This window comes from Magallana gigas, chromosome 9 (assembly GCF_963853765.1).
Source record: "Magallana gigas chromosome 9, xbMagGiga1.1, whole genome shotgun sequence".
In the NCBI taxonomy this organism is placed as follows: Eukaryota; Metazoa; Mollusca; class Bivalvia; order Ostreida; family Ostreidae; genus Magallana; species Magallana gigas.
In genome coordinates this window covers 6,662,383-6,771,252 of record NC_088861.1, presented here as the reverse complement: position 1 = coordinate 6,771,252, position 108,870 = coordinate 6,662,383, and the positions used below count along the sequence as shown (strand labels likewise).

The window sequence follows — 108,870 nt, the reverse complement described above, 5'->3', positions numbered from 1 at the left end:
ACATTAAAAGGTACGTACCGAATTGGGAAGTAATAAACATTTCACTCAACTGATGCACTGTCAAAAAATATGACAACGTCATTATGACTATGTTATATAAAACGATGAATAAACCATTCTAACACAATACAATTCAAATTTAAGTAACAAAGTCTACATTTTAAACGATTTGAATTCAAATTTGTATCAAATTTCAACACGTTGTAGTGATAGTAGCCTCAAAAAGCCAAGGCAGAAATGCATTACATGTAGGCATTTATTCGAAACTGTAGTTCGCTGTAGTGAATAGTTATGTTTTTGTTCAAAACTAATTTGATAATTTTGAATTCTATGGTGATACACATCTTTGCTTGCCAAAAGTGTTTGTTTCCTTTCTACCTGTTTTTATTGACAGGGGAATGGACGTAAAGCCTTTAAATAACTTTCCAATATCAAAACAACTTATTTACCCCTGCGAATGTGTTTGGAATGTTTCTTGAATTGTTGCTAAGTATGCAATTAATCCAGAGGTGCTCGAATGAAAGTTCACGAGACCTCCACGAGATTTGTTCAGTTCCTGTGAAATTTCGAGCGGAAGTGGTGGAACATATTGTCACAGCTGTTGCTGTAATCATGGTAGCAGATTAATCAATGAGCATGCTGATTTATTAAAGGGTACCTGCAGCCCAGCCAATGTCGAACCTATGTCATAGAATTTATTTACCAGAATTTAATGCAAAAACTGCATCGAAATCGATGCAAAAATAATGGAGTTACGCCTCTTCAAAGTGCCTATTTCTACTTGCTTTTAGAAATCTAATCAAGAGAAAATTAAATTAGGCGATAAGGAGGCTTCAGTGACGTCACGAGGTCAACACGAGTGAAATTTCCTTACAAAGCTATACAAAATAAATTCGATTTTACAGCAAAAATGATTGATATAGGTCTGATGTTTTGACGTATCTAGCTATCTTAAGTATTGTAGATTTAGAAAGTTGTATCCGTAATTATTTTGTTACAGTCCGATTTCTTTTTAAACGATTTTAAGATTTGCTATTCTAATCGCCTTTTCCCGATAAAGACGATATCTTTAAACGCTTGCATGGGTAGATTTATGTTCATTATTCATATTCATTTTGGTCGGTGCGTGTTCAAATTCAATAAAGCTCGAAGGGCTTTATAATAGATTTGATATGCACCCTCCGACCGAAATTATCACCTCATAATATTCAAAGAATGATGCCTTTTTGCTTATATTTATATTATTTCCAATTTGTACACTTCAAAACAACATTTTAAAACCACTGGTTTTTTTTTTTCATGGATAGCACATTTTGTGTTGCTCATTTTTTATTGAAATTTTTGGGCTATAGGTTTCAAAATTGATTCGTAATGTTATCATAAAAAGGACTCTTGAAAATATAAATATAATATCTCACATGATATAGCCAGGCATTATAAACAGGATGTGCGCATGCATGAACCAACTTTTCATCGGGATAGAGAAACGTTTTGGAGGAAATTCGAAAGCTTTTTGGAGGTACTTCGAACTAATGATATGTGCACAAAAAAAAAAGCCGCGATGTTTATATCATATAGTCATCAAAGGGGCATGGTCACGATTTTGGTCAAAAATTATTTTTTCGATTCTAATGTTTACAATGCCTCAGTAAGGCATTTTTAATAGGCAACCAAAATTTGAGTGGCATTAATTGAGTTATAAGCGAGTTACAGAGCTTACAATTCTTCGCTATGTAAACAAAGCGTTTGTTTACATTTTGAATGTTGAAGTAAAAATTCCAGTTTTGGGCCTAAAATAAATGTTTTAATCGTTAGGAACTGTTTATTTATGCTTAAAATGAATAGGAAGATAGACAAATCAGCTTCTTGAAAACGATTGTTTACTGGTGTATTGAACCTATGTAAACAAAAACAGGGCACGAGCCTTGTTTACATGACGAAGAATTGTGAGCCCTGTATCTTGCTTAAAACTCAACGACTGGCACCGAAATTTATTTGATCATTTGAAATGAATTCCTAAAGCAATGTAAATAATAAAAACAGAAAAATAAAATTTGAACAAAATCGTGACCATGCCTTTTTAAAAGTGATAGGAATGTTATCTACATTTGGTTTACACTGAAAAGTTAATTAAATATTTGAGAGGACAATAAAGGCAATGTTACAGGAAACAAATAGACATGTAGCTTCAAACAGGTGGGTGGGTGGATGGGGTTGGCAGGGAGAGGCCTGACCCAATGCAGTTGCCCCCCCCTCCTTTTTTTTGCATGTCAAGAATAGTTTAACGATTCTCTCAATCCACCCCACTCTTTCACTTTTTTGCGATGCCACCTGCCTGAACATAATATCACGGTTTCCTTACATATACCGGTAAAAACGAATTGGGTTTATATATAAACCAATATTACTGTATCTCATACAATATACCATTCACCAGGTTTTATAAACACCTTCGCTTAGATTCAATATAAATAAATCCAACGTTAGGAGGAGAGGAATAGTTTATTTTGTTTTTCTTTTTTTTTTCAGGGGTTATTGGGGAGGGGTAGGGATGGTCAGTGTACCCATCACCTGGGTTTCAATACCTATCACAATATATGTTTTGAGACCCTGGTAATGGGCACCCAGACACTAGTGATATGTATACTGACCTTTGTGATATGCATCAAGACCCTGGTGATGGATATACTGACTAGATGATGGCACACAGACCCTGGTGATACGTTCACTGACCCTGGTAATAGATATCAGGCACGTAGCATCGTTTTTGAAAGTGGGGGGCCAGACTGGCGTAGTATATAACTTCAATCTCACTCCTCATTTCCTTATTTTCATATCAATTTTTTTCATACTCCCAAAAAAGTGGGGGGGGGGCAACTCTATGATAATTCAATTTTTTATACGTAAATTTTAAAAATTTGTTGCTGCGAGAAAAAATGGGGGGGGGGGCAGGCCTGGATATAGACATCCTGATAATCGTAAAATTGACCCAGGTTATAGGTATACAGACCCTGGTGATACGTAAACTGACACAGGTTATTTGTATGCAGACCCAGGTGATGGGCACACAGACCCTGGTGATATGTACACTGACCTGATAGATAGTGATACCCTGAAGATGGGAATACTGACCCTGGTTATTGGTGTTCAGACCCTGGCGTTAGGTACCCTGCTGGTAAATTTACAGACCATGGTGATGCATATGATACATATTCAGAACCTGGTGAAGGGGAAACAGACAATAACTAGATGCTGTCATTAGACAGTAATACCCGCACCAAGTGTTAGCCCCTAAATAGCACTGTTTTGTACCAGTTTAATTAAAAATGAAGGCCACATGCAAGCTCCGGTAATACATTTGAAAATTATAATTTTCATAACTGAAGGATGAGATCCCTTCCCATATGATAATACACATGACCAGCACTTTATGTGCAATTTTGGGGTTGAACTGTTTGCAGTGAATTTTCAGTTAATCAATAATCTTTCATGTCATAGAAAGTATAATGGTCTATATAATTATTACAAACAAAATTAAAAATTAAATTATGCCCCATGTACATCATCGTGTGCACATATTTAGAGAAGGGGTGAGAGTGAGGGGTCCAGACCCCCCCCCCTATGAAAATTCACTTTTATCAATTGTAAAATTACCAAAAATACACCTTGGACCCCAATGCTCTTAGAGACATGTAAACGCTCTAACCCATTGCGCTTCAATGTTAGGTAACATTATTTGGGGGTTAAATATTTAATTATTCTTTAATATACTTTATTGTTATCTCAATAGGAAGTATACATCACAATATGCAGGTGTCCTGCACCACCTTAAAGCTGTTATTTACCTAATAAAATAGTGCAAGTGGATTTGAAGAATATGTCATAAAAATACATGCATGTTACAAATAACTGATCTTTGTCTGAAGTTACGTACACAACACAGGTCTGCAGGTCTCATTAGCGGGTACTTGTTTTACCCAGCTCTTCGATTAGATGGGTTCACGTCTGTGTTTTCCATATGCAGAAACGGATTAGTTAAGATCAGCTAAAGGAATTCATTACTGTGTTTTAATTGGATTATCATTATGATGTTGACCAATATAGGTAAGCATAATACATGTAGTAGCAGTAGCACAATATAATAAGATGCCAGCATACATAAGTTCTACTTTCACTTTCTAAATGTGATCTCCCTTTGACAGCATACTGTATCATCATCTTTTAATATTTAAATAAGCTTATCATCGTTACCTATCCTATCGCATTTGTAAAGTTTCTGTCATTTTAGTTGCAAAAGTTATTTTTTTCATTTGTCAGACTTGCACTATTGAGTTGACCCCATATTGACCCTGTAAAAACAATTTCTTATTAGGGCCACGCAAGGGCCACGCAAGGATTTGCGGGTGCCCTATAGTAATCACTCTGTCTGTCCGTCCTTCTGTCTGTCCGTCTGTCACTCTTCCGTCCACAAATTTTCTGTTTTTTTCTAATAACTTTTTTATGGTTGACCAATCAAGTTCAAATTTGGTATGGTAGTTCAGTAGGCAGAAATACATATTTTGATGCTAAGTTTCTCTAAGTTCTCCATTGTCTTCTGGTTTGGAGCTGGGGTGGTGGGGTAGATTCCTTAACTATGCATAAGAATGAATGGGCAAAGAGAGATAACTGCTGGGAATGTTACCATTGTATACTAGGAAGGCTGTGCAATGTTTGTTCTTTGGGATTAATTAACCTTCCACAGGAAGAAAATCCTAAGCTTTATCTTTATCTGTCACATTGAGATTAATTACTGCACTGCATGTGTCTGTAAATGAACTTTGTTTTGAAGTTAAGGTCGATTTTGAATGATGTGTAGTATTGTGTACATTCTTTGAAATATGGATTTAAAATATAATATTCATACTTTATTTTGGTTAAAATTCCGTACACAATGATTTATGATAATTTTATTGAATTCTAAAATCAAGAGATATATAAAGATATCCTTTTTCACAATTTTATTTTTTTTCTGCCTTAATGCTGTTAATTTTAACAGGTAACGTTAATCAGATAATAACCCCATTCTGTCATTTCTGAAAAAAAAATCTTATTGTAAATTTAGAAGAAAAGGATGAGAGAGCAGAACAATTAACCCACTGGGATTAATTATCTTGCCTGCTACAGAAAATTGAGAGGATTATCTCTATCTGTGATATGAAGATTAATGAACATCTTTGTCTGCAACTGATGTCTGTTTTGAAGTTGAGGTCAACCCTGGGTGATACAATGTATTTGCATTCACTGAAGGCTTGCATTTTATAAAATACCTGTTCAAATCTTTTTTAAATACACATTTAATTTAGATTTTTATAAGACATGAGGTTATCCCTGTTTTATGCAGATACAAGAGGTTACTATTTAGAGTTTTTGGACATTCAGGAATTATCTTGAAATTTTAAAAATACAGTTGTTATACTTATAATTTTCATATTTTTTAAAAATGTAATCAAATTAAACTCTCATTCCATGAGCTGCACCCTTATATTTTTACCCCTCAGTTTAACACTTTAATTGTTGGATGAAAATCATATCCAACTACAAATCATGAGATCCTATACATTGCAGTTCTTTACATCTTATGCCAGGCATTTATTTTTCATCATTCTTAATATAAAGAGGATGGAATTCAAATTTTTTTTCACTTCTGTATATTAATTGTCATAGCGGGGCCCTTCTTCACTGGTCAGTTTTCTAGTTAAATTTGTGTATTACATGTAAGTAAGTGTAGACACTTATCATTTTTATATGAGTTATAATAGGAAGGAAGGAGTATTTCTTTCTTAATGTATAATTATAATGCATCAAATACAATGTAGGTCATGACCTTATGGGACTGATCTGACCCCACGAAAAATTGAATTAAGCAATTTCCAAAATGTTAATGTGCATCAGGAGAGAAAACGCAATCAAGAAATGATTTAAAATTTGTTACTGTACACATGTAAGAATGTATAAGAAGACTGAATCTTTACAACCAGGTTAGATTGGGGGGGGGGGTGAATGTGGAGTATAAACATTTATTATTTGAATCATGCACATTTATTGTTATTTGTTATTAATTTTAACTTGTCAATGAATACTAGTAATTGATCGCAAGGTAGAAATATAACCTCTGATCATATCTCAATAGATCATTTGTCAAATATGCGAGGTGTAATGTAATCTTTTTTAAGAATAACAGTTTTTACCAGTTTATAAAAGTTTTTAGACACCCAAATTATGTTTTGATTTTTATAAATAGATCATAGATCATTCGACAATTAAGGGGGGGGGGGGGAGAACAGTTTATATTTGAGTTTGTTTGGGGGTCATATATTTGATAATTTTTTCATGTAATTTAAAATAAGACTAAGCCATACTACAGACATGAACATGAATAGTATAGAACAAAACACAAACTAATACATGTATATTTACATAGGGAGTATTACAAAACATAGATGATTGATCTATTTCTGGGTTCTTCAATTTAATCATATATCATGTACATATTATATTATTGTTTCTTTGTTCAAGGCATTTCAGATGGTATGTAGGTCATGATCCCAAGTGCTCTTTCTGAAATTATCAAATATCATAAAAACCATTGAGATCCCCACCTTAATCCAAAGATATTATTCCTCCTTAGGTCATGGCGCATCAGATCATTATGGCATGTAAGTCATGACCCTAAGGGGTCATCCTGACCCCCTTAGAATCAGAAATTGTCAATTATCTTTAAATTATTTATGTTTGGTGATCCTATATCTCTATTTAATCTTATTATTAATTCTCCCGAATGAAATTTGGAGACTTATTGATTTTGTATTTCTTAATTAATACCTGTGATATTATTCTTAGTCTTCTTATTTTTCTTCTTTACCGCTCTGAACTTGTTTCTCAGAGATGGCTGAACAGAATTGTACAAAACTTTAGGATATGATAGGCCTGCATATCTAGTTGTGCACCTGGTTTGATTTTTTCGGGGGGGGGGGGGGTCAAAAGGGTGTGGGGGTCTAACATTGAACCTTTTAGGAAGAATCGTAGACTCTATTGTAAATGGTAACTTGAAAACGGACAAAGATAATAATATAGGGTTTTCATAATCATATATTGACTGTTACTGGCAATATATAGAGTTTATTAAATCTGACCCCTGGGGTCATCCCCACCCCCCAGGAATTTGAAATTACCATATATCTTAGAAAATGTTATAATCATGACCCCTAAACCATATATATTCATGTTTCTGATGTCAAGGGGCATCAAATGTTATGTAGGTCATGGGCCCAGTGGGTGGTCCTGACCCCCTCAAACAACAAGTCCCTCAATATCTTCAAAACAGTTGAGATCCCCACCCTTAAACCATATATATTCTTGTTCCTTGTGTCAAGGGGCATCAAACGGTATGTAGGTCATGGGCCTCAGGGTTAAATTTAATTTTTCAAAACCGTAATGCACATCTATGGGACAGTTCCTATCATATCCCAAGATATGATGTGTCTATCCATAAAATCAGAAAAGGAGTTCTAGGATCTATGTTTTTTTTGAAGTGATAAACGTCAATTTTCTGCTACTTTTTGATTCCCTGGATGAAATTTAAATTTTTAAAACCTTACTGCACATCTATAGAACAGTCCCTATCATATCCCAAGATATGACATGTCTATTCATTAAATCATAAGAAGATCTTGGATCTATGTTTTTTTAGTGATAAACATCAATTTTCTGCTACTATTTGACTCCCTGGATGAAATTTAATTTTTTAAAACCTTATTGCACATCTATAGGACAGCCCCAATTATATCCCAAGAGATGACGTAGCTACTCCAAAAGTTGTAATAGGAGCTATGGGAACCAAACTTTTTGGGCAAAAAAACGTCATTTTTTGTTGCCCAATGATCCCCTTAAATAAAAAAAAAATTCTGAAACCTGATCACACCTCAATATGACACCACCAATCATATTTTAGAAGATCATTTGGCTACTGCAAAAAAAAATGACGTTTTTGAAACCAGTTTTTTTGTTAAAAAAACGTCATTTTTCAGCCATTAAATGACCCCGGGACAAAATTGAAAATTCCGACACCTTATTGCGCATCTATAGGATACCCTAAAACATATTCCAAAAGATGATTTGTCTACTGTTGAAAATGTTGGAGGAGTTCGAGGAAGAAGGTTTTTGGTAAAAAAAACATCATTTTTTACCAATTATTTGACCCCCAGGACTAACAGAGTATTTTTAAAACCTTTTTACAAAACAACATGATATCCCAAATCAAACTCCAAGAGTTCAGTTTGCTGGTTTATAAGATGTAAGAGCAGTCTGAGAAAGTAAAATGTGACAGACGGATGGACGGACAGACTTACGGACAGACGGAACAGGGTAACAACAATATACCCGAACTTTCTTTAGAAAGTGCGGGTATGATGATAGGTATAATGACCCTGCTGATAGATTTACAGACCCTGGTGAAGGGTACACAGAGCTTGTTGATATGTACTCTGACTCTAGCGATAGATTTACAAACTCTTGTAATGCGTACTCTGACCTTTGTGATGAATTTACAGACCCTGGTGATCAAAATACTCGCCCAATTTATGGGTGTACACACCCTGGTGAGGGACACACAGACTCTATTGGTGGGGATAATGACCCTGGTGATACTTGTACAGACCTTGGTTATGTGTATTATGTGGTTTTGTGACCCTTGTTATTGGTCATTGATAGATCTACAAGGTGACAGTGACCTGCTCACCCCTAATACTCCCCTCAAATATAGAAAAGAGAAGCAAATTATTTTTCCTATCTCCCTCCTTGGATTTTTTTTTGATTTATTCTGGACTAAGGTGCCGTAGAACCTGGTGAATGGCACAATGCACGAGATAATATTGGTTTATTTAAAGTCTTAACATACAAGTATACATGTATAAGTAACAAAACCATGATACAGTAAAACACGCTTATAACGAAGTTTCAGGGACAGCCAATTTAACTTCGTTATAAGCGTAATTCATTATATCCGTCAAGTTTACAACATGAAATAGAGACTTGGGGAATGAAATTCTCTTCGCTGTAAGCGTCAATTCATTATAAGCATGTTCGCTTTAACCGTTTTTTACTGTATTTTGTTCAAGCATGTACTGAGCATCATATAGAAAGTGAGTGGGTGCAGACTCATCCAAACAATATTTACTTGCAAAGAAAAAAACAACCAAAAAATGCAATTAAACATTTAAAAATCCTAACCTGTGGGGATAGGGGTTAGGTGTACCTTTAACTTCAATTTTACATTTTATTTCCTCCCTTTCATTTCAGTTCGTGGCTATGTTAAGGCTGCCCGATTAATTTCACAGCGATATGTAGAAAGTCACTTGTCTGTACTTTATAAGATATGACGTTATAGTTCACGTTTACGTCACGATCTGCATTCCTTTCGATCGTTCTTAGGGAATGTATCGTAACGTAATAAGTGATATTCATTGTGCATGATAAAACCGCTTCATTACTTTACATAGACACTGTTGTAAATACTAGTGATACTAAATTCAATATCACCTGCTACGTGTAATCTAATGAATGGTGATATGTATGTGCATATAAAAAACGGCTTGGCGCAAGTGAAAGATAAAAACAATCTTAGTATATTTTACGTGAAATCGGGAGAGAAAATAAATACCAATGTGAATTTTGCTGGGGGAAACCTACCGATTGACCCGATTTTGTGTAAATCGAGCCTAAAAGGTAAAAATGTGCCTAATTTCGATGGCGGTGCGAAATGTTTTGACACTATTTCAAATAAACGAAATATTTATATGAAACCCCAGCAGGAACTTCAAAATACATTACTTATCGAAGGATTTTTAATAAAAATATTTTTGATTTAATGTCATTATTCACTTGCGCCGATGTGATTTATTGCGTGGACCCTGACCCTGAGGTCCACGCAGAAAATATATAAGCGAGGTTAAACCGGATGCTATGGGGAAAATTCACCCTGCGCATGAGCTAGCCTGGTTCCTATGCGTAATGGGTTGCTCAGGGAACTAGGCAAGCACAGGTTTATCTGAATCGGGATCGGGATTCCATGCCATATGTGCACATAAAAGTTCAAAAGCGCTGTAATTGTAAAGTTGTCGGTAAACATTACAGAAACAAAGTTTTCCTTTTAAAGAAATGATCGGCATGTGATAAACTGTCAGTATTATGAAATAAGGTAATGTTATGCCGAAACTACAGCATGCATCAAATAGCATAATTTATAATGTTTTGTTGTTTTCCGCATACACATGTAGCTTAACGAAGGCGAGGCTATAGTACTCCCCGATTAAAATTATTTAGGCATTTAAGTTTGCTTGAATAATTTCGTGACTGTATATAAAAGATGATTGAATAATTATGTCACTGTATAAAAGTTTAAATCTGAAGAAAGATGCATCAAAATATGAAATTGATTTACACATTTATAGTTTATAGTATAGCTGTCACTGCATAACGTAGTTACATGTCACAAAGTAGTGCGAAGCTCAATGTGTGCGCAAAAAGTAGAATTAACGGAATGCCTCATACTTTATATGCAATCTTCATTAATATAGATCATAATTATTTAAGAAGTATGAACCCTTTAAATTCTGAGATTAAAAGTCAACTATACATATATATACGTAGAACTATTTTAACAAGAGCTTGGACTTTGGGTAGTTGTGTCAAACAGCAATGTGACGTAGGCCTGTCTATTTCATTGCTGGCCACTCAGCTATGGCTCTATGAAATCAACAAGATCTTTCTGGCTTTTGAGCTTAGGCTTCGCATTCGGTGTATATTTTGCCTTAATCCAGTGTCATTTTTAACTTGTTTTGACGCAAGAAATAGATTGTTACTTCCTACTGAAAGTCCAAGGCCTTCTTAAAATGGTTCTAATACAACATACAAATTTAGTGAAAGCAGGGGGCTAGAGTCGGTGGAATCTGTGATAATTTTAAGGCTTTCACGTTTTCGTTGGAAACACATGCAAATGGTCCACGTATTGCAGTCCTTTTTTAAAGGACAGCAACTTGTTTAGATTATTTACCGTGTTAGAATACACCCGTCACGTGCTTAAGAAAAATATATGACGTCACATAAATACATCAAATATAGTGTTGGATGTCACTGTTATTTTATGTAATAAAAGTTTAAAGAAACTTGCTCGGTTAAAGTATTTTTCGATAATTAAAATAGTATCATTTTTCGATATATATTTAGCTTTGGACAGCCTTAACATAGCCGCGTTTTTAGCTGGTCCCAAAATACTGGGGGGGGGGGGCAACTTTATGTTAATTAACCTTTTTTATGTTAATTCAAGAAAAAATGTTTGCTGCGAGAAAACGTGTGCTGAAGGGGGTAGTCTCGTCCCCCTGCCCCAAATTACACTACCACACCCACTCCGATGCTTAGTGCCTGTTGTTTTCCAGACTGTAACATTGCTCTTGATTGTTCTCTCAATACTAATATTTATTCAACATTTTGGTGTAAATCCACTGTACATAACATTCCTATAACTTTTAATGGATATTCGCTATGTAAAAATCGAATTTTCTTATACTTTTTTAAATTGAGAAAATATCAGTTCGAAGTTCCTCCAAATAGCTTTGAATTCGAATTTCCTCCTAAACGTTTACCGATCCCGATGAAAAGTTTGTATACGCATGCACACATTCTGGTTATAGTGCCAAGTTATACTAAATAAAAATGGCCTATTTTATACATCGTTCCGATGGAAAGTTGGTTCACGCATGCGCATATCCTGGTTATAATGTCTTGCTACTTCATATAAAATATTATATTTATAATTTTAAGTGTCCTTTACTGTCATAACATTACGAATCAATTTTAAAACCTATAGCCCAATAATTTCATAAAAAATGACCGACACAAAATGGGCGTATTCTATAGCATAACCGAAAAACAGTATTGGCTGCGCCGCATAATAATACATAGCATGTGTTATGCAGTAAAAAACAGTGGTTTTCGAAATTTTTTTGAAGTGTAGAAATTGGATATAATATAAATATAAGTAACTAGACTCATGTTGCTATAGCATAGTTTCTTAGATCGTGTGGGTACTTTGTGTTTAAAAAAGAAGGCTATCTGAGATATTTGAGACGTCTAATCGGAAGTAGAACCTTTTTGTGTTTTTTTACAATGTGTAGATGATCTTTTGTACTTCTATAGCTTAAATGTTACTTCCATGCTAAATAACCAAATTATTTTTAAAAAATCAAAATAAGGTGTACTTCCTGTGACGACCGGAAGTTACGCCGGATAAAACAAAATAGTGTTAATACATGTGCATACATAGGTCTATCATTCGACAAAGTTTGGTTGTTCAAGTCGTTACCGTTTTGAGATATCGTCGAAATAATGTTTTTTATCTCGAAACAGAAAACGGACAAACGGAAGTGCTCAATGTAAATTGTATTAAATATTTCTTGTATACTTGCCTTTTGTAAATTATTGTTCATCGAGCTAACTACAAATATCAAAGGAATAAGGTTAAACTGATAAACAGCTCGATTTGTTTGAACTCTTCCTGTGTGGACGGAAGACAAAATGAACCCGGTTAAACACATCTTCAATCAAATGTCTATTATCCATGAAAGTTTCGTGTTTATATCTCTTACAGTCTCTGAGATCTTGTGGGAACAAAATGTGTTTTTAAAAAGCTACCTGAGATAATTGAGATATCTCACCGGAAGTTGAATTTTTTTGTTGATATAACATTGCATAAATAACCTATGTATAGATTTATACTTATATATTTATTATATGGAAAAGGAATTTAATGCTTAAAAATAATTATTTTTGAAGTGCTTCCAGGGACGACCGAAAGTTACGACGCACAAAACAAAATAGTTTAAACACATCTACAGCTATGGGTCAATCATCCGACAAAGTTTAGATGTTGAAGTGTTTGCCGATTCTGAGATGCCGAGGGAACAAGGTTTTTTGCCGCGGGACAGGAAACGGACGATCGGAAATAAATTAATTACAAAAAGCCTCGAGATATTATAATTTTCAATCATCCCTAAAAATTTCAAGGAGATCTATCAAGACATCTCTGAGAAATTCTGCCGACAAAAAATAATAAGAAAGAAAGAAACAAAAAAACAATACAATCGCTATAAGCTCTTCCGTTGGAAACGGAAGACCTTAATAAGGAATCATTCTTTAAAAATTATGAGGTGATAATTTCAGTCAGAGCGTGGTGAAATCTATCATAAAGCCCTTCGAGCTTTATTGGATTTTAACACGCCCCGGTCAAAATCACATGAGACAAGTAATACTCAAAGAATGCTTCCTTATTCTTAAAATCAATTCTATACCAGACCGGCGGTTTTTTTTAGTATGGCGTAATCTCACGGTTTGGTGATGTAATGAGATGAAAAATGCAGATATATGTTAATACAGCGAACATTTTCTTAAATTTACATATAAAAGGTGAATTAACAAGATGTTTTTGGGACCAGGTAAAAACTGAAATGAAAGGGAGGAAATAAACTGTAAAATTGAAATTAAAGGTACACCTAACCGTCTACCCCCACGGGTTAGGATTTTTAAATGTTTAAATAGCTTAGTGTACGTATAACCAGGGTAAGTGTTCGTATCCCGTGTCTGTGTGCCCATCACTTGGGTTTGCATACGAATAACCTTGGTCAGTGTACGTATCATCAGGGTCAGTGTGCGTATCACCAAAATCAGTGTTCGTATCACCAGGGTCTGTATACCCATAACCTGGGTCAGTATTACGATTATCTGATGTCTATATCGAATACCAGGGTCAGTGTACTTATCCCCAGGGTCTGTGTGCCCATCACCTGAGTCTGAATACAAATAATCTTGGTCAGTGTACGTATCATCAGGGTCAGTGTACGTATCACCAGGCTCTGTATATTCATAACCTGGGTCAGTATTACGATTATCCGATGTCTATATCTAATACCAGGGTCAGTGTACGTATCACCAGTGTCAGTGTGCCCATCACCTGGGTCGGCATACAACTAACCTTGGTCAGTGTACGTATCATCAGGGGCAGTGTACGTATCACCAAGGTCAGTGTTCGTATCACCAGGGTATATATACCCATAACCTGGGTCAGTATTTCGATTATCAGGATGTCTATATCTATTACCAGGGTCAGTGTACGTATCCCCAGGGTCTGTGTGCCAATCACCAAGTCAGTAGACCCATCACCAGGGTCTTAGTGCATATCACCAAGGTCAGTATACATATCACCAGGGTTTGGGTGCCCATTACCACGGTCTCTTAACCTACATGTATATTGTTATAGGTATTGAAACCCAGGTAATGGGTATACTGACTGGTTACGCTTATACATGTATAGACACTTGTAATTGGGTACCTAACCATGGTAATAGGTAAACTGACCCTGGTGATGGATATACTGATTCTGGATAGGGGTAAACAGACGCTTGTGATGTGTACTCTAACCGTATTAATAAATACTAGTATACAGACCCCGGTGATAGGCATATAGACCCTGGTGAAATGTAATCTGACTCTGGTGATAGGCATTAAGACCCTGGTGATGGATTTCTGGCTGTCGGTTAACAGACCCTGGTGATGAGCACAAAGACACATTAACCCTCGGGATAGGTATTGATAGGTATTGAGATCCTGGTGTCCTGTGATGGGTATACTGAATCTGGTTATGCGTATGCAGACCCTGGTGATACGTTATCCGACCCTGGTAATATGTACTCTGACCCTGTTGATGGGTATACAGACCCTGGTGATGGGTACACAACCTTGGTGAGGGGTTATTGATAGAGCTACATGGGGTCGGTGTCCTAACCACCCCTAGCTCTTCCAAGTAACCCCTGAAAAGAAAAGAAAAGCAAAATAAATTATTCCTCTCCTCCTAACCTTAATTTTTTTTTTATATTGAATCTAAGCGTAGGTGTTTATAGAAGCTGGTGAATGGTATATTGTGTGAGATACAGTAATATTTGTTTATATATAAACCCAATTCTTTCTTACTTGTATATGTAAGGAAACCGTGATATTTGGTTCAGGCAGGTGGCATCGTAAAAAAGTGAAAAGAGGGGGTTGGGTGGGAGAATCGCCTAACAATTCTTGACATGCAAAAAAAAATGTTTTTCAAAAATTCGAAAATCCTACACCTTGGGGGTAGCTATAGAAAGGTTAAGTTTACCTCAAACTTAAATTTCACTGTTTATTTCCTCCCAGTCACTTTCAATTTTTTACATGCTCCGAAAATGCTTGAAAAGGGGCGGGGGGCAACTGAGCGGGGACAGGCCTCTCCTTGCCACCCCAACCCACCCACCCGTTTGAAGCTTCGTGTCTATTGTTTTCTTGTAACATTGCCTTTATTGTCAAATATTTAATTAACTTTTTTAGCGTGAAGCAAAGGTATATCATATTCCTATCGATATAAAAATCGCGGCTGTTGTTTTTTTTTTTTGGGGGGGGGGGGGTTGTCACATATCATCAGTTCGAAGTTCCTCCAAGAAGCTATCGAATTTCCTCCCAAACGTTTACCAATTCCGATGGAAAGCTGGTTCACTCATGTGCACATCCTGGTTATAATGCCTGGCTATTTCATATGAAATATCATATTCTTATTTATTTTATATCTGTGGCATCTTATGGTATGTAAATTTCATATTAACTTATGTTTTACTTAGTGTAAATGTTTAGTCTCTGGTTTTATTTTAATTGCATTGTCAATACTAAAGTGTATTTTTATAATTAAAGTAACAATACTTGGAATGTGTCTGTAAAGTTCAAAGGTTAGCTTTCTTTACAGTACGCACTGTAATTGATTTTTTATGAAACGTATAATGTATTTGTGGTAACTTATAGCTAATGTATTTCTTCCATATTGTCAGTTTTCTCATATTATGTATTATTTTGTAGGTCAGTGCCTCTATATTCAAAATAAAAATAAAGTCATCAGATACACAGTACACCATCTTCATTTTCCTTGACTGTTCGGTTACATACATATAAAGAAAAATATTATGCACAGTTAATTTACAAAATGAGTTAGTTAGGGACTCAAAATAAAGTGTCCACAGAGACCCCTACTAGTTATGCTCCAAAGGCCAGGTCACCCTTGGATTATTACAGTTTATTACACAAATGTATTCAAAATTTTGAAATCATATGATACGCTTTTAGAGGATTTTGTTGTAAGGAAGAACTAAGTAAGATCATTTTTCAATAACATAGAATACCATTATATGATACATTTTCGCTTAACACTCTACATTTCATTTTATATTTGCTGGAAAACCAGCAACAATAATTTTCCTTGACATGTTTACATTTAAAACCTCTGATATTTCTTTCTATAATGGTTGAAAAATATAAAAATCAAAAATAAGATATTTAACATCTTCTAAATTACAATTAATACAATTTTTGTCCAAATCTGTTTACCATTTGCTTACATATTTGTTAACTGTTATAAGGTTATGCAATAGTTTATAATTAAATTCTGACACAGTTTTTTTTCAAAATGTTTCTTTATTTTTTCCGTATAATATATATTTTCCCACATAGAAGTGTCATCAAGTAAAAATGTATTTACCCCCATACTTTCTATTTTAGTTTTTTTTTTTTTTTAGCTTTGTTGAAGTAAGATACAGTACTGTAGAAGAAGCTTGACTTTTGCCCTTCGATTGACTTAATATGGCCTTGAAAATTAAATACAAATTTTAAATGCCTTCGTTTTGCTGAATGTCGTAGGTTTGTTTTTGAAGCATATTTTTGAAGGGCATTTTTGACAGATATGTACTCACACAGATAGTTGTGTGTAGTTTTAAGCGTGTTCTTAATTTCCTCTACTGTTATAAATCCATTTGCATTAACAACATCATTTACAAATATTAGTCAAATCTTAGCCCATGCTGAAAAAAACAGAGGTTTTCCTTTAGAAGCTAGTATGTTTTTATTAAACCATATATTTTGAATTTGAAGTTTTCCTTGACAATTACTATTGCACTCATTAAAGGCACATATCACTTCTTTATAGAAATTTGGAAGGTGTTTTATGTTTAGGTCTTTTGTCTTAGTTACATTGGTATTTAATAAGTAGGATATGTCTAAATTATATCTTCTAATGCAAGAGTTTATTAATTTGTTTAAAACATTGTCAGATTTTACAAGCTTTGAAACCCATGCTGCCTTTATAGCTTTATTTTTTAATTCGAAGTCGGTAATACCGATCCCCCTTCTACTATGGGTAGGATGTGTTTTACGTTTTATTCTTTCTCTGTTTCCCCAGAGAAACGAAAAAAATAATTCTATTTATTTGCTTGATTGTATTTTGTTCCGGATATTCAAGTACTGTTGTTAAATATAAAAGTTTAAAGACAATTAAAGAATTATTATTTGACATTTTTCAAAGATCATCAATTTTCGTATTCGCCATGAATCTAGGATTTTTTCAAATTCTTTTAATTTGCATTGCCAGTTTTTTTCATTATATTCTTTATTGTTGTGTCCAATGTTGATCCCTATGCATTTTACAGTGGTCCTATTTATATTGATATTTTGTATGAAATTTTCTTTTTTAAGCATATTTTTCAGTTCTCCTAAAAGTATACATTCAGTTTTCGATAGATTTAATTTCGTTCCCGAGACACTTCCAAATGTTTTTATAATATCAATTGTCTTCTCAAAGGAGCCCATGTTCTTTAAAGGAAAAGTACTGTCATCAGCATGTTGTATACATTTTATTTCTCTATCTATTCCTTCTAGTTTAAAGCCTTTAATTGAGTTTGTACTATTTATCCTTCCGTTCAGAATTTCCATAACAGATAAGAATAATATCGCTGAGACAGGGCACCCTTGTCGTATCCCCCTGTGCATTTTACATTTTCGTAAGATACAACCATTATTTCAATGTGAAAATATGAGTTAGTGTAAAGAATTTTTATCCATTTGATAAAGTTTTCACCGAAATTAAATTTTTCTAATGATTTAAATAGAAAGTTCCACTCTACGGAGTCAAAAGCCTCTTGAAAGTCGGCAGTTTCATAAGTTATCAAGCAGGTGCTAAGGTTGATATATGATTTTTTTTTTAATTTTATTGACAATTTTTTTATGTGCAATCACATTTTGTTCAAATTTAGAATAAAAAAAACCTCCAAACAAAAGTTGAAGTGTCTTAATTAAAGCTGACATGAATTCATAAAAGCATTTGGTCGCCATATTAGTTTCGATCGCTCCTCTACTACCACTGCGGTATATATACCGGTTGAGAAAGTTACGGTCGGTTGCTTTCCGATCGAGGCATTCAGGTTGCACGGACTTCTAAATGCATGAACTACACATTGTAGTAAAATGTTTGTAGTAAAGAATAAAGAAAACAACAATCAATGAAATACAAAATATATTTGTTCTAAGAAAGGATTTCCCAAAAAGCTTTATTATTTTGCACATACAGTGCTGCATCACTACGCATTCACATCGAACACGTGTGTCGTTCATACAGAGTGAATAACGTCTGCGTCTTTTTGAAAACACCGGCGGCACTACATCCAACACAGTAGCTAAATGATAGTAAATCCAAGAAAGTAACATCGTTTCCATCCATTCCTACAAAAACACCCCGTTTCTAAAATCCATGCGATCATTTGCATTGCTCGATCTGCCACAATATGTGATTTGCGCATGTGCGATGTTATTGCATACATTGAAAAACGGTGTACAATTATCGAGGAAATTTTGAAGTATCTGTGCATGGATTTCAGTCTGTATTGTTTCGTTGTTTATTGGATATTTCTTGCCAGTGCAGTGGTTGTCATTTTATTTTCCTTCAAAACGCGTTTCTACACGTCTTTTCGTCCAAGGTAACGGGTTCGGGTGTACGAAATACCTGAATGCGGTGAAGCATGAATAATGCTCTTGGCCTTATATAGGGGGTGTGTAGCGATGAGCAGAACAATAGAGATCGACAACTAATATGGCGGTAGTCGGAGATAAAAGGGAAGTAATGCGTATTTATGAATTCATGTCAGCTTTAAGCAAAATTTTGATAAAATTATGATATTGCTATGTAAACAAAAAGTCAATAATGTAAATGATTTTGAAATTTGTTTCAATTCTTAAAATCAATGAACATAATTTGCAAATAAATTCCCTCAAATAAAATAACTATTGCAGAAATTTGAAACTGATAAAAAAAATTATTATGCCAGAAAAGGGGGATAATTTCTATTGAAATATCTCCCTTACAAGGTAAGAAAGTAGTCATGAAATATGCTGTAGAAGACACCTTTATGTTAATGTGTTTAAAAGGCAAAAAAAAAATTATTTGACAAATAATTTTACACTGCAACGCCCTGGTCCCCCTTAATACAATTGCTATTGTATTGCTATCGTAAGACTTTCTAAGAATATGTTTATGTCTGTTAGAGAATTTGATCTCTTCTCGGCCAATGAAATAACACCCAACGCACTTGAATCCTGAATGTAACAGAATGGTTTGCCAGACAGATGTAAAAAGCTTGATTTTTTACATTGGGTTTCATTTTCCTTTTGGTTCCCTACGCCAAATCGTCGCTGAACCATGTTATAGTTTATTTTTGTTTTTTCTTTCTTTAATAATGCCGACAATGTACATATATTGAAGAAAGCGAAAGTTCGATCTAAAGATAAGATATGAAGTATTTATATGTTGTTTGCTTTTATTTTTTGTTTTTGTTCGTTTGTTTGTTGTTTTTTTTCCGAGAGTCCATTACTGAGACCGCTTTATGGCATTTTCCTTTAAAAAAATCATAATAAGATACATTTTTCGTCTGTGTGTGAATTTGTTTAAATAAGTATAAATAATTTTTCTGCTTAAGTATAAAAGCATTATAATCGATATTTTGATTGATAAATGAGAAGAATATGTACTTTTTATTATTGTATCTCAAGTACGAATTTATTTCAACGCAGAGTTCTTTCTCCTTTTTAAACAAAAGTGATTGTGACGTCAGAGTTCACGTTAGCATTTCAGGTCATCGTCGTCTGTCTGAAATAACAACTCTCCTAAGAATTTAAAATTGCGAAAGATACAATGTTTGTTCACCTTTTTAATACATGAAGTTCTTAAAAACCTTTTACCTGTTCACTAGACAACTTAAAATTGGGAGCCAATTTACAATTTGCAATTTACACGGAATTGTTGGTACAATGCTGACCACAGAAAAGGACAATACATAAAATGGAGCAGTAGTTCGAATTTCATCTTCGCGCATGTGATGTCATAAGGACCCGCTTCGCGCCGGCGAGCTGTGCTTGCTACCAGTGACGCACTGATATCTGATACATTTTTAAAAGTGGGTTTCAAAAGGCAGAAGACTATCCTCTAGTTGCGATATGAATATATGTTAAGTAAATCTTGCTTGAACCTTTAATAAATCCTCCAGACCTGATTATTAAGAAAACGGCTCTCAACTCTAAAATATTTCTGCATGATGAAAATGATTTTAAACGGCTAAAAAGCACCACAGCTATACTTTGAGAACTTTAAACACCTTGTAGTTTTTTTTTCGGTTGGGGTATTTAAATAAGTCATTTTACATCTTTTTACATCATATTCTCTCTGATTTAAAAAAAAATCCGAGCTTTTACAAAATTACCTAGTAAATGGTGTCCCAAATAGATTCATTTTTTTGCATGTAACTTAATATGTCAACATTACAAACAGGGCTTTTAACAAAGACAAGGTAGTTTTATCAACGACTTGCTCCATGGCCCGCATGATACAAGTTACATTATTATCCTGTTTTTAAAATATAGCATTTTAAATAAAAGCAAAACCGGTTTGAAATACATGTACATAATGCGAGATAACATATTTGCATTTTCAAATATTGTTATTCAGAACACAGAAGTCTAACTTACAAACAAAACACATTGATTAACGCTTAAGTTATAAACGTGTCTCCATTTACGACAACAGACATAATCTATGCTCGCCTATGCTATGTGCATAATAGTTTAAAGACAACGTTTAAGAGCATATTCTATGAAATTATTTTTTTTGTAAAATCGTTGTGCATGTGAACAGGACTTCAAATAACTCCCTCATTTACTCTCAACTGCAGAGAGAACTAATCAATATTCTTTTGGTCATGAATTTTTATTGAAATGCTTGTATTTTGTCGAAATGCGTAGCCATTTTCTTGGTAAATAATAACTACCTACATACTTTGAATATATCAATCCTAGTCCACTGTCATGTTGGAAAACATATATATCAACTAGCGAATGGAAGCATATTATACTAATGAATACTGCATTACAATCATTAATGGTGTTTGGTCCATGCCTTCATTATTTTGTTTTTGTATTTGGAATTATTTGTAAACATAAAAGCAAAACAAATTCTTAGCTGACAAAGACATTCACAGGGTTACTTGATAAATTGATAGTTGGTTATAGTAAGACTTCCTTTAATTCTTATTGCAACCAATACATGCCCAATCTTTCAAAAGATATACAATTTAAAATCTTGCTTAATTATCACCAATTCTATAACTTTATAAAAAAAAAATAGGTATGCATACCTGTTATTCATTATGCTTCTGTGCGATTCAAATCACAAAACTTCTAAAATGAGTTTACTTGGGTTGTTACGAGGTATTTTTTCTATGTCACGTGACACCTTCTTGCTTATGTAAATACCGATGATGCATCACAGATTGCATGTAAACTATATCTAATTTTAAATACTACGCACAATGTTAAATATCTTGTATGGTGGCATTAAATAAATTAGATAAACATGCAAGAAAATTATGTCAACATGCAAAGGAATTATGTCAACATGCGAATAATTATGTCAACACGCAAGTTAATTATGTTAACATGCAAGATATTTATGTCAACATGCGAGATAATTATGTTGACATACCTTTCTTCTCTTATGTTTTGAATGCTATAAAATAATTTAAGAGTCATGATCATTCATCAGTTTTTCCCTTTTCTTTTCTACCACTTTCCATCAGACTCCATATTTTTCTAAAAGTGTTACATTTTGTATGTGTCTTCTCGTTTTTTCACATGACTGCTCAGCTGTAAGATTGTTAAACATTTGTTTAGAAAATTTCGACCGTCCGCATACGTATAGTGAGGAAAAAAAGAACTGTTTTCGAATTGACAATCGTTTGTTTTTTTCTCAGAGGACAATCGTATGCGTTGGTAGTTTCCTGTTTTGTGACTAGGTATCCTGAACAACATGTGACTTGGCTGTGTTACAAAAACTGAAATTTAATATGTGTTTACACAAATTCAGCTGAAAAGGCGTCCTGTATTGTGGATCTAATTTTTTTTAACAACGTTGGGTTTTGAATACAAATGCATCGTCACATTGAGCTGAAACGATTTTTTAATATACCATTGAAGTTTGAAACATTGTTTTGTAGCTTGAACCGAGGCGTAGAATCAATAATATATTTCAGTAAAATTTCTTTGACCTAAAACTACTGCCTTCAAAAAGTCATTTTTTTGCTGAAAACAACTGAACACGAGATCTTGTTTCGATAGTTGTTATTCTTATCCATTGTGCCCATCACCAAGTCAGTAGACCCATCACCAGGGTCTTAGTGCATATCACCAAGGTCAGTATACATATCACCAGGGTTTGGGTGCCCATTACCACGGTCTCTTAACCTACATGTATATTGTTATATGTATTGAAACCCAGGTAATGGGTATACTGACTGGTTACGCTTATACATGTATAGACACTTGTAATTGGGTACCTAACCATGGTAATAGGTAAACTGACCCTGGTGATGGATATACTGATTTTGGATAGGGGTAAACAGACGCTTGTGATGTGTACTCTAACCGTATTAATAAATACTAGTATACAGACCCCGGTGATAGGCATATAGACCCTGGTGAAATGTAATCTGACCCTGGTGATAGGCATTAAGACCCTGGTGATGGTTACGTGGATTTCTGGCTATCGGTTAACAGACCCTGGTGATGAGCACAAAGACACATTAACCCTCGGGATAGGTATTGATAGGTATTGAGATCCTGGTGTCCTGTGATGGGTATACTGAATCTGGTTATGCGTATACAGACCCTGGTGATACGTTCACCGACCCTGGAAACAGGCCTCTCCTTGCCACCCCAACCCACCCACCCGTTTGAAGCTTCGTGTCTATTGTTTTCCTGTAACATTGCCTTTATTGTCAAATATTTAATTAACTTTTTTAGCGTGAAGTAAAGGTACATCATATTCCTATCACTTTAAATGACGATATAAAAATCGCGGCTGTTGTTTTTTTTTTTTTTGGGGGGGGGGGGGGGGTTGTCACATATCATCAGTTCGAAGTTCCTCCAAGAAGCTATCGAATTTCCTCCCAAACGTTTACCAATTCCGATGGATAGCTGGTTCACTCATGTGCACATCCTGGTTATAATGCCTGGCTATTTCATATGAAATATCATATTCATATTTATTTTATATCTGTGGCATCTTATGGTATGTAAATTTCATAGTAACTTATGTTTTACTTAGTGTAAATGTTTAGTCTCTGGTTTTATTTTAATTGCATTGTCAATACTAAAGTGTATTTTTGTAATTAAAGTAACAATACTTGGAATGTGTCTGTAAAGTTCAAAGGTTAGCTTTCTTTACAGTACGCACTGTAATTGATTTTTTATGAAACGTATAATGTATTTGTGGTAACTTATAGCTAATGTATTTCTTCCATATTGTCAGTTTTCTCATATTATGTATTATTTTGTAGGTCAGTGCCTCTATATTCAAAGTAAAAATAAAGTCATCAGATACACAGTACACCATCTTCATTTTCCTTGACTGTTCGGTTACATACATATAAAGAAAAATATTATGCACAGTTAATTTACAAAATGAGTTAGTAAGGGACTCAAAATAAAGTGTCCATAGAGACCCCTACTAGTAATGCTCCAAAGGCCAGGTCACCCTTGGATTATTACAGTTTATTACACAAATGTATTTAAAATTTTGAAATCATATGATACGCTTTTAGAGGATTTTGTTGTAAGGAAGAACTAAGTAAGATCGTTTTTCAATAACATAGAATACAATTATATGATACATTTTCGCTTAACACTCTACATTTCATTTTATCTTTATACATCTTAAATGCAACAAAGGATATAACGTTGTTTAAAACAAATGTATTCTCATTATAATGTGCTGGAAAACCAGCAACAATAATTTTCCTTGACATGTTTACATTTAAAACCTCTGATATTTCTTTCTATAATGGTTGAAAAATATAAAAATCAAAAATAAGATATTTAACATCTTCTAAATTACAATTAATACAATTTTTGTCCAAATCTGTTTACCATTTGCTTACATATTTGTTAACTGTTATAAGGTTATGCAATAGTTTATAATTAAATTCTGACACAGTTTTATCAAAATGTTTCTTTAATTTTCCGTATAATATATATTTTCCCACATAGAAGTGTCATCAAGTAAAAAAGTATTTACCCCCATACTTTCTATTTTAGTTTTGTTTTTTTAGCTTTGTTGAAGTAAGATACAGTACTGTAGAAGAAGCTTGACTTTTGCCCTTCGATTGACTTAATATGGCCTTGAAAATTAAATACAAATTTTAAATGCCTTCGTTTTGCTGAATGTCGTAGGTTTGTTTTTGAAGCATATTTTTGAAGGGCATTTTTGACAGATATGTACTCACACAGATAGTTGTGTGTAGTTTTAAGCGTGTTCTTAATTTCCTCTACTGTTATAAATCCATTTGCATTAACAACATCATTTACAAATATTAGTCAAATCTTAGCCCATGCTGAAAAAAACAGAGGTTTTCCTTTAGAAGCTATACCAGTGCGACATTTAAGTCCGGACATGACAAAGTTCGGGCTTTTAGCTACCCTTTCCGTTGGACATAGCTTACTTTTGTTTATATATCTTGGTGGGACATTTTACTTTGATCCTATCATGTTAGCATGAAAGTACACATTGCTCTAGCTTTCTTATAATTGTCTCTCAAATATCAAAATCCCATGGGATTTTGGTGGGTTTTTTCATCCCATCTCAAACCCCACCAAAATCCCATGGGAGAAAAAGTACTGTGGGATAAATTGTCCCATGTGGGAGAAAAAATCCCACCATTGTTAAAAGATGGGATTAATTCTCCCATATAGGACAAAAAATCCCACATAATAAAGAAAATGGGATATATCCCATGATTTTACACATAGGGTAAACTTTCCTATATCTCACAGATATTTTTCTCATGATTTCTCATAATAAATTATTTTCTTTTGTTATTTCACCTTAATTTGCACATAACATTAAACTCTGTCTCATAGTAATTGATTGAATCAACAACTGTACAAATATTTCATGTTTTCATCTGATATTAATCTTTTAAAGACATGTGAGAATGTATTGTGTTGATTTTCCAAAATACTGTAGGTGCATGTTTGCTATAAAATGCAGATTCTAATCCTCAATAAATAGTAATTATTTGGTTCTTCATTTTTAATCCATCTAATTAGACTTTCTTGTTATCTATCTCTAAGGAACTTATAATTTCATTACATATTATATACTCTTTCTGGTAATTACCATAGGCGCTTCCCACCTAAAAGCAGTGTATAAAAAATCCATCCCGAAAAGATGAATATTTGGCACAATGATGTATAGATGGTGAGCGTCTAACAGGTGCAGTTCTTTACCTCAGCAGATAAGAATGACTTTTGGAGTGTAATAATTATGTTGAATTACGAACCCAATTGTTAAATAACCCCCCCCCCCCAAGACAATACTGGTATACTCAGACAATCTTATATGATCATGTTTCATGGAGTCAGGTGCACAGAACAAGAACCACATCACCACATCGTCAATAACGGCGATTGTCTACGCCGCATTGTTACCCATTGTACGGATTTTTTTTAATAAAAGAGAGTAAAATTCAACATTTGGAAAAAAAAATGTTTTATATATTGACTTCAAAATCATGCTAAAATAACTGTATCAAGTTTTGTAGTTTAATTAAGTCATTATAGTGAGACTGTTTAGGGTTTTTTTCAGTGTGTTGTTGTTGTTTTGATACATGTAAGAAGGTAACAAGACTTCAAATTGTCGCTAAGTTTAAATTTAAATCAAAGCCCATTGGTCATTGTTTTATAATTAATTTTGTTATATTCAGTAGAATATTCTCACTATATAACTCTATATAGACGAATAGTCAATAATTGTAATATTAGCTCGTCCAAAAAATATTGACCGGTCAATATTGTTTTGATATTGACCGGCTAGGAATAATATCTAATGAACATTCCCTCTGTTTCAAATAATCGTCTCTGATTTGTTGATTTGTAAACGATGACGTAAATAACCTTCCGCGACTCCAAAACAAGGTGACGTCATAATAGAGAGTCAGTCAAGGCAAGTAAACAACGGACGCGCAATGCAACGGTTTGCTATCATAACGGATATAAGGATTTGCGAATTTCTGAGAAGGAAAATCAGGTAGAACATCTGTATGTTAATTCTTACAGTCGGCGGAATATCACTAGTCACCGTTTGATGCGGAGGATTTTTGAAAATGAACTTTGCACAAAATTGAATTCGTGAATTCTTTGTTGAGCTGAGAAAATTACGGCGATCTGTTTTCAATTACTTTCTTAAATTTTGATTTCTTTCTTCATATAACAAAACAAATACTGACTGTGTTTTCGGGCAACATTGATTATTATGCTTGCTTAAGTATACTGCTTTAAAGTATACCAGGGACAAACGGTATCTAGACTACCTACATGTATAGTGCGGTCAATTTTTGATATAATGGAGATCTATATCTAAAAACATCCTGAAAATTTTACTGCGGTCGCATAAGTACTTTTCGAGATATTTGGGGAAAACCCGATTTCACACCTTCAGAACGATTTTTAATCAAGCCGATTTGGCGCGGGATGAACTGTGGCGTCACGGGGTCAACTACTATAATATGAGAAACAAGAATATCGCACGAAAACTGTTTGTTTTCTTGCATTGCTTTTTCGATATATGAACATTTTTTTTTTAAATTTCCCTATCAACACTGAATGACTAAATATACTGTTGTTTGAGTTTAAACCCATATTTTATCGAACAAAAAAGCCGAATTCGGAAACTTGTTAACGTTTGCTGAACATGAATTTAGTCAAATGTGTAACACATTTTGCATCACATATGTATTCTATGTAGCAAATTAACAATCAATCAAGGCACTATTGTTATAAGAAACCTATTTTTAAAACATTTTTCGGATGTTTTTTCATGACATTAATAATGATATTGATAAATATGTTTTGTAAAAGGTAACGTGGGGGTCTATTTCTCGTATGAGACATAAAATTCAGGCACGAAGCATCGGTCGGGGGGGGGGGGGGGGGGGCTTGCATTTACCATGTTTACATATAAAAAATTGAATTATCATGGAGCCTCCCCCCTACTTTTTGGGGGAGTATGTTAGTATTAATTAAGGACATTAAGAGTGAAATTGAAGTTACAGATATATACCACGCCAGCTCCCGCCCTCCCCCACGGATAAGGATATAGAAGATTTTCAATTTCCCCTTTATTTTTTTATTTTTTATTTTGCTTGCTTGTCAAGATTTTTTGGATGAGTCTGAGATGTAATTTCAGGCAGGTAGCATCGTTTTTGAATTGGGGGGGGGGGATCAAAAACGATGCTACCTGCCCGAATTACATCAATATTGCTCGATTATTCATTTTAATATTGATTTCGGACCAATAACAATCAAAATAGCATGCACATTTTTACAAACAATCGAGGGATTATGAACGGATCAAGGCGAAAGTCCAAGATGGCCACATGATGAAGTTTGTCTATTAACTTCTTTGAAAATACGATAATGGAATTATATTTTACACTTATTTACATCCTTTGTCAAGATATGTTAAAGTTTCTTTCAGTTTTAATAATGATTCGGTGTCAGTATAACAATTTTATTAAGCTATTTGGAGTTAAATTGCTGACTATAGCGCTCAAAAGAAAGGTGTTCTTTATTGTACAAGAAATTAAGACGAGGGACGTAATTACTTCCGAAATTATTACTTCATTATCACTTGATTGCATTTTTTAAACAAGTTGCATATGCATTGATCTATATTGATAAAGTTTAAACATATACAGTTTAGTTACTATACTTGTATTGTTTTCATTTTAAGGAAATATTTATAAGTAATATGAACAGCACCATATTTCAATTTTGTCATTAGTACAATTGGCAACATTTTAAAAAACATTTAATAGTCTGGCCTCATGTCTATTATAGACTGTGCACTGTTGCATTCTCTCATGGGGGGGGGGGTGAAGACTTTTGTCAGGTACCGTTTCTATTGTTATAGTCAAATTATTTTACTACTCCTATTACAAAGAAAACTAATATGCCAACTTATATTCTTCGAATAATACTATACATGTGTATAAAATTATCAATTATTAATGTCTTTATGCAAAGCATATTTTTACAAAAAATTATTAATTTGATGTAATATATCATTTACCATATGATGATTGTAAAACCTTGAATAACTTAATTGAATGAGCTGGACATCTAAGATAGTCTTACCAAACTAATACAAATTTATATTAGTCCATTGAATGATTTAAGTTATATGTAAGTAAGTAAATCATTTATTATTGTGACATGTGCATTTTACAACTGAGTAGTATACAATTACATAAATCAAACACCTGCCCATTGGACCTATGATAAGTCACTGTTAACACTAAGTTATGATTTTATGCATGGGCAAGAACTTAATTTGTCTTAATTAAAATGCAGAATGATTAAAATTTGCAGCTTGTCTTGGAAAATTACAAATGAGAGTTTGAATTTAGAAAGAAGAGAAATATTAGAGAGATTATTTGGAAAAATAACACTTTGATATAGTTTTCTTCTGAGATTGTAATCTAAGTTCATTTTAGAAGAATTTAAATTGGAATGTGTCCTCTACATGTATTTCGTCTACAGAGTTTTCATGTGCACTCAGTCTAGACAAGTTTACCCTGAAATTGTGCAGTCTCTATTTTCAGGGGTAGTATACCCCACACTGAAACTGTGCCATTGTTGATCTAGCTAACAATATGTTTAGGAATGTTCATTGAGATGTTCTTTTCTAGGCAAAAATTTTCCTTTGATAGTTTGTATGTTCTTAATTTAGGAGTATTTAATGTGGATATCCATTTGCCATCTTAGTTCATGTTCTAACTGCTGTTTGCTAATAAAATGAGTTAATATATACATGAAGTACATGGGGGCATATTTTCATAGGCTGCCAGTATATCTACATCATCTAGAATAGACATTGTGCTTTTATGAATAGTCCTTGTCACACTACTACATGTACATTTTAATACGTGTATTGTCAAACAACAATATTCATGTACATGACATACCATATGACTGCCCAGAAAGACAACAACTTCAGTAAATAATGAGTAACATAAATACAAGGCTTTTAGTCACTAAAACATCTTGTCAATGAATAGAAGAATTAAGTCGATCAGAAATAATTAAGTACTACATGTAGGTAACTGCAAGTTAAAAATCAGAATTAATCCTTTAAAACCTATGGCCAAAAATTTTCAGAGAGAGAGAGAGAGAGAGAGAAAGAGAACATATACATGGTATATATAATCATGTTCATAATTAACTTTGAAACAAACCGAAATCATTCATTAGGAGAGAGAGAGAGAGAGAGAGAGAGAGAAAGAGAGAGGAGAGAGAGAGAGAGATTTAAAAATACATGTACGGTATGTATTCAGAGCTTTATTTAAGCTCATTGAGTAGAGTATTAGGAAAAATTTAATATGTAACATAACTATTGAATAAACATTTAAGTGTTTATAGTATAACCTCACAATATCCATAAAAGTACCACTGAGACCAACATAATACAACTGCATAATAAAATAAATGTTATATAAGAAATTAATGGGTTCTAGCCTCTGATCCGCCATTCAGTAAATATTTTAAAACAATCTTGACTAATAAATATCAATCATATAATAATGATTCCAATATGCTTAATGTATGCTTAATGTAAGTCAGATGAGCAAATCTAATGTTTTGAGGCTGTATGAGCTATAATTTTTAAGAACCTTAAATTTATCACAATGATGGGACCCAGTTCATTTAACAGGCATGGGACAATGACTTTTTTCATAAAGGAAAAGCATGAGAAAAAAACTTCCTTATTACCAGGTAGTATTAATTAAGTACCCGTGGGATGAACACTTTTTTAAAAATGAGTTACAATTCCCAACTCAAGAGGAACAATTAATATCTTAAAACATGCTCTCTTCAACTTCACCTAAATTTCTATGAAAAGATGAGAAAAAAACTTCCTTATTACCAGGTAGTATTAAATGAAAAAGCTTATGCAATCCTGAGAAAAAATATGCATCATATTGCCAATTCCATTGAGGTTTAAGAAAAATATAGCCATTTAAGTGAACCTACCATTTCCCCACTCCTCTATTTAACACAGATTCATGGGGCTCTCCTTTAGTAAAACATATTAACTTAATCATTAAGACATCAATTGTTGTTCAACCTTATTGAATAAGAAACCTTATTCAGTACTACATACATCCACATAATATTACCATGATAAAAGCATCAAATCACTTAGAAATACTCTTTCATGTATTACACTCCCCGTATTTTGATTGTCAGAAAAAGCATTTACTGGTATAGTTTGAAATATTGTACCTAATTCTTGGGTCATTTCTTAAACATATTTGAAATGATCATCACTGATGCTAACCGATTGCTCAGATTTGGTAAATTGGATGATTTGTAGCATTTTTGTAGACATTTGTTTTGAAAGCGGTTTCTTCTTTTTCTTCTTTCTTGCCTCTGAACTTGTCCATTGCGTTTCTCAGAGATGGCTGAACAGAGTTGTACACAACTCTAGATCTAGAATATGATAGGCCTGCATACCCTGTTTTGAATTTTAAATTTATTGTTTTTAAATTGGGGTTGGGCAACCATAGTTTTGGGGGGTCAAATAGGGGTGGGGTCTAACACTGAATCCTTAGGGAAAAATTATACATTATATTGGAAATGGTTATCACTTGAAAACCGTTAAAGATATTGACATGGATTTTTCAAATGCTAAATATATTGAGTGTTAATTATGGTCAATACATGGTACATTATAGATATGATCTCTGGGGACTATATATATTCCCCAACCCCCAGGTTTGGGAAATTACTTAATATTTAAAAAACCGTGACTCCTCACCCCTAAACCATATATATTCTTGTTCCTTGTGTAATGGGGCATCATATGGTATATAGGTTATGGCCATATGGGGGTGGTTCCGTCTACCCTTGAAACAGGAAGTGCCCTAATTTAAATATCTCATTAAATTCCTATGAGATCCCCAACCCCAAACTACTTATATTATTGTTCTTTGTGTTAAGGGGCATCAAATGGTATGTAGGGTATGGGCCCTGGGAGTTGTCCTGACCCCCATTGAACAGGAAGTGCCCAAATATATATCGAAAACGGTTGAGATCCCCACCCCTAAACCAAATATATTCTTGTTCCTTGTGTCAAGGAGCATCAAATAGTATATAGGTCATGGGCCCCAAGGGTGGTCATGACCCCCCCCCCCCTTGAACAGGAAGTGCCCAAATATCTTGAAAACAGTTGAGATCCCCGCCCATAAATCATATATATTCTTGTTCCTTGGGTCATGCCGGTTCACCTGATGTACAGTATCAAATCAAATCATATCAATCAATCAAAATTTAAAACAAAAATGAGTCTCCTTGCAACAGTGAAAAGTAAGAGTTTATAGGTTTACATAAACAGAAATATTTTCATTAATATTCAATAGAATTGGTAATTTTTGGTATTTATTTTCTCAGAATTTGTTAAATCTTATTTTTATAAGCTCTATTAAGTCATTTCAAGAAGAATATGTTATTGATGGTACATATAATTTAGCACGTGTAATTCATTAGATGGATATAATGACATTATCTAATAAATTAATACATTGGTTGTTTGAATATTGCTTTTACTAGACTATATGATCAGACAATTGAGTCATAAGTGTTTAGTTAACCCCAACATACAATCAATCAAGATGATATATTTAGAGGACTTTTTATCCTCTGGGATAAAATATCCCAACATGGTCATTCATAGGATTTTAAATCCTATAAAGCCTTTTATAGGATTAATTATCCTATCAACACCAATGATGGGAGAAAAAATCCCATGGGAGTTTATATCCCACAAAGATTTTTTTCTCCCATGGGATTTTGGTGGGGTTTGAGATGGGATGAAAAATCCCACCAAAATCCCATGGGATTTTGATATTTGAGAGACAATTATAAGAAAACTAGAGCAATGTGTACATTCATGCTGACATGATAGGATCAAAGTAAAATGTCCCACCAAGATATATAAACAAAAGTAAGCTATGTCCAACGGAAAGGGTAGCTAAAAGCCCGGACTTTGTCATGTCCGGACTTAAATGTCGCACTGTTCTATGTTTTTATTAAACCATATATTTTGAATTTGAAGTTTTCCTTGACAATTATTATTGCACTCATTAAAGGCACATATCACTTCTTTATAGAAATTTGGAAGGTGTTTTATGTTTAGGTCTTTTGTCTTTGTTACATTGGTATTTAATAAGTAGGATATGTCTAAATTATATCTTCTAATGCAAGAGTTTATTAATTTGTTTAAAACATTGTCAGATTTTACAAGCTTTGAAACCCATGCTGCCTTTATAGCTTTATTTTTTAATTCGAAGTCGGTAATACCGATCCCCCTTCTACTATGGGTAGGATGTGTTTTACGTTTTATTCTTTCTCTGTTTCCCCAGAGAAACGAAAAAAATAATTCTATTTATTTGCTTGATTGTATTTTGTTCCGGATATTCAAGTACTGTTGTTAAATATAAAAGTTTAAAGAAAATTAAAGAATTATTATTTGACATTTTTCAAAGATCATCAATTTTCGTATTCGCCATGAATCTAGGATTTTTTCAAATTCTTTTAATTTGCATTGCCAGTTTTTTTCATTATATTCTTTATTGTTGTGTGGATCCCTATGCATTTTACAGTGGTCCTATTTATATTGATATTTTGTATGAAATTTTCTTTTTTAAGCATATTTTTCAGTTCTCCTAAAAGTATACATTCAGTTTTCGATAGATTTAATTTCGTTCCCGAGACACTTCCAAATGTTTTTATAATATCAATTGTCTTCTCAAAAGAGCCCATGTTCTTTAAAGGAAAAGTACTGTCATCAGCATGTTGTATACATTTTATTTCTCTATCTATTCCTTCTAGTTTAAAGCCTTTAATTGAGTTTGTACTATTTATCCTTCCGTTCAGAATTTCCATAACAAATAAGAATAATATCGCTGAGACAGGGCACCCTTGTCGTATCCCCCTGTGCATTTTACATTTTCGTAAGATACACCCATTATTTTTAATGTGAAAATATGAGTTAGTGTAAAGAATTTTTATCCATTTGATAAAGTTTTCACCGAAATTAAATTTTTCTAATGATTTAAATAGAAAGTTCCACTCTACGGAGTCAAAAGCCTCTTGAAAGTCGGCAGTTTCATAAGTTATCAAGCAGTTATCAAGCAGGTGCTAAGGTTGATATATGATTTTTTTTTTTATTTTATTGACAATTTTTTTTATGTGCAATCACATTTTGTTCAAATTTAGAATAAAAAAAAACCTCCAAACAAAAGTTGAAGTGTCATTAAGCAAAATTTTGATAAAATTATGATATTGCTATGTAAACAAAAAGTCAATAATGTAAATAATTTTGAAATTTGTTTCAATTCTTAAAATCAATGAACATAATTTGCAAATAAATTCCCTCAAATAAAATAACTATTGCAGAAATTTGAAACTGATAAAAAAAATTATTATGCCAGAAAAGGGGGATAATTTCTATTGAAATATCTCCCTTACAAGGTAAGAAAGTAGTCATGATATATGCTGTAGAAGACACCTTTATGTTAATGTGTTTAAAAGGCAAAAAAAAAAAATTATTTGACAAATAATTTTACACTGCAACGCCCTGGTCCCCCTTAATACAATTGCTATTGTATTGCTATCGTAAGACTTTCTAAGAATATGTTTATGTCTGTTAAAGAATTTGATCTCTTCTCGGCCAATGAAATAACACCCAACGCACTTGAATCCTGAATGTAACAGAATGGTTTGCCAGACAGATGTAAAAAGCTTGATTTTTTACATTGGGTTTCATTTTCCTTTTGGTTCCCTACGCCAAATCGTCGCTGAACCATGTTATAGTTTATTTTTGTTTTTTCTTTCTTTAATAATGCCGACAATGTACATATATTAAAGAAAGCGAAAGTTCAATCTAAAGATAAGATATGAAGTATTTATATGTTGTTTGCTTTTATTTTTTGTTTTTGTTCGTTTGTTTGTTGTTTTTTTTCCGAGAGTCCATTACTGAGACCGCTTTATGGCATTTTCCTTTAAAAAAATCATAATAAGATACATTTTTCGTCTGTGTGTGAATTTGTTTAAATAAGTATAAATAATTTTTCTGCTTAAGTATAAAAGCATTATAATCGATATTTTGATTGATAAATGAGAAGAATATGTATTTTTTATTATTGTATCTCAAGTACGAATTTATTTCAACGCAGAGTTCTTTCTCCTTTTTAAACAAAAGTGATTGTGACGTCAGAGTTCACGTTAGCATTTCAGGTCATCGTCGTCTGTCTGAAATAACAACTCTCCTAAGAATTTAAAATTGCGAAAGATACAATGTTTGTTCACCTTTTTAATACATGAAGTTCTTAAAAACCTTTTACCTGTTCACTAGACAACTTAAAATTGGGAGCCAATTTACAATTTGCAATTTACACGGAATTGTTGGTACAATGCTGACCACAGAAAAGGACAATACATAAAATGGAGCAGTAGTTCAAATTTTATCTTCGCGCATGTGATGTCATAAGGACCCGCTTCGCGCCGGCGAGCTGTGCTTGTTACCAGTGACGCACTGATATCTGATACATTTTTAAAAGTGGGTTTCAAAAGGCAGAAGACTATCCTCTAGTTGCGATATGAATATATGTTAAGTAAATCTTGCTTGAACCTTTAATAAATCCTCCAGACCTGATTATTAAGAAAACGGCTCTCAACTCTAAAATATTTCTGCATGATGAAAATGATTTTAAACGGCTAAAAAGTACCACAGCTATACTTTGAGAACTTTAAACACCTTGTAGTTTTTTTTTCGGTTGGGGTATTTAAATAAGTCATTTTACATCTTTTTACATCATATTCTCTCTGATTTAAAAAAAAACTCCGAGCTTTTACAAAATTACCTAGTAAATGGTGTCCCAAATAGATTCATTTTTTTGCATGTAACTTAATATGTCAACATTACAAACAGGGCTTTTAACAAAGACAAGGTAGTTTTATCCACGACTCGCTCCATGGCCCGCATGATACAAGTTACATTATTATCCTGTTTTTAAAATATAGCATTTTAAATAAAAGCAAAACCGGTTTGAAATACATGTACATAATGCGAGATAACATATTTGCATTTTCAAATATTGTTATTCAGAACACAGAAGTCTAACTTACAAACAAAACACATTGATTAACGCTTAAGTTATAAACGTGTCTCCATTTACGACAACAGACATAATCTATGCTCGCCTATGCTATGTGCATAATAGTTTAAAGACAACGTTTAAGAGCATATTCTACGAAATTATTTTTTTTGTAAAATCGTTGTGCATGTGAACAGGACTTCAAATAACTCCCTCATTTACTCTCAACTGCAGAGAGAACTAATCAATATTCTTTTGGTCATGAATTTTTATTGAAATGCTTGTATTTTGTCGAAATGCGTAGCCATTTTCTTGGTAAATAATAACTACCTAAATACTTTGAATATATCAATCCTAGTCCACTGTCATGTTGGAAAACATATATATCAACTAGCGAATGGAAGCATATTATACTAATGAATACTGCATTACAATCATTAATAGTGTTTGGTCCATGCCTTCATTATTTTGTTTTTGTATTTGGAATTATTTGTAAACATAAAAGCAAAACAAATTCTTAGCTGACAAAGACATTCACAGGGTTACTTGATAAATTGATAGTTGGTTATAGTAAGACTTCCTTTTATTCTTATTGCAACCAATACATGCCCAATCTTTCAAAAGATATACAATTTAAAATCTTGCTTAATTATCACCAATTCTATAACTTTATAAAAAAAAAATAGGTATGCATACCTGTTATCCATTATGCTTCTGTGCGATTCAAATCACAAAACTTCTAAAATGAGTTTACTTGGGTTGTTACGAGGTATTTTTTCTATGTCACGTGACACCTTCTTGCTTATGTAAATACCGATGATGCATCACAGATTGCATGTAAACTATATCTAATTTTAAATACTACGCACAATGTTAAATATCTTGTATGGTGGCATTAAATAAATTAGATAAACATGCAAGAAAAGTATGTCAACATGCAAAGGAATTATGTCGACATGCGAATAATTATGTCAACACGCAAGTTAATTATGTTAACATGCAAGATATTTATGTCAACATGCGAGATAATTATGTTGACATACCTTTCTTCTCTTATGTTTTGAATGCTATAAAATAATTTAAGAGTCATGTTCATTCATCAGTTTTTCCCTTTTCTTTTCTACCACTTTCCATCAGACTCCATATTTTTCTAAAAGTGTTACATTTTGCATGTGTCTTCTCGTTTTTTCACATGACTGCTCAGCTGTAAGATTGTTTAACATTTGTTTAGAAAATTTCGACCGTCCGCATACGTATAGTGAGGAAAAAAGAACTGTTTTCGAATTGACAATCGTTTGTTTTTTTCTCAGAGGACAATCGTATGCGTTGGTAGTTTCCTGTTTTGTGACTAGGTATCCTGAACAACATGTGACTTGGCTGTGTTACAAAAACTGAAATTTAATATGTGTTTACACAAATTCAGCTGAAAAGGCGTCCTGTATTGTGGATCTAATTTTTTTAACAACGTTGGGTTTTGAATACAAATGCATCGTCACATTGAGCTGAAACGATTTTTTAATATACCATTGAAGTTTGAAACATTGTTTTTAGCTTGAACCGAGGCGTAGAATCAATAATATATTTCAGTAAAATTTCTTTGACCTAAAACTACTGCCTTCAAAAAGTCATTTTTTTGCTGAAAACAACTGAACACGAGATCTTGTTTCGATATTTGTTATTTTTATCATAAAAATCTCTACGCAATAAACTTTACACGTTAAAAATTAGTCCTGTCTGTGTTATTAAGATAAGATGAAATTTTTAAACAACACTTCAATACTGTCTACATATTTCATAATCACAAGCAACATGACAATTTAAAGGTTTCCGAAGTCCTAGAGCATAAGATAAAAGCTTACTAAAAGGTGGCCAAATAATTAAGGCCACACACATCGTGAAACACTTGTTCCTTTCTGCAGTACAAGGTACTAGACCTTATTGGTCACAATGTTTTTAAGTTACACTTCCATGTGGATGAGCGTTTATTTTTTAATTTTTTGAAATCTAAAATATTACAGTTTAAGTTGTTAATTCAATCACCAAGTCGGTTTTGAACTCACTACTTGCAGGTCAAACGCTTTAACTAACTGCGCTATGCTGTGGTAGAAAAGAAATTATGGTTTATTCTATTCTTTACATTTGATGGCAATGTAATTGTGTGTACATTTAATTTTACAAATACTTTGACCAAACCAAATGCAAAACTAATGATTGCGAGATTCATAAAAAAATATTTATATGTCAACTTGCGTTAACAACGTTTTATTTAGTATGAACAACTGATGCATTGTAAAATGTTTCTTGTCCAATCTGTAACCTTTTTGAAGCAGTTAAATTGATAAGACATGTATATATTCTATTTTCCATTTCGTTCTGCTTTCCGTTCGCTTTTTTTGTTTGACGGCGTAGCAATACCTTCCTTTTTCTCTGTTGAAAATTGGGACCAAAAGTTGTGAAATTCATACCCGTGATAATATTTCACCATGACATGAGGATTATTAATGTCTTATGTACCCAGTCAAAACGTTAAAAATGACCCTGTTGTAAACTGACTCTAACTACAAAAATATTGGTTTCTTTAAACTGGAAGTTGCTCTGAGCAATTTATATAGAAGTACCGGTATCTCCTTAACAAATTTTGATTTTTTTTAAAATTATCATTCTTTCATACAGGCGGATAAATATGTCAACTTGGCTGATTTTTACTGATTAATTGTCTCAGTCCGTCGGTCCGCCCGTCCATCCGTCTGTTTGTCTGTCTGTCAACTTTTCACATTTATAACTTCTTTTCTGCAACCCACAAAACAAACCCAACCAAATTTTACCAAAGTTGGTAAAAAAATCCCTATTAAAGTGAAAAGAGACTGTTCAAATGAAGGGCTATCCCTTTTCAAACAGTAAAACAGTGTGTGTGTTTCAAATTAAAATCAAAGTACTGAAGTACTGACGGGAGTTGATTTAATCGATTATCATTTATTTAAAATCAACTTATCTTGCGTGGCAATTAGTTTCTAGTCTGTATTTAAATTACGCACTTTTTTATAATATGAATTTTAATTAGACTTTTCAGACAAGAATTTAGAGAAACCCCATATGAATCACGTTGTGTAATATTTAAAGATAGATTTCAAACTATGTATTAGTAATCGAAACAATTTTGAAAAATTGTATGGATCCAAGCACTTTTGATATTGAACTTCAGTCTCGTTCAACCAGACGCTCAGCTGTCTCCGTTAATCTCCGACATTTACGGAGACAGTCAAGCTTTTGGTTGAAGGAGACTATATTAAACTCTGGCGTAGGAATACATGACTACATAAATATCTAAATTGTTCGTATTATATAAAATCTTACTATTTTCAAAGTGTTTATAGTTAAGTTTTCTTGAAAAACAATGCTTCAGCATACATTACATCGAATTTTTCTATTATATTCAAGAACTAAGATGATGATTTATGCTTAGGTCCAAACACTGTTTCACTTTCGGTTTGTCAGAGTGACTGCATAGGAGAGTTGATTAAAATCAACTCCCAAAAAGAAAAGAAGTACTACACCAAAACTTTATTAAAAAGTGTAAATTCTAAATTGTTAACCTTCTTTCACTTTTTTTTCAAAATTACTCAAAGTCAAATATATAACTGTTTTATTTTTAAAAATTGGTCACCATAACTTCTTCTGTGAGAGAAAGAACTGTCTGTTCGAGGCCCGAATTTAGTAAGTATAGCAAATAAAATGGCGTCCAAAGCTGCTGACAAACACGGCAGTATTTTGTTTTTATAGCTAATTTGATAAGATTAATTATCTCGAGTGATACTTTTTTTGCACCCTGTAAAAACAAACATAGCGGATAGTAATTAAACTTCTATAAAAATATGTTGTTAGTGAAAGCCAAACATTTTTTTATTCAGGACAAAACGATAATCGATTGTAAAAGTACAAAAAGTGAGCGTTATTTGTACCTGTCCAATGAGGATCCAGACGATCCCAAAGAGTTCTGGTGCTCCTTCAGGGAACTGAAGAAATTCTGTAAAATCCGGCACGCTTGGGCAAGGACCATTCACACCTTCCAGGTCAGTAGCTATTGTGTGCATGAGCACGAATTGTTGTCTCAGTTATTCAGTTTTATCCTCTTTCAAGTATCTTTAAACTCTCTGAGAGCTTATATGATCAAGTGGTATTATATTTAAGCACCTTTTCTACTCTGCTACATGTGAACTTATTAAAGTTCAAAGTTTTAGCCAGTTTATAACTAATTAAAATAAACCATTTTTGTGAGTCTTATGTGCAGAAATGCACAAACTTTATGCAGCAATGAATATCCATGAGCTAAGATTATTTACAAATTTTGGAGATATTCATTGCCCACATACGATATCAGGTTCCCAATGTATGATTAAAACTGGTGCCTAAACAAAGGAACCAATTTATGATTATTATAATCACTTGCACTAAATCATGAGATCCCTTACTGTATATTCCTAATCAAACCTGAGGAATTAATAACCGCATAAAATTGCTAGAGGCACATCTCTTGAATTTTAAAATATTGTTTTTATTTTTCTGACAAATGTAAACTAAAGAAACTGTGATAAAAATCTGGTGCTCGTGATTACATATTCTCACGATTTGATGCAATACAGTTGAATCGCGGAATAAAGTACTCATGAAAAACAAGAAATCTACAGTATTTAGAAGTACATGCAATTTCATGTGAAATTTGATTGAAAAAATTGATATTTCCCAGGGATCTGAAACAGGGGCAGTGGTGTATTACTTGGGATCGAGCGTTTCTTGGCAGAACTGGCAGCACGTGTACACAGCAGTGACGAGGGGGAAGAAGGAGGTTCATATACTGGGCACCCATCTCGTGTTATCCAAAGCCATCGCCGCCAAACCCAACGTGAGATGGACAAGTCTGAAGTATCAGCTGAACAAAATTCTACCCGTAAGTTGATCTTTTTATTCACTTGTAAGTCTGTGTTAATACTGTTCACCAACTTTTATGTGAGTGCGATGAATTTTTTTCAAGGTTCACAAGAGCCTTGTTGTTGCAAATGTTTTTCACCATGAACCAGTCCTTGCTTGTCTCTTGGTACCGGTATTTTATTTTCAAGATAATCTTAGACTTCATCTTGATATAGAAAATTAGTTGCTGCGAACCAGTTTTACTCCAGTAAATCTAGAAATAAAGTTGTCACGAATAAAAGTTGGTCAACAGTATCTTGCCCAGAAGAATGTTTTCTTAACCTTCTTGTTATAGTGTGTTTATATCTTACATGTGAGGATGTGCGATAACATCCTTCTTGAAGTGATTTTTTCATGATATAACATGTATTTGGTAATTATCAAGGGTGTATCAATACTGATCGCACTGTTAGAATTGAATTTGTGACTTCACAAGCATCATAGAAATGCTCACACAAACACTTCTCACAAATTTTCTCAATCTATCGCATTATACTTTACGTTTGTAAAGTCTGCGCATCTAGGAAGTCTGTAGCCTGTGCATGTCTTTTATTACAATACCTGCAAGTTTAAAATAAATTAACTGAAGTCTAGGTACATGTAGCTAAAGAAATTACTGCACCAGGATTTTATAGAAACCTTTTGTTTTTGTCAAACAACTATATACATTTTGCATAATGACTATGCTTGATTTGATTAAACTCCGATTTTAATTTTTGGTGCAAGTTGAATTGAAGTTCATTTGCTTGGTTTTTTTTCAGGATCGAGAGCAACTGAACCAATCCTTGCAGGCGTCCATTGAAGACACGGATGACCATGTCCTTCCCTTCACTCAGACAAACAGCTTCTCCATGGATAAACTAGAAGATGAGACATTTACCAGAATTGATCTGTCCCCCAGAAAACTAGATCTTCAGAGCCCTAGGGCTGGGCCTCATGGTCAGCAACCCTCTACTTCTTTTGTTGCAGCCTCTGGGTTGTACAGGCCAAGACCTTTGAATTTTTCTCCAAATTTACTGCCGAATTCTAAGCAACATTTTCAGAGGTCCAAGCTCTCTGGTCTGGATGCTACCTCTACGCCCTTGGTTAGACAGACTCTGAATAAGTTCAGCAATTTAAGCCCAGTCCCAAAGCTTGATGAGTTGGCATCTGGAAATAAAAGTTCTAACGATAGCCAGTGGTCAGAAGTGGATGAAAGCATGCTTCTGATCTCAGAGGAACAGGCCAGGAACGAGTCATTGTTGGAAAACTGTGGTCCTCTACGCAGTGGAAGAGAGGATGGATAAAGAAATGGTGAGGCCCCAAAGGCGGATGATGAGGGATGTAAATCTGATGCAACTCAAAGTCCTGATGAAGATGTTGAAGATAATGGAATGATAAAGAAAGAAAACGTTCAGTCAAGTCTTAAACAGAATAGATATTCAGGATTTGTTCAGCAAGACAGATTACCTGAAATTTCTCCGCGGAAAAAGAATAACAGAAATGAAGGTCAGCAGAGGAATACTGCTAAAGTGACAGATGATGCTGATGGTGATTTTGATGAGGATGATGACGATATTGGGGAATTGTCAAGACTATGTGAAGTAGCAGAGAGAAGTGTTAATTTCCAGAGAAGTAAGGGCCAAAACTCGCCCATTAATGACTCAGGGAGTGAACCCTCTTCTCCAAGCTTACTCTCTCCTGTATCATCTAAATCTATCCAGAAATTTTCCAATGGTAGTGGAATTAGAAATAGTAGTAACTTTGATTCACATAGGTCTGTGACCGGTGATAATGACTTGTTTGATTCTGATGGTGGAGATGATGGCAGGAACTCTCCAAGTATCCTCTCATCCTCACTATCACCAAGTCCATTGAAAAGAAACAATGAAGAGTGCTCAAGAGGGGAGGTAACTCCAAAAAAGTTGAAGTTGGAATGCTTGCAAAGTTTAGCAAGTCCTATGCGTAGGAAACTTGATAATCTCAGCATGTCACAAGATTAGATGTATTAGTACTAGTATTCTGTTAAAAACCAGAAGAACTTCAATATGAATTTTTATGTCCTTTTTTTTTTTTGAGAGAGAGACAATTCATTAACATTACTGTTATTCCAGTAATATTATAAATTGATTTACTGAAAATCACAATTTCAAGGTTCCATAAAGTGGCCGGTGATCTTTTCAGAACAATAGTTTATTAGAAATTGCACTTTATTGATCCTTTTCATTTTGTGGATTAAGTTAACAACAAAATCCATGAAAAAAGGTATTCAACTAATATGATTAAAACCACAGTATTATGATGTAGAATTGACTCATTTTTTCAACCCCTTTTGTGTTCATAATTTTTGTTCTTGATGAATACTCATGTTTCTGGATACTTAAAACTATTTTGCATCAGTCATTTTGATATTGTTATATGGATTTTTTTTTATCATGTTCAAGAAAAATATTCCTAATGCTAATGCTAATTATCTTTGCAATGCATTTATATGAATTATATGCATGGAAAGATATTATAAATAAGTGTGTGTTTATAATTCTATCATGCTACCAAAAAATAGCGAAGCTTACTTTATAATGAAACTTACTTTTTGTACCAACAAAAACCCCATTTATTTTAACAATTATATTGATTGATATTCGGGAATCTACTATTAGTTATTCAATTGTAGAAACCCAAAGTATGTTATTGTATGGGGTAAAATGCTGTTTTTCTTTCAGCTCACCTGAGCTAATAGCTAAAGTGAGCTTGTCTGATAACTATTTGTCCATACAGTAAATAAAGAAAAAAAACTTTAAAATCTTCTCATGAACCATATGATCAAAATGGCTTAAAATTGTGTAGAATCATCCTCAGATAGTGTAGCTTCAAGTTTGTTCAAGTTATAATCCCCTGGGGAAGTGAGGGGTCACAGTGGGTGGTGTTGTTTTTTTAAAATAGGAAGAAATATAGAAAAATCTTTTTAAAAATCTTAAAAACCATTTGGCCAGAGAATCTTAAACTTGTATGGAAGTATTCTCAGGAGATGTAGATTCAAGTTTGTTCAAATTATGATCCTATGGGGTAGGGTATGGCCTAAATGGAGGTCATATTTGTACATAGAAGTAAGAGAAAATCTTTATGAAATGCTTTCACTGGTCAGAATTTTCAAATTTTACAATATTTGACCCAAAAAAAGTGTTTTAAAAATTTTTGAACAGGTAAAAATTGTAAAAGCCCCAGCGAGATTTGAACACATGACAGATTTGTAGTTCAATTTCTAACCCATTGTGCTTTGCTGTTAGATAACAATTTTTAGAAAGAACAAATTAAAATAATTAATTTTACTGATCATTTCAAAAGGAAGTATGTCACAATATGGAGATGTCCCAAACCACCTTAAAGCTGATTTGATCAGGGTTATGGCTATTGTTTTTCAGTGGATCAATGTGACCCCTGGGCCCCTTGTTTTTAATTACCAGCTGCCAGAAAGCGATTGGTTATATGATATGTAAGTAAAAGGACTACCTGTCATTTTTGCAGAGTTATTTTGAACATCTCATTACTTTGTTTAGACATTTTTACTCGATGCTTTGAAGCTTTCCTCAGAGAGAACGTATGTGAAATGTTATAATCAGAAAAACAAATGGTTTGCAGTCGTTTTTTTATGCATGATTAATTTTTTCTTGTTGTCTATTGTTTTGATAAAATAAAAACCACTTTAATTTTTACATGGTTTATACTTGTTTACAAAATTTGTACTCTTTATTTCATTTATAATGAGAATATTGCAATGGAGACAAAAATATATAGTAATGTTTTTCACAAAATTATAACAGATCTTTGTTGACTTATCAATTCCTTTAGATAACTGTTCAACTTAAATCCTCAAAGAAGTTACCTAAATTGCAAATCTGATTTATCCAAAACAAAGTCATGAAAATTTCTATACTTGTGCATTCTTTTATTTTAATAGATGTACCGGTATATTGCATCTTTTTTACCGATTTTGTTTAATTATGGCAATTAATCTCGGTACAAAAATGTGCACCGTTAAGATTTGCTAGTTTTTTTTGAGGTTTTCGGGGTTTGTTAGCTTCTTATCAGTTTGATGAGAGCCAGTCCATGTGTTTCGCCGAAACGGACATGTGTGAACATTATTAAAAATGCCTGACGGTAGTACTAGTGATTCCATGATGTTGAACATGTATGTCACAGTGATATTAACGAGGCTAGATGGATGGCTGCAGCCATTGTACAATATATATATATATATATATATATATATATATATATATATATATATATATATATATATATATATATATATATATATATATATATACATAGTATATGAAGAGGTATTATTAATCAATACCCAATTTGTTCAATTACCGTATTTGCCAGAATAAAACTGAGTTTTACTTTGTCAAGGTGTTTTGATGTGATTTAAGTTTAAAGATGATCAACTATTGATCACACAGCCTCCTCATTATTGTTTATTGAAGGTTATCATTTTATATATTAGGGTGCACATAAACCCACAGGAACATCCAATCAAAAAATATCAAGTGACATAGAGCCAATGAGAATGTTCAGTTACGATAAAAATGTCATGGAAAGGGGTTCATAGGGCTATACTCCCTCTGACTGTGGGGTCCAGGGAGGTTGTGCCAGGGGTTTAGGTGCGGACACAAATACGTTTATATATTTGTTTATACATGTATATCCACATTTTGATCACCTTGTCAAACGAACACTTTGGATTGAAAACTGATTTTTAGATTTATTTTTCTCTACCTATGGAAGGTTAAGTTAATCTCTGCGGAGCCACTTAGCTCACACAAACTTTCTCCATTTTTAACAAAATATTATATGAACAAAGACATTGAAATTTTAAAGTCGAACACTATTCCTCTTATCTTTGAAGTGTGCAATTTACTGGGGAAGTGTAAGTGTCCAGTATGGCTATCATTGGTGTAGATTTCTCTGGAGGGAAACAGTTCAATATTTTATATCTACTCAAATTATGATCGTCTCGACATACAACAGGTACATGTCAGATACTACGAATCCACTTGGTACGAGAACATACTTTCTACTGCTGAGTGTGTTCATATCGTTGTCTTTTAAAAATAATCAAAAGACGGAATTCATCTGCTTTTGGTCAGCAGGTTAAAAGTCATGATAAATGCTGATGGTTAATTGTTCTACGCTGACGTCAAATAGTGAAGTCTACCGTGACATTATCCACAGTGCAATGGACTGTCGCCCCATAGGTTGCAAGTTCGATTTTCGTTTCGATACAAGTACTTGTATATTTTCGTTTGAAACAACGGCAAGCACTATTTTGGCATATCATCCATGCTTAAAGTTCTCCGGTCCTCAGCCTCTAAGTATTTTTTTTTCCATCATAAGAATGTTATTTATCCTTCAAACTTTATAAATGAAATAAAATAAAAAGAAATGTGTTGATGGTATCCATGCAATTTACGAAATTGTTGCAGTTTTGGCCACGATGAACATAATGGAATAATGTATAAAAATTGAGATCAAATCAGAAAAAAACCCCGGTGCATCTGTGATTCGAACCCCTTTACACTGAGGTAGTAGGTCTTCGTGGATCCACTATTAAGCCGAACAGTTCGTTGAATGGATGTGCACAATGATAATTTTTTTTTCTTTATAAAAGGCAGATTAATTATAGAACGAATAAAAAAAATTCCGGATAATTTAGAGTTATAGGACATTGCTGAGGATGAGAGATCGTTAATCATTTTGTAATTCCTTTTGAACCTTGATAAATGATGTTTTGATGGAGATAGACTATAGACTAAGATAAGTAGCCAGAGATGAATTCGAGAGATTAAACTACAAATCAATATCGCGAAATCCGCTTGTCGTCTCAGAAACAGATGCAAGGTACATGCAAAGTTGACCTATGACCGTTTGCATAACTCTCCTCAATCACTATAACACAAAGTAATGATCTGAGATGCAGAGCGCTGTCTTCATGGACTCACTTTTGAGTAACACTTTCTTTCAGTCAAGCATGCACTGTGTATAATTAAAATTCTTGGGAGCCCATGGGTTTCGTGGATTTTGTGGGAACCTTGACACCCCTGGCGAGTAAAAAATTACAGTCTTTATTCATTATACGTAGTAACGAATCCTAGAAATTACACCCAAAGGATATTACTTTTTAATTGTCAGTTCACGAAAATTGGGCCCAAAGATTTTTAAGACGATATCAGAGTAACTCCGATGTTTAATGTAACTTTCGTCAATTGAATCAATCAGATATATTCTAATGACAAACCATTTTTATTACCTTTTGGATACTTTAAAAAACAAGTATGACTGACAACATTTTATACTTATTCGTGATTATGACAAAGAAAGTTAAAAACCCTACGTTGCACCTCCATATAGCATTCTAGATAAAATATCCTGTTTCTACAGATCTCAATCCAAAGCGATGATCATTTTTTTTGTTATTTTCAATTTACAATTGCATGTAATAAAAAAAAGCTTCTTTATCATTGAAAGATAATCGAGTAATGTTTTACTCTATTTTCTTAAGTTCGTCCAATTTATTCGCCAATTGCACAGTATCAAGTTTCATTGATTTATAACGTTTATGTAGATTAGACAGATCATCCTCCATTGTCTCCATCTCAAGTTTCAACTTTTTGGCAATCGCAGTTAGTTCATCAGTCTTTTCCTGTCTTTCCTTTTTATTCTGCTCATCTAAATCTGCAGTTGTACTGTTGCTTTTGGCAGCAGAAGGCCCAGGGTTTGTGGGGGTGACAGCTTTCTCAGACTCTCTGAAATGTGTTTTTAATGACTTAATAAATGTCAAAATAGCTGACTAAGTAATGCAATGTATTATAATTGATCCACCCTCGTTGCAAACAACAAGTTACTCTACGGCAGTCATGTACTCATTTCTAATCAGAATTAAAAATTGCACAGGTTTTTTTTAATTTTCTGGATCATCATCAGAAAGAATAAATAAAATAATTTGAACACATTCTTGCGAGTCTAAACCAAAACGAACAACGCTTTTCAGTTTCAGGTGTGATTTTTGATCCAACTCGCAAAATATACAGATAAAATTTGGTTTTAGGAATATTGGAAAACTCGTTATTTACACGTTACTCTGTGTATGTAGAGTTGATAACAGGTTCTTAGTATAAGATTTTCAACACTTCATTTTCGTACGGTATAATCACAAGCGGGTAAGTTATCTCGTAATTATATGGATTATTAATGATCCGGGTCATTTCGTGTACTAAAATATACATGAAAACTCAGTTACAGACCCCGAAACCCACAATACCTCAGCTGTACACTTTTCACACGCTATACGGTTTGTAAGAAACATGTTTACGAAACATGTTTACGATACGTTTGTCAGTTTGTAGTTTTGTGTATTTACCGGGCGACAGTACGTAAAAAAAATTTTAAAAAAGTAAAAAAAAACGTTTATCATGAAACAATTGTTTCAACACACTTTGATGATCAAAGTACAGGAGTACTGACGGGAGTTGATTTTATCGATTTTTATTTATTTTAAAATCAAAAATAAGTTATTTTGCATTGCAAGTAGTTTATAGTCTGTATTTGAATTATGTACATTTTTATAATTTGAATTCTCGGACTTTTCCGACAAGTAATCGAAATATTTCTGGAAAATTGTATGGATCCAAGCAATATTGAACTCTAGTCTCCTTCAACCAGACGCTCGGCCGTCATCGTTTATCTCCGACAAGCGAGAGAGACTCTCTGCTTGTCGGAGATTTACAGAGACAGCCGATCGCGGGTTGAACGAAACTATATATTCACTCTGGCGTAGATACATGCGACTACAAAAACAATGCTTCAGCATACATTACATCGGATTTTTCGATTATTTTCAAGAACGAAGTCTTGTCAATGATGATGATGTGTGCTTGAGTCCAAACACTGTTTCAGTTCCGGTTTGCCAAAGTAACTGCATAGGAGAGCTGATTAAAATCAACTCCCAAAAATGACATTTTAAGAATATTTTAATGTGTTAACTTTAGAACCAAGTCAATACACTAAAAAGTAATTTTATTTCACAATGCGTCTAAATCATCGATATTGACGCGCTTTGTAAAAAAAAGTGCAAGGTTTGAAGTATAGCAAAATATGACATGAATTATATTCCTTCAAGACACTAAACATCGTTCCATTTTCAGATCATTTTACCTTGTGAATATGTATACATGTATACATGCAGCACACTAACTACATGTACTTTCAAAACAGATCTTGTATTTGGTGCAAAAATTAGGCTAGACTAGAAACGAAAATGATTCATATTACGGATGTCAATGTATAGCTAATATTTCACATTGTTAAAATTAATAAGCTTTTGAACAAAGTGTTCACAATAAATAGTTTTGTTTAAGACAATATGATATTTTTTACTATTAATGCAATAAAGTTCACATCCTAATGCCTATTTTCATTTTGTTTTAACGTTTGTACAAGTTAACTCTCTTATTTTGTTTTATAAGGAGGTGATTTTTCGGTTTGAATTTAACAAAAAGGGGGTTTTAAAATAATTTACATTATTTCCTATGTCGCTTAATATAACGCGAGATCTGATTGGTTAACAAATATGGTGTAAATTTCCGCATCACCTTGGCGTTCGCGATTTTATATTGATTTAATACAAAACAATTGAATCGCAGAATAAAGTACTCGCGTAAAATAAGGTATCCACACTAGTGAAAATTTATTTAATTTTAGAAATCTTCTTCACATCTACACCAGGGGAAGATAAACTGAATACATGGTTATGATGATCATGAATCCCTCTTCCTAAATTCATCACCCCTGGGTCAGGGTTTCGGGCCCTTGTTCTGTACTTTCCAGGTGTTTGAGATAAAATAATGCATTGTTATTATCTAATTAATGTTCAATGTGATCGCTGAAGGATTATCAAGAGCAACTTCAATCACAAATGTCAAGATCAAAAAAGCTAAATACATTTTCATTGCCCTTGAAAAAAGGGAAACTTTACACATATGTTAAGTTCTTTTCCTTTTATGTGCTGTGAAATTGCTGAACAGAAAAAAAACCTCAGGTATTAATTTTTTAATTTATAATCGTTTTTGAAAGTGGGGGGGGGGGGGCAGGTTCATCCAAAAAATTATTTTTTTCAATAAAGTATTCTTTCAAAGCACAGCATGTTATTCTTATTTGAATTATAAATAAATTTGATTTTAGAGAATAACAAAGAACTTTTTGAAGAAGTAAAACAGACTATCCGTCGTTTTCCGATTGTACAAGTGGCCTTGGACGGTGCAGAAAATAATCAACAAATGTGAGTTTATTATTATCTATTTTTACCATTATTAATTAAAAAATTAATACCTGAGTTTTTTTTTCTGTTCAGCAATTTCACAGCACATAAAAGGAAAAGAACTTAACATATGTGTAAAGTTTCCCTTTTTTCAAGGGCAATGAAAATGTATTTAGCTTTTTTGATCTTGACATTTGTGATTGAAGTTGCTCTTGATAATCCTTCAGTATGGTGTCCGGATAGGGCCATTTGCGTTAGCGCGACATCGCGTTCAGATAAACGAGACATCGCGCTAACACACAACACGCCGTCGCGCTAACGCAACTTTGCACAACACGCCGTCGCGCTAACACACAACACGCCGTCGCGCTAACGCAACTTTGCACAACGCGCCGTCGCGCTAACACACAACACGCCGTCGCGCTAACGCAACTTTGCACAACACGCCGTCGCGCTAACACACAACACGCCGTCGCGCTAACACAACTTTGCATAACACGCCGTCGCGCTAACACACAACACGCCGTCGCGCTAACACAACTTTGCACAACACGCCGTCGCGCTAACACAACTTTGCACAACACGCCGTCGCGCTAACGCAACTTTGCAAGTTTCACAGTCTAGTAGGAAGTCGTGTCCGGAAATATAAGACTGCGCATGCTTAACCATATAATGGATGAAATTCTGGATGAGATTGGTCTTGGGAATCTTAAAGGGCTATTCGAGGACCACAAGGTAATAAAGCCGGTTAAATGTATAATTGTTATAGGCAAAATGTGTGCAAATTTTACTGACAATTTTTAAGTCTGTCCAGTCATTGAACTATTTGTATTTGATGAGGGAGCGTGGTCCGCTCATAAGGGGGATGCTTACATGTGTAAGAAAGCTAAAACTTTATATAGGCCTAACGTTAATTGAAATTTTATATCGCTTTCCGATCAAATCTCTAACATAATGAAACATAATTTATAAGCCTTCGCTGGGGCCAAAAGTTTGCCCCATTCCCATTTGCTTAAATTATACTGCTCAGACAGCCTCACTGACAGTACAGTTCCTGTTAACTTTTATGAGTGAAAAATGATTATGTGTCAATGAAGATATCTTAGATATTTTCCCTTTTATCGATTTCAACTGTATTTCTTTAACAGGTGTGTGTATTTTTATCAAAAATCATCAAAAAGTGATGGAAGCAATAACATTGGACAGACTTTAGTGCTCAGACAGCCTCAGTTTAGTAACAATAACGACTAGGCCTAACCGTACGTTAGGCATTCCCCCCCCCCCCCTCCATTTCACGGTATAATTTTCTTGGAAAAATAAAAAAATATGAAATAGTATATTATCCATACTTTATTTGTTTAAAATCACTCTAAAAACAACTGTAAATAGTAAATAAGCCAACTTTCAATCCGAATTTCCCCTGTCATATGCGAATACATGTCATCAATCATTAAACAGGGTAGACTTTAGTTAAACATTAACTGGCAAGATTGGTATATAGCTCACATCATTTCCATATGTTACAGTCAAAACACATTGAGATTGCGTGGCAATGAAATGGGCAGCTGAACAGTACAATATGAAACGGATGTGTGAGAAATTTTTTTTTTACATATATTGGATTAACTAATTGAAATTCATTTTGGTTCCGGTTGTTATAAGTTGATTGTTATTCTCATAGACATAGCTGCAAATCAGTATAGCTAATGCAGACAGAATTGTTTTATCGGGAAGATAAATAATTAGATTTCAGATTTAATACTTTACTTTGCAACGTAATATAATAAATAAGAATAAATATACCCATTTGTGTAAATGAAATTATATATAGTTATGGATTTAATTTCACTCAACTTTATAGCTTTTTTCGACAGCATATCAATATAAATATTATAGTTCTGTATATAGATAATATGTACAATCAAATCTTTACAGAGCAACTTACAAGAAAATTAATTTGATATCATTAGATAAATGACCAAAGTTTTGATAAAATTTATTGAAATTGGTAGATTGTATGGCAATCTCAAGAGCATATGGCTCAGTCACCAGGTCATGGGCATTAGTCCAGTAATCGAAAGGTTGCTGGTTCAAACCCCACTGTGGTCACTTGATGTTGTGCACTTAGACAAGGCACTTTATCTACATTGTCTCGTCCACCCAGCTGAAATTAGGTATTGAATTACTCTGGGGGTAATTTACATGTACCTGCGATGGACTGGTGTCCCATGCAGGGGGGAGTCAATTACTCTCATCCGCTTAGCACCACGGGATAATCACTGCATGGCCCTATGTGCCTTCATGGCAAGGAAAAAGATTTAACTCAACATTGCAACCTAAAATCGGATGATTTTGAACTTTATAGGCCTATATTGCAATAACTGTAATTTTTGCATATATTCTATTTAACTTAACTGATATATATGTCATTGATATATTTCTCAATCACATTAATTAAAATTTTACTAAATAATAATCAATTCAAAAAGCTGATCGAAGTGGGTTGAAAGTTAACTTCCTTAGAATCCTATCTGTAATTTCAATCCAATTAAATGTCCCTTAAGGCATATTAACTGTTTTTACTGTAAAAGATATAGAAATGACCTAGGCTGTATATTTCCAATCTTTCTTCTTCAATCATTCATGACCTTGTAATTGATCTTCAAGTTAAAAGGTATAATCAAAAGAATTTATAGAAAAATCTTTGTAATGCATATAAGTTTATGCTTTAGTTTCATTTGATCATTAGGCGAGAGAAATTTAATTTTTAGTTTTACGGATTTTTTTGTAAAAAATTTGGGTCGGAGGAGGGAAAATAAAAAAAATAAAAAACTGGGGGCAAACTTTTATTAATCAAAATTACATATTATTTGCTTGAACTTATAATATTAAGTTTAATTTGTCCACTATCCATTGTGTACTTTGTGTTTCTTTCAAGATCATTGGTATTAACCTTACTAAACTTGTTCAGGATGACATATTTTCTTTGCTTTTCATAAAAACTTTTAAGCCAAACCATGCATGGCTGACCTCCATCTTAAATACTCCATGTTATAGAGACGCTTACACTTGATTTTAAAAGCTCCCTTTGTCAAACGTTTTGCAGATTTCAAATAAAATAAAGTAATTTTAAAACCAAGATCGGTCAAACTTGAAAATTCCGGAAAAATTTCCGAAGATACGAATTTTTTTTCATTATTTTTTTTTTACAAAATCGGAAAAATTGGGTCGGCGGATCCGTAAAACTAAAAATTAAATTTCTCTCGCCTTAATAATTATGGTAATTTAAAACATGTGTACAGAATTTTTTATGATTCGGGTTCGGAGTGCACTAGGAGACATTTGCTTTAATTAATGTAATGCTCTCAGAATGCTTTTTATAGGAATTGCAGTAATATACAACAAAGTGATCAAATTTTAAGGTGACACGGTTATCAAAAGTAATTATTTAAAAAGGTGATCATGTGATTCAGATCTGTTCCTATATTAATAATGATAAACATTTTACATTTCTCTTGAAATTGTCAATTGCAAGTAAATGTTCATACACTGTTAGTATTATATTGAGTTGATAAGTCATAATTTAACATAAATATATCTTTTTTGAAGTAAATGACACAAGAAGACTAGAAAGTGAATAAAATATTGTACATTTAAATATTCTGGATACTTGTGGATGTTATTAAACTTTTTGACAAATTTTATAAAATGCAGACAATTTGATATTAATTAATGTATGTCAGTGTAAATAACTCTTTTTTCAAAGATGAAGTAAAGTAACGTGGAGGATGCTCTTATTTTTATGTGTCTGTTCAGACAAAAATTAATGTGGAAATTTCATGAAATTGTTTTGGATTTTCAGGTTGGGCCTAAGGAAGTAGTAAACCTGACTGATGCCGAGTTTGAAAAGCTGGGAGTTGTAAATTTTGGGGATAGGGCGCGCCTTAGAAACCGTTGCCGAACAGTTATGAAATGTACGTATATATATAGATGTTAGATATTATACTCAAGCATTTAAAACTTAAATCTTTATTTTTGCAGAACTATAACTCACTCTTGTATAATGAGAAGATGTGATATATAAATATATATGTGTGTGTGTATGTGTGACTACGTGTGAGTGTGTGGGAATTAATATAATTAGAAATGAACCTTGTACTTTATTCTTGTTATTTGCTTAGATCAATGCTGTATTAAGTTATTGTAACTATTTTGAATTGTTATTGTAGTGCCAGACTCTCCTACACTAATTAAATTACGAGAATTGAGTTCTCGTAGAACTTTCCAAAAGAGACAATCGGCAAGATCAAGGGTTTCAACCAGCAGACGGGTACATGTAGGCTGGATGAATAAAAAACGAAAAAATTCAGTATATTCAAGGGTTACTGGAGGAAAGGAAGTAATTGACATAGAGAAAAACACAACGTTACCAGAAATGCTCGAAAAATTTTTGGAGCTGTATTTTCCTGATGGGGAAAATAAGAATCAAGGGCCTTTAACAGATTACATGTATTACATTGGAAATTATGCTGGTGCAAAGATAAAAGACGTTTTGAGTAATGGAGACCCCACCTTAGAAGGCTATTACAGTGAAATCCGAACATACCCAATAAGATTGTACCTATATACTTCATGTAAATCAATAGGGGATGAAGATCCTATCATCAGTGAAAAATCAACAGTAAGTGAATTTAGAGACGCATTTAGTTATTTATGATTTTTAAATATAAAATGATGAAAGTGGGCGAACATGTCCTTATGAAATTAACTTTTTGATAGGTCAAATCTAGCTGCAGGTCTGTTATTTTTTCGTGCGCCGTAAATTGCAGTTTTTTACTATGGGAGGCACCGTAGCTCCTAGGTCGTCAATCCAAATCTTTTTTAGACCAGGAGCTACATACCTGCAGCTAAGGTCAAATCCCAATGACAAGTTTTTCAATTTTTTCTACCATTTAAGTTATTTCTTATTCAGGGAGAACCTCAGAAGAAAATCAAATTCAGTAAAGAAAATGATGAAAAAGTTCAGGTAGAATATAATTTGTTCAGCTATTTAATTTTAATGCAACATGTGCAAATTGACTCTCTAGCCATGCAAATGTGTTGTGCAGTTTGTTTGACCTGCGCTGAAAGCTCAAGTGAGCTTTTCTGATCAAAATTTGTCAATTGTCTGTCGTTGGTGTTGGCATTGTTGTTGTAAACTTTTCACATTTTCATCTTCTTCTCCAGAACCACCAGGCAAATTTCAACCAAACTAGGCACAAAACATCACTGGGTGAAGGGGATTCATTGAAATGAAGGGCCACATCCTCTTTAAAGGGGAGATAATTTAAAATGATTGAAAATTTGTTGGCATTTTTCAAAAATCTTCTTCTCAAAAACTATTAGGCCAGAAAAGCTGTAACTTGTATGGAAGCATCCTCAGGTAGTGTAGATTCAAGTTTGTTCAAATCATGGTCACCAAAGGTAGGGTGGGGTCACAAGGGGGGAGGGCTTAATTTTTAAATAGGAATATATAGAGAAAATCTTTAAAAATCTTCATTAAAAAAAAACCTATAAGGCCAGAAAAGCTCAAATTTGTGTGGAGGCATCCTCAAATAGTGTAGATTCAAGTTTGTTTAAATCATGGTCCGCAGGGGTAGGACGAGGCCATAATGGTACGGTGGGATAAATTTTTACATAGGAATTTATGGAGAAAATCTTAAAAAAAAATATTCTGGGAAAGTTTTCAGTCCAAAAAGCAGTAACTTGTTTGTAAGCACAGGTTGTGCAGATTAAAGTTTGACCAAACCATGATTCCCTAGAGAAAAGTTGGACCACAAGTGGAGGGGGGATTATATAGGAATAGAGAAAAATCTTCTTACATGTACAACTACAAAAGGGGCTTGGTATTTACCACATAAATATGTGGATAAAAATTGGCAGATTTTAAAAAAAAATTGAGCAAGATCTACTCTACTTAGTTGTTAAGATATTTTGATTTTGATACTGTAATGCTAATTTGATCAGAGTTAAGGCTATATTGTTGCTCAGGTGAGCGATGTGGCCCCTGGGCCTCTTGTTTTTACCTTTATTCCTTAAGAATGGATTCTTGTCATATATTTCTTGCGTTCACCATTTTTTGTTGCCAGATTTTTGATTTTTTAAATGCAGGTCATAAATTAAGGTTCCTTCACACAACTTGATAAATGTTATCAAAACAAATATACCGGTTTGTAAAATGGAAAGATATAATATTCCTTTATGCATACAACTTGAAAATAAAAGAAAAAAATCATTTATTTTTTTGTTGTTGTGAAAAATGTGAAATTGAAAAACTTAGTGCAAGTCAACTAAAAAAAAGCTAAAATATTTATTAAAAAGCTCCTGCTGGACTTGAACCTAGTACCTGCAGATTGGCAGTCAGATGACTTACATACTGAGCTACAAAGTAAGACACTCAAATTGATCAATATTTTAGCCAGAACAATACTTTGAATTTGCTATGTTGTGATGTACTTGCAAAAAAGTACTGGTCACAGGGTGTGGAGGAACCTTAAGACAATGTATAATATTTTGGCATAAAAAAGTTTGGTGTAATCAGCCTTGATTTTCTACCAATGTCATTTGAAAGTCACTCCTATAAATATAAGTACTTTTACATCTAGAAAAGTGTTTAATTTTATGCATATGCATAAATTCCTAGGTCTGAACAAAAATTCACCACAAGACTTAATTGATCTTAATTATTTAATTTAAATATGGAATGAAAAGTTATAAATTAACTAATATTAATATAGGATGCAAGTGATGATGACTTTGAACCACTGCCAAAACTTGTTCTGAAAAAGTCCAAGAAAAGGAAACCATCTGGTGACGTTCGAGACAAAAAGGTGTGTTTTACAGAAGAACATTATCATTGACAAAACCGGTATATACTTCTAAAGAGTTGGATGGACATCACCATTTTAAAACCATATATTCAGAATTCTAACCTCCAGGAAAAGAAACACTTTTTATGTATAATACAAAAATACAGGAAAATATTCAAATTTAAAGCTTATAATAATTCTTTACTAAATTTTAATAGCAAGTTAATTTAATAGAAAAATCACAATCAAAATGTTTAAATTGATCAAATTGTTTGAATTATTTGACCATCCAACCTCCTTAGATGTAAATGCCGGTAATTTTGTTTAAATAACTCTTGTAGCTCAACTTAATTAATTTTGGGGAGCTTAAGGTTGTCCGCTCCTCAGCCCTAATTAAAGTATGTTGATCATCTTTAATAAGACTGTTATTTATCCTTCATATGTTATGTATGATAAAATAGAAAGAAATGTATTTGTTGTATCCAGACATTTTACAAACTTAATATAACAAATTTTCTAGGTTGGATATACCATTAAAAATACAAAAGGTTCATTGGCAGAGAATAAAGGTTAAAAGTTTACATGATGCATAGAAGGCTTGATTTACCCATGCACAATCTTTATATTGTGGATATTTAGTGAGTCATGTCCTCTGCGATACCACTGAGCCATGGCTTTGTTGACTGTGTAGGTATATAAAACATGCAAGTTTTTCCATATAAAAACAAAATTTATTGTATGAACAAACAATTTCCAGATATTTTAGAGTTATCGAACATAGCTGAGGGGCGGATAACGTGATGATGCGAAGTACACTGGGCATTTGGTATCAGCACAGTTTAATTTTTTCGAGCTAGACTATTTCCATACCTTAGTACGCCATACATAGATCAGAGCTAGATTATAGACGCTGATGCATCTTAAGTTTCATAGAATAAGTCAATCATGATTTAGATAATGAGCCATTTTTATCCAATATTTTCTTAATAAATAACCAGGTTAACCATTTTGGATTAGATTAAACTTATGGAGCAAGCTAGATCAGTACAATATGCAAACCTAAAGCACTTGGGGTAAAACTTAAATTTTATAAAGATATGTCCTGAACATATGCTTACATAGCACTTAAAGCTGATTGGTCCGATTTTTTGGTTATCACAGTATCAAATAATTTTCCATACAAAGCAATTATCTTAGAAAGTTATAGACTTTCTCCTATTTAAACCAGCAGAATCGGTCTCCTTTAAAAGTTAAAAATATTCAAAGTACAGTGTAAATGAAATAAATTCTGTTTGGGCAAACGAATAAACAAACCAAAATGCATCATGGGAATGTTTAGAAAAGGGAACTGTTTGGTTACGTCATCCGAATGATTGGGTAATTATATCTTTAAGATTTATATACCTATGCAACTTGTATGTATGTGGTGAAAATTAGTTATTTTATTAGAAATATTTTGAAATGTCATGCAAATAATGCAAAATAAATGTGTTAAAAAGAAGCATCACTAATCAGAGTCATTTAGTCAATCATTCCTCATCACATATATAATTACATGCTTTTATACATGAATGCACCTCCCACAATTAATATCTGAGCATTTGTTACATTTGAATCATCTCACATGTATTATATTTTATTAGGTCGTCACTAAAATTTTAATTTGTGTATTAACTTACAGGTTGAAGAATTGGATCAGCCCCAATGTTCTCATGAGGCAGATTTAAGAACCCCAACGGTAAGAAATATTTATTAAAAGAATATTTTACAGACACAATTAACATACGGTAAATATTTTCAGCTACTAGCTAATTGATAAAGAACATTTTCTGAAAGAACTGGGTACGCTAAGTATAACATATCGGCCCTGTTGAAATGTGAAAAATCAAACACATGCCATTGATATCTTTAATATGTTCGCCGGAATAATTCATTTAGGACATCTAATGTATGAAAATAACTTTTGTTTGCTAAAATTCATGTGCGTTTGGTAATTGTAAAATCCGAAACCGGACCTTGTTTACGGATTTTGTAACATATATGGGTTTTTGTAATGTTTGATTTGATATTTCTATAAGGCTGCATCTGAGTACATGTACCAAAATTTCAGAATAGGACAATTTTAGACTGCTTATTAACATAAAAACGGAAAAAATTATGTACAAGATTGCGGCCACCATCGTTTTTTGTTATTTTCTATTTTCAAGATGAACAAAAATAGATGTTTTCATTGATCAGCTAAAACGTAAGATGAGTTTCTTTAATATGACAACGCCTAAATAAATACTTAAAAGTAAAAATCGACTTAAGTTGACAAATGATTTAAATTTAAGAAAAATAAAACTGTTCCGTGAAGAAATTGGAGTATTTTTATTAGTTTATTAGTCCTTAGAAACAATGTATTTAAATTACTCACAATTACATACCGTGTATTGCAGATAAAATGGTCAACATTGTTTTGTAGTAAAAACAAATATACAATTATATTGATGTCATGATGGATACAAGAAGAAATATTATTTAAAAAACCTCAACATTTCTTATAATTTAATTGCTATTTAATGAACATGAAGTTATCTGTGTGCCCTTGTACTCTACATAAATGACGTAACAAGTGTAAACAAATGACGTCATAAAGTAGCTGAGAGAGAGAGTTTGTACAGACACATTTAAAATTTCAAAACCGCTTTATTATCAAATCAGAAGTCAGATTCAAGACACGATATTTGTGTAGTCATCTTTATATTTGGTACAACGTTATCAGATATTTATACTAGTAAATCAGACATTGAATGTTTGCAATCCTGTTGAAGTAATTAAATCAACTAAAAAAACTATTTTCACAAGAAAAAATAATAGTGATCATATTGCTATGTGCATTGTGGGCAAGTTTATATAAGATTATAGGAGTTGACACTGTTGCTGATTTCTATATAATCACTGATAAATCTGGAGCGGGAAAAAATACCCTTTCAATTTTTCAAAAATCCGTCAAACTATAGATAATGTAATCGTGCAGTTTTTAATTTTTACCTCAACTAAAAAGCTCTTACAGTAACTTTGAAAGCAAGATGTTCATATGCATCAAACATTTAAATTGATTTGTTTATTATCATGCTTTTAGATAAAAAAAAAAAAATCAACTACCCGGTACATTGATTTTAAATACAGTTTGCCCATCGTCTCTGTACGTTAATCTTGTACATTGAGCGTTGACAGGGGTGCAACCGAAACTTGCGTAACACGACCTGGTGAGAGAATGCAAACTATTATGATGATAATGTATAAAATTATATAACATGAAACAAAATTAATTTCTTACTGCAAAAGGCAAAGAAGTAATGGATAAAATATGTCTTTTTTACATTATACCAGCACATCCTTTCAGTAATTATTATTTGAAGAACGTTTTCAATACATTTCATGATGTCATGACATTATTGGTTAACTGAATAGCTATAAACAATGATATGTTTAGATAACTTTTATATGAAAACCGTAGAAGATATTTTCAAAAATCAAACTGTTTTGAAACTGGTTAATTCCCCAAATATTTCACTTAAAATTTCATTAACTTTGAAAACAGGGCCGATTTTGCTGTTTATCGTACCCAGTTCTTAGAAATTATATTGTAGCTTATTAATTTTTCATTGTTGATTTTAATTTTGCATCTACTATATCCATATTAATATATTGATCTTTCCAGTTTGATATGTCACCGTTTGCTCATTATTATTATTAAATTATGAGTTTATTACATTATTTGATATGTGTTCAATTTTTACAGACAGAAGAACTGGATTGCAAAAGTTTACCAGAAATACATGTACCATCTGATTCAGGAACCCCAACAGTAATTAATTTATAAATGAAATAATAATTTCAAGATACTATAGCTGAATTGCTACATTTATATATATGCACTAAACCAATCATTAATTAATAATGTTTTTAATAATGAGTATTACATTGGTTTTTGTTTTTTTTAGGTCATTTTCAAAAGAGATGCCACTGATAATGTTTTACCCCAGAGTAATACGTAAGTAGACCTGTCATACCGGTAAATACTAACTTAATATTGTCATTTTCAGGTTCCATCTCAGCATAGACCTGAAAAATGTAGCATTTTCAAAATATCAGTTTTTTTTTTTAAATTCTTTTTATATATACATAACCATAATCCTGTGGGGTTTTTTTTGTTGCTTGTCAAGATTGCTGATAAGTTTAGCGCCCCCCCCCCCCCCCCACTTTCAATTTGCTTCCAACACCACTGAATATTAATAATTGGCTGCCTAAGTAATGGTTCTACCTATGTACATGTAGCAATACTCTTAGAATACTTGTTTATCATTAGGGGCTTTAACATATTCCATACCATTTCAACATGAGATAACCCTTTAACTAATAAATATCATAAAAATTTATTTTATGATCTTTAGCAGTGCACACAAGCCTTTAAATACAGCAATTCTCAATTTTACAAAAATATTGACGGTGAGGTACATGTACTTTATTTGGATACATGTTAATTAATATTCACACATGACAGGTATTTGTGACATTGAAAAACTGGTCTATTTTTCTGTATTCTATTTCAGGAATGTAACAGCTGAAGAAATTCTTAGACAACTCAGAGAGAATATAAAAACTGATGGGAAAAAAAATGTGATTAACGTAGATAGAAACAATGTATTGGGCACAAAAGAATCATTAAAAAGAGAAAAATTCATGGCTGAACATCCATTATTTGTACGATTCTCAGGGGAAAAGGGAATTGATGATGGGGGTCCATCAAGGGAATTTATGAGAATTATAATACAAGCAGTGTCAGAGTCTTCTATTTTCGAAGGCGAGTCCAGAAGAAAGATGCTTTTGCAAAACCTGCTAGGTAATTTAATTTTGATATTTCATTTTTAGCTCACCTGCGCTGAAAGCTCAAGTGAGCTTTTGATTATAGTCATATTTTATCTGTTGTTTGTCTGTATAAATTTTTAAAATTTTTTTACTTCCTTTCAAAAACCATGACCAATTTCAACCAAACCTAACACAAAGCATCCTTGTGAAGGGGGTTCAATTTTTTAAAATAAGGACCATGTCCTCTTATATGGGGAGATAATTAGTAAATGATATTTTCTTTGAAATTTTATAAAATCTTCAGAAGACCATTTGGCCAGGAATGTTGAAACTTATCATTACTTATGTGTAATCATCTTCAGGGAGTGTAGATTCAAGTTTGATTTCAACAGTTTAGAATCTACACTACATAAGAATGCTTCCACATAAGTTCTAACTTTCTTGGCCAAATACCAGGTATGGTTTTTAATTAGAAGATTTTTAAAGATTTTCCCAAAGATTTCAAGAGTACAGGTAGTTGGAAATTGTTGCTCAGGTGAGCATGGCCTCTTGGCCTCTTGTTAAAAATGACTTGCTGAGGCAACTGAGTGTTTTGTTTCAATTGTAACCATTTTTCTTATTTAAGCTGAAGAGAATGGTGATTATGAAACATATGGGAAAATAATAGCCTATTGCTTGGTTCATGGTGGACCAGCACCCACCTTTATGTCAGAGTTTTTGTTTGGGCTTTTAGCCTATGGTCCTGATTCAGCAGACCCTACCATTGATGACATTGTTGATGATGAATATAAACAACAAGTTCAGAAGGTATTTTTAATAGATGAAAGCCAAATGATTACATGTATATTATTATTATATTTTATGCCCCATTTGATAAAAAGGTGTATAATATTTTGCACCTGTTGGTCTTTTGGTCAGTATATATATGCAGGTTGATTGGTTAATTTATCAATTAATATCCTGTCTTAAAAACCATTTGCTGGACAGCCATCAATCTTGGTACTAAGGTACATGTATCCCCAGAGGAGTAGGAGATTCCTACTTAATTTGAGGTCACAATGTCAATGTTCATACTATATTCTGGACATTATAAGGAATTTTAAGATATTGTCTGCTAATTTTCTGTAGAAAAAAACCCCTTATAGCATGTCTGTTCAATAGCTTGTGAAAATATTGACCCTTTTAACTTCAATATTACTAATTAGGAGTAGGGGGAGTATATATGTTTCTTACAGATTTTTTCTTTGTTTCAGATTGAAATATCTACAGATATTTCGTCTTTTTTTGATGCTGTGGATCCAATGAGACCCCTTTTGGATTATATTGGTGCTCTTCCATTGGCAGTACCAAAAAAGAAAAATGAGCTTGTGCATGCTTTATGTAGACACATTGCTGTCACAAGGATTGAGAAGTCACTTAAACAGTGAGTTGACATAATGTTGAATAGCTTTGTAACTCACCTGTGCAAGGTGAAAATCAGGAAATATCAAAAATAGAATACTCAAGTTATTGAATCTCATAAAAGCAGTGCTTTAAGGTCAGACGACACGTTCCTCAATTTTATATTTTTTCCAGGAATATGTAATTGATTTACTACTACTTTGACAACTTTTCTTACAAAAAGTATACCTTACCTGAATAAGGCATTTCTGCAAGATGCTAGAGTATGCAATTTCCTATACAATCTTCTTGAAAATACACTTGAATTGCTGATACAAAAATATTTGGCATATAGGGAAAATTCACTATGTTGGAGCTCCACCTCGGCCGGGGCTTGAACTAAAGACCTATGGAATCTACTCTCCTAGCAGTGAGTGGCCACCGCTCTAACCACTCGGCCATCTTAGGCATGTACATATCAAAAAATAAAATTTTAATCATTATAAAAATGATTATAAATAATAATAATAATTTTGTTGGAATTCTTTATTAAGAGGAGAATATACAAAAAGATGCTCGAGGAACGTGTCTGACCTTAACAAGAATCATTGATACATGTAGTTGTAAATGACAAATTGAATAGTTTTGAATGGAGTGGGAATGTGAATTTTATTAGATTTGTGAAGTAAATTTTATATAGGAAAATTAGGTTTTAGTTGTTTACATTATTAGGATAAATAATGAGATTGTGTTAAATAGATTGGAAAAAACATACCAATTTACCTTTCTGGTACTGCCGATGTGATAACTCAAGTAAATGATTACTTGTAGACAACTCTTAATTAAGAGCATATGTTAGTGCTACTACACTCCATTCTTATTTTAACCAATTAAAAATTTAACTTTATTATGTGTGCAAAGTGTAATTGTAGGTCTCCAAAAAAGTCCCACTGCATACTATAGATTAAAAAGATATTTAAAATATATGACTGTATACTAGTAGTTTTTGCATAATTTTTTCTCACCAATAATCAATGTAAAATTAATGGTCTAGATAAACCAAGGATTAGTTGTATCGTATCTTTCGTCAATTACAGAAAATTTATCAGAAATGAAACATAAACTTATAATGTCCACAAAAACTTGTTTTACAGGTTCACTAAAGGTCTAAAATGCCTTGGTGTACTTGACAGGATCAGAAATTATCCTGATGCCATGAGAGGGCTCTTTGTCCATAAAAGTGATCTTGTTGTTGATGCGGTGGAAATGGACAACATGTTTGTTGTTGAATTTTCTGAGGAAGGCAGTAACAAATATATTAATGAATTAAGAATACAGACTTACTGGAGAGATTATTTACTTGAAATAGAAGGTATCTGGTATCTATTATCTTACAATTCAGACTTTTTGTGCGAGATTGTATGCATAAATGTGAATTATTAATTAATAATTAAGGGTCCTCGATCAACACCTTTGTGAAAATATTTTCAAATTGTCATGAACTTATTTAATCTTTTAAGATATGCATATACATGTATGTATGAAATTGAAAAATTACTGAAAATAATGCAACATATAAACATGTATTAAATTACAAACATGACTTTCAAAAGCATTTATCAGTTCATACATGTATAAACAAACTCTAAATCTGTGAGTCAGTAGTCTCAATGCCAAATCAACAGAGCTTTGAAATTAGACATGACGTAAATTATATCAGTAAATATAAATCTCACATTGCTTATATGTACCATTATAGGTATGAAAATTTAAAAAAAAAAGAAAAAAAGTTATGATTTCTGTCTGTGTAGCTGCATGTATTTTTTTTATTTTGTAGATACACCTGACAAATTCAAATCCATCTTGGTATTTGTAACTGGTTTGGATTCGGTCCCCCCTTTAGGGTTTTCTCCACCACTGAAATTGAAGTTTCGTCATCCAGAAGCAGATGAAAACTTCAGTGTTTTTGCTACCCCTTACGCAAACACATGCTTCAACACTTTGAGCATTCCTGTCACCGAAACATACAATGCATTCAAAGAAGTCATGGACAATGCACTAGATTTGGGATGTTTATTTACAGATCATTAAGAGATGTTGGGTGATATATATTCCCATGTATAATTCACAGATTAGAGTTAAGATACTAACAATATAAGAGCACGCTAGTGCATGCATGCATGCAAGTATAATTGAATTTGTATTTACCGGTAGATTTATAAAGAGAAAGCAGTGTATAAATATAAGTAAAAAAATTTACTTATTTACATAAGGAAGCTTACTATTTGCATGAATTGTTACATGGAAATTTTAATGGCACCTTTGTACTTGTGATTTTATGGTATTTGCTGGGCCTTTAATTGACAGTCACTAAAATGATAAAGTTAATTTGTTTAGATAAAAGCTAGGGAATGTCAATGGGCCTTAATTTTATTTTTAGTTTGTGATCATTTTTTTTTGTTTGTTTGTATTTTTGCAAATGTTAATTTGCACTTAGAGAGGGGAGCAAAATTCTTACTCAGTTGAATGATGTAGCAAACATTTTAAATTGCATGTATAATTTTCAATATGATTTATTTTGTTACAATTTTTAAGATTCATATGTACTGAGAAACAGGAGCATTTTTACATTAATGGGTGCCAATAATATTGCATTGAACAATAAAATTTTAAAACTTTTAAGCCCAAATATTTCTTCTTTGAAAAAATTGTATTGATGAACATATAATCCAATTTAAGAAATATTCCATTTTCAACCTTTACCATTTCATAGGAATGAGTTGCAGTTCTCAAATCAATAGATTTGATCGTGCCATGATCGAAATTATCACCTCATAATATTGAAAGAATGATTCCTTATTACTTATACTTAAATAGTTTTCAGCAAATGTAGATTAAATATTTGAATATAAATAAGCAAACCCCGTTGCGCCACAAGTTTAGATCATTTGATTTTATTGGACTGTATGGTACAAAACTGATACGTAGTGTTATCACAGGCAAAGACACTGTAAAATGTAAATATTTCAACTTCAAAGCAGGGACCTAGGCTAGCTTATTGTTCAATTGACATAGATATCTACTACCTAGGGGCTAGGTGAGTGGCTACTTAGAGGAAATTTAAAATTAGGCTTTAGTTATTTACATTACAACATGTTTTCCAAGATGAAAGCCTTATTTCTAATGTAAACAAATATTCCAAATAAATTGCTGAACATCTCAGAGTAGGAGACATTGTTATGACAACCTGTCTTTGAATTGTTTTCAAATCTTAATAACTTAATTGGAAATTGTCATCTGACAAAGTCGGTGTGTGTGGTCTTAAACTAAGATGGCCTGTAGAATGACTTGAAATGCATGGTTCATGCCAGGGTTTAATTCCACAATATTCCCCTTCCTTTCAAAGAACTAGGTACAGTTTCAGTCATACTGTGGTTTCATTGATATTCAAGGGTATCAATTTTCGTGGATAAAGCGAGAATCACAGTTTCAAGGATACCTATAGATATTCATGGCCAATGACCCTATCAATACAAAATGTTAATAGAAATTGCACTTCAATGAACATTTAATTTCGTGGATCAATTTAACAATGAAATCCACGAAAATTGGTATTCAACGAATATTAATAAAACCACAGTATTTGGCCCTGTTTTTTAAAAGTCCGCAGCTGTTGCCCACGATGAAACTCGCATAATAAATTTATCATGTGATATCATAATATATACTAATTTCGCTGTGAGCGATGGCTGCGGACACATTTTCGTCTTCAAATAACTCCGAGAAAATGTGCAGTTTTTTATCATTTTTGACCAAATCTTAGAAATATGCCAAAGTGTTGAAGTCATAATTATTTTTTGAAACAAGATAAAAGTGTATAATTTGATATTTTACATACACACATGTTCAAGATGGCATATGTGTATTTTTATAAGATTTAAACAACTTTTGAATTTTAGGGCAAATATTGAAGGAAACTGTACCTTCTTCTTTATTTATACTGTTTACTAGATCATGATATGTACATAAAACAGTTAATACTCTTCAGGGTTAATATGTACATGACCCAGACTGGGTTAAGATTTCTTTGGGGTTGTATATAGACTTGCAATGAGAAAGATACGACAGTCAAGTACATGTAGGCTTCGCTGTCAAATTAATTAGTACATGTACGTGGTTGAACACTAGACTAAAGATGCAGGGGAGATAAGTTGGTACATAACTGGAAACTTAAAGGCCAAGAGCAATTGTAAATAATTTTAAGTTGATTTTGGAAATTTAAATCATCCTGTACTGACCTTCCATCATCTACATTAAAAATAAGTTTCCTTAATTTGTTAACTTTATTCCAATAAGTTTATTTTGATAATTTTATTTAAATGAATGCAACTTTCTGAAAACATACTTGTATGCTCAATTTACAAAGAATGATATTGTATAACTCTTTTTCATATCATTACATGTATTTGTACATGGTGTTCATCAGCAATCTTGTTCATGCATTAAAGTAAGATACGAGCCATTCATACAATGCAAGTGCTTCACTATGATTTGTTGGCAACAACAGCGAATTTTCAAACATAATGTTTTTACATTCCTCTTCAAATTCTGGCAAACACCCAAAAGCACTTTGATAAATGCAAAATTCTTCAGCTGCATCCACATCAGCCATATCTATCTCCATTTTGAAATCATGTGTACCTGAAAAATTAAAAACTTCATTGTGATTGTAGATCCCCTCTTCCCAAATGAGTTTTATCATTGGTCTGTAGATTTTGCCAGTTTTTGGTACTTATAAAGCTCTGAGGCACATTTATTTAATGTGCAATTAAACTTAGGATAAGTTGTATATAAAAAGCTCTGGGGATTAAGCTTGGAAATAAACACTTTTATATGCTTGATAATGATGTTTAGATATAGAATCTACCTTACAAAAACATTTTTAAATGCCTGCTTTGATTTTTTAGTTCAAATTTTTAAAAAAGTGAATTCAGTGTTATAACGGGCAAGAATAGTGTTTTTAAAAGACTTATCCTTGGTTCAAAATTGATACTTCTCCCCAACCAAAATATAACTAATAATAATAGTTTCTTTACTTGCCGTATAACTCTGGAAGATAATACATCAAGTCTGGTTTTCCACCAGGCAATTCAGCAGACTTTGTGTGTCGAATTCTGTGTTGATTCCACTCCTGAGCACACCTATTAAGATCATCCTGCACAAGTTTTGTGAAGCAAAATCGTAGACATTCCCTGTATTTGTTGCGAAAGAGAAAAAGCAGTGGGTTTTTTTTATTCAGCAGTTTTAAAAAATTGTTTCCCTACCGAAGATGCTCAACATTGATTTGAGGCATCCTTCTATCCCTTCAATTTATGGATAGGGCCATTTAGGCAACACACCCAAAATGAATAAGAATTATTTCATGTTTGTTTAAAAGTTAATTCCCAATTTTATTAGCTGCAATAATGTAACCCTCTCCAATTTTTTATATCTTAAATTTCTTTCCACCAAAAAAATAATTGGGAGAGGAAAGGCTACATTATTGAAGCTACATTTTAAAAAAAAGTTAATTCTTAAACTGATGAGTTTCTAAACCTTGCAATGCTCATGGTGTGACTGAGACATAAAAAAGCTAGAAAAGAGACAGGAAAGCTTATACATGTACCATAATATGTCTTGTTAAAAGAAGAATGAAAAGTAGTATAAATTGGGCAAAACTGCATGTGACATTAACTTAATCTTAAAAGAAGTATGTAGATCCTAACCAATTTACATTTATTGGACAAAAACAATACAATAATTCAGTAATTAATCCAGAGACATTGAATTTGAGCTAGTAGCCTCATTCTCTTTATCACAAAATGTTTAATGATACTGCCACAGGCAGTCTACATTTCATCCATCAAAATGTGTTGGTAGTATTAAATGACACAGCTCCTAGTGTAAAAATGTATGTACCAGTGTATCAGCTAGATCTACATCTATTACTTTGTGCAATAACTTACAGCTGAACATGGTCCGAGGTAGAAAACTTTCCCATGTGCTCCAAATTGCTGAAAAATTCAATCCAGAATTGTCCACCACCTTGTTTGTTGGACAACCACCATCGTTCGATTCTCTGAAGGGAAACAGTCAGGAATAATAAACTGTAGCAAAACATTATTTTTTATTTCTAGTTTTAATTCATAATACTGCAATTGTAATGTATGTAAAATTTATTTGGACATTATTTGTTATACTTGATTTGAAGGTGATGATCCTGTAAGAAAACTTTTCTCTCCAGCCATATCATCATCATGATACCACCGAAAAGCCCTTTGAATATCAGCGATGATGCAGTTTTCTGTTCCTTCATCTGATCTTATACACCTTGGAACTCCTGTAATTCATCCAAAGGATTAGACAAAATAATCACCTATAAGTTACATATAATTTTACAATTTAATTCAGATGAAGCCGGACCATTGCATTTACAGATGTCTTTCTACTAGGAGGAAGTCATGGCATTAAAAATAATAGACTTGAAATATTTAATACTATGCACATATGATAATGTATTGGATTTCGTATAGCTTTGAAAAACTTCACTGAGAAGAAGAATTCATTAAGAATTCATCATCATGATTATTTTGCCCTTAAACCTTAGTTCTCAACTGAGATCACATATTCAAATTTAAGTTCAGCTACAGTTACTAGTTATCCAAAAGCAATTTAAAAAGCTAATCCAGTTTTTTTTAACTCAAATGATAAATAAAATTTATAACCAACAATTTGATTTGTTGTAGAGCTCTAATTTTATATAAACTTAATTAAAAATGTTTCAAGAACTGATCAAATCAGTTCTAAGATTATGGAAGACTTTACCTCTCAATTCTCTTAAGAAATCCAAAAAATATGAGGCGATCACCTTGGGATCATTGTTTGATCTGCCTACTCTTGGCCACAACACACGTCGAGAAAATCTTTTCAAAAAATAAAAAGCACAATCATGTATTCATGCCAGGAAAGATTTTAGACTAAAATTAAAAATGACATTATAATTAGTTCATGTTTAAATTAATCTTTTTATGAAACTGAATTATTTCAAATAATCAAACCATTATGAATATATCAGATTTTGTCAGAGAGAGGGTTTTTCCTTAAAGTATAAACAATGTGTGTTTGAGAAATACTCTCCAATTAACTGGTTTAATATGTAGCCAAATCATATTTGGGCAAAAGCGATCTTTGACCTTGACAATGAACCCATAATACATGTGACCCTAATCTAACTTTTAAAAAAAAATATACATAGACTGCAAGACATGTTTCAGTTGTGAAGAAGTTTAAAGACATAATTTCTGGGCATAAAACTGTTTCATTTACATATATTAAATTATCATTTGACTACGTATATATATTACATAACTGACACAGCAACACATACATGTATATACCCGCAAACACATCCATGAATTGCGAAACCGAATCTTTTAAGCTTATCATATCCATCGACATGCAATAGATAATTAGGGCCTTTGTTATGATATACTCTTCTCTTTAGACGCCTCTGTTTTCTTTCCAAAACACCAATAGGGTCCAGTTCCTTTTGAATGGCCAAAACCTGTTCTCTTAATGATTCAATATATAATGCCATTGATCAAAACATACTAGTATTTCACAATTCACAAGTATGTTAATATCTATTAAAGTTTTTCAATAAATTGCATTACTCAGTTATATGTATTATTGTTTTCATACAGTATATTTTGTTCCTTATTGCCTACTACCCTTTTCTGGCATGATGTACAAATACCCAACCTTGAAACCACGAGTCCATGTGACAAAAGACGACGCTGTAGTCCACGACATCCAAGAGAAGAACCACTTCCATTTAATTCCTCCTAATTTAAAAATAAATGTAGTTTGAAATATATATTTTATTATCAATACATATGAATAAAATATAGTTATGTCATTGTATAAGGATATATGCTAACATGCATGTAACACATTAATAAATCTACCAATTGATTACTTTACCTTAAATATTTAAATAATTCATAAATTCAACAATTATTTATTCATGTAATTTAACTAAATGCAATTGTACATTTTAAAATTTCTTTGTTTTGGTAATATACAAAGCACCTGACATGAATTTGTAACATGTTTTAATAAGTAGTGTATATTTTTGTGAATGAATAATTTGACCTTAAATTTGATCTTGTTTTAATTTTATTCACAACAAAATAATTAGCACTTTTGTTATTATAACTAATAACAGAACAGTTATTAAAGATATAACTTACATGAGCTCCATGTAGTAGTTCAAATTATGGTAATGAAAGAAAGGAAAATATATAAAAAGGACCTTTAAGATTTATATATTTTATTTTGGATTATTTGAAATAACGTTTTACCATGATAGCATAAGATGCCTCAACAGTGTTTTGCAGCATTCGTCTTCTTAGTCCCATCATCGCCAATATTCTTTTCAGATGTCTTATACTGGGTGCCAAAAAAATCTGGGATATATTTTGTTTCTACTATGATATTAATTAATTGTGCTTATACACATTATAAAAATCATTAAGCAAGCTATTGAAAACACTATAGCTATCAGTACCTATGGCTGTTATTTGCTGTGCAGCAATAAATTATATCTTACATCCAGTGGATGTAGGCTTATTGATGCCTGTGCACTTTTCAAAAGAGAATACATGTGCATATCACCTGCAGCAATATTTGTTACTTGGCTCTAAAAATGATATTTTGGTTGGGACTTTCATAATCAATTTATAGTAAATACGGGAAATGCCATGAAACAATGTTCAACATAATTATACTGATCAATCTATATATTTACCTGATAACTATTTCATGTCGTAAAAGCAGGATACCACAAATCTCTAGATTTGTGTACCCACCGTAGAAATAGTCTCGAATGAGGTCTTCTCCTTTATCAACAAAAAAATTAATAGTTTGTAAAAATTACAAATATGACAGAAGAAAATTTATTATATAGGGCATATTGAGAGAAAATTCGGTCTCTAAAATTTTTTCATTTGATTAATGAAACCTTTTTAAAAAGATAAATATCAAAAGTTTATATTTACGAGTAACGTCTTCCCTGTGATTGCCTTCTGTCAAAGACGAATATCCCATTGGGTTCATTCTGCATTTTAAAAGTGATGAACACGTTAATTGCAATCAGCATGCGCAGTCTTATATTTCCGGACACGACTTCTTAATAGACTGTGAAACTTGCAAAGTTGCGTTAGCGCGACGGCGTGTTGTGCAAAGTTGTGTTAGCGCGACGGCGTGTTGTGCAAAGTTGTGTTAGCGCGACGGCGTGTTGTGTGTTAGCGCGACGGCGTGTTGTGTGTTAGCGCGACGGCGTGTTATGCAAAGTTGTGTTAGCGCGACGGCGTGTTGTGTGTTAGCGCGACGGCGTGTTGTGCAAAGTTGCGTTAGCGCGACGGCGTGTTGTGTGTTAGCGCGACGGCGTGTTGTGCAAAGTTGCGTTAGCGCGACGGCGTGTTGTGTGTTAGCGCGACGGCGTGTTGTGCAAAGTTGCGTTAGCGCGACGGCGTGTTGTGTGTTAGCGCGATGTCTCGTTTATCTGAACGCGATGTCGCGCTAACGCAAATGGCCCTATCCGGACACCATACTTCAGCGATCACATTGAACATTAATTAGATAATAACAATGCATTATTTTATCTCAAACACCTGGAAAGTACAGAACAAGGGCCCGAAACCCTGACCCAGGGGTGATGAATTTAGGAAGAGGGATTCATGATCATCATAACCATGTATTCAGTTTATCTTCCCCTGGTGTAGATGTGAAGAAGATTTCTAAAATTAAATAAATTTTCACTAGTGTGGATACCTTATTTTACGCGAGTACTTTATTCTGCGATTCAATTGTTTTGTATTAAATCAATATAAAATCGCGAACGCCAAGGTGATGCGGAAATTTACACCCCATTTGTTAACCAATCAGATCTCGCGTTATATTAAGCGACATAGGAAATAATGTAAATTATTTTAAAACCCCCTTTTTGTTAAATTCAAACCGAAAAATCACCTCCTTATAAAACAAAATAAGAGAGTTAACTTGTACAAACGTTAAAACAAAATGAAAATAGGCATTAGGATGTGAACTTTATTGCATTAATAGTAAAAAATATCATATTGTCTTAAACAAAACTATTTATTGTGAACACTTTGTTCAAAAGCTTATTAATTTTAACAATGTGAAATATTAGCTATACATTGACATCCGTAATATGAATCATTTTCGTTTCTAGTCTAGCCTAATTTTTGCACCAAATACAAGATCTGTTTTGAAAGTACATTAGTGTAGTTAGTGTGCTGCATGTATACATGTATACATATTCACAAGGTAAAATGATCTGAAAATGGAACGATGTTTAGTGTCTTGAAGGAATATAATTCATGTCATATTTTGCTATACTTCAAACCTTGCACTTTTTTTACAAAGCGCGTCAATATCGATGATTTAGACGCATTGTGAAATAAAATTACTTTTTAGTGTATTGACTTGGTTCTAAAGTTAACACATTAAAATATTCTTAAAATGTCATTTTTGGGAGTTGATTTTAATCAGCTCTCCTATGCAGTTACTTTGGCAAACCGGAACTGAAACAGTGTTTGGACTCAAGCACACATCATCATCATTGACAAGACTTCGTTCTTGAAAATAATCGAAAAATCCGATGTAATGTATGCTGAAGCATTGTTTTTGTAGTCGCATGTATCTACGCCAGAGTGAATATATAGTTTCGTTCAACCCGCGATCGGCTGTCTCTGTAAATCTCCGACAAGCAGAGAGTCTCTCTCGCTTGTCGGAGATAAACGATGACGGCCGAGCGTCTGGTTGAAGGAGACTAGAGTTCAATATTGCTTGGATCCATACAATTTTCCAGAAATATTTCGATTACTTGTCGGAAAAGTCCGAGAATTCAAATTATAAAAATGTACATAATTCAAATACAGACTATAAACTACTTGCAATGCAAAATAACTTATTTTTGATTTTAAAATAAATAAAAATCGATAAAATCAACTCCCGTCAGTACTCCTGTACTTTGATCATCAAAGTGTGTTGAAACAATTGTTTCATGATAAACGTTTTTTTTTACTTTTTTAAAATTTTTTTTACGTACTGTCGCCCGGTAAATACACAAAACTACAAACTGACAAACGTATCGTAAACATGTTTCGTAAACATGTTTCTTACAAACCGTATAGCGTGTGAAAAGTGTACAGCTGAGGTATTGTGGGTTTCGGGGTCTGTAACTGAGTTTTCATGTATATTTTAGTACACGAAATGACCCGGATCATTAATAATCCATATAATTACGAGATAACTTACCCGCTTGTGATTATACCGTACGAAAATGAAGTGTTGAAAATCTTATACTAAGAACCTGTTATCAACTCTACATACACAGAGTAACGTGTAAATAACGAGTTTTCCAATATTCCTAAAACCAAATTTTATCTGTATATTTTGCGAGTTGGATCAAAAATCACACCTGAAACTGAAAAGCGTTGTTCGTTTTGGTTTAGACTCGCAAGAATGTGTTCAAATTATTTTATTTATTCTTTCTGATGATGATCCAGAAAATTAAAAAAAACCTGTGCAATTTTTAATTCTGATTAGAAATGAGTACATGACTGCCGTTGAGTAACTTGTTGTTTGCAACGAGGGTGGATCAATTATAATACATTGCATTACTTAGTCAGCTATTTTGACATTTATTAAGTCATTAAAAACACATTTCAGAGAGTCTGAGAAAGCTGTCACCCCCACAAACCCTGGGCCTTCTGCTGCCAAAAGCAACAGTACAACTGCAGATTTAGATGAGCAGAATAAAAAGGAAAGACAGGAAAAGACTGATGAACTAACTGCGATTGCCAAAAAGTTGAAACTTGAGATGGAGACAATGGAGGATGATCTGTCTAATCTACATAAACGTTATAAATCAATGAAACTTGATACTGTGCAATTGGCGAATAAATTGGACGAACTTAAGAAAATAGAGTAAAACATTACTCGATTATCTTTCAATGATAAAGAAGCTTTTTTTTATTACATGCAATTGTAAATTGAAAATAACAAAAAAATGATCATCACTTTGGATTGAGATCTGTAGAAACAGGATATTTTATCTAGAATGCTATATGGAGGTGCAACGTAGGGTTTTTAACTTTCTTTGTCATAATCACGAATAAGTATAAAATGTTGTCAGTCATACTTGTTTTTTAAAGTATCCAAAAGGTAATAAAATGGTTTGTCATTAGAATATATCAGATTGATTCAATTGACGAAAGTTACTTTAAACATCGGAGTTATTCTGATATCGTCTTAAAAATCTTTGGGCCCAATTTTCGTGAATTATCAATTAAAAAATAATATCCTTGGGGTGTAACTTCTAGGATTCATTAATACGAATAATGAATAGACTGTAATTTTTTATTCGCCAGGGATGTTAAGGGTCCACAAAATCCACGAAACTGGGCTCCCAAGAATTTTAATTACATGTATACACAGTGCATGCTTGACTGAAAGAAAGTGTAACTCAAAAGTGAGTCCCTGAAACCTGCTCTCTGCATCTCAGACCATCAGTTTGTGTCATAGTGATTGAGGAGAGTTATGCAAACTCTCGAATTCCTCTCTGGTTATCTTAGTCTATATATAGTAATCTCAATCAAAATGGCAGTTATCAAGGTTCAAAAGGTTTTACAAAATGTTTAACGATCTCCCATCCTTAGCAATGTCCTATAACTCTAAATTATCCGGAATTATTTTGTTGTTCTATAATAATCTGCCTTTTATATAGAAAAAAAATAATTATCATTGTGCACATCCATTCAACGAACTGTTCGGCTTAATAGTGGATCCACGAAGACCTACTACCTTGGTGTAAAGGGTTTCGAGTCACAGATGCACCGGTACAATTGGTTTTATTTTTTGATTTGATCTCAATTTTTATACATGATTCCATCATGTTCATCGTGGCCAAAATTGCAACAACTTCGTAAATTGCATGGATACCATCAACACATTTCTTTTTATTTTATTTCATTTATAAAGTTTGAAGGATAAATAACATTCTTATGATGAAAAAACAAATACTTAGAGGCTGAGGACCAGAGAACCTTAAGCATGGATGATATGCCAAAATAGTGCTTGCCGTTGTTTCAAACGAAAATATACAAGTACTTGTATCGAAACGAGAATCGAACTTGCAACCTATGGGGCGACAGACCATTGCACTGTGGATAATGTCACGGTAGACTTCACTATTTGACGTCGGCGTAGAACAATTAACCATCAGCATTTATCATGACTTCTGACCTGCTGACCAAAAGCAGATGAATTCCGTCTTTTGATTATTTTTAAAAGACAACGATATTAACACACTCAGCAGTAGAAAGTATGTTCTCGTACCAAGTGGATTCGTAGTATCTGACATGACAAGTTGACTTAAAAAATCTGACAGGTCAGCATAATTATCTGACAAGTGGAGCCAGAACCATAAGTCACCATTGATCACAGTATTAAATTCAACATCCAAACGTGTGCAGCCTTAGTAAGTAGCAGGTAGTAAATTTAAAACTTTGAATTATCATAAAGTTATTAAACATATTATTTTAAACAATGCACAGTCATCCAGTTATTCTAGAGAGGTTTGTCAACATCGATTTTTTTTTTTACAATTGCTTCGATTTCAAAATCAGACATCTAATGTTGTTTTCCGTCTCATATGAAAATTAAATGGAATACTTTTTCGATCTTCAAGTGTTTGTACAGGCACGCAGAATCATTTGGGAGAGGGGAACAGCAGACTCATCGAAAAAACTTTGACAAGCAAAAAAAAAAAAAAGCAACTTCCCCAAATCATGAAAATCCTAATCCGGGGGCGGGGTGTTACAAATGTAAAGGGTGTTAACGCGTAGTATACCTTAAACTTCAATTTCACTCTTATCTCCTTATTTCCATTTCAATTTTTTTACATACTCCAAAAAACTTGGGGGGGGGGGGGCAACTACATGTTAGTCAAACTCATTATCTAAGTATAAGAAAAATGTTTGTTATATAAGAAAAAATGGGGGGAAAGAGCTCCCCCTGATGTTACGTACATGTACCTGTTGTATGTCGAGACGATCATAATTTGAGTAGATATAAAATATTGAACTGTTTCCCTCCAGAGAACTCTACACCAATGACAGCCATACTGGACACTTACACTTCCCTAGTAAATTGCACACTTCAGATAAAGCTACCGTCCTCTTGCTTATTTTTACCCTAAAAAGAAAACAATGATATGTTTTATTTTTGTTTGAATCAAATTGTCAATGAATGTATTATGAGGTGATAATTTTGGTCGGGGCGTGATCAAATCCAATAAAGCCCGAAGGGCTTTATGATAGATTTGATCATAATATTCAAAGAATGATTCCTTATTACTTATTTTTATATAATTTTAAACCATCGTACGATTAAATATTTAAATATAAATAAGCAAACCCCGCTGGCGCCTCAATTTGGCTTTATGAGTTATATAGTACAAAATCGATACGTAGTGTTATCACAGGCAAAGACACTGGAAAATGTAAATATAGCCCTATGAACCCCTTTCCATGCATTTTTATTGTAACTGAACATTCTCATTGGCTATATATGTCACTTGACATTTTTTTGATTGGATGTTCCTGTGGGTACATGTGCACCCTTAATATATAAAATGATAACCTTCAATAAACAATAATGAGGAGGCTGTGTGATCAATAATTGATCAACTTTAAACTTAAATCACATCAAAACACCTTGACAAAGTAAAACTCAGTTTTATTCTGGCAAATATGGTAATTGAACAAATTTGGTATTGATTAATAATACCTCTTCATATACTATGTAAATATATAGTGCAACTTTTGTGTAAGTAAGAAATACTGTACAATGGCTGCAGCCATCCATCTAGCCTTGTTAATATCACTGTGACAAAAATGTTCAACATCATGGAATCACTAGTACATGTACTACAGCCAATGAAATACATAGTACAAATTTTGTAAACAAGTATAAACCAAGTAAAATTTAAAGTGATTCTTTTATCAAAACAATAGACAACAAGAAACAAATTAAGCATGCATAAAAATTTAAAAAAACGACTGCAAACCATTTGCTTTTCTGATTATAACATTTCACATACATTCTCTCTGAGGAAAGCTTCAAAGCATTGAGTAAAAATGTCTAAACAAAGTAATGAGATGTTCAAAATAGCTCTGCAGAAATGACAGGTAGTTCCATTTACTTACATATCATATAACCGACCGCTTTCTGGCGGAGGGTAATTAAAAACAAGATTAACTGAGAAACAATAGCCATAACCCAATAGCTTTAAGGTGGTTTGGGACATCTCCATATTTAATTTTGGCATACTTCCTTTTGAAACGATCAATAAAATCAATTATTTGATAAATTTGTTCTTTCTCAAAATTTTTCTCTAACAGCAAAGCTCAATGGGTTAGAACTTGAACTACGAATCTGTCATTTGTTCGAATCCCTCTGGGGCTTTTACAATTTTTACCTTTTCAAAAATTGTCATAACATTTTTTTTGGTCAAATATTGTAAAATTTGAAAATTCTGACCAGTGAAAGCATTTCATTTAAGATTTTTTCTTACTTCTATGTACAAATTTGACCTCCATTTAGGCCATACCCTACCCCATGGGATCATAATTTGAACAAACTTGAATCTTTACTTCCTGAGGATACTTCCACACAAGTTTAAGATTCTCTGGCTAAATAGTTTTTAAGATGATTTAAAAAAAAAAAATTCTATATTTATTCCTAATAAGTATGTAAAAATTCAACCCCACCCATTGTGACCCCTTACTTCCCCAGGGGATTATAACTTGAACAAACTTGAAGCTACACTATCTGAGGTTGCTTCTACACAAGTTTAAGCCACTCTGATCAAATGGTTCATGAGAAGAATTTAAAGTTTTTTTCTTTATTTACTGTATGGACAAATAGTTATCAGAAAAGCTCACTTTAGCTATTAGATCAGGTGAGCTAAAAAAAACAGCATTTTACCCCATAGAATAACATACTTTGGGTTTCTACGATTGAATAACTAAAAGTAGATTCCCGAATATCAATCAATATAATTGTTAAAATACATGAGGTTTCTGTTGGTACAAAAAATACCATAAGTTTCATTATAAAGTAAGCTTCGCTACTTTTTGGTAGCATGATAGAATTATAAACACACACTTATTTATAATATCTTTCCATGCATATAATTCATATAAATGCATTGCAAAAAAGTATAGTGTAAAATTATCACATTAGCAATATTTTTCTTGAACATGATAAAAAAAATCCATATAACAATATCAAAATGACTGATGCAAAATAGTTTAAGTATCCAGAAACATGAGTATTCATCAAGAACAAAAATTATGAACACAAAAGGGGTTGAAAAAATGAGTCAATTCTACATCATAATACTGTGGTTTTAATCATATTAGTTGAATACCTGTTTTCATGGATTTTGTTGTTAACTTAATCCACAAAATGAAAAGGATCAATAAAGTGCAATTTCTAATAAAATATTGTTCTGAAAAGATCACCGGCCACTTTATGGAACCTTGAAATTGTGATTTTCAGTAAATCAATTTATAATATTACTGGAATAACAGTAATGTTAATGAATTGTCTCTCTCTCAAAAAAAAAAAAAGGACATAAAAATTCATATTGAAGTTCTTCTGGTTTTTAACAGAATACTAGTACTAATACATCTAATCTTGTGACATGCTGAGATTATCAAGTTTCCTACGCATAGGACTTGCTAAACTTTGCAAGCATTCCAACTTCAACTTTTTTGGAGTTACCTCCCCTCTTGAGCACTCTTCATTGTTTCTTTTCAATGGACTTGGTGATAGTGAGGATGAGAGGATACTTGGAGAGTTCCTGCCATCATCTCCACCATCAGAATCAAACAAGTCATTATCACCGGTCACAGACCTATGTGAATCAAAGTTACTACCATTTCTAATTCCACTACCATTGGAAAATTTCTGGATAGATTTAGATGATACAGGAGAGAGTAAGCTTGGAGAAGAGGGTTCACTCCCTGAGTCATTAATGGGTAAGTTTTGGCCATTACTTCTCTGGAAATTAAAAGTTCTCTCTGCTACTTCACATAGTCTTGACAATTCCCCAATATCGTCATCATCCTCATCAAAATCACCATCAGCATCATCTGTCACTTTAGCAGTATTCCTCTGCTGACCTTCATTTCTGTTATTCTTTTTCCGCGGAGAAATTTCAGGTAATCTGTCTTGCTGAACAACTCCTGAATACATATTCTGTTTAAGACTTGACTGAACGTTTTCTTTCTTTATCATTCCATTATCTTCAACATCTTCATCAGGACTTTGAGTTGCATCAGATTCACATTCCTCATCATCCACCTTTGGGGCCTCACCATTTCTATATCCATCATCTCTTCCACCGCGTAGAGGACCACAGTTTTCCAACAATGACTCATTCCTGGCCTGTTCCTCTGAGATCAGAAGCATGCTTTCATCCACTTCTGACCACTGGCTGTCATTAGAACTTTTATTTCCAGATGCCAACTCATCAAGCTTTGGGACTGGGCTTAAATTGCTGAACTTATTCAGAGTCTGTCTAACCAAGGGCGTAGAGGTAGCATCCAGACCAGATAGCTTGGACCTCTGAAAATGTTGCTTAGAATTCAGCAGAAGATTTGGAGAAAAATTCAAAGGTCTTGGCCTGTACAACCCAGAGGTTGCAACAAAAGAAGTAGAGGGTTGCTGACCATGAGGCCCAGCCCTAGGGCTCTGAAGATCTAGTTTTCTGGGGGACAGAACAATTCTGGTAAATGTTTCATCTTCTGGTTTATCCATGGAGAAGCTGTTTGTCTGAGTGAAGGGAAGGGCATGGTCATCCGTGTCTTCGATGGAGGCCTGCAGGGATTGGTTCAGTTGCTCTCGATCCTGAAAAAAACACCAAGCAAATGAACATCAATTCAAATTGCACCCAGAATTAAAATTGGAGTTTAATAAAATCAAGCATAGTCATTATGCAAAATGTATATAGTTGTTTATCAAAAACAAAAGGTTTCTATAAAATCCAGGTGCAGGAATTTCTTTTGCTACATGTACCTAGACTTCAGTTAATTTATTTTAAACTTGCAGGTATTATAATTAAAGACATGCACAGGCTACAGACTTTCTAGATGTGCAGAATTTACAAATTACAAACGTAAAGTATAATGCAAGTGATTGAGAAAATTTGTGAGAAGTGTTTGTGCCAGCATTTCTATGATGCTTGTGAAGTCGGAAATTCAATTCTAACAGTGCGATCAGTATTGATACACCCTTGATAATCACCAAATACATGTTTACTTATATCATGAAAACATCACTTCAAGAAGGATGTAATCGCACATCCTTACATTTAAGATATAAACACACTATAACAGGAAGGTTATAAACACATTCTTATGGGCTAGATACTGTTGACCATCTTTTATTCGCAACAACTTTACTTTATGATTTACTGGGGTAAAACTGGTTCGCTGCAACTAGATCAAGATGTAGATTATTTAAAAAATAAATTACCAAGAGACACGTAAGGACTGGTTCACGTTGAGAAACATTTGCGATGACAAGGCTCACACGAACCTTGAAAAAAATTCCTTGCACTCACATAAAAGTTGGTTCACAGTATGAACACAGACTTCAGGGTGAATAAAAAGATCAACTTACGGGTAGAATTTTGTTCAGCTGATACCTCAGACTTGTCCATCTCACGTTTGGTTTGGCGGCGATGGCTTTGGATAACACGAGATGGGTGCCTAGTATATGAACCTCCTTCTTGCCTCTCGTCACCGCTGTGTACACGTGCTGCCAGTTCTGCCAGGATACGCTCGATCCCAAGTAATACACCACTGCCCCTGTTTCAGATCCCTGGAATAAATCAATTTTTCAATCAAATTTCACATGAAATTGCATGTACTTCCAAATACTGTAGATATCTTGTTTTTCGTGAGTACTTTATTCCGCGATTCAACTGTATTGCATCAAATTGTGAGAATATGAAATCGCAAGCACCAGATTTTTATCATAGTTTCTTTAGTTTACATTTGTCAGAGAAATAAAAGCAATATTTTAAAATTCACGAGATGTGCCTCTAGCAATTTTATGCTGTTATTGATTCCTCAGGTTTGATTAGGAATATACAGTAAGGGATCTCATGATTTAGTGCAAGTGATTATAATAATCATAAATTGGTTCCTTTGTTTAGGCACCAGTTTTAATCATACATTGGGAACCTGATATCGTATGTGGGCAATGAATATCTCCAAAATTTGTAAATAATCTTAGCTCATGGATATTCATTGCTGCATAAAGTTTGTGCATTTCTGCACATAAGACTCACAAAAATGGTTTATTTTAATTAGTTATAAACTGGCTAAAACTTTGAACTTTAATAAGTTCACATGTAGCAGAGTAGAAAAGGTGCTAAAATATAATACCACTTGATCATATAAGCTCTCAGAGAGTTTAAAGATACTTGAAAGAGGATAAAACTGAATAACTGAGACAACAATTCCTGCTCATGCACACAATAGCTACTGACCTGGAAGGTGTGAATGGTCCTTGCCCAAGCGTGCCGGATTTTACAGAATTTCTTCAGTTCCCTGAAGGAGCACCAGAACTCTTTGGGATCGTCTGGATCCTCATTGGACAGGTACAAATAACGCTCACTTTTTGTACTTTTACAATCGATTATCGTTTTGTCCTGAATAAAAAAATGTTTGGCTCTCATAACAGCAATCCATTATTGTATGAAAAAAAAAAAATCAAATAGAAATGACTCTCACAACTCTTTCCTTGTATGAGTTTTATATTGTTGTTTTTTCAATTAGTTTGATTCTTGATCAAAAAAGAAATACATGTATTAACCGAAGATGCAGTTATTTTTGTTATGATCTAATTTTCACTTTTTTTGCAATCACTTTCACAACCCAAGAAATACAATACACAGAAATTGTATGATTTTAGAAACATATTTTAAAACGCAAAAAGAATTGCACAAATAAAAAATTATTAATACATATTTACCAAATTTTTATGCATATTTTGTGACACGATAAAAAAACCCCCCGGATATATGCTTTTGTTTTAAGATCTGTATACAACAAACTTACATCTTTAATGAAAAACACCTCCCCATTACACAAGCGAATGTTCTTTTCCTTTTTCTCTTCTATTTCGGTTTTTTGTGTAGAGTCAGCATTTGCCTCTTTTTCTTGATCCGCCCCAAAATTACTTAGATCCTCCAGATTCCCTCCAATCTCCTCTTCTTCCTCTTTCTTCGCCGTCACGGGTTTCATTCCGTTGTCACTCTCCTCGTACAGCGTGATCAGGCTGTTACGAGTCATACAGATCTTGTCCCCCGTCAGGAACATCGGCTTGTTGTGGCAGTCCACCTGGGGATGTTTATTGTAAAACTGCAGACAGACTTCGTTCACTATAGTTATATCTTTGCTGGAAAATACAAATTGGGAGAAAAAAATGAGACCCCCCAAGGAGGATTGTTTTAAAACTTCAATCAGACTTTGTTTTTCGCTGAAAAAATATATAATTTGAGAGAAAAATGAGACTCATGGTGATTGTTTCAAAAAGTCAGAAATTGGGAGAAAATGCCCCACTGAGCCACACAAGCAGAATAAATACTATTAAATTCCGGATATAGATATGCATTGACTTACTTTGTGAAGGCTACAAATTGTGAAGTCTTGTCGTTCATCAAAGATTTCTCTCTCCTCAGAAGATTCAACACAGCTACAAAAGACATAATCGGTCAGATTAAATAACAATTTTTCTATAAGGAGGCTCTTACATGACCTTAAAGACCTTAAACTACTACTGTCACATGTTTTCAAGTAAGAATTCATTATTTTAAAATTATTGGAACAAGAAATCAATCCAAACAATTAAATATAAATTATTAACTCAATACATGTTTTATTACATGTACATGTATACACAAATCATCCGTGGGGACCACACACTCCCTCCCAACCCTTCTAAAAAAAATTTGCTGATTAAACCTTTTTAGTTCAAGTGGTATGAAACACTCCATGTTGTGACATATCATTTATCAAAATAAACAATGAAATCAGATATGTTTTTATAAATACTTTCTTTCCCAAAATTGCTATCTAACAGCGTAGTGCTGTGGGTCAGAGGGTTCACTACGGATTTATAAGTCATCAGTTCTAATCCTGCTGGTGGTTTTAAAATTTTCAACAATTTTTAAAACATTTTTTGGTTAAATATCGTAAAATTTGAAAATTCCAAATGGGTGAAAGTGTTTTAATTATAATGTACTTTAATCCACATTAATATTGACAGATTCACATACCACCTTAAATGCATGTTTTTTGTTAAGCAGCAATTGGAAAATAAGATTGGACTATGTTACAGGCATTAGTGCATAACTCTATTTAAATAAGACTACCCAATTTTTTAATACAAAAATTGCTGGATTTCTCTATGCATACTTAATGTATTTATAACTGAAAATGCATAATGTTGGTTGAAGCCTAAAATCAATGAAAAGTATATCTCTTAAAAAAAAATTGAAGTACCTTGGTTGAGGAACTCTTTGCCCGACCCTCCTTCCACCAGGTGTAGCTTAAAATTCCTCTTTGGGTCAAAGACTGGGCCCATTTGCTTAGAAATCCTGGTGGCATTCTCAATAATCAGCTGAGACTCCGACCTGTGATTTGTTCTCAGTTCGACGGCACAGCCCAGATTCTGCAGGCCAGAAAACATGTCCGACAGGAAGTTCCCTGGCTCGATTGAAGGAAGTTGTCGCACGTCGCCTAGCAACACAATTCGACGAAGATGAGACTCCTTAACAAGCATTTTGAATAAACTATGAAAAGTTGTTATGGCAACCAGAGAGCATTCATCCACTACCAGTGTGTTGATATTCTTGAACTTCCATTCATCTGTGGGATTCTTTTTGAGATTTTGACAATGCCTCATATAGCTGAAAGTGACCTGATGCAGTGTATAACCGATGGTTCCTGCCCGCTTGCCCAGAATATTGGCAGCTTTGCCTGTGGGTGCTGTATAAAGAATTCTGGGAAAGGTCCTTTCAACTTGACTCTCTGGGGGCCCGTCATTGTCTGCTTTTTTTTCATCCTCCATGCCCTCTCCAGCATTAGGTGATCTGAGATATATAATACATGTATCATTATTTTACACAAGTACATGTATATACATGTTTTAGGTCCATGATTTCACCATTTGATATCAAATTGTGACTCTGCAAAATGGTCATTACACACTAAAATCACATTGCGTTTTGTTAATTAATTGAATTCATTCAATATCATAGTGGCTTTTCATGACTTTCTGGAGTTGAGAATAATAGCAATTAAAATTTCTTTCTTTTACCTTCAAGTTTACATAAGGCCACATCAATATAATTTCTTGTTCGTCAGACCCCACACGCTCATGTTTTAAAAAAACCATACATATAATAATTAATTTCCCGTATCCAAAAAATTTTGTGCTGTTTTCTGATCTATTACAGCTCTATTTTTTGCATTTGAAATAGTTTTAATTTATAATTCAGAAACAAGTAGAGAAAATATAACCATTCGCAAAAAATCATTCATGTATCACCTACAAATTTTGGCTACAACGAATAAAAAATTTATTTAAATCGCTCGCCCGCTCATTCCTTTTTTCACTGGATGTCTTACGAACAAGAAATTATATTGGTGTGGCCTAAAGTTCTGCACAAAATAGGAAGCTCTTAGACTTGCAATAGAACACAGTTACAGCAATTGTTGTGATGTGAAATACACATACTCTGGCCTGGATTCGCAGGATGACATCACCTTTGTGACAACTGTTGTTTTGCCACAGCCACCCTTCCCAGAAATCACTACAACAGGAAGCTGAGTCAATAGTTTTGCCGCCCTAAGCTGATCTGGGTCACTTCGGATACCATCAAACTTATCACTACAAAAATAATGTAATACAGTCAAACTTTGTTATCTCAAACTAGATAGGACTGTTTAAAAACTTCAAGATAATCAAGATATTGAGCGTATAATACTTAAAAATAAGTGGTTGGGACTTAAAAATCACTTCGACGCATACATTGTATTCGAAATATCAGTGTTTGAGATATCCAGGTTCAAAATTTAAAATTTTTGACTTTGAATAAATGTGCCTGAAATGGGTAAATATCATCAATTAGTTGTCATTTCATAAAATGTGAATCATTTTTCAATGAAAATAAATCAACAAGTCCACAAATATTTTTAACAACCCAGATATGGTAGTATACATGTATGTGCATGTGAATGAGCAACAATAAGACAATAAAGAATGCGAAATTATATATATATGCCGACTTTTACTGTATGCACTGAAAAATTCTGAAAAAACCAAACCTGTCAAAATCTACATCCAGAATCCATTGGTTTTCCATTTGTTCACGGAAGAGGCGTGTCACCCCCGAGGCAATAAATTCCTCCGCCTTATACAGATGGTAAAGAAATATCCAGATCACGCCTTCTATTGTCACCTCCTTCACGACCTTATTTCTCTTTAGAAAACTAATCGCCTCACTGTAATCTGAAACAAGTGTCTGCGTTTTTTCCCGAACATGGGAGCTTCTTATGCCAGTGTGGCCTTTCTTTGTCTGGGTCTTCAGGAAGTCGTAAATCAACAACCCGTCTTTGTAAGGCTGTTTGATTTGCTGACCTAGCCCCGATTTCTCGTAATGATACCACTGCGCTTCACAGCCTACGATTTGATGATCCTTGCTTAAAACCTGCAAAAATTGAACCAGATTTCATTTTTTTAAGTGTTGTTGATGAGTACTCCCCCCTCCCCCACCATCCCAAACCCATTCATGTGTTGCAATGTTTAACAGTACAAAACCTGATGAACATTATTTTAACATGATAAAAGAAAATATCAATAATTAAAGATAAAACAATCTAATGTGTGAAATTTTGTTCCTACATTGTATCTACAGTCAAACCATCTGACAATGTTTACAATTTCATAACATTAAATCTCATGCATGTTTAATTTGATAAATTTCTCAAAGTACAAGTGATTACAGTACATCTTCACCAGGCCTATCTGTTTGTTTATCCTTCCATCTCTCTCTCTCTCTCTCTCTCTCTCTCTCTCTCTCTCTCTCTCTCTCTCTCTCTCTCTCTTTATCATTACACACCTGTTTAAACCCAAACACCCAGGGCCTCTCCTCTAAATCTCTCTCCAGAGCCTTAACATCCCGCTCCTCCATATGGATCATGTCCAGGAACTGCATTGGCAGGAGTTGGGGTAACAGACTGAACATTAAGGGACATTCCAGGGCCTTGTATACAAGCTGGGCCTCTTCTACAAAAGATGAGCATTGTCCATTAATCAGTGGAATGTATTGACATACAATTAATAACATTCATTCTTTTACTACAAGTTCTTTGTTCTGCAATTCTACAAATTATTATCAAAATATATTTATGCTGATATTAAATCTTCAAGTTTAATTCGAAATCTACATGTACAGTACATGCTTTACATGATCCAACTTTAACCAGGAAACTTTGAAAAAATGCTGGGCCTATTTGATAGAAGATGGACTTTAATCTATTTGTCAGTGAAAGCATGCATGTGCTATATACAGTTATATGTAAGTTCCAATTTTACCATAAAATGACTAATATGATTAACATTTTTTCCCATAAAAATGGAGGGGTCACGTTTAATTAAAACAACAACAATTTTACTTTTCATCTCATGAACATCTAAATAAAAAAAACCCATCAACCAGTCCCAAAGAAATTAAACACCTACAGTGTAATGGGGAAAAAAACATGCCCTTAAAATTTATTCGGCATGGTCCCTTCTTTTAATAGCTGACACAGTTAATTCCTTGTATCATCTTATATGTACACATACTGTATACAGGGTTATTTTCCTCCTGTGTAATTTTTGCCCTTCAATACTTGCAAACAGTTTCGTCCTTTCATGAATTCGCCCAGACACAGTTTAATTAAAAAAGATACATGTAATTTGACACATTGGGGTTTGCCCAGTCTTAAATTTGCCGCTGACAACAAGGACGAAATGGGTGAAAATAAAACGGGGGCGAATATTTCCCTGTATACAGATAATACTTACCGGTAATCCAAGTGTGACATTAGGAAGAGTTGGTCATTAGACAGCATATCCTCCAGAAATACATTTTATTAAAGAGCCATACATAACCCAAATACTAACCATTGGATTCTATCTCAGCCTGAATAACTTGAGCCATTTCTTTCTCTTCTTCGGGAAGGTAGTTTTCAAATTCCTCCAACATTTCCTTGAGGTCTTCAAATGTCATCATGTTTTGTTTTCCCAAATTGTTGCTGGAATGATAAAGTGTCATTGTTTAATTTAAATCAATATCCAAGGAATTTTTTTTTATAGTTTTCTTTGAAAAAATATTTTTTGAAAAAATAAGTACAATTTAAAAACTTCAGAAAGGCTGAATATACTGCTAACATAACCTTTGTGTCTATGTAATTTGTAAAATTTATGACCCATTGGTAAGGGTTGGGCCTAAGGGCCAACATGAATACAGTATGGATCGATTTTCATCAATAAACTCAAAAATATACAAGTACATATATAAGAACTTTTTTTTTAATTCAAGCATTACTGTGGTTTCATTACATGTAATAATCAAGGGTATCATTTTTCGTGGATAAAGTGAAAATCAGTTTCAAAGATACGTAAATTCGTGGCCAATGACCAAATCAATAACAACCGTTTTTAGAAATTTCTTTTCAATGAACATTTAATTTCATGGATAAACTTAACAACGAAATCCATGAAAATTGATGAAACCACAGTAATGTATATGCATTACTCTGTGATATACATTAGAAAGCTCCCTCATTCCATATTGTACTTAAAACTGCAAAATGTTGCTTATCAATGTCAAAACAAAGCAGTCTGATTCAGATCAAATTTTCAGAAGCTCTGTTACCAATTATTACTGGTAGTTGAATTAATCAACACAAAACAAGGAGCAAATACTTGACTTTATATTAGCCCAATCTTACATAATTGTTTAGAACAGAACTTAGCTAGGATAAGTCTTAAACCAAATAACCACTAGTCTAGTAAATGAATTAAATTGGCCATGACAGTTAAAGTTCTACAAGGAAAATGAAATGAGTTAACAGTAAAGAAACTACCAAATGTCAATTATATAGTTATTACCAGACAAACTTGTAAAACTTTTCCACTTCTGGCGCCGGGGTGTAATCCCTGACTGGATTTCGTGGTTTCCGGTTGTTTTCCTGTTCTTCGTCGGGATTCCTCTTTGGTAGTGACATGAGCTTGTTGAGGTATTGGTAGACCACATTGTTCTTCATCACCCACTCTCTCTCCAGTAGCTGGTAGGACAGGGCGCACGAATCAGCGCTGTACCAGATGCGGTTCTTCTTCAAGTCCGTCCTCAAAATTTGGATCCTCCACCAGGGATCCGTCAGGTGAAATCCGGCATGGACATCGGTCTGACACTTTCTACTCTGATCAACCAAGGTGCCTGTAATTGTTAAACTTCACATTTCAAAACTCTTGTAATAAAATCAAAAATTTTAAAGGGACTTGGACACGATTTGAGATCGAAAAATTCATATTTATTTTTTATGTATAAAATGGTTTACTGGTGCATTTTAAATGATTCACCAAACTATTGAATGTTAAAGTCAAGTTTCAAGCGAGATACAGAGGTAAGAATTGATTGTTATTTGTTATGTAAACAAAGCTCGAGTCTTATAGTTGTTTTCAAAAAATGTAACGTAGAGATTTACCATTTCTTAGACAAAATGACATGTAAAAAACAATTTAAACTAATTCAATATTTTCATAAATACTATTATCACAAAAGAAAGTTACATTTGATTGAAACTTACACCAATACAACACATGTAAAACATGACAATATAACACATGTAAAACATGCCAATATAACACATGTAAAACATGACAATATAACACATGTAAAACATGACAATATAACACATGTAAAACATGACAATATAACACATGTAAAACATGACAATATAACACATGTAAAACATGACAATATTTGAGCTTTGTTTACAAAACAGAAACTATGAATTCTTTGTCTTGCTTATAACTTGATATTTGACTTTCAAATTTTGACATAGCATTGTAATCCTTTATATTTATCATTATAAACATTCAAATTGGAAAAATAAAATTTGAAAATCGTGTCCGTGTCCCTTTAAACTCATTTAACAGGTTTCTTGATCTTCTAAATCCTTGTGACTTTGGTTTTTACAAAAATATTCATCTAAAATTTGAGTAAAAATTAACTCCCCCTCCCAAAATTGCATCACTTGTTCTATAATTTTGCTTTGAATATAATCTTAATGATTCTGTTATAAATCTAATTGTCTTTGATAATTTCTATACATAATAAATACAAGATATATATGCAGTCTATATATTTCATTTTTACCCTTAAATTTATGAAATTTCAAAGTGAATCAATGTATGATATAAATCATAAAGCTTGATACCAAGTAAGATACAAGTGTGCCAAACATGATACATTTCATAGATTTAATGTTTGCTGAAAGAAAACCCTCACACCTTTGATTCCCTTCTGTTTCGTTCTCTTGAGGAATGTCTTCCCTCCAGCTGATGTCGACCTTATTTCTTTGAAGCTGAGCATCTGGAAATCATCCTCCTCTTCCCCTTCACTATCATCTGCATCTGTCTGGTCAAACGGTCTGAACACCCCACTGACGGTGTTCTGGAGCTGAACCCCTCCTCCTGCACCATTCCACATGTTCCAATCTGCACCATTCTTCATTTCACTGTAAAGGAAAATGTACACTTTGTACTCAAAGCCCTTAATAGTAACTGAAGCAAGCTCAGGAAGTTACCGTAATAGAAATATACATAATATGTCTGGTTGAAAAAAATCCAGTTACCTTGTCTGTACATTAAGTAGCCAAGTGTCAGTAAGTATAACACCTTGGATATGGATCAGTGGTTTTTATTTTATGTGTGAATTATGGGTTAACGAGCTGTCAACATATTCCATAACGTGTCTAGTCATGTTTCTACAGAAATAGTCAAGTTTGCACGAAAGCTTTGGGAAGGTAATATTGTTATGTCAGCATGATCAAATTGATATAAACTGTAACTAACCTACCAACCCTTGTAAGTTTACACCATAACATGAAATCAATCGATTACAGAGGTCAACCTTCTCTCTTTATAATTTTATACTAAGTGTGAATAGAAAATTCCAAAGAGTCATGATATTTCTGATCTGTTATTTTCGACTTGAGAAAAAAAATTGTTAAAAAAGTTAAATTAATGTGTAAAAATAGGGGGGGAGGGGAGTAGTGCACAGTCCTGTCCATAAGCACAATGGGCACTAAAAAGTTATTATAAATATACTATATGACACTATGAGCTTGTTCATACCATATAATCATAAATGATATATTTACAATAATTCCAGTGTCTGTGAGTGACAAGCACCTGTGGCTAAATCAACAGATTGTGTCCAATCTGCAAGAACTTAACTAAGCAATAAGGATATAAGAAAATATTTTTGAGAATCACATACACATTTAGACTTAACTTAATTAATCCATTTATAATGGTTTGTCGGCTAGAATTTACACAGTAGTCATCACTGTAATGCAATTGTTTGTAAATATGAAACAGCTGTAAACGGTCTCTGCATTTACCTGTTTATACGTCGCATCAATTACGGTCAGTTCTTGTTACATGTATTCCACTTTTCACGTATTCATTGTGTGCTACATAAGAGTGAACGACAGCAATATTATTATATAATCATTACATTGCTTTGATTTTGAATGCGACTTCGGACTTGGTGCATTCTTCAATTTCCGCGAAAATCTGTAGTCCGATCCCGATCAAATTGAAATACTATTCTAGTATAGTATTTTAATTATTAAAGCAAGTTATCATTAAGATTTGAGCATTGTCATATAATAATGATGCAAAATCTTCAAAAAATTATACGCAATAAAATTTTCCAGTAAGTTTAATATTTACAAACAGTAGACTATACATGTACACATATCGTTTAGAAAACTTTGTACAAATGTACTTAGCAAATCGTGAAACCGTATTTATCTAATAAACTATGTTTACATATTAACGGTTTACAGATATGAGGATCGTTACTATACGTAGTTAACTTTTTCAACTGTGAAACTATATGTAATAATATTTTTTTTAATTTTGTACACTGGTGTACATGTACATGTATTTTCTAATGAACATAATCTTTGATATACGTACCCTCATAGAAGCCCTTCCGTTTTTAGCTCCGTCCCACATTTCAAAGCATTTAAAATACACAAACACAATTAGGTAAATTTTTCCTCATTCGGCCACAGGCACCTGAAGTTATATATTTTTCTCATACAAAAACATATATACCCTCTACCTAACATGAAGTGTATTATTAGGTATACGTAGAGAGTACCTATATTTTTTTGTCATAATAAAACGTCAGGTGCCGCGATGCCATTATTCAAACAACCTTGGTCATTTTCATTTCAAATACATTTCGTCAAAAACTATCACTACGAAAGAGAAGAAAATGGTTCCTCACTGCACTTATAAAGTAACTTTTAAAAAAAAATGCGAAAGTCAAGATGACCTTCACCATTATAAACTGTAAATAAAACAACAGGATATGTAGGAAATTCTTAATGTTTCACACTACAATTATACATTTTAGAAAAAGAAACATGAAAATAACTTCGTATGGGAAACACAAGCTTACATGGAAAATAAGTTTTATTTTACAAATATCTTGGCGTTTTATTCAATGAAAACAGAGATTTCAAAAGTATAACGCCGTAAATTTATCCAAAAACGGAGGACGAGCCTAATCAGAATCGTTGATATCAAACATTCAGTATATTCAGATTTTTCTCTTAAAGCTTTCTTACAGCTGCACTATTTCTGGATTACTGTAGTTATGTTTAGAGATATGTAAACAATAAAATGCTTCCTTTGATGATTCATGCGGGTTATAAAGGTTGATATCAATGCATTAAAAAATTACATAACCCGCGTTACTTTCATAACCCGTATGAATCACCAAAGAAAGCATTTTATTGTTTACATATAGGTTTATTTTTCTTATAACAAATAAATAAATTGATTGTAAAAACTGATAACATTAAATAAATTACTGTGAATATACACCAATAGTACGTTAGACCATGATGATTTTTTCGTGTAGTCCGTTATCTCTTTTAAAGTTGATGAAGATTTCGACCAATTGATAAACGGGCCCGGGGCGTGTAGATTTCAGTCCTGTCAGTTTGTACAGAGCGATGAATAACACTTGCAGTCAATTTTCGTAAGAGATAGAGGGAATCAGACTCGGTGGATGTAACCATAAAAATTTACATTAACTGGACCAATGTCAGGATCGCGCTATAAGGTTTTCCCTTTGAACCCACAGATTAGCACCATTATTAGATATACGAGTATAGAATGTGGATGGACACCCGCAAGTTCTCGACAGAAAAAAAAATTTGGTTCGTCTTTATTGGATTTGATCACGTCACGACCAAAATTATCACCTCATAATACTCAAAGAATGATTCCTTATTCCTTATATATTGTCTATCCAGGAAGTGTGAGCTTTACCTCTACAGAGCAACACTTCATAACTGTGATCAGATGCAGATTCCGGTATCCTGTGCAGATTTAGGGGGTGTGTAGCACTGCACGAAAAGTCGCGTTTAATATAATTTCATAGATTCGTTTACCAAATTATATTTCTTGTTTTTAATATAATTGTTTTATAACGTTATATTATATGCAAAATATAATGTCATTTACTTGATTGGATTTTATAATAAAGTATAATTAGATTTAATGCGATATACAACAAGAATAATGTAGTTTAATAGAAAAAATTATACGTTTCGTTGAAGAAAATTGACATTCATACGTAAATACATTTATACATAAAGTTTAATAATGTTTCTGGTATTCAGGAAATATATATGATAATTGATGTGTCAATAATATGTTATTTTATACAAAATAAAATGTTGTTTACGTACTCATTATTGCAAATACACAAAATCGTCTATATGTATCAAAGTATCTGTCAGTGATATTATGTTCTGATTTAATCATGGGAGGGGTTCGAGACGGTAAACACAAAACATCCTAATGATTATTTTTTCAGACACGTATAAGTAGATTAGATACAATATACAAAAAAGAATAATAAAGTTTAATAGAAAAAATATATAACTATGATAATTTTAGTTTGATCTTTATATGTAAATTTGCTTATACTTGAAGTTTAACTAAGTTTGATTTGCATTAAATATACGTGATAATTAATGTGCCATTAATACATCTTTCATTTAGAATAAAATATTGTTTATACACTGATACAAACAGACAAAATATTATAAAGCATCCAATATTATTATATGCTGCAGCTCTGAACTTGGCGTGGAAGGGGTTTGGAACGAGAAAAAAATCCACTAAATTAATCACTTCAAGGAAATATTTGATTTGTAGTAAAAAAAAAAAAAACAACTCACAAAGCAAATAAAAAATATTTGACTATAACAATTGATTCAGGATGAGAGAGAGAGAGAGAGAGAGAGAGAGAGAGAGAGAGAGAGAGAGAGAGAGAGAGAGAGAGAGAGAGAGAGAGTTTGTTTAACCTCTACGCGCATGCGAATCAAATTAACGAGGCCGAGTACAGAACGAGTACGCACGCTTTCGCGCAGCGTTTCATTTGTATTGTGACGTCATCTTCTTGCTTAGTTGACGCCATGGCGTGATAGTTTCAACTGTAGATATTCAGCGAAAATTGTTGAAAATATCTCGTCTGATGCGTAAAAATAATGTTATATTGTGGAATAAACATAAATGTCTCGAAGTATAAGCTATTGGTCGAAAACGTGAAGAGGGTTCAGCAAGCCTAGCCCTCTGTCACGTTTTCTTAACCCGCCTAAATATAGCTTAATTCATACATTTCATACAGTAACCATGTATTTTATATTAATGACCCTTTATATGTGAAGTTATATATTTTTTTTTTTACTTAAATATGTCTGAATGTTTTAATAATACTATATAGACCACCTTTTTCGCCTTTGTCATATAAAAAATAGCCATTATCTGACGAATCTGGGAAATTGGGCATACAAAAATCAACTTTGATAAGACCCCTGGAACAAACCGGGAGGTAAAAGGTTTTTTTTATTTGACCATTTGATGCCCTTTAGCAATAACTTTAATATGTAGAACAGAAAAAGAAATCCCTAGGGCAGAAGTTTTGAAAAAATGTAAAAAATTTGCAAAATTGATACATTTCAAGCAAAATCCCATAGGGTCCTATGTTAAAGATTAACAAACTTTGAGATGACCCCCTAAACAAACGGTGTGGTAAATGTCTTATTTTTTAATCTTAAAATAATAATTATATCAGTAGAAATTCATGTAAAAAGTTTCATCCAAAAATCTAGGGCAGAACAAATTAGACCCGGCCTCGTTAAGCCAATCAAAAATCGAGAGGATTCTGAACCCGCCAAGCTGCGATGGAGATAACATGTCGGATTCGAGTGAAGTAGCGAAGTAGATCTATCAGAATTTAGTGCTCTTGGACGGATGAATCATCAGATTCGTACATCGACGAAATCTTTAGGAAAACATCCATTGTCAAGACTATTGTCAAGTGCCGAAAGGGAAGAAAAAGTCACCACCATGTCAAGCAGGTAGAGCGCTCGTGAGAAACAAGATGGCGAAACAGTCCCACAACGTCAGTCCTTTGCCTCAACTTCTGTTCTTACATGTAACAGCACCTTGGAGATAGGTTCGCCGGCCAGTAGTACCAGTTGCTTAATAGGTATGGTGGTGATTACGGTATCGATAAACAAGCGTCCCATTAACACATGCTCTTGTAATTTTATAGTTACTTCCCCTTGTGAACATGATTATTTCCCTTGTAAGAAGTACAGTCAACTCGTAACCAAACTGATTTGTAATCAAATAGTCGGATAGTCCAAGTGGAAAATAACTTCAAATTACATGATTATGCCCACAGTCATAACTTTTTGATATTGATATTCATTTAAATAAATATTGTTGGGTATGTCATATTATCAAATTACCATATTATCTACCGGTATAAGTATTTGTACTCACAGATGCTTGGGGACGGGACTCCCAACCCCCATATTCACAAGTTATTTTTCACCATTTGACACCTTATGAAATTAAAGAGACCATCATTTCCAGCCGGTCAGTCCTTTTTCAGTTATGAGCCCATCCTATGATATCGCGGTAGTTATATTATTTTGTTAAAAAATCTATCAATACGAAAATATTTCCAGAAACTAATGTTATGTGAGTTTATATACCTCAGTAATGTTTAACGTGTCTGTTTTCAATGTCTAAAAATATTCCGACGTCAAATGTCAATTTCAGCGCGTGCTACTATAAGTAAACAGAAATACCGCGATACCATAGAACCAGCGATATGATAGAAACAAGTATAAATAATTTAAGGATTTCCTAGCGAGGTGTCACATTTAACAAGATGGTGTCTGCTGACATTGCAAATTCTTTGCTTTTTATACCAGGGGTATATATTTTATTTCTACATAGCTTTTGCGTTAATTGTGTTTTTTAAATGTAGCATAAATCAACATATAGTTAAAAATAAATGATAAAAAAATAACTCGAGAATGGAGGGGGGGGGGGGCAATGATTAAACACACAAGTTTCAAATTTAATCAATGTTGATTATAATTTGTCCCAAGTTATTGCTTCCATCACTTTTTGATGATTTTTTATAAAAAATACACCTACACTCAAATAGAAGTACAGTTGAAATCGATGAAATGGAAAATATATCCAAGATATCTCCATTCAATGACACATCATTTTTCACTCATAAAAGTTCACAGGAAGGTAAATAAATTTCTTACGGAATTTTATAATAGGAAATGTCTGCATCTTTTCACCATCTGGAAATCACTTGGAATATATACCTTGCACAATTTTTCGTTATCCAGGCTATTTCATGGCTGGTGCAATGAAAAATCCCCATAGATTATTTTGAGTTGTATATTGAGATCTGAAGGGGCAAAAGCCAAAGGGGTGTTTCAAAACAGATAATCTGAAGATATTTCATATCTATTTTGAGGATGAACATAATTTGAGCACATAGGTATTTATGATTATCAAAATATCAAGAAAAAGTGAACGAGGGACAGAGTGTAGTTACCCATTATAGTCACAATCTGTGACCTATTGATTAAGAGTCGGCTTGGGTATACGAGTCGGTTTGGGTACGACTTGACTTGATTCCCCTTAGAGGCCTAGAATAACTCTTCAATGCCTGTATTTTGATTTATTTTCACTATTTTGATGAATAGGACCAGCATTGTGGCCACTTTTCAAGTTGAGAAAGATTGAGTTTCAGCAGGAAAAAATCTTGGAGGGGCAGAAGGAAATCATCGCTAAATACTCTCTGAAAGTAATCCATCGCAAAAGAAAGGAAATAAGAAAGTTAAAATATGTGTACCCAGCCAAGAACATGTAAGTATATTTGATGTCAATAAAATATTGGTCTGATTTGCTATATTTTAACATATAACCGCAAAAAAATATAGGGATGGGACAATACACCAGTGCATCATGGTATATACTTTGACAATATTTGGATCGATACATTTACCATTAAAACAACGATACCGTAGCGAACTTTTTTTTTATTTTCATAAAATATCCGAGCTTCATATACCAGCTATTTTAAGTCCGCGCGCCTAATATGAAAGTACAAAGATCAGGGCTCTACATTAACTTTTTTTCCTACTTGTCCATTCGGACAAGTGACCAAAACATTTACTTGTCCGAACTTCAACTTCACTTGTCCGAAAAAATTTCAATATTAAAGATCAAATATTGTCAACTTGAGAACTACAGTACTCTATTACTAAAATAAAATCATTTATTGATTAATACTCTAGCTATAATTAATAACCTGACTTTTTAAATGGAAACTTAAAGTGTCTTTCCTATAATTATGTACATGTATTTGTTCTATATAACATTAAACATGATTTGTCAGCTGTAGCTTTGTCATGGCAAATTACAAGACATCTTAAATTTAGCATCAGGTTTAAAAATACATGTAACTGTTATATTGATTTCTCAGCTGTTTTTTAAACTAAACATGGAATGCCATCATAGTCTATCAATGATGAATGAAACCTAAAATAAGTTACATTTCTTTCCATAATCCTTTATCTTTGCTACCTTTTCTTCCTTTCTTTTTCTTAACATATGTGTTTGGTACTTTGTAAGAACTAAGATCCACACCTTGAAAGTTGTTTGAAATTAGTGAACTTCAATCCCGATCAAGAGTAACTCAATTGCATTGCAATTTGATGTCGGGATCGAAATTCAAAATAACTAATCAATAAACTTATAACGAGACTACAGATAAACTTATCACAAAACTTTCTTTTTTTTTTAAATGTTGGAGACTTCTTACTATAAAAAATGCACTTGTCCAGTCGGACAAGTGGCCAGCAATATTCACTTGTCCGCATATTTTTTAAACTGGTACCGGACAAGCGGACAAGCGTTAATGTCGAGCCCTGAAGATGGCAGAAAACCTCGTAAAGTTGTCAAATCGAAGCTAAATCTGGAGTGTGGAAAACTTTCGAATTACTTGTTTATGAAAAGTAGTGAATACAAGACGAAAGTAATTTGTAAATTGTTCAGCGTTCATTTTAAACATAATGAAATCACTTTGGACATGTGGTAATACATAGACAGATTCAATAAATTGTAAGCCCTTATTCATGTTTTCATTAAGTTGCAATGTATCGTGTTTACAAAGCTTTGGCTAAAATAAATAAAAGAATTGGGTGATAAAGCCTTTCATTTTTGTTGTACACCTGATTTCCACACCTAAAACTCATGATGTTCTGTATACCTTACTGATTTTTTTTTTTTGCATGTTTGAATGTAATATTGCTGAGACATAACATACATATATTTGATAAGCATAAATGTTGTGATTGGCTTGTATATTAATATATATTCAATCATTTGTACACATCTAAAATTTTTGTTAATTGTATTATACAGGCTTATACTGTAATGTACATGTGGAGCGTACTGAGAGGAGTTATCTCAATATCAGCAACTATATAATTGTATGGCCTTGGTATGATATTTTGTGAATGCATACTTTCAGATTGCTGTGCATGATGGATACTCCCATGGAATTTCTCTAGGATTGTAGTGAAAAATGAAATCTGATGATGGGAACCAAATATTGAAGTAAAACTTTTTAAAGAATTAATAACTTAGACCACACCAATAAAAATTTTTGTTTGCAGGGTTCGACACTAACCTTAGTCAGCTAGTCACAGACTAATAGATTTTCATGCGGATTAACAAAATTTCTGTCTAGTCAGTCCGGTCAAACTAATAAAAAGTTTTGCTTAATAAATGTGTAAATTAACAATGTGTGATTGTCGACATTTTAATGGAAAACCCTGACTGTATTTTTATTATCTAGCATACGATACATTGCAGTGATTATAGAGTTACCGAGCAAAACAACAGAGGTATGCAGGATATTATGGGTGACTTGATTATTTCTTTGTCGTAAGGGGATGTCCGAGAAAATTAATAGGTTACAAGTGCACGTGTTCACAACAACAGCTTCGAAAGGGACGCTTATGTGTTTTTAAAAAATATAGGTGAAACGAATCTCCTGTGAGTTGTTTAATTTAAATGAATTGTTTTACGTTAAATAATTTGTGAATAATTGCTTATTATTTTAAACAGATTTTTAAAGAACTTAGACAATGAAAAGAACAAGGTAGCTCATAGCCTGGATCTAATTTGCATAGATCTATTTATAACATTTGTAATGGCGGCATACACCTAGTACACAGAGATAGTGAATACGCAGCTCATTGCTATGTACTGCATAGCACAATACAACTAAACATGTGCAACACCTGTAAGAAAAACATTATAGTGTATATTATGCACCCCTTTCTTACAAATGCTATTTAAAAACTCCATACTATATATAAGGCAAATACGGTAATGCTTTTTAATTTATTTCTGACGGGCACATAAAATTGCCTGCGGACTAGTTAAAATGAACAGGCACTAGTCCGGCTGGACTAATGCATCAAACAGTTAGTGTCGAACCCTGTGTTTGTCAGATCCCGCGCTCTTGTATTTAAATAAAACTTTACAAATAATATTCTAATTTTTGTTGCAATGTTATATTTTAGATGCAATAAACAGATATTTCCTGTCTATGCAAGATAAAGGAAGGAGAGAGTCGATTCTTTCAAGAAAGGAATGGATCTGTATCAAAGGAAACAAGGGTATGCCCAATTATATGCACTGCATGTTTTGCGAGTCTAGACCATACATATGTTCAAATGTCCCTGTTTACAACTGCCAAAATCATGAACTTGTATTGAAGTTCTAATTTATGCTGTATTATATACAGTGACTGTTCTATTGATTTAACTTACCTTTTAAGATTAATAAGGAGTTTTGATGTATAAATCGCATTTGCAGATAAGGCAAGAATTAACAGAAATGTAAATACTTGTTATTATGCCCCCTTCAGACAAGGGAGGGAATACTACATTGCTGTTGTTGATCGGCCGGTCCACCAACAATTTCCTTTAACGCAGAGGTTGCTCCTATTGATATGAAATTTGACACACAGATTCATCATAATAATATTTTGGTCAAGTTTGATTTAGAGTCTAATTGAGCAATTTTTGACAGAGTTATGTCCCTTGGATATGGGAAAATCCCAATTATTTGCTTTTTCGTTCATTTCTTTGTAGAGGTCTCCAAGGAAGAAGGGGACAATTGTGTTTCACAAATATCTCTCACAAATATATTTTTTTTAAATATATAGTCTCATAACTGCAATAGTGTGTGCAGACAAATTTTCATGATGCACAAACGCCTGTTACTCCTCTTTCAAAAAACAATGATTTAATGCTTAAATAAATTGTCTGAGGAATTTAAAAGAAAAGCCTGAACATTTTACAATGTTGGCTTTTTAAAGACAATATGTTTGTATAAACGTGTATTTATGTGTGTATATATGTTGTAGAAAATGGAAGTTATACTATAGACAGGCTGTCAGGCTGTATTTAAACAAAAGACCTCCTGGGATGAGGAGAAAAAGAAACAAGTAGAACCTGTATTTCTTGTCGAGTACTTGATGATGTCATCAAAATATGAAAATGATTGGGAAGATGACACAATATATGAAATCACATCTCTAAAGTGGCGCTCTGACGAATGTTTAATTGGACACCAAAAGTTCTGCTCTGAAATCCAAATATTCAAAAAGGCAAAGTATAAGACGTATAAGGACCAACAATGAATCATCTAGAGACAAACCAGGACATACATCAAATGAACAGAAATGGGCCATTTGAGATTTTTGAAAGAGTTGCAACTGTCGTGTATAATTAGCTCACCTGAGCTGAAAGTTATTATATGGTTTTACTGATATGCAAGCATTTTGACATATACATTCAATTTGTTGATTGTATAAAATTGTTAACTCCGTCCCATGGACAATTTTTAAAGAGTTGTTTAACACTTCTTGAGAACTGCAAAGCTCAATATGTGATATGACTGTAAAATCATTGCAAAATAGCTTGATGTATTGTTGTAGTATGATGAACCTAAAAATATGCTGGGTATTTTTTTAAATACAGGATCTGATATTACTTGTGTAACTCATACTGTTATATAAAAGAATATTCATTGTGTATTTTTTTAATGTTGATTAAATTTGGCCATTATGATTTTCAATTTTTGTCATATTGGCATGTAACCAAGTCATACTTTTTTTATCTCAATTTATTTACAAATATGTTTAAGTTTATTTCCAGTAATTAGTGCATACATCTCTATAGCATAATAGAACTGAAGACAATAGGAAGTTATTTATTTTAAAGGGAGCTCTGTTGGCAGTTAGTTGCAGATCTTGATACCCAAGTAAGAGAAAGGTGGCGTCTCTGACCGATACTTTTGCTCTTGCTTGTGGGCGAGTGAGGCTTCCCTGTCAAAGGCTTGTATAAGTTTAAAATCATAGATCAAATTATAAACTAAACACATATATGAGTGTTATAAAGTGGTTATTTTAATGAATATTTTATCATAATTTGTTTCTTTTGTTCTAAGTAAAGAGTTAAAGACTAGATTTTTGATTATTTATTGAGTAGAGAGTAGTTTTTATGGACATCTAGGCAGTTATACAGGACTTTTTGTATGTATATCTTTCAGAGCTTGTTCCTGAAACTTGGGCGTAGACTAGAGAATTTACGGAAAAAATACAATTTTTATCTCAAGTTATTTTAATCTACATATTTGTACAAGTTTCACTTATATAATTAATTAGCTCTATAGTGAACAAAATTTGTTGTTAAAAATATACAGGAGACAATGCAAGAGTATTTTGAAAGGGCTTTGCTGGCAGTAAGTTGCAGATCTTGATACCCAAGTAAGAGAAAGGTGGTGTCTCTGACCGATCCTTTTGCTCTTGCTTGTGGGCGAGTGAGGCTTCCCTGTCAGTTTCTTACAGATGCAAGGAATAAACAAACAAGACTTGATAAGACATTTCTGAGTAAAATAATGGGGAACTGTTTTCTTTTTATGATAAGTAAGATTGAGTTGAATATTTATAGTGGCATAACTATATTTTACATTCTGTACATGCATATGCCAGGTCTTATTTCAGACCTTAATAGGATAGACTAGAAGAATTTTTATTGAAAGTGAATTTTAAGCAGGAGACAATGAAAGAGTATTTTGAAAGGGCTTTGCTGGCAGTAAGTTGCAGATCTTGATACCCAAGTAAGAGAAAGGTGGTGTCTCAGACCGATCCTTTTGCTCTTGCTTGTGGGCGAGTGAGGCTTCCCTGTCAGTTTCTTACAGATGCAAGAAATAAACAAGACTTGATAAGACACTTCTGAGTAAAATATTGGGGAAACTGTTTTCTTTTTATGATAAGTAAGATTGAGTTGAATTTTTATAGTGTCATAACTTTTTTTAAATTTTGAACATGCATATGCTTGATCTTATTCCAGACCTTATTAGGATAGACTAGAAGAATTTTATTGAATTTCCATGATTTAAATTTACCATTTCGCCAAATTTTGATAATCAATTATTGTTTGCATTGGAAGTTTGTGTAAATTAAAATTACTTTATATATGTTCCAAAATGTTAACTGAATAGTCTGGTCCTTAGAAATGTATTTTTCTTTTCTGTATAATAAATTTTCAATATTATAATGTAAAACCTAAGGAATTTTTTTAAAAATCACATGAAGTGTTTAAATTAGAGATTAGAGATGCACATGTACATCCTATTATTGAACAATTTGTTCATTCAATTTAGTATAATTTGGTATTTGTATGCATCATATATATAAATATATAGGGTTTTTTTCAACGCTATTACATATATTATGATTGTTAATATATATCTTCTCTGAAGTGGTTTTCATGGAAACTCTTATCTATTTGCAGTTATGAACTATAGAGTATGTATGTAGTATGTATGTTTCTATGAAAACATGCTATTTTCAAAATACATGTACTAGGAAAGAGAATTTGTGTGTGCGAGTGTATGTATTTTAGTGACCAGTAAATAAGTAAAAAACTTTGATTACTTCAGTATTGTCAACTTTCAACAATTGCTTTTCTTTATCCACATGCATTATATAGAAAAACTGACTTTGTGTTGTAATTTATGTTGTATATGAAAATACGCAAGTTAAGCTAGAATTTGTTATTTGCAGACCATGCAGCAATTTTGATGGGTCTGTTTCAGTTGTGTTTTTTTCCCCTACTAGTCCATATAGATTCCATTATTTCCATTTAATGTGTATTAGCCTGCATTTGCTTAAGTCAAATGTGCATTTCACAATTCCAAATTTGGACATTTTACCTAAGTGTTTTTTAAGAACTATATCAGCAATTGTATTGGCATCCATTCCATATGTATCTGATCATGACGTACGTATATATTGTAATTTTCTAAATTGTAACTTTTATGCTTAAAACTTTGAAATGTTTTGCTCTGTAAGAATACATGTATTTATTTTTTTACATCATTGAGACTTTAACATGCAATAAAATCGAATCTTAAGTGGACTTGTGTGTGATTTTAATTTCCAAAAATGATAGCAAAAACAATTTCAAAGAATACAACTGGATGTTTGAAGTTATATAAAGATGTATGCGGTGGTATAATTATTTAATTAAACGAAAATAATAATGACGTAAAATATATACAATTCTAGTTTATATTGGCAGGTTTAATCAAAATATTATCGTCGCATAAACAAGAGGTATAATGTAAGTTGATAAAAGCGTTTATATGAATGTTTTAGGAAGTTTAAGATATCCGTATATAATTTAATTTTTGTAAGTTTTATAATGTAAAATGTAAATTAAACGAGAACAAATAATGAATTAAAATTCAACATTAAATTTTATTAACCAAACAAATTTAATATATCCATTAAACTTAATTTTTTGAGCATGTTTAATGAAAATTATACGTTTTATATACAAGAGGTATAATGTTAGTTTACGGAACACTTAAATCTGTACGTATGAGTAAGTTTACAATTTTTCCGACATTATTAAATTTGTTCTTTTACGGAATCCAGTAAACTCATATTAAATGCTAATTATTTTTAAACGTTTTCGGGCACACAATATGTAATACTACATACTTAAATTTTAAATAATCGTAACGTTTAAATTGCATTTAAGGTGAAATTAAACGCGACTTTTCGTGCAGTGTAGGGTTGGATCCCTTAATTTTGAAGTTTTGTCACCCCTACCCCAGAGAGAGAGAGAGAGAGAGAGAGAGAGAGAGAGAGAGAGAGAGAGAGATGCGTGGATCCAGAACATTTAACGAGGGGGGGGGGGGGGTGGAGGGATCCATTGTAATATTTGCGTTTTAATTTGAGGGGGGGGGGGGGGGTCAAGGCCAACTTCTGTAATTTCGCTGTAAATGTAAAAGGTTTTCTGAGGGAGGGATTCGACCCCTCGATCCGTGAACACTACAAATTCGCGAATGTAGGGAAATAGAACTGCATGCCGGAGTTTAGAAGTGCACAGTATTCTAGCACAGATATTACATGCTCAACTTTTTAGCATAAATTTATATTTATAAAAAGAGTCACGATGGAAATCTCTAACATTTTATTATCGGGATCTGAACAATTATTAACAAATATGAACATGTATGCTTTGGTATAGAAAATCACAGATCTACTTAATTATAGTGCATTATGACATATTACAGCACTGCGTCACTTTTTCACATGGAATATTATATATAAAATTGTACACAGACCTGTTTAATCTCAAGCATTTACATATAAAACACAAGCACAATCGACGGAAAGGCAATATACAAAAAGACTGAAGGTACGGAACATCAACACAATATACTGGTATATAAGGTAAATAATTAGATACATAGCAGTTTTAAACTGCAAAAGAGGAGCAACACTTTATGCTGATGGTTAGTTTACATTACAAGCGTAAGCTTCTTGTCTTTAGTCAATACCATGTGGTTTAGGGATTTGTGGAAATCCGTTTATTTCTTGGACTCGGGGGTCTTGGGGGCCATAATGGCGACATGGCCCTTGGGGTCACGGACACACTTGATATTCTTGTAGTCCACACCCTGGGGTACGGTAAACTCCCTCCTGAATGAACGAGACACCTTGACCCCGCCCTCCTCACGTGAGTGGTCAGCAGACACGGACACCACATTCCCTCGCCGTTTGACGGTAATGTGGTCAGGCTCAAACACAGACAGGTCCAGTTTGGTCTCAAACGGTTTCGAACTCTCAACCAGTTGCATGTCTTCTTTCTTGCCGTCCGTAATGGCGGGGACGCTCTCAATTTTTAGCTCAGTTTCCACGTCGTCCTCATTTCGCAGAAGTGGCGCCTCTACGAGATAAGTATTGTCATTCACGAACCTGCAATTCACCTTACTTCCGTCAACTCCCTCGGGAATTTTAACGCATCTCTTGACTTCACGCACCTCGCCATTTTCGTCGTTCCCCACGGCGTGATGGGCGTGAATACGAACGCACCCGTCATCTACCGTGACTTTGACTTCCTCGGGTTTGAAGTTTTCCAGCTGAATTGCGTGGCTCCATTTCCCGGACACGTTAACTGGTCTGCGAGACGACATCAATTCATCATTCAGCATGTACGATAGCATGTCCCGGAGGGGCGTGGCGGCCGTTGGGTAGAAGGGGGAAACTGGCCGGTAGTCGTAGTAAATAGGAATCAAAGCCATTGTAGCCTCGTTCAATTTTCGCTTTCGTCCGCTTGGTTTGGATGTGCGTATGTATAGCAATATCAACGAATGGTGTCGGCTAGGTTTATATAGAAAGTTGAATTTTCTAGAAAACTCTGGAGATCTTTTATGTCTCGTCGCACATTGAACTGTGTTATAAATAGATAATTACGTAAAAAGGGGATTCTAGAATAATAAAGATTATTCGTCGATTTACGAGTAAAATTAAGTAATATGAATGCATATATAGATACACCAGCGCAGATCCAGGTATTTTCCGGTTGCAACCCAGGTTTAAAATTTTGGTTTAAAAAAAAATGTCTAAAATCTGATTAAAATCGATCCTCGATCCGCTCATTGTTCCTATTGACGCCACCCGAGGTCAACGTATGTTTGTAGAACTTATCTTAAAATATCTTTGTATATACTAGTATACATTACATTGTAAACGCAAATTATTATTTTGCTAGTACTTAATTATAATTCTACTACAGTTATTGCCAAGATCAAAGAGATGCCGCGGACATTATTCTCCAATATACCACGAACGTCATCAGTAAATTATCAGATCAGAAATACCTATTTGTCTCGCACTGATCATGGAAGTACCACTTCAAACCGTAAAAAGTTTTAAAACCATGTCAATTTCACGTGTTAGTTCCAGTCAAAACAATGTGTATTGCCTCAAATCTTTATTCTTAAGAGATCAATGCGGCTGTTCCTAGGACCTCCCTAGCACACTTTCACGGCGTGTTTTTACATAAAATATATAACGTGTTGTAGTAATAATCGTATTAAATTGTCTTTAAAATATTAGGAATGTGATTCAAAGATATTTTATAAATAAGTGAAGAGTATTAAAATCCTAAGAAAAAAGTATGTCGTCTGCATGTGATTCCTTTGATCGATACACATGTAAACATTACTAACTAAACCGTTGGGGTTACACGGAACAGCCGTCAAAATGACCTAGATCGTCTCTCTATAGGAGAAACGATCTGTAGAAATACTGGGCTGTTAGTAGAATAGAAATAAAATTCTTGTTTTCGTGAATGTTGCAGGATAACCTCCTCGGTCTCGAAATGTTGTTTGAAATATAAAAGCCTCGGCTAACGCCTCGGCTTTTATATTTCAAAACAACATTTCTCGACCTCGGAGGTTATTCTGCAACATTCACGAAAACTCGTACTTTATTTCTTAAATAATGCAGTTATTGCTTTTAGTTTGATTACACTGAAAATAGGAATTGGGATCCGGATCACAGGCACTTGAGGTGTGCATACCCCCGCCACAATCTTTATCAATTGAAAAAAAAATCCGATCGAGCCCAACTCGCACTTATTTCTTGTGTCTGTTTTTATATTGATATTATAAATGCAACTTAGTCGTCTTTTTATAACATGTTAAAAGAAATTTCTCGACTGACACTAAAAAAATAGCTCATTTTAAAAAGATTCAATTAAAAAAAAAAAGAAAATACTAGTAGTTCATAGTTGAAAAGGTTTCATTTCTATATTAACATGTTTTCAGAGAGTGGTTGTCGGTCTCAAGCTTTAAAATTGGCGGGAGGGGATGGGGGGGGTCGTGCCTCAAGTGCCTGCGTTCCGGAAGGGGTGTGCTTCCATACCCTAGATAGGCTACTGCTTTATAGCTCTCTACAATTTTAAGCATTTTAAAAAAATTCAGTTATCGTATTGAAATATGCAAACGTATAATATGAAAGGGTGGATGCCTGCTTACTCTTTTTTTACTGTGACAAGAAATTGTTTCTAAATATAAAAGTACATCTAACATACATAGACTATAGTTAAAGTACACGTTCAACTCCAACTGAAACAACGCATTTATATAATTAGCCGTCGAAAAAAATTCCTTTGGCCAGCAGTACAAATTTTAAAAACTTAAGGAGTTGTGAAACTTAAATTTTTTAATGATGTGTATTTTTTGTGTGTAAAAAGTTATAAACTTAATTATTTGATATTTTATTATCTACTTATGATTAATTTGTCCATATCCTTTCTCTCTTTTTGTGAAGTACAGTACGTTAGCTGCAGGTCTGTAACTGCATGGTCAGACAAAAATTCGGATGGACTACCCGGGTCTCAGGTCGACTATCCGATTTTTTTCCCTAGTGTGCATTGTGAAAGCTATCACCAGGAGAGGAGATTTGTTTTCAGTTGCATCAACTGAAATGTATTTCAGCCTAAGACTGTTTGACAATAAACAAAGACTTTTTAAAGTTACTAAACTCCGCAATTAACAA

At 33.2% G+C, this 108,870-nt stretch overlaps 5 protein-coding genes and 1 long non-coding RNA gene across 18 annotated transcripts; 3 read left to right on the top strand and 3 right to left on the bottom strand.

Moving 5' to 3' along the window:
• The first annotated feature begins 39,413 nt into the window (after positions 1-39,413).
• LOC136271436 (uncharacterized) lies at positions 39,414-43,074 on the top strand. Its single transcript, XM_066071466.1, has 4 exons — positions 39,414-39,444; positions 39,564-39,751; positions 40,426-40,626; positions 41,408-43,074. Exons 1-4 carry the CDS (start codon positions 39,414-39,416, stop codon positions 41,930-41,932), a joined length of 945 nt encoding a protein of 314 aa, XP_065927538.1. The 3' UTR covers positions 41,933-43,074.
• Positions 43,075-50,176: 7,102 nt separating this feature from the next.
• Positions 50,177-65,702, top strand: LOC117680734 (G2/M phase-specific E3 ubiquitin-protein ligase). 5 transcript variants are annotated; one of them, XM_066071770.1, is made up of 13 exons: positions 50,177-50,679; positions 53,807-53,918; positions 54,174-54,625; positions 54,917-54,970; positions 56,721-56,813; positions 58,474-58,530; positions 60,580-60,645; positions 60,782-60,831; positions 61,391-61,680; positions 62,272-62,453; positions 62,900-63,069; positions 64,220-64,398; positions 64,864-65,702. In XM_066071770.1, the coding sequence occupies exons 1-13, from the start codon at positions 50,602-50,604 to the stop codon at positions 65,115-65,117; spliced, it is 2,037 nt and encodes a 678-aa protein (XP_065927842.1). In that variant the 5' UTR covers positions 50,177-50,601; the 3' UTR covers positions 65,118-65,702. The 5 variants fall into 5 exon arrangements, with proteins under 5 accessions (XP_065927842.1, XP_065927841.1, XP_065927843.1 ...); XM_066071769.1 differs by having other exon boundaries at positions 64,181-64,398; positions 64,864-65,701; XM_066071772.1 differs by lacking the exon at positions 50,177-50,679 and adding an exon at positions 51,264-51,536 and having other exon boundaries at positions 64,181-64,398; positions 64,864-65,701.
• Positions 65,703-66,843: 1,141 nt separating this feature from the next.
• LOC117680490 (uncharacterized) lies at positions 66,844-72,675 on the bottom strand. Of its 7 annotated transcripts, none has more exons than XM_066071803.1 (10): positions 72,125-72,465; positions 71,875-71,965; positions 71,429-71,516; positions 70,767-70,909; positions 70,463-70,636; positions 69,891-69,988; positions 69,266-69,405; positions 69,032-69,144; positions 68,127-68,227; positions 66,844-67,727 (listed from the first exon to the last, which is right to left on the bottom strand). In XM_066071803.1, exons 1-10 carry the CDS (start codon positions 72,180-72,182, stop codon positions 67,522-67,524), a joined length of 1,212 nt encoding a protein of 403 aa, XP_065927875.1. In that variant the 5' UTR covers positions 72,183-72,465; the 3' UTR covers positions 66,844-67,521. The 7 variants fall into 7 exon arrangements, with proteins under 7 accessions (XP_065927875.1, XP_065927877.1, XP_065927874.1 ...); XM_066071805.1 differs by having other exon boundaries at positions 66,865-67,727; positions 68,127-68,278; positions 71,429-71,533; positions 72,125-72,171; XM_066071802.1 differs by having other exon boundaries at positions 66,868-67,727; positions 68,127-68,278; positions 72,125-72,428.
• Positions 72,676-78,910: 6,235 nt separating this feature from the next.
• On the bottom strand, positions 78,911-92,650 carry LOC105345398 (DNA helicase B). Of its 3 annotated transcripts, XM_066071252.1 has the most exons (14): positions 92,499-92,650; positions 91,916-91,987; positions 90,801-91,027; positions 89,397-89,724; positions 88,407-88,537; positions 87,358-87,524; positions 86,564-86,946; positions 85,974-86,126; positions 84,737-85,326; positions 83,855-83,927; positions 83,291-83,630; positions 82,720-82,881; positions 81,846-82,046; positions 78,911-81,071 (listed from the first exon to the last, which is right to left on the bottom strand). In XM_066071252.1, the coding sequence occupies exons 2-14, from the start codon at positions 91,930-91,932 to the stop codon at positions 79,851-79,853; spliced, it is 3,993 nt and encodes a 1,330-aa protein (XP_065927324.1). In that variant the 5' UTR covers positions 91,933-91,987; positions 92,499-92,650; the 3' UTR covers positions 78,911-79,850. The 3 variants fall into 3 exon arrangements, with proteins under 3 accessions (XP_065927324.1, XP_065927326.1, XP_065927325.1); XM_066071254.1 differs by lacking the exon at positions 91,916-91,987 and having other exon boundaries at positions 92,499-92,644; XM_066071253.1 differs by lacking the exons at positions 91,916-91,987; positions 92,499-92,650 and adding an exon at positions 91,145-91,451.
• A 3,098-nt stretch (positions 92,651-95,748) lies between these two features.
• On the top strand, positions 95,749-102,018 carry LOC117691290 (uncharacterized). Its single transcript, XR_010709292.1, has 5 exons — positions 95,749-96,096; positions 97,631-97,793; positions 99,463-99,548; positions 100,523-100,618; positions 101,371-102,018. It is a non-coding gene; the product is annotated as an uncharacterized lncRNA (long non-coding RNA).
• Positions 102,019-105,476: 3,458 nt separating this feature from the next.
• Positions 105,477-106,683, bottom strand: LOC117691913 (alpha-crystallin A chain-like). The gene has a single exon (XM_034478830.2). It carries the CDS (start codon positions 106,605-106,607, stop codon positions 105,894-105,896), a length of 714 nt encoding a protein of 237 aa, XP_034334721.2. The 5' UTR covers positions 106,608-106,683; the 3' UTR covers positions 105,477-105,893.
• Between the last annotated feature and the right edge of the window lie 2,187 nt (positions 106,684-108,870).

Excerpts from the sequence above, each read along its gene's own strand:
- LOC136271436 (XM_066071466.1), top strand. The coding sequence starts at position 39,414 with ATGGCGTCCAAAGCTGCTGACAAACACGGCA. Across the intron at positions 39,752-40,425 it reads GGACCATTCACACCTTCCAG|GGATCTGAAACAGGGGCAGT; the intron begins GTCAGTAGCTAT and ends GATATTTCCCAG. Across the intron at positions 40,627-41,407 it reads AGCTGAACAAAATTCTACCC|GATCGAGAGCAACTGAACCA; the intron begins GTAAGTTGATCT and ends GTTTTTTTTCAG.
- LOC117680734 (XM_066071769.1), top strand. The coding sequence starts at position 50,602 with ATGCTTAACCATATAATGGATGAAATTCTGGATGAGATTGGTCTTGGG. Across the intron at positions 56,814-58,473 it reads GTGACGTTCGAGACAAAAAG|GTTGAAGAATTGGATCAGCC; the intron begins GTGTGTTTTACA and ends ATTAACTTACAG. Across the intron at positions 58,531-60,579 it reads CAGATTTAAGAACCCCAACG|ACAGAAGAACTGGATTGCAA; the intron begins GTAAGAAATATT and ends CAATTTTTACAG.
- LOC117680490 (XM_066071802.1), bottom strand. The coding sequence starts at position 72,182 with ATGAACCCAATGGGATATTCGTCTTTGACAGAAGGCAATCACAGGGAA. Across the intron at positions 70,910-71,428 it reads AGGCATCTTATGCTATCATG|GAGGAATTAAATGGAAGTGG; the intron begins GTAAAACGTTAT and ends TTTTTAAATTAG. Across the intron at positions 69,989-70,462 it reads ATTCATGGATGTGTTTGCGG|ATTTTCTCGACGTGTGTTGT; the intron begins GTATATACATGT and ends TTTTTTGAAAAG.
- LOC105345398 (XM_066071252.1), bottom strand. Across the intron at positions 86,127-86,563 it reads CTGGATGTAGATTTTGACAG|TGATAAGTTTGATGGTATCC; the intron begins GTTTGGTTTTTT and ends TTATTTTTGTAG. Across the intron at positions 82,047-82,719 it reads GGACCATTCACACCTTCCAG|GGATCTGAAACAGGGGCAGT; the intron begins GTCAGTAGCTAT and ends GATTTATTCCAG.
- LOC117691913 (XM_034478830.2), bottom strand. The coding sequence starts at position 106,607 with ATGGCTTTGATTCCTATTTACTACGACTACCGGCCAGTTTCCCCCTTC.